A 144,179-nucleotide genomic window follows, 5' to 3' on the forward strand; every position below is an offset into this window, starting at 1 on the left:
AAATAATACAGAATACTTCTGCCTGGTCTTTGGCAGGTGTGTCTCGATATGAACATGCGTCCCCAATTCTCTGTTCTTTGCATTGGTTACCTATCCATTCCAAAGTGCAATACAAGGTTATATGTTTAATTCATCAGGCACTGTACTCAAGTTCTTCAATATTGAAAAGATGTGATTCGGGAGTATCAGCCAGCCAGATCTTTGTGGTCTGAGAACGCAAAGTTTTTGGCATGGGTTACAGAACATTCTTGGCTATATGGCAATGCGTGGAAATCATCCTTTTTTCAATAGCAGGACCTCAAATTTGGAGTAGATTGGCAGGTTACTTGAGACTATGTAGCAGAAGGGTTCAAATTGTTATTACTGAAGACTTATTTGAATATGCAAGGAATTGATATTATTTTCTGTACAGCTGGAATACTGTATTATTTTGTCTAAATATGTATTGGTTTTATTTTGATTGATTGTGTATGCTGATTTTAGAAATGTATGAATGAATAAATAAATATGTCCATATCCTCAATAATACAAAAACAAGAAAAAAGTAAACAAAATTCACCAAAGCAATAATATAGGGGAAGATCGTAATCTACAATTCAGAGGAAGCTGAAATTAAAAGTAGAAATTTAAATTAAGAAAAGAGTAGAATTATACATCCTCCAAATATACCCTTTTCAACTCAAACCGGAGCACTATGCAAAGAACCCGGAGAATTAAGAAAACTATGTATTTGTATTGGATCAAATGTTTTGTCTCTTAAATAGATGACATATTTACAAAGAAATAATTCTAAAAGTAATCTCTTCCTCAGTTCACTCCAGAAGAGCTGAGACATCCAGGCTAAGCTTAGGGCCTGGTTTACTAAGCAGCACTAAGGGCGTGTTAGCGTTTTTAGCGCACCCTAATGATTAGCATATGCTAAATGCTGTCGTCTATAGGAACATATAGGCGACTGTAGCTTTTAGCGCACGCTAATTTTACCTGTGAAATGAAACCAGCTTTATTTGGATGAACAACAGAGCCTATTATTTTTCATAATTGATTAGAGAAGACTTTAGCAAAAATTTTGTAATCTACATTTAGAAGTGAAATTAGTCTATAATTGAAAACTAAGAAAGGGTCCTTATTAGGTTTTGTAAGAACAGTGATTACTGCTTCAGCACATTTATTGGGATAGGCAGGGTCTTTTTTTGTTCTTGGAACAAGTACTTTACATGGGGAAGTAAATCCTTGTTAAAGAGTTTGTAAAACTAATTTATTAGACCATCTGGTCCTGGAGCTTTTCTAATTTTGAGGGATTTAATAGCTTCCATAATTTCTTTGTCTTCTAATGAAGCTTGAAGAATCAACTTCATGTTCAATCCAGGATGGGAATGTCTTTTAAGAAATTCTCCAAATCAGTTGATTGGCAGGATACCTCTGACATACATACATTGGGGTAAAACTCAAAGATCACCTCTAAAATGTCAAAGGTTTTAGTGAAAATTTTATTGTTATGTCTAATGGAAGTGATTTGAGTCTTGTAAAATTTGTTTTTCAAATAGTTTGCCAGGGCACGACTACATTTATTATGTTCTGCATAAACAGATCTTTTAGTGATAAAAACTTCATGACCAGCTCTCTGGTTTCAATTCTTGTTATACTTATATTTCTGTTTATAAAGCAAGTTCAATTTAATTGTGTCATATGTTTCTATAAATTCTTTTTCCAAGGATTTAATGAAGAATTCTTCGTTAAATCCTTGGAAAAAGAATTCTTTTATCTCTTTCTTTACTATAATGAGCCAATTTAGAGATTAATTCCCCACCTAAGGGATACCTTGAATTCTTCCCATATAATAATGTGGTTTGTGTTGCCTTTAGCATTCCATTCAAACATTTTTTTTTTAATAAAGGTCCTAATTCTATCATTTAATTCTTCCAGGGAGAGGATTTGGGAATTAAGACTCCACGGTTATTTCTTTACATTGAACTGAGACTATAATTCAACGTCTAGGGTTATTGTTGCATGATAGGACATCGAAATTGGTTCAATCTTGGCAATAGAAATATTGAGTAACAAGCTACTTGAGATTAAAAAATAATCTATTCTTGAATAACTTAAATGTAGAGATGACAAATATATATAGTCCCTTGCACCCAGATGCAAATGCCTCCAGGGGTCAATAAGATGCCAGTTATCTATAAGGGAGTGGAGAGAAGTATGAGCTTTAGGAACATGAAAAGCAGATTTAGACTGCCTATCAAGCCTGATGTCTAATGGTAGGTTAAAATCACCTGCAGCAATTATGGGTGCATGATCGCAAGACGTGATGAGTTCCAAAAGAGAGGAAAGAAAGAAAGGATTATTTTGGTTTGGAGCATAAATGTTTAAGAATAGAAATTCACAAGTTTATAACCACTTTCATCAAGAGCCATCTACCCTCGGGTCTATAGACTCTTGTTTAATTTGAGCATTAAGATCCTTATGAAACAAAATCACAATTCTGCCCTTCCTTACAATTGTAAGAGCAGAATTTGATGTTGCCAACCTAGTTAAGGAGAATTGAAAGACCTAGTGAAGTTATCAATCATGACTATTATTTAACGGGATATTGGAGGCTGTATTGAGCACCTAGATCTTTAAGCCATGGGCATAGTTGAAGAAACTGCTTTCATTTAAGTGCAGTCGATTTGGCCAGATCAGGCACAATTAGTATTTTCCTGCCATTGTGGATTATGGATGGAATTGAGTGTGCTGTGGTGGAGCATGAGGAAATCTTAGTAACTTTGCAATTATTAGTCTGGGAATTTCATATGTGGTTTCAACTTCCCTGGAGAATGATGGGCTCTTTCAAATTCAAGTGGATTTTCTAGCAATAAATCAAGAATCAAAGGAATCCAGGTAGTTATAAAGTTCACCAAAGTTCCTGTGCCTACATCAAAACAAAAAGGTGGCATGTGGGAACTTGCTGCTTCTGTTTTGTGGATTGCAGTGGTCTATTATAAAAAAGCATTTTCCTTTTTTTAATTACTACTATTTTAAAGAGAGGTATTGAATAATGAGGGAAGGGCTTCCTTCATGCAAAAGTTCTGTCCAGAGTCAGTCAAATGTGTCAACATTGTCCAGTTCAGCACTAATAAGCCGCCAAGCTCATACAAAGTTAATTATGTTCAGTGGGAAATAAATCTGTTGGCTTAGGCTGCCTGCTACGTGAATATTCCATCATTGTTTCATTATTGCTACACCACGTTTTACATATTGTGGGCATTTGCTTTAAACTTTGATTGTTTTAGTTTGTTTTTCCAGACCTTACATGCACATGGTTTTGCTTTTTAAACCCAAAGGTGAATCCTAAGGATGGTTGAACAATTAGTTATAAACTATGTTGCTTCTGATTTTACTTGTTTTGGAGTGCTTTGAGTCCTGCTGATCTGTACATCTGCTGTCTGAAATTTTGGAAGATGGAAATTAGAAAATAAAAATAAAATTTTGGATGTACTCTGTAGAAGTTGTTGTTTACTTTTGAAATGTGTGTATAATTGAAGTCATGAGATGTACTGCATGATTTGTGCTTAAAAGGTGCAGGAAGTTTAGGGGATTAGAAGGCTTGTTGAAGTACAGTATTTATGATACTTAATTGTGCTTTTGAAGGGCAATTTGCCAGCTGTCTGCACTGGTGCAAAACCAATGGGTACTCGTTAGCTGTAGTCCATAAAACAGAAGATACTTTGAAGATTACCCAAAGAAGCAGTACCTGGCTGGTGGGGCTCGGAATCACTGCTAGCAAAGGTATACCTAGCGTGTCCACATTGGGGGGAGGGGAGGGAGAGAGGAATGTGCTTCCCCCCAACCCAAATTGCAGGGCTGCAGAGAGAGAGCCTGCTGTTAAAAATTTCCTAGCACACCACTGCCTGGGAGCATTTATTTGAAGTCCCCTGCAGTGCCCCCTAGTACTCCATTGCTTTCCTGGGATGTCTGTGTGGCCAGTCTACTAAAAATGCTGACTCTTCCAACATCCCAATGACTTGATTTTGTGCGTTTTTCACTTGGATGTCTTTATTTTTTGAAAATGGACCAAAAAGATAAGTGCACAGAGCTCAAAAACATCTAGCAAATATCCATTTAAAAAAAAAAAAAAGATAGTCATTTTTCTGTTTTGAAAATGGCAATATTTCCCACTTGAATTTTGGGCATTTTTAGCAAAACGTCCAAAATTGGACTTAGGCGTCATATTGAAAATGCCCCTCCACATATCTTCTATGGGTCATATCCACAGTCTAACATTTCATTTCTGATTAAATTTAAGTCCTTCCATGAACTCCATGTGTGCAAAGAGATGGCTTCAAATTTTCTTATTTGCATGAAACTCATGGGTAAACTAAATGAGAGCTTCAATAAACTGAAGGTATTAGCTGCTTTCATTCAAGAATGTACTTTAGACTCCAATTAAATTCACAGTAATTATTCTGCTTTTTTTTTTTTTTTCGGACAGCACGCTTTCTGCTTTGACATCTTATAGTTAATTGGCAAGATGTAAAGCTGAGTACTAATGGGACAAAAATCATTACAACTTCTGCTTTGTCAGGTGCAATCGAATCTTTGAAATGTGAATGCTTTCCCTGCTGCTTGATGACATCAAGGTAGTTTCCCTTTTCCAATCTTGAGCATTTTGCCATGGAGCGCTCTCATACCTTTGTAGTAGAAAATGTACTGTTGTAAATCAATGTTACTTGAGAGCTGTCTATAATTCTATCACACTAAATCGGATTTAGACGTCATATCTAAAATGCCTCTTTTAGGGCGCATCATCCCGGTGCCTAACTTTAAGTGATCTATAGAGAATTACCCCATGGAGTGTAATTTTATAACAGATTGCCTAGATTGCAAGTAAATGCATAATTTAGGTCTACTTTACAAAGACACAATGAGCTGGGTTCACAAAATTATCTACGATGAAGCTCCGGGATACATGACAGACTTGATCGACCTACCAACTAGAAACACATCTGAATCAACATGAACGTACCTAAATCTGCACTACCCAAGCTGCAAAGGACTCAAATACAAATCAACTTACGCGTCCAGTTTCTCCTACATAAGCACACAACTATGGAACGCATTACCAAAAGCCTTGAAAACTACGAACGACCACCTAAACTTCTGGAAAACACTAAAAACTAACTTGTTTAAAAAGGTATACCCTACCGATCCAACATAAATGCCTGATCTCTGCAACACAACAAAACTAAAGAATGTAATGGACATAACACAACTCTTCCGTTGTACGATTCCCTAGTGTGGCTGTGCCACATGAACTTTATCTTACCACAACATCACTTTGTATTTGTTTACACCGGAGTCTGTAACGCCTCTCCGGTACTATGTAAGCCACATTGAGCCTACAAATAGGTGGGAAAATGTGGGATATAAATGTAACAAATAAATAAATAAATAAATATCTGTCGGGTAGCAAGTCATTCATTCACTTTCAGTCGGTAAGTGAGTACCTGGCCTTAACTGTGGCGTAAAGATGATTTAGGAATCATTCACAACATGGCACTTATGTACAGGGCACCTTTTACCAAGATGCATAGGTGCTTATGTACCTAGCACAAAAGCTGCAGAAATCACAGCTAAATTGAGGTAATTTACATTTACACCAGCTCAGGATCAGGCATAAATATCCATGCATAACGTATGTATTTTACAAAATCTGTGCCTAAATCACAAATCCACCTGTGCTCTCCCTAAAACTCACTCCTAAATAAACAAAAGAACATGCATGCATCTTATCGTGTAATGTTTACACAGGGGTCATTTTCTAGATGGCATTTTACATGCATAAAACAACGTTTCCTTCCAAACATACCTTTATAAAATTACTTCCATAGTAGCTCCATTCATCTAAACATAAAGCTATGCAGTTTACTTTAGGAGAGCAGGCTGAAAAGTAATCTACTACTACTACTACTTACCATTTCTATAGCGCTACAAGGCATATGCAGCGCTGTACACCATACATGAAGAGACAGTCCCTGCTCAAAGAGCTCACAATCTAAATATGGAATGTTGCTAGTGGAATAGCAACATTCCATGTAGAATCTCCAATAGTAGCAACATTCCATGTAGAATCTCAAGTAATAGCAACATTCCAGAATCTCAAATAGTAACAACATCCCATGTTCCACTGCACTAACCACTAGACTTCTCCTCCACGACCAACATTCCATGTAGAAGTCTGCCCTTGCAGATCAGCAACGCGGCCACGCAGGCTTCTGTTTCTGTGAGTCTGACGTTCTGCACGTACGTGCAGGACGTCAGACTCACAGAAACAGAAGCCTGCGCGGCCGCGTTGCTGATCTGCAAGGGCAGACTTCTACATTACCACTACTACTTATCATTTCTATAGCGCTACAAGGCATACGCCGCGCTGTACACCATACACAAAAAAGACAGTCCCTGCTCAAAGAGCTTACAATCTAGATAAGACAGGCAGACAGACAGAACAATTAAGGGTAAGGGAATAAAGAGGTGAGGATAAAAAGGACAGGGCAAGTGAGCAGTGGTTAGGAGTCAAAAGTAGTGGTAAAGAGGTGGGCTTTAAGTTTGGACTTGAAAACAGCCAAAGAGGGGGCTAGACGTACAGGCTTGGGAAGTTTATTCCAGTCGTGAGGTGCAGCAAGATAAAAGGAACGGAGTCTGGAATTGGCAGTAGAGGAGAAGGGGACAGATAAGAGAGATTTATCAACCCTGCGCATATATATATATCAACCATTTCAAGGTAGCAATTGGAGCCAATGTTGATTTAGGTAAGGGAAATGGGACTTGATATACCGCCTTTCTGAGGTTTTTGCAACTACATTCAAAGTGGTTTACATATATTCAGGTACTTATTTTGTACCAGGGGCAATGGAGGGTTAAGTGACTTGCCCAGGGTCACAAGGAGCTGCAGTGAGAACTGAACCCAGTTCCCCAGGATCTCAGGCCCCTGCACCAACCACTAGGCTACTCCTCCACTACCAACATTCCAAGTAGAAGTCTGCCCTTGCAGATCAGCAACGCAGCCGCGCAGGCTTCTGTTTCTGTGAGTCTAACGTCCTGCACGTACGTCTGATCTGCAAGGGCAGGCTTCTACATTACTACTACTACTACTACTACTACTATTTATCATTTCTATAGCGCTACAAGGCATACGCAGCGCTGTACACCATACACAAAAAGACAGTCCCTGCTCAAAGAGCTTACAATCTAGATAAGACAAGTAAACAGACAGAACAATTAAGGGTAAGGGAATAAATAGGTGGGGATAAAGGACAGGGCAAGTGAGTAATGGTTAGGAGTCAAAAGCAGTGGTAAAGAGGTGGGCTTTAAGTTTGGACTTGAAAACGGCCAAAGACGGGGCTAGACATACAGGCTCGGGTAGTCTATTCCAGGCAAGATAAAAGGAACGGAGCCTGGAATTAGCAGTAGAGGAGAAGGGGACAGATAAGTAAACTGCATACAGTATAGTGGGCACTTCTAAAAACATAGTAACATAGTAGATGACGGCAGAAAAAGACCTGCACGGTCCATCCAGTCTGCCCAAAGGGTCATGTACAACGTGGCTACATGTAGCCTATTCTGTAAAGAGAACCATGCGAAATACGGTGTGGAGGAGTAGCCTAATGCTTAGTGCAGTGGCCTGAGAACCTGCGAAACTGGGTTCATTTCCCACTGCAGCGCCTCATGACTGGGGGCAAGTCACTTAACCCTCCATTGCCTCAGGGTGCAAAATAAGTGCCTGTATGTAAGGTAAAAACTGCTTTGATTGTAACCACAGAAGGGCAGTATATCAAATCCCTTCCTGTTTCCCCTATGAATATATTTAGGCAAAAAAGTGTGCCCCACCCACTCCACCCACATGTATGGTCCATCTACAAACTACAGGCCATTGCATTTAGGCACCATTTTATAGGGTACACACATATGTGCTGGTATTCAGGTCATTTATATGTATTTCTGGTGCAGTGTTAGGGCCTTTGAATGGACGTTAGGGCCTTAGCAGGCATTAAGGGAATTTGAAGTGTGATAAATGCTAAGAAGTCCATTTTATACCCATGGGCTTCTTAGCATTTAGTGTGTGTTAATTCCCTAAATGCACATTAAGGCCCTAACGCCTACATGAAGGTCCTAACACTGCTTGAATTCCTGCCTAAATCTTGGTGCTTTGGACTTGATCAACCACTCCCTTCTCCTTTCTCACCTTCAGGACATAGGTCTTTCTGGCTCTATTCTAGCTTTATTTACATCTTATCTCTCCGGTTGTTCATTCACTGTCAAGACTCTTACCTCAGTTTCTATTGAGCACCCCCTGGTCTGTGGTGCTCCCCAAGGATCAATCTTATCGCCTCTGCTAGTCAGTATTTATCTGTTAGCCACTTTAATTCAATACTGCAATATTAGATTTTTATTTTATGCTAATGATATCCTGCTGATCTATCCTACGTCCCATCTATTCCCTGTTCCTACTCAACTCCAGTTTTGCCTGGCTGCTCTGGCTAACTGGCTATCAAACCACAACCTTGTTATAAGACCGTTACCTGATGGATTACTGGATTCTACCCCTCCCCAACTCTTACCCCCGTTCTCAGGCCTATCCCATCAGTGGATACGTTTTGTTATCTTGGTATCCTCATTGACTCCACACTGTCTTTCAAACATCAGATCTCACATGTCATCAAACTAGGATTTTTCACTCTGTGGAGACTTCGGGCTATTCACACTTCTTTTGACACTTCTTCCATATATATCTTGATTCATGCTTTCTGGTGTCACGCCTTGACTATTGCAACACTATCTACTGTGGTATCTCTACATCATCTCTCATCCGACTTCAGACTCTACACAACTCAGCTGCCCGTCTCTTGTTCAAAACACTCAAATTGACCATGCTTCTCCTCTCTTAATAAAGTTACATTGGCTCCCTATTCATTACCGTCCTGTTTTCAAAGTCCTTTGTCTTACTCACAAGGCCCTTCATCAGGGTTCTCCTTCTTAAGTCTCCTCTCTGACTATTCCTTAAACTCCCACCTACACTTTCAGGTCATTAGACACTAACCGCCTCACTTTGCTTTCCCCTCCATATAGTTCACTACAAGTCCACATGGTCTTCAGCCTTCTTTTTCATAGCTCCTAAATTTTAGAACAACCTCCCCCCTTCGATTAGATCCAAGTCTATTTTTTCTAAATTCAAATTACTCCTGAAGACTCACTTTTTTCAATTGGCCTTCAGAGCTGATTTTACTGATCTGTGAAGTGGTTCTCTCTGATCCTACGATTTACGGCCTAAGGCTCCTCAGACCCCCTCCTTCTCCTCTCAGTATGATTGCTCTTATCCTGTTCCTAATTAGTGTTCTTTTCTGTTTTTAGTTAGCAACTTGTATTATTGTTAACTGCTGTGATCAGTTGTTCTGTAATGGTGGTATATCAAGATTTGAATAAAGTTTAAACTATATCAACTATATTGTTACAATACACATTACTAGGAAGTATGCCAAGCTCTGCCCTAATCCTCTCAGGCACTATTTGGATAGTACTAAAGCAGTTAAAACACTTTTCACTAGCATTATGCATAGTGCCATTGGAAATTGGCAGTTTAAGGAGTTGCACCTTTACTGGTCACTGGTACACATAATCCTTTGGAATATTGACTCCAAAGCAGGGGCGTAGCCAGATGGCCAGATGGCCAATTGTGGGTGGGCCTGAGCCTAAGATGGGTGGGCATGGAATTCATCCTCCCCCCCCCCCCCGACCCCGTTTGCACCTCTCTCCACCCCTCCCTGCCCACAAACCCCAAATATTAAATACTTGAGCTGGCGGGGATCCCCAAACCCTGCCAACTGAAGATTTCCTCCTCCTCCTCCTCCTCAAGCAGCCAGCACTCTTCCAAATGGCAGCCAGCAGCACTTGCTTCAAAATGATGCTGCTGCTGGCAGGCTGTGCATGCTCAGTGCTTTTGCTTGTGCGAAAACTGAGCATGTGCAGAAGGGCCAGTCTCAGCCTCAGTTCAAGGCAAGTGCTGCTGGCCAACATTTGGAAGAGTGGGGACTGCCCAAGGACAAAAAATCTTCAGCTGGCAAGGTTTGGGGATCCCTACCAGCCACAGCAAGAGTGTCACAATTTTGGGTGGGCCTGAGTCCAAATATGTGCAAATATAGTTCAGGAAAATTCATTGGGAATATCCTAGTTGAATTTTCAAGTATCAGACAAACTTGTGGATATAAAATAGTTGATTTCATACACAAACAGATTAGCAAAAGGATTTTATTGATCAGATTTCTGAGAATTCATGAAAGTTTGTCATAGAAAAGCTATGGAAAAACTATCTCAAAATATCAAGGTGTCTGTTAATTGCCTCTATTTCTTATTTTCAGTCGTGGACTACATCTGGTCTGGGCTTCCAAGATGGTATTTTTAAACAACATCCATGCCCGATTTAAAGTCTTAACCTTTGTGGCCAATCCTTTTAGCTTCTTTTTAACCATTTTCTTCATTTTATCGCAGTTGCCCTTTTGAAAATTAAATGCTGCTACAGTAGATCTCCTTAGTGACTTCACTCCAGATATCAGCTCAAATATGATCATGCTATGGTCCCTGTTTCCCAGCGGACTGACATCATTACCTCTTATACTATGCCCTGCATTCCACTAAGGACTAGATCTAAAATAGCTCCACTGGTGATATCCTGCTCCGCTCTGATGGGGAAGCGAAAGGGTGGATTTAAGAAGGTGGTGGCCCTGGTTGTGGTGAAGGGATCTATGGATTTACAGTGGTGGAAATAAGTATTTGATCCCTTGCTGATTTTGTAAGTTTGCCCACTGACAAAGACATGAGCAGCCCATAATTGAAGGGTAGGTTATTGGTAACAGTGAGAGATAGCACATCACAAATTAAATCCGGAAAATCACATTGTGGAAAGTATATGAATTTATTTGCATTCTGCAGAGGGAAATAAGTATTTAATCCCTCTGGCAAACAAGACCTAATACTTGGTGGCAAAACCCTTGTTGGCAAGCACAGCGGTCAGACGTCTTCTGTAGTTGATGATGAGGTTTGCACACATGTCAGGAGGAATTTTGGTCCACTCCTCTTTGCAGATCATCTCTAAATCATTAAGAGTTCTGGGCTGTCGCTTGGCAACTCGCAGCTTCAGCTCCCTCCATAAGTTTTCAATGGGATTAAGGTCTGGTGACTGGCTAGGCCACTCCATGACCCTAATGTGCTTCTTCCTGAGCCACTCCTTTGTTGCCTTGGCTGTATGTTTTGGGTCATTGTCGTGCTGGAAGACCCAGCCACGACCCATTTTTAAGGCCCTGGCGGAGGGAAGGAGGTTGTCACTCAGAATTGTATGGTACATGGCCCCATCCATTCTCCCATTGATGCGGTGAAGTAGTCCTGTGCCCTTAGCAGAGAAACACCCCCAAAACATAACATTTCCACCTCCATGCTTGACAGTGGGGACGGTGTTCTTTGGGTCATAGGCAGCATTTCTCTTCCTCCAAACACGGCGAGTTGATTTCATGCCAAAGAGCTCAATTTTTGTCTCATCTGACCACAGCACCTTCTCCCAATCACTCTCGGCATCATCCAGGTGTTCACTGGCAAACTTCAGACGGGCCGTCACATGTGCCTTCCGGAGCAGGGGGACCTTGCGGGCACTGCAGGATTGCAATCCGTTATGTCGTAATGTGTTACCAATGGTTTTCGTGGTGACAGTGGTCCCAGCTGCCTTGAGATCATTGACAAGTTCCCCCCTTGTAGTTGTAGGCTGATTTCTAACCTTCCTCATGATCAAGGATACCCCACGAGGTGAGATTTTGCGTGGAGCCCCAGATCTTTGTCGATTGACAGTCATTTTGTACTTCTTCCATTTTCTTACTATGGCACCAACAGTTGTCTCCTTCTCGCCCAGCGTCTTACTGATGGTTTTGTAGCCCATTCCAGCCTTGTGCAGGTGTATGGTCTTGTCCCTGACATCCTTAGACAGCTCCTTGCTCTTGGCCATTTTGTAGAGGTTAGAGTCTGACTGATTCACTGAGTCTGTGGACAGGTGTCTTTCATACAGGTGACCATTGCCGACAGCTGTCTGTCATGCAGATAACGAGTTGATTTGGAGCATCTACCTGGTCTGTAGGGGCCAGATCTCTTACTGGTTGGTGGGGGATCAAATACTTATTTCCCTCTGCAGAATGCAAATAAATTCATATACTTTCCACAATGTGATTTTCCGGATTTAATTTGTGATGTGCTATCTCTCACTGTTACCAATAACCTACCCTTCAATTATGGGCTGCTCATGTCTTTGTCAGTGGGCAAACTTACAAAATCAGCAAGGGATCAAATACTTATTTCCACCACTGTACATCTATAGCCCATGCTGGGGCAGCCTTCTGAAGCTTTTCTGAGCCCTTCCTCCCCGGATGTTTCCCTTTCTATGGGGCGGAGGGGGGGGGGGAGGTTGAACCCTACACTCCCACACCCTGTTGCTTTAATTGAGAATCCAAACACCACCAAGGAAAGGAATGTAGTAGCTTCTCCACAGTCCTTGACTGCACTGAAACTATCTAAAGACAAGACAAGAACCATTGGAGTTTGTGTTTATCGTAAATGTTTGATTGTACCTTGACCTATGATGGTTTGGTGGGTTATACGATTTGTGAGTAAATACTATTATAATGACAACGTTACTGCCTTTCTGCTACTGAGCATACCTCTCAACAATTTTAGCATCTTCAATGCTTTTATCCTCTTCCTGGGAGGCAAGTGGAGAAGAGCAAGAACAGTTATTTCCCTTCCATGGTTCAGATACATTTTAATATCCTTTTTCTATTGTGTTTGTTTGTAGCTCCCAAGGCGTCCCAAGATGCAACAGTTGCTATGGCGTACTTGTTCCCCAATGGTTCTAGCAATGATCTGAAACCTACAGGGAGAGGCCATGTGTTTGTACCGTAATTCAGTTCTGAGTGATTTCTGTGTACAACCCGCTTTATCCTTTCACATATTGACTGCACAGAATTTTAAGAGCTGTTCACAGTAAGGGAAGTAGAGTTTAAACAATAATGTAGTACACCCACACTGTTGGGCTTTTTTGCTAGATTGCTGCCTTTAATAGAAGACTCTGTGTCACCAATAATTACCATAACAACTATAATTATTTGTATTTATTTTATTCATTAATAGTGATAAGGTTAATTGCATGTTTGTGTTGACTATAAAGTCTTAAGTAGCAATAAAAATAGATAATTGAAATGTAACAGAATTGTTGAAAAATATAGAAAAAAAGGAAGCTTGCGCTCAGTTGTCTGAGAACCTGTGTTGCCACTGTTAAAATTTTCTTTGAAATAGTTGTACAGTTTGTAACAATGGGGTCCTTTTACTAAGCTGCAGTAAAAAGTGGCCTTAGCGGGCCCTTAAGTGGAGTTTTCCCATACACTAAGGCAATTTTTACCACAGCAGGAAAATGACTGATTCTCCATTTTCCTATTAATGGCAGTGTGCTAATGGGGCACCAGGTCCTTCCTCTTAAATCACTTTGAATATTGGCCAGAATATATTCCAACCAACCCCGTATTGTGCAAAATTTAAAAATAACAGACGTACATTGCAAAAACTAATATTCCAATCAGAAAACTAAAATGAAATTCTTTTTTCTACTTCTGTTGTCTGGTCATTTTATTTTTCTAATATGTTAGCCCTAGCTCTGGTTTCTGCTTTCCTCTGTCCATATTTCCTTAACTATTTTCAGAGTCTCCTCAACTGTTCATTTGCCATTTCTTCTCTCTTTTCCTGACTTCAATTTCTCCCCTACATCCTTCTCGAATATCTAGCTTTCTTCCGTTTATTTTTCTCCTTCACTCCTTAATTTTCCTTTTTTTACAGCACCTACCTACAGCTCTTTCCCTCACTCTAGCTGTTCTCATTCTCTCCTTCTCTAGTCTTTATTGCCCAGTCTTTCACCAACTCTAACCTCTCTCTCCCTCCTTTTCTATCTAGCATCCCCCCTTTGTCTCTTTCTCTCTTTCCCCCTATCTGGCATCTCCTTCTCTCCCTATGCTGCTGCTATAATCATGTCAAACATCTTCATTGTCTCCCTATCCTCCAGCATCCAGCATGTATTCTTTCCCTTATATCTAGCATCTCCCTCTCCCCCCACCTTGTGCCCAGCATCTCCTCTATCTCCCTGTTCCTCCTTTCCTGTGCCTAGCATCTCCTCCATCTCCTTATTCCCCCTTTCCTGTGCCTAGCATCTCCTCCATCTCCTTATTCCCCCTTTCCTGTGCCCAGCATCTCCTCTATCTCCCTGTTCCTCCTTTCCTGTGCCTAGCATCTCCTCCATCTCCTTATTCCCCCTTTCCTGTGCCTAGCATCTCCTCCATCTCCTTATTCCCCCTTTCCTGTGCCCAGCATCTCCTCTATCTCCCTGTTCCTCCTTTCCTGTGCCTAGCATCTCCTCCATCTCCTTATTCCCCCTTTCCTGTGCCTAGCATCTCCTCCATCTCCTTATTCCCCCTTTCCTGTGCCCAGCATCTCCTCTATCTCCCTGTTCCTCCTTTCCTGTGCCTAGCATCTCCTCCATCTCCTTATTCCCCCTTTCCTGTGCCTAGCATCTCCTCCATCTCCTTATTCCCCCTTTCCTGTGCCCAGCATCTCCTCTATCTCCCTGTTCCTCCTTTCCTGTGCCTAGCATCTCCTCCATCTCCTTATTCCCCCTTTCCTGTGCCTAGCATCTTCTCTATCTCCTTATTTCCCCTGCCCCCGTGCCCAGCATCTCTCCATTTAATTTAATAGCACATTTATAACCTGCTTAAACATTAACACAACTTAAGGCGGGAAGAACCAGAAAAGCATATATAAAATAGCCTTGGTCAAAGAATGCTTTGCCTTATAAAGCAAATAAAAATACAACCACAAGATCAATAAACTAAAGCCCCCTTTTACAAAGCCATGTAAGCAGCTGTCGGTGTGGTAATACTGAAACAGCCCATTCACTTTAAATGGGCCATGTTGGCATTGCAGTGCGGCTTTTTAATGGGGTAACTAAGAGAGAAACACACATATAGTACATTTAGGGGCTCATTTTTGAAACAGAAAAATGTCCAAAAAGCATCACAAAGTGGCGGATGGACATTGTTTTTGCCAAACTGTCCAAATCGTTATTTTTGAAACCCATTTAAAAGATGTTTTTCTATGCAGTTCATATGAAGTGCATTCAATTCACAAGGGGGCATGTTAGGGGCAGGGTTTAGGTGTTCCCAAAACTTGGACATTTTTCTGCCATAATTAAACAATGCAAAAATGTCCAGGGCTAAAAGTTAGAGGATTTGGTCCCCTAAACGGAGTGGAGGAGTAGCCTAGTGGTTAGTGCAGTGGACTTTGATCCTGGGGAACTGAGTTCGATTCCCACTGCAGTTCCTTGTGACTCTGGGCAAGTCACTTAACCAGTGGTGTGCTGGAGCCGGCTCACAAGAGCCATTTTGACAGCTCTTGCGAGCCTGTTGTTCTTCGGGGCGGGTCGGCTCCATTGCAAGAGGTAAGCATGGCAGGAGGGCGCCATCACAGGCCATGCTTACCTCCCCTCCCGCTCCCAAACATGTCGAGCGATGTCCTTCGCCCCCACCCTCCCCTCCCATCCGTCAGTTTCTATTACCTCCCTCGAAGCGCCGCGTTATTTAAAGCCCTGCAGCCCGTCTCCAGCCTTCCCTGCTTGCTTCTAATGAGTTCGTGCCCTTAGTCCCGCCTTCTGACATCATTCTGACGTCATTTCCTTTTTCCGCGAAGGCGGGACTGAGGGAACGAACAAACTCATCAGAAGCAAGCAGGGAAGGCTAGAGACGGGCAGCAGGGCTTTTAATAACGCAGCGCTTCGACGGCGGTAATAGAAAAAGATGGATGGGAGCAGGAGGGGAGGGTGGGGGCGATGTAGAATCGCTGGACATGGATGGGAGCGGGAGGGCAGGGGAGGGAGGAGAATTGCTGGGCATGGATGGGTAGAGGGGGGCAGGGGAGAGAATTGCTGGGCATGGATTGGTAGAGGGGGGCAGGGGAGAGAAGAGACTTTCAGGACATGGATGGAGGGGAGGGCAAGAGAAATTCTAGACATGGATGGAGGGGAGGGAAGGGAGAGAGAAGAAATGCTGGACATGGAGGGAAGATAGAGGAAGGAGATTAGATGAGGGAAAAGGAAGTGAGGAGAGAAACTGCACATGGATGGAGAAAATAGGCAGAAGCTGGATCCACTGTACAGTCAAGTCTGCGGAGGACCAGAAATGAAGAAGAAAGGAGGAAAGAAAAGAAATAAATGGAAAGGAAGCCCTGGAAACGGAGTCAAGGGAACAGATAGAGAGCAGCAGAATCAGATACTGGGCCAGCATGATAAGAGAAACAAAGTCACCAGCAACAAAGGTAGAAAAAAATAATTTTATTTTCATTATAGTGTTTGGAATATGTCCACTTTGAGAATCAGGTGCTGAACGTTAAAAGTTTATATTTATTTACTTATTTATGGCATTTTATCCCATATTAAACATGAATTAGATTGGAATCTGGGATCATTTAATTTATTTTTCCTGGAGAGAGTAAATGCATTGCCCCCCCCCCCCCCCCGGCTATAGCCAGCTCTGCAATTTTGGGGGGGTGCAGAGGTGGGTGGGGGGGCGCACAGGTGGATGGGGGCGCAGTGGTGGACGGGGGGCGCTGAGGTGGACCGGGGAGAGAGCCTGTTGTTAAAATTTACCAGCACACCACTAGGTAAATTCTATATGTCGCTAAACGTTAGGTGCCAAAAACCTAGGTGCTAAGCTAGTAGTCTATGAAGGCAGAGTTGTGTGCCAAATCTCTTACAGAATCCCAGCATAAGTCAGCAGTTAAGCACCAAAATTTAAGCATGACCACTTATGTCAGCTCTATGGCTGGTATAAATGGTGATGCTTAAATGCGGCAGTTGGGCATAAATACAACTATTCTATAAAATGTGTGCAAGAATAGTTGGACTGTCCCTGGCACATCCATGCCCCTCTCATGTTACATAAGAATAGCCATACTGGGTCAGACCAATGGTCCATCTAGCCCAGTATCCTGCTTCCAGCAGTGGCCAATCTAGGTCACAAATACTTGACAGAAACCCAAATAGTAGCAACATCCCATACTACCAATTCCAGGGCAAGTAGTGGCTTCCCCCATGTCCATCTCAATAACAGACTATGGACTTTTCCTCCAGGAACTTGTCCAAACCTTTTTTAAACCCAGATACGCTAACCGCTGTTACCACATCTTCCGGCAAAGAGTTCCAGAGCTTTACTGTTCTTTGAGTGAAAAAATAGTTTCTACTATTTGTTATAAAAGTATTTCTATGTAATTTCATTGCATGTCCCCTGGTCTTTGTACTTTTTGAAAGAGTAAAAAACCGATTTACTTCTACTCGTTCTACACCATTCAGGATTTTGTAGACCTCAATCATATTTCCCCTCAGCCTTCTCTTTTCCAAGCTGAAGAGCCCTAATTTCTTTAGCCTTTCTTCATACGAAAGGAGTTCCATCTCCTTTATCATTTTAGTCGAACCTTTTCTATTATTTTTATTATTATTTATTGCATTTGTATCCCACATTCCCCCACCTATTTGCAGGCTCAATGTGGCTTACATAGATTTGATAACATTGTCATAACAGGATATCGGATACAATTAGTAATGTGTAGCGCTTAGGAAGGGGTGAGGGAAGAGAGTTGCTAGGGTAATTATAGGAGGTGTGCGCTCATAGTTTAGTGGACTTACTGAGGTTATAATTCTAATTCTGCTATATCTCTTTTAAGATACAGTGACCAGAACTGAACGCAATACTCAAGGTGCAGACACACCATGGAGCGATACAGAGGCATTATAATATTTTCGGTCTTATTTACCATCCCTTTCCTAATAATTCCTAGCATCCTGTTTGCTTTTTTGGCCACCGCTGTACACTGAGCAGAAGATTTCAGCGTATTATCTACAGTGACACCCAGATATTTTTCTTGAGCGCTGACCCCCAAGGTGGACCCTAGCATCAGGTAACTGTGATTCAGATTATTCTTTTCAATGTGCATCACCTTGCATTTGTCCACATTAAATTTCATCTGCCATTTGGACACCCAGTCTTACAATTTCCTAAGGTCTTCCTGCAACATTTCAAGGTCCGCACGTGTTTTAACAACCTTGAATAGTTTTGTATGATCTGCAAATTTGATCACCTCACTTGTCATTCTGATTTCCATATCCTATATAATAAAACGCACCTCCAACATTCTGAAGCTGACTGCATGGCTGAGGCATTCCTGCTCTCTGTATCCATCTCCTGAATTGACATCACATACTTCCGGGTTCGTCACAAGCAGAAGTGACCAACCATACGAGGTTTCTCGGCTTCAGAATGTTGGAGGTGCATTCTATTAAATAGGATTGGTCAGTTGCTTGAAGCACAGCCAGAGCTCAGCGCCCTGCACAGTAATGCTCAGACACGAGAGAGAGAGGGGGGGGGGGGCCTGACACTAGAGAGAGAGAGGGAGGGAGGGAGGGAGGGGGGCCTGACACCAGAGAGGGGGGTATCTCTGTCACACACACACTCTCTCTCTCTCACACACTCTCTCTCACAGTCAATGTCTTTCTCTCTCTCACTCTCACACACTGTCTCTCACACACTCTATGTCTCACACTGTATCACATTCACTCTCTATGTGTCACACAGTCACTCACACACTCTCTTGGTCTCATACACTCAGTCTCACAGAGAGTCTGTGTCTCACACACACTCTCTCTCTCTCGCACACACTGTATCTGTGTGAAACACACTCTCTCTCTCTCACACTGTGTCTCACATACGCACTTGCACACACTCTCATTCTCACACACACACTCGCACCCAGACTCACTCTCTCTCTCACACACACACACACTCGCACATTCACTCTCTCTCTCTCTCACACACAGTCACTCTCACATACACTCTCTCAAACATACACACTCCGAGGAAAACCTTGCTAGCGCCCATTTCATTTGTGTCAGAAACAGGCCTTTTTTTACTAGTCATTTATAAATATGTTAAATAGTACTAGAACTCCACTGTTGACTCTCCTCCATTGAGAGAAATGACCATTTAACCCTACTCTCTCTTTTCTGTCCAATAACCAATTCCTAATCCACACCAGAACCTTGCCTCCTGTCCCATGACTCTTTATTTTTCTTAGGAGTCTCTCATGAGGAACTTTATCAAAAGCTTTCTGAAAATCTAGATACACTACATCAACCAGCTCACTTTTATCCACATGTTTATTTATGCCTTCAAAGAAATGAAGCAAGTTAGTGAAGCAAGACTTCCCTCGGCTGAACCCATTCCAACTCTGTCCCATTAAACCATGTTTATCTATGCATTCTATAATTTTATTCTTTATAATGGTTTCCACTATTTTGCCTGTCACTGACGTCAGGCTTACTGGTCTATAATTTCCCGGATCACACCTAGAACCCTTTTAAAAAATTGGCGTCACATTGGCCACCCTCCAATCTTCAGGTGCTACAGACGATTTTAACGACAGGTTACATATTACTAACAGCAGATCAGCAATTTCATGCTTGAGTTCTTTGAGTAACCTTGGATGTATGCCATCTGGTCCAGGTGATTTACTACTCTTTAATTTGTCAATTTGGCTCAGTACATCTTCCAGGTTCACCAAGATTTCTTTCAATTCCTCCGCTTCATCACCTTTGAAAACCATTTCCGGTACAAGCAGATCTCTTATATCTTCTTCCGTAAAGACAGAAGCACAGAATTCATTCAGTTTCTCTGCTATGGCATTGTCCTTCCTGAGCACCCCTTTTGCTCCTTCGTGATCTAATGTACCTGAAAAAGTTGTTACTGTGAGTTTTAGCCTCTGCGTCAAGTTTCTTTTCATATTTTCTTTTAGCCTTTTTTATTAATGCTTTGCATCTGACTTGCCAGTGCTTATGTTGCTTATTTTCTTCATTTGGGTCCTTTTGGCTGTAATGGCCTCTTTTACTTCACCTTTTAACCATGCTGGCTGATGTTTTCTCTTCCTTCCACCTTTGCAAATACATGGATTGCATCTGGACTGGGCTTCCAAGATGGTATCTTTGAATAAAGTCCACGCTTGATTGAGTGTCCTAACCTTTGCAGTCGATCCTTTTAGTTTCTTTTTAACCATTTTCCTCATTTCATTGTAGTTGCCCTTTCAAAAATTAAATGCAGCTACAGTAGATTTCCTTTGCGGGTTCATCCCAGATAGTAGCTCAAACTTAATCATGTTATGATCACTATTTCCCAGGGGACTCAACACCACCACCTCTCGCACTATGCCCTGCACGTCATCAAGGACTAGATCCAAAATGGCTCCATCTCTTGTTGGCTCCTGGACCAGCTGCTCAAAGAAGCAGTCGTTTATTACATCTAGAAATTTTATCTCCCTTGCACTCCCTGATGCAACATTTATCAAGGCAATATCAGGGTAGTTGAGATCACCCATTATTATTGCATTGCCCAATTTGCCAGCTTTCCTAATCTCTGTAAACATTTCTTCATCCGTCTGTTCGTTCTGTCCCGGTGGACGGTAGTACAGCCCTACAAGAATACTCCTTCCCTTCACACATGGAATTTCTATCCATAATAATTCCATGCTGCTATCTGTGTCATGTGGAATGTTTATTTTATTTTATTCAACAATTCTTTAAGCTATTCCTGTGTGAACACTAACAGGCTCATTTTTGAAAGAGAAGGACGACATAAATCGGAAGATGGACGCCCTTCTCCCAGAGACGTCCAAATCGGTATAATCGAAACCTGATTTTGGACGTCTCCATCTGCAGTCCATGGCAAGGACATCCAAATTTCAAGGGGGTGTGTCAGAGGTGTAGCGAAGGCAGGACTTGGGTGTACCTAATGGACGTCTTTGACCCATAATCGAAAAAGCAAGGATGTCTCTGACAAACACTTATACGTTTTCACCCGGACGTGTTTTTTTTACGAATAAGCCACAAAAAGGTGCCCAAAATGACCAGATGACCACCGGAGGGAATTGGGGATGACCTCCAGTTACTCCCCCAGTGGTCACTAACCCCCTCCCACCCTCAAAAAACATCTTAAAAAATATATTTCATGCCAGCCTCTATGCCAGCCTCACATGTCATATTCAGGTCCATGACAGCGCATACAAGTCCCTGGAGCAGTTTTAGTGGGTACTGCAGTGCACTTCATACAGGTGGACCGAGGCCCATACCTCCCCCACCTGTTATGTTTGTGGAGGAAACAGCGAGCTCTCCAAAACCCTCTGTACCCATATATAGGTGCCCCCTTTCAACCGTAAGGGCTATGGTAGTGGTGTACATTTGAGGGTAGTGGGTTTTGGGGTGGTTTTGGGGGGGCTCAGCACACAAGGTAAGGGAGCTATGTTCCCGGGAGCATTTTATGAAGTCCACTGCAGTGCCCCCTAGGGTGCCCGGTTGGTGCCTGGCATGTCAGGGGGACCAGTGCACTACAAATGCTGGCTCCTCCTATGTCCAAATGGCTTGCATTTGGATGTTTTTGACATGGACGCCTTTGGTTTCAAAAATCGCCGAAAGTCAACGATGTCCATGTCTAGGGACATCCAAATCTATGGACGTCAAAATTTAAGGACATTCTTGGATTTGGACATAACTGACGGTATTTTCGAAATGAAAGATGGACATCCATCTTTTTTCGAAAATACAGTTTTCCCCACCCCCCGATTTCAACGTTTTGCAAAGATATCCAAATCGCAACTTGGACGTTTCTTTCGAAAATGCCCCTCCACGTCTACTTTTTGTTGAGCTTCCCACAGTATCCCCATGTGCAAGTTTTGCTAGCTTTGGCCAGTACATTTGCTTATTTTTCCAAAATGACAGAATGTCATCAGTATTACTTGAACATAGCTGTCCAATTCCAGGCATGCCAAGTCACATGCATTCAGTGAGTGATGCACACATTTATGCTCTCCTCACATGCATTCTGGCTCCAGACCAGTGTTCCCTCTAGGTTGCACAGCCATGTACAATTTTTTAAAGGTGCTGCACAGGTCACTGTTGCACAGCATGGGTACCAGAACTTTCCTCACCTCCCTCCCACTGTCACTGCTGGTCATCTACATAATCACTGTGGTGTTGGACTCTCCATACACAGCTGCCATTCCTGCCTCCTTGGACATCACTTCCTGTTCTGGGGGTAGTTGGGCCAATGGAGAGAGTCTGGCCCTAAGTGAGCGTAACTTCCTTTGCTACTGCTGCTGCTCATCTAGAGAAGCAACAGCAATAACGGCAGGGATGTCAGGGCAGAAGGGGGGACAGAGGCTGGATGGAAAAATGAGGAGAGGTAGCCAGATGCTAGATTGAAGGCAGAGACCAAGATGACACAGAAGGCCAAGAGGGAAGGAGGAATAAGGGGAGAAGCTAAACAGGAGGATGGATAGGGACCTAGAGATGCAATACTGGATATGGGGGAGGGGGATAGGGAGAGAGAGATACTGCTGGACAGGGCAAGAATAAAGATGATACAAAGAGGGGAGATGCTCAACTTGACAGGAAGATAGGGGCAGGGACAGGAACACAGAGGGGAGTTGAATGATGGACATGAACAGAGAAGAAATGTCAGATGAACTAGGAGACCCTGGCAAAAAAGAGTTAAGACAGAGGGAGGTAGAAACTAGAGACTGGGAACAACATGATTAGAAAAATAAAATGACCAGAAAGAAGGTAGAATGATTTTTTTTTTAAACTGTATTGAATAGACTTGGTTTTTCTGATGTAAATATGCCAGAACTGGTGTTAGACCTGCCTGGGACCTGCAAGAAAAACATTACTCTTTGGCCTTCAGCCTCCAGCATAGCAGTGGTAATCACCAGCTTTGGGATGGGCCACCCTTGGCATCTCTGCAATTCATTAATAATAGCCTTCAGCCACATTGTTCCATAAAAGTTGCTCAGAAAGCTGCTAACATACATCTTCATTCTTTTGGAGAGGGGCTGCTAGACTACCCGACAACCAACCCTTCTATGCTACCTCAGATCTGATGGTAAATTTCTCATGTTGCGCTCCCATCTTGTTGACTTTTCTGCCTTGCTTGTTAAAATAACGTGTGCCCATCTACTGCATGAGTTAATTCAGGCGCTGAGCACTTTTCTGCATCATTTAGCCCATGCTTCTGCCCACAGTAGCTTTCTGCATTAGCATAACCGTCTGGCACAAAAATTAGAGAAAGTAAAGCCTTTCTGAATAAGTTCCTGTGACCGGTACTTAGTAGATTGCACTCGACTGGCTGGGGTTCCTTTAGGACAGGTTTGGGAATCGCTGAGTTGTGTGTTAGGAAAACCCTATGTGAAGCATATTCTAGTTACATACTTATGGAATATCATGTAGCCAGAAACTCCTCATTATAAAATGACACAAGGACAAAGCTTGCCTCCAACCCCACAAACTCAACTCCATCCCTACCCTGTTCCCATAAGGTTTGACCCCCATTCCCATAAATTGTTATCAATAGAAATCAAACAAAATAAAACATGGAAAAGAAAATAAGATACCTTTTTTATTGGACATAACTTAATACATTTCTTGATTAGCTTTCGAAGGTTGCCCTTCTTCGTCAGATCGGAAATAAGCAAATGTGCTAGCTGAGAGTGTATATAAGTGAAAACATTCAAGCATTACTATGACAGTCTGACAGGGTGGGAGGTGGGGGCTGGGTAGGAAGTATGCATGGGGACATCAAAGCATATCATTGATATTCTAACAGGATGGGTGTGGATAGGTGAGGGGAGGGTGATTAACAGAGACATACAGCTTTATGGTTTATAATGGGCTAGGAACCCCAGATCCTTGTTAAGTCCTTTCTGTTGGGTGTTAAAATATTCAATCATTCTGACTTCAAAGGTCTTACGTTCTTGTATGGTTTTAAAGTTACCTTTGAGGATTCTCACTGTGAAGTCACTGGTACAGTGTCCTGGTCCTGTAAAATGTTGACCAACAGGCGTGGGAACCCTGCTGGCACCAGTATTGTTCATATGATGTCTATGTAAATTGAATCTTGTCTTAAGCATCTGGCCTGTTTCTCCAATATAGCATCCTTCGTTACATTTTTTACACTGAATGATATATACCACATTGGAAGATGAGCAAGTGAAAGATCCCTTTATGTTGAATATCTTTCCTTTGTGGATGACTTTGGGGTCCTGTGAAATATTTTGGCATAGTTTGCAACTGGATAAATTACAGGGAAGTGGGCCCTTCTGTTTCTTTTCAGTCTGTGATGGAAGTTTACTTCTGATTAGCTTGTGTTTTAAGTTGGGTGGCTGTCGGAAGGCCAGTACTGGTGGGGATGGGAATATCTCTTTCAGTAATTCATCCTCCTGGAGTATAGGTTGTAGATCTCTTATGATTTTTCTCAGTTTTTCCAGCTCTGGATTGTATGTCACTACAAGCGGGATTCTGTTAATTGTTAAAATTACTGTTACTGCAGGTCCCTGTGCCATTCTCTACTGCAAACCACTGGCCGCAGGGCCAGTCTGGAGTAACAAGCTTCACAAAGAATTGTCAGTCTGCCCTACAGAGGATTCTGTTGGCCAGGGACCAAGGAAGAAATACATGAAGAGCCTCCTGCCACGGTCAGAGTTGCACCAGGGCATCAATCCCCGCCAGGCCAAATTCCCTTTTGTAGCTGAAGATTTGAACGCACTTGGTGACAGAATTCTGATGTGTCACCATCAGGTTGAAACAGGGCGGGGGCCCCCCAACACTTCACCAGGAGCTGGAAGGTGGAGGAACACAACTCTCACTTCCCTGAATCCAGAGTATTCCAGTTGAGAAAGTCTACCTGCACAATTTTGTCATTAAAACATAACATCCCAAACTAATGTAGAAACCTTTAGTTTTGATTCTATTATATACAACTAGTAAAAAAGGCCCGTTTCCAAAACAAATGAAACGGGCGCTAGCATGTGGGTTTTTTTTTGTTTGTTTTCTTTTTCTGTTTGATATTAAGGGATTTTTTTTTTTTAAAAAGGAAAAGAGTTTTTTTTTTAAAGTTGTAAAGTCTGTATGAGTGTTTGTGGTTTTAAGGAGGGGTTGTGGGGGTCTATGGGTGTATGCTATTTTTTTTGGGGGGGAGGGGTGTTTGTGGGGTAGGGTAGCGTTGTTCTGTATGAGTGTTTGTGGTTTTGAGGGGGGTTGTGGGTGTCTGTGGGGGGGGGGGTGTTTGTAGGGGGGTGTTTGTGGGGTAGGGTTGTTCTGTATGAGTGTTTGTGTTTTTTTGGGGGGGGGGGATTATGGGATTCTGTGGGTGTTTGTAAGAGAGAGATGTAGGTTTTTACTGTTTCAGTTTTTGTATTAAGGGGGTTGGGGGAGGGAGTGTGTGTGTATGAGTGTGAAAGCAAGATGTTGTCTGTCCATGGCAGTGTGTGGCATTTTGGGTGGTGGGCAGTTTGGTTGTATGTATGTGTGTTAGTGAGTGATGCTGATTGTCCATATTAGATGTGGGGTTTTTTTGTGGCTGGTAGGGGGTGATTCTCTGCGTGTGAGTGTGATATAGTAATCTTAATTCAGCAGGGCACTCTGATGTGATATTTGTAGGCACTTGTATTTTTGTTGAAACCAGAGGGATCCGTTGCAGGCAGGCAGTAGGAGTAGATATGGGTTTTTTTCGAGTGTGGAATGTGGGTGGTGTTCTGTAGGGGGGGACGGGGCTGAGGGCGCATGTGTCTGGAGGTCTCCTTGTAGGCACTGATTTCAGCTGGGCACTCAGGTGGGCTGTGATCCATTTTTTTTAGGGGGGGGTTGGGCGCCGGAGGTTTCTGTTTGGGTGGTTTTGTTTTGGGGGGGGGGTTGGTTTGGTTTTAGTGTGGAATGTGGGTGGCGTTCTGTAGGGGGGGCGGGGCTGAGGGCGCATGTGTTTGGAAGTCTCTGTTGTAGGCACTGAACGCCGGCTTGGAGACTCACCGCATGAACAGCTTGCAGAGTAAGGTCCGCGATGTAGTGGTTGTTTAGTGACGTTCTTCGTCTGCGCTTTCCTCGCGGTTGGTCCCCGTGCTGGTAGCTACCCCCTCCTCAGGAAGGGGCGGGACTCGTGTGTGTTTGTTTTTTTTTTTCCTGAACGCCGCTGCATTTTCTTCGCTGTCCCACTCCTGCTCCTCTGCAGCACCGGTCCCATTCAAAGGCTTGGTGGTTTCTAAGTCCATGTGAGTGTTTGGGAGGTGGAACCGTACTTTGTGTGCATCACCTGAGGCACAGCCAATCAGCAGCGCGTGGGCGGGGCAAACACTGATGTTCAAAAAGTGGTCTCTGCCGCCTCACTTTAGAACGTTGGGAAAGTGAGGCTTCATTAGAATGTTGGAGGTGCGTTTTATGTAGAGAGATTCTTAAGAACTTGTGTTAAATATAGTGAATAGTGCTCAGAACTGAGTGCATATCATAAGATAGGAGCCATCTCCTCTGATAGCACTGATTACCACCATCATCGCACTAAAGTTCACCTCCCTACCTATAATTGACTTCAACAGTCCCAAGTGTGGAAAATCACAGATATACAAAAAGATTTTCAAAATCTCAATGGGGTAAATCAGAGGGAAAAAAAAAGTCCAACTTGTCTGATGGCCCTTGGTGTTCCCTCGTTCAGTCACTCTCAAATTCATTCTCTCCATTGATGTTCTCTACTGTCCAAGGTACACTCAATTCAAACCCTCTGTGAAAGTGTGGCATGCTCAATCCATGCTACCTTCTTTGTTCTGTACATGTTGGCATGTTTCGCCAAATATGGCATCTTCAGGAGAACGTTAACTACACAAATAAATCATACCTGAGTAGCAGTCCATCATTATCACTATACACACAAAATTAATCATTGTTAAATTCTTTTGAAACTTGTCTTAATAATATTGGCCAATCTGCAATGGAGTCCGTATGTCTCTTTGTCCCAAACACAAGCAGAACGCCAGCGCAAGCGCTCCTACAATTACGAAGATACCTCCTTTATTTATACATATAAAAAAAAATAACAGCCATACTGGGCCAGATCAATGGTCCATCTAGCCCAGTATCCCGCTTCCACAGTGGCCAATTCAGGTCACAAGTACATGAAAATTCCCAATAGTAGCAAAATTCACACTACTGTTCCCAGAACAAGCAGTGGCTTTCCCCAATGTCTACCTCAATAGACAACTATGGGCTTTTCCTCCAGGAAGTTGTCCAAACCTTTTTAAAACTCAGATTCACTAACTGCCACCTGCTCTGGCAATGAGTTCCTGAGCCTAATTATTCATTGAATGGAAAACTTTCCTCCTGTTGTGTTTTAAATAGTACTCGAGTGTCCTTGTCTTTATACTTTTTGAAAGAGTAACAAAACAAAATTACATTTACCCATTCTACACCATTAAGTATTTTGTAGACCTCTATATATTCCCCTCAGCTGTCTTTCCAAGCTGAAGAGTCCTAACCGCTTAAGTCTTTCCTCATATGAGAGGCATTCCATCCCCTTAAATCATATTGAACCTTTTCTAATTCTTTGAACCTTTTCTAATTCTATTAGATCTAAGATACAGAGACCAGAATTGCACACAATACTCAAGGTGTGGCCATACCATGGAGCAATAGAAGCTTTACAATATTTTGTCTATCCCTTTCCTTAATAATTCCTAGCATCCTGTTTGTTTTTCTTTTGGCTGCCACCACACATTGGGCAGATGTCAGTGTGTTGTCTACGATGACACCCAAATCTTTTTCTTGAGTGCTGACTGTTGGATCTTAGCATCAAGTAGCTGATTATTCTTCCCAACACACATCACATTGCATTTCTCCACATTAAAATTTCATCTGCCATTTGAATGCCCAGTCTTCCAACTTCCTACGGGCTTCCTGCAATTTTTTTACAATCCGCATCACCTCACTCAGCATCCCATTTCCAGATCATCACCAGTCCCAGTACAAATCATTGGGGCACTCTGAGGAGAAATTAGGACTTACCTGATAATTTCCTTTCCATTAGTTCTTCACACTATTCCAGGACAAGTAGGTAGTTATGTCCATCGACCAGCAGGTGGAGATAGAGACTACAGAACTGAGCACCACTACATAGGTCCCTGCTAGCAGCCCAGTTCCTCAGTATCAGCCCTCAAGTAAGGAAAAAGGAACACCCAATCAGGAGCATGGTCAGCAACCAACAGAGCCAGCCCCAAGAACAATCCGAAGATAAGGCCCCTGGAAAACAGGATACAAAGACAGTGTGTAGAGCCGCCAAAGAGGGTGTCGAACTATGGGAGGGCTCCTGGAATAGTGTGAAGAACTAATAGAAAGAAAATTATCAGGTTATGTCCTAATTTCTCCTTTCTTTACGCTCATTCCCACTATTCCAGGACGAGTAGGATGTTCAAAAGCTATCCCTACGAGGGTGGGAAGCCGAACCTGCCACATGCAGAACCAACGCCCCAAAAGCAGCCTCTACCCGCGTGGCACCATGCAATCTATAATACTTACTGAAGGTATGCAGTGAAGCCCACGCCACTGCCCTACAGATATCCACTGGAGAAGACACCGAATCATCCACCCAAGATGTAGCCACACACCCGGAAGAGAGTGCCTTCAAACCTGCGGTGGAAAAGTTCCTTCGAAGATATAGACCCAGGCCACAGCCACCTTTACCCAGCGGCCAAAGGAAGCCTTGGACACCCCGAGACCCAACTTCTGTTTACCAAACAGCACAAAAGGTCTATATGACTGGCGAAAAACATTGTGAACCCTCGAAATAAATCGCATGAGCACACTTCAAATGTCCAGAAGCCTCCAAGAGGCATACTGCTCCCCCACATCCTCTTGATGACTAAATAATATGAAAGACTGAAACCACTTGGGCACGAAGGAAGGTACTGCCCAAAGTCAGACTCCCACCTCCAAAAAACGGACAAAGACTCCTTCCAAGAGAGTGCCTGAAGTTGCTAGAAATGATGGGTTGATGGAATTACCCCCCCCCCCCCCCCCAAAGCACCACTTTCCACCTGAGATCAGGGTCACTTTGCGACGGGGCTCAAACAGAGAGTGCTGCAGCACCCAAAGGACCAGAATAAGATCCCATTCTGGAAAAGGCACCTGAAAAGGTAGGATAAAGTGACCCACACCTGTCAGAAAACGAATCACAACGGAAGAGCCGCTAAAGAAGAGTTCTGCAAGCGGCCCTGAAAGCAAGCCAGGGCTGCCACCGGAACCTTCAAGGAACTCTGTGCTAGCCCCTTGGTTCTCCCTCCTGCAAAAAAAGCCAGGAAGTGGCCCAGGGAAGCAGCAAAGGAGTCCCGAACCCCTCACAGCATGCCAGCCTTAAAAACACACTCAGGCAGATGCCGAGGAAGAAGAGCGCTTCCAGGCCTGAAGCAGGGAAGCCACGACTGAATCTGAATAACCATTCTTCCTCCGCTGGGCCCTCTCAAGGGCCAGACCATAAGACCAAAAGAGGGAGGGATCCTCCATGGCCTCCAGGCCCTTACAGAAAAGGCCTTGAACCCAAGGGAATTGCAGCAGTTCCCCAACAAGGAGCTTCACGAGATCTGCATTACCACCAGCGTTGTGGCCAGTTCAGAGACCAGGAACATCCTGCCCTGATGGTCTGCCACTCTCCTGTACACCCAGCCTAACATCGGCCACAGGGGAATGCGTACGGAAGTCCCTCGTTCAGTCACAATCACAACAGGGTGTCCAGACCCAGAAAGACCCGTTCCCTGCGACGGCCGAATAACCGAAGAAGCTTGACATAGGACTAGGCCAGAGATCCAAGCAAGCCCCATCGACACACCACCAGCAGAAATGTCTTGACCGACAGCTACTACTTTATGGAAACTGAGAGTGCCAGTAGGAGGGGGAAAAAAAAAAAGAGAAAAAAATTTGGTCTCCACTTTGAGGGACCCCGCAAAGTGAGGGCCAAAAAGCACAACAGATGTCTCTCTGCCCCAGCCATCAACAAGCTGGACTCCACCACCAGCAGACTGCTAAGAGTCCCCCCTAGCATGTAGAAAACGGCCACTGCCATAGCAATGTCCGAAAAGGCCCAAACCAAGGCTTTTTCTAACAGTGGGGCAAAGGTCTCCAGAGCTAGGTGTACCACTCGCAGCTCCAGACGATATAGGGCCAATGCGCCTCTTTATGAGACCAAGAGCCCTGTGCCATAAAACCCTTGCAATGGGCCCCCCAGCCCAACAAACTGGCATCCATAGACACCATCTCCCAATGCAGGATCAGAGAGTGCCTTCCCAGGATCAATGACTGAGGAAACAGTTACCATGTCATGCTGTGTTTGATCACCAGGTACAAAGAAGCCGGACACTGTAGCCCTCCAAAACTGGAGACCAGCGGCTGAGCATGATTGTCCAAGGTACCACCTCCATAGCCATTGTCATATATCTGAGGATCTGCACAAAATCCCAGGCCCATGGCTAGAGAACGAAGCAGGAGCAATGAACCTGGTGCACTACTTCAAGCACTGTCCTTCTGTCAAAAACACTTGAGCTTACTGGGAATCGAAAAGGACGTCTAGATCCTCCAGTTGGTGCCAGCCTGCTCCTGTTGAAATTGGTAATCAAACCAGAAAAAAACAGGAGGCAAACCAATGTGGCCTCCACTCAGTCTTGGCAAGAAGAGGCCCGGATCAGCCAGTTGTCCAGGTACAGGTGAACATGAATCCTCTGCCTCCGCAGAAAGACCGCTACTATGACGATGACCTTGGAAAAAATCCTTGGGTCCATGTCAAGACCAAATGGCAGGGTCTAGAACTGGAAATGAACTGCTAATGCAGCCTGCAGAAAGGAATGTAGTAAGAATGCTTCCCTGAGATCCAGTGCAGAGAGAAAACTTTCCCTCTCGAACGGACGCGATCACGGATCTTAGAGCCACCATCCGAAAAATGGGCCACTTGCAGAAACCTATTGACCCCATAAGATCCAGAATGGGTCGCACTGTTCCCTTCTTCCTGGGAACCCCAAAATAGATGGCGTACTGACCCAAACCGCACTCGGCGGGAGGGATGGGAACTATGGCTCAAAGGGCCAGTAGCATCTCTACCGTGCTTCTGGTCTGAGCCGCCAGAGGCCCCCGACAAGGAGACTGGAAGCAGAGAGGCACTACCAGGAGACCTCCAGCTTGTAGCCATCGCCCAGAATATACAGCACCCCCTGAGCTGAGGTGATAGTGGTCCACACGTCTCGAAATGCCTGAATGCATCCCATGTCGGCCCGGGTGGGCCAGCCAGCCTGGAACATTAAGATTGCCAGGAGACAGCAGCCACTCGCCCCGATTGCCCTGCCGGGACCCCATCCCCCCCGAAGGGAGACTGCCTGACCCAAAACTGAGCCTTCTGGCCAAAGGTCTGATGACCAGGCCTATACTTCGGGCTGTCACAAAACTGGGCAATTGCCGAGCCCGCAGGGCGAGCCAAGGAACGAGTAATGTTCTCTGGAAGACACTAGGGCCTGGACCAAATTGCTGAAGTCATTCCCAAAGAGAAATTTGTTACAAAAGGATAACCTGACCACGCGGGCCTTGGAGGTGGCATCTGCCGCCATGCCCTCAACCAGAACTGACGCCTTACAGTGACTGCCAATGACATACCCTGGGCCGAAGCATTTCATATACAGCGTCCACCAGACAGGCCAAGCCTGCCTCCATTCAGGCAGCCTGGGGACCGCCCCAGGAAACGGACTGCTGATGCCACAACTTAACAGGCTCGTGCAACCAACGGGCTACAAACAGAAGCCTGCAACCCCAGATCCTTCAAGGCAATGCCACCATCAACCGGAAAAGTAAATTGCTCGGTGACTGCAGTCACCAAGCCCAACTTAGGTAATGGAACTTCTCCTGCTCTTCTGGCACTAGAGAAAAGAGATAGGCCATGGTCCTTCCAACCTTCAGGCCCATGTCAGGCGCACTCCACACTGCGGTAAACAAGACCTAAATGTCCAGGTGCATGGGGAACGCCTTGGACAGGCCATTGAGGCCCTTCATAAGGCTAGCTGCCTGACAACCTGCCGAAACCCCCCAAGGGTTCCTCTATAGAGAGCGCTGCCAATGCCTCAGAAATCATGGAGCCTAATTCTCCCTGCTAACACAGTCTGAGCACCTGACGGGCATCCCCTCCCCCACAGGGAGCTCACCTTTCACCAAGGACACTGACAGAGAGCCCCTCCGACAGGCTCAACTGCTGCAAAATCTGAGACCATCTCCACAGGTCCTCTGCCGTGATCTCCTGTGAGCTGGCGGGGAGACACCCATTCCCTCTCTCACTGGAGCTGCTGGACCTGCTGGAGAAGAGACTCCTTGCACCAGCACAAAGGCCTGGTGGAGCATAAGTCCCAAAGGCCCTGACCCAGATCCCCCCCCCCCCAAAGGGACCCCCACCTCTACAGCTGCCTGTGCAGGGGCCCCACAGCTGTAGAAAACACAATGGCTGCCATTCCCACCTCCCTCTGAGGCGAAGCACCAAGATGCTGCACAGGGGAACAGAGCTGGAAGAAATGAGGTGCTGTGACTGAGTGCACCCCTGTGGGCGCACCCCCCAAACCAGCCCCTCCACTCAGGAAGGGCTGGCCCAAGGAGAACACCGCCCCCCCCCCCCCCACACACACACACAAACAAGATGGGCATTTTGCACTCTCAGTGGGGGCTGTCATGTCCGGGGACTGCTGCTGCACTGGAAAACATATGGCGGACCGCATTACACACCCGTTTTGTTTTGGTTTTTTTTTTTGTAAACTGGAGCACAGAACCAAGAAATTTTTTCTTTTGCAGCGCTCCCAAGGATGTCCTGAGGCCCAATGCACAGCAGAAAAGACTCACTCCCCCGGGTCCACAGCCACTCCCCTGTCATGGCAGGGCTCAGCAGCAGCACCACTGGCCTACCAAACTCACTGCATTGCCTGCAACTCCTTATCCTCTTAAGTAGACTGGTTGCTAAAGGAGACACAGGGAAAAGGCGAAGAACACCCCAGGGGGAAGGAACAACAGGGATCCACCACCACTACGTATGTCTGCTCAACTGGGAACCAGTTGACCAATTGGACCAGGAGCAAGGCCTCAGAACCAGAGACAGAGGAAGTCTGTCCACCCACCTGCTGGAGAGAGAAGATACTGCTAGCAAGGAGCTATGTAGTGGTGCTCATTTCTGTATTCTCTATCCCCACCTGTTGGTTGATGGACATAACTATCCACTCGTCCTGGAATAGTTGCAATGAACATAATGGAATTGGCCATTTAACCCTACCTTCTGTTTTCTATCAAGCAATTCCTAATCCACAACAGAACTTGCAATGTACACCATAGGAGCCAACTTTTCAAAATGATTGGGGGTGCTGAAATGTTTTTCTTGTTACAGGTGGTGCGCATTCCCCCCCTCCCCGCTCCAAGTTCCAAGGCCCCCTCCCTCCGAGTTCCAGGGTCGTCCCCCCCTCCCTCCGAGTTCCAGGGTCGTCATCCCTCCCTTCCAGGCCCCCTCCCTCCAAATTTTAAAAGTAATCTTGACTTACCTCGTCGGGGTTACGGCAGCAGCAGCGGCGGTAAAAAGCATGCAGGCTCAGTGCTTAGTTGTTTTCCCCTTCTCTGTCTCTCAGCTCTAGTCCTGCCCTTGCAGAAACAGGAAATGAGGGCGGGACCAGAGCTGAGGGAAGGGAAAACAACTAAACACAGAACCTGCATGCTTTTTACCGCTGCTGCCGCCATAACCCCAACGAGGTAAGATGACTTTTAAAATTCAGAGGGAGGGGGCCTGGAACTCGAAGGGAGGGAACGAACTTCTGGTGGGTGAAATGTTGGGGGTGCTCGAGCACCCACAGAGTCGGCGCCTATGATGTACACCACCAAGATTAATGACAGGAGTCCTGGCTGATTACAAATCTAGTTCACGTTCAGGGCCACTGGTACACTTCAAGTGCCCCATTATGTAAGCTACTGCCATGGCATTTTGACATATCACCCAGACCGCTTTCGCTTTCACAAGGTAAATCCCTGCAGCACCAAGTGAATCCAGGGATTGATGAACCATACCAACTCCACCTGGGACCATTGACCTTGTGCCACCCAACCCAGGCAGTGGGCCCCCTCCCCCATCACTTGTGACTTACATCTGTTAAAACTGTCCACTCAAGAAGGGTCTAGAGGAACCCCCCTTCAACAGATGCCAAGGATTATTTTAACAAACCAGACTAACACTTCCTGAGAGGCAAGTAGTACCTCAAACTCCACTGTCCAGCAGTGCCATCTTGAGCAGGCACACTCCACTGCAAGTTGTGACAATATCTGCAGGAAGTTTTGAATATGCCATCTGAAGCTATACCACCAATGGTAAGGGCCCACTCAGCAGGCCAAAACTCCCTGTGCAAGGAGAACATATCAGTTGTGAATTTGATAATTTTTGAAATCCTTCTTGGAGGCTGTAAGATCTAAATCTATGTTTGTGTCTACACTTGTTTTGAGCAAAGTTCAAGGTTTTTGCTCAATGGATGAGTATATATATATATATATATTTTTTTTATAATTAAAAAAAAAAAAAAAAACATTTCCAAGACAGGAACAAGGTGGCCGAGTAGGTTATACTGTTTCTCTTTAACGTCGTCCTTTAATCTCCAACTATGCTCCACCTCCCCCACTCATCAAAATGGTCACTGTCTTGATCTCATCTTCTCCTCCAACTGTTCACCCTCTAGTTTCCTTGCCTCCGATCTTCCCCTCTCTGATCACCATCTTATAACTTTCACACTTAAATCTCCTCCCTCCCAGTCCCGTCCTATCCTATCTAATTTATCTAGGAATCTTCACGACATTGACCCTTCATCTCTATCCTCCCATGTTTCAAACCTCCTCTCTACTGTGGCACCATCCACGTCTGTCAACGAGGCTGTTTCTTCTTACAACAATACTCTATCCTCTGCCTTAGACACTCTTGCACCTTTGATGACCCGCCCTGTAAGGCGTACAAAACCCCAACCTTGGCTGACTTCTAATATCCGCTACCTACGTTCTTGTACCCGCTCCGCCGAACGCCTCTGGCGGAAATCTCGGGCCCTTGCTGATTTCTTACACTTTAAGTTCATGCTGACCTCCTTCCAATCTGCTCTTTTACGTGCCAAACAGGATTATTATATCCAACTGACCAACTCTCTTGGCTCTAATCCTCGACTTCTCTTCACCACATTGAACTCTCTCCTCAAGGTGCCCCCTCCCCCAACTCCCCCTTCATTATCTCCTCAGACCCTTGCTGAATTCTTTCACAACAAGGTTCAAAAGATAAACCTTGCTTTCTCTACCTCACCAGCTCTCCCTCCACTAGTCCGTTCCCCTCTCTCTCCTTCCCCTCATTCCCTTTCCTCCTTTCCTGAAGTTACTATTGAGGAAACTACACTTCTCCTTTCTTCCTCAAAATGTACCACCTGTTCCTCTGATCCCATTCCCACCCACCTTCTTAATGCCATCTCTCCTACTCTTATTCCTTTTATCTGTCACATTCTCAACCTCTCACTTTCCACTGCGACTGTCCCTGCTTCCTTTAAACATGCTGTGGTCACACCTCTCCTAAGAAGCCTTCACTTGACCCTACTTGTCCCTCTAATTACCGACCCATCTCCCTCCTTCCTTTTCTCTCCAAATTACTTGAGCGTGCTGTTCACCGCCGCTGCCTTGATTTTCTCTCCTCACATGCTATTCTTGACCCATTACAATCTGGTTTTCGCCCTCTCCACTCAACTGAAACTGCGCTTACTAAAGTCTCCAATGACCTATTACTGGCTAAATCCAGAGGTCAATATTCCATCCTCATTCTTCTTGATCTTTCCGCTGCTTTTGACACTGTCGATCACAGCATACTTCTCGATACCCTGTCCTCACTTGGATTCCAGGGCTCTGTCCTTTCCTGGTTCTCTTCCTACCTCTCCCTCCGCACCTTTAGTGTTCACTCTGGTGGATCCTCTTCTACTTCTATCCCTCTGCCTGTCGGTGTACCTCAGGGTTCTGTTCTTGGTCCCCTCCTCTTTTCTATCTACACTTCTTCCCTTGGTTCATTAATCTCATCCCATGGCTTTTCCTACCACCTCTATGCTGATGACTCCCAAATCTACCTTTCTACCCCTGATATCTCACCTTGCATCCAAACCAAAGTTTCAGCGTGCTTGTCTGACATTGCTGCCTGGATGTCTCAACGCCACCTGAAATTAAATATGACCAAAACCGAGCTTCTCATTTTCCCTCCCAAACCCACCTCCCCGCTCCCCCCCGTTTTCTATTTCTGTTGATGGCTCTCTCATTCTCCCTGTCTCCTCAGCTCGAAACCTTGGGGTCATCTTTGACTCTTCTCTCTCCTTCTCTGCTCATATCCAGCAGACCGCCAAGACCTGTCGTTTCTTTCTTTACAACATCCGTAAAATCCGCCCCTTTCTTTCCGAGCACTCTACCAAAACCCTCATCCACACCCTTGTCACCTCTCGTTTAGACTACTGCAATCTGCTTCTTGCTGGCCTCCCACTTAGTCACCTCTCCCCTCTCCAGTCGGTTCAAAACTCTGCTGCCCGTCTCATCTTCCGCCAGGGTCGCTTTACTCATACTACCCCTCTCCTCAAGACCCTTCACTGGCTCCCTATCCGTTTTCGCATCCTGTTCAAACTTCTTCTACTAACCTATAAATGTATTCACTCTGCTGCTCCCCAGTATCTCTCCACACTCGTTCCCTACACCCCTTCCCGTGCACTCCGCTCCATGGATAAATCCTTCTTATCTGTTCCCTTCTCCACTACTGCCAACTCCAGACTTCGCGCCTTCTATCTCGCTGCACCCTACGCCTGGAATAAACTTCCTGAGCCCCTACGTCTTGCCCCATCCTTGGCCACCTTTAAATCTAGACTGAAAACCCACCTCTTTAACATTGCTTTTGACTCGTAACCACTTGTAACCACTCGCCTCCACCTACCCTCCTCTCTTCCTTCCCGTTCACATTAATTGATTTGATTTGCTTACTTTATTTATTTTTTGTCTATTAGATTGTAAGCTCTTTGAGCAGGGACTGTCTTTCTTCTATGTTTGTACAGCGCTGCGTATGCCTTGTAGCGCTATAGAAATGCTAAATAATAGTAGTAGTAGTAGTTCTCCCAACTCTGGCTATTCCTACTTACCTTTTGCCTGGATTCTTCCCTGATGCTTGAGAAGAGAGTCAAGCTACAGTGGACTGCTGCCTATCTGCAATTTCCTGTTCCCTTGTCTGGTGGAAGTCACCAGCTTTCTTTCAGCTGCAATGGGTGAATTTGCTAGTGAGGGTATAAGAAGAGCCCCTATCCTCAGAAGCAAAGTCTCACTTAGCCCTGGTGGTCCAGTTCCACTGCCTGCATCAAGTAGCAGGGTATGAGGTGCAGTGGAGTGAGACTACTAAGTATTGCCTTCTAGCCCTTTGATTAGGGCCCAGCCTATGGCATCTTCAGTAGGAAGAGAAATAGTGAGTACTCAGTATGTTTTATTTCCAGTGAATGAGTGGGAATGAGAACTCTCTCCATTGGTGAGACCTGCTCAGATAACTTTAAATGTAATATGGACAGCCTTACATTCCATCTATAAAAGGTATGTGCTTTTGACTCCCAATGTACCAAGCTGAGGGTGAGAGGGTATTATATATAAATGTACAACAAAACAAAACTCATGCAATGGCAAAAAATAGTAATTTCAACAATAGTCTAAAGATTCAGTGGAGTGCATCTGTTTTAAATTAAGGAATGGAATTAAGGGAAAAATCCTCTGAATTTAACCCAACCTCCAACCTAAGTAGTCATTTAGTAATAAGGGTTGAGAAAGCTTCTGCTGGGAATTATATCATCAGAGACAAAAACTTAGTTCCAAAATGGATGAAAAGATGCTAAAAGCTCAACAGAATCAGCTCGCGATCCATATAGCATGTGAAAGTCAAGAGTAACTTAGCTTTCAAGTGCAGATACAAAGCAACAAGTGGGTCATCGGTCAAACACACAGACTTCGGCCAAGGTTTCGCGTAACCATAAAGGTTCACAACATAAGCACACTTCTTGGTTGCTTCCTGATGCATGCTCATATTGTGAACCTTTATGGTTACTCACGCTTTGACACAGCATTACTAGCGAAACCTTGGCTGAAGTCGGTGTTACCCACTTGTTGCTTTGTATCTGCACTTGAAAGCTAAGTTACTCTCTTGACTTTCACATGCTATATGGATCCCAAGCTGATTGTTGAGCTTTTAGCATCTTTTCATTTTGGAACTAAAAGGGTTTTTGCCTATCCTATATAATAATTTGCACCTCCAACATTCTATGTCTGGATGCCTGGGTTCATACCACACTTCCCACTGGTCCGCCCTGCTGATGACATCAGAGGGCAGCTCAGTGAAAGGGAAGCCAGCACCAGCCAGCCACAGAACTTTGGGAGTAGAGAAGCCGCCCCCCCCCCCCCTCAGAGTTCCACACCCCCCCCCCCCTCCTCCAAAGTACAAGCACGACCTGTCCTCTGCCTGCTGCAGCTGTAATTTAAAAATTCTTACCTCAGGGTCCGGCATCAGCAGTGAAGGCAAGTGGCGCTTCAGACTACCTTCCCTTCTTTCTCAGCTCTGCCTCTGATCCCGCCCTCATGTCCTGTTTCTGGAAGGGCAGGACCAGAGACAGAAGGGAAGGCAGTCTGAAGCGCTGTGCCTGCTCGACTTCACTGCTGCTGCCGCCGGACCACAAGGTAACCCGTTTTAAATTACAGCTGGCACTTAGGAAGGCGAGGGCCAGGCGGAGGACAGATCGTGCTTGCACTCTGAGGGGGAGGCAGGCATGGGGGTCTGGAACTCGGAGAGAGGGAGGGGGTGTGGAACCTTGCTAGCACCAGTTTCATTTGTCAGAAACAGGTTTTTTTTTTTTTTTTTTACTACTGATAATATAATTCCCAGGAGACGCTCTCTCAACCCTTGTTATTACTAAATGACTACTTGGGTTGGAGGTTGGGTTAAATTCAGAGGCTTTTCCCTTAATTCCCCTTTAAAACAGATGCACTCCACAGAATCTTTAGTCTATTGTTGAAATTACTATTTTTTGCCACTACATGAGTGACTCCCAATGTACAACATAATGCAGAGGGTATTTTGAAGTTCAAATGCTCCTTTGGTCAAAATAGTGCAAGATTGGAGGATTTGAGTTCAAGTAACTGAATCAGATGCAGCCATCAACACTGCAGGATAGAATGATATTTCAAAGAGAACCCCCCCCCCCCCCCCCCCCCAAAAAAAAAAAAACTTGGATAGCTGATAATTACATAAGAGAATGAGAATTTTGTACTTTCCTAAAAGTTAAGTTCACCTAAAGGCTTGTTTTATTAGTTTATTAGATTGCTTAAAACATTTACTTATCCTCCTCTCCATAAGATTATGTTCCTGTGAAGCAGCAGGGACTGCTCATGAATTAGAAGAGGTTTTGTCTGATATCTATTTCTGCAGTACTGGAGAGTTCAGTTCTGTGGAGATCTGCTCCCCTCCCCCCCCCTTCGTTGTCACACAACACAAAGCCTTACTTCTATTATTACTTCTATTATTCTTCCATGTTGGTGGATATAACTTTAAAGGGGTGGGCATATATCTCAATCTTCCCAGATGTGTGCAAATAGACTCAGTCCAGAAGTAAACACAACCCTTCAAAAGTGAATTGTGACAGCTTTTTGCTGGTTGTGCGCACAATATGCTGCTACTTCTAACACCCTTGACTGGAACATTTTGTTCCTTAAAACTAGATTGAAGCACAGTAAACAAGAATTCTGTATGTGACAAATGTTACCTACTACTAAACATTTCTAGAGCGCTACTAGGGTTACGCAGCGCTGTACAATTTAACAAAGAGAGACAGTCCCTGCTCAAAGAGCTTACAATCTAATAGACAAGTGAACGGTCGGTCCGATAGGGGCAGTCAAATTGGGGCAGTCTGGATTCACTGAACGGTAAGGGTTACCCTGTAGGTACTGTAAGTTTCTGAACTGTGGCAGCCATACATGAAATCTGAACTTGCAAAACTTGCCTGGCATGAGCAAAGCTAGGTTTGGTGCCTAAAAGTGGGTACCTGGTACAAATATCAGATGGAGACAGCATAGGCTGGATTATAAGGGAAGGGTGCCAGAAGTTTACAGCTATTTGTCACATTTGTATCCCACATTCCCACCTATTTGCAGGCTCAATGTGGCTTACATAGTACCGTAAAGGCATTCGCCAAGTCCGGTAGGGAACAAATACAATTAGATGTTAGGGTGGAATAGGGAAGATAAGATTCAGGCAAGTAGTGTTAAACACAGGGAGGGTTTGATAATGTCCAGTACGATCTTTGGTATTGTGTTGCAGAGTTGAGGCATTTATGTTGGGTCAGAAACATGGCATTTTTTTTCCATGATTGGTGTCTGGCTGTGGGGTCCCACTGGGCTCGCCTTGTCTCCATCATTGTTTAAACATTCTGCTCCAGCTACTGGGAGCTACCCGCTCTGACAGTTAGAATTAGAACTTAGCACAAACCAATAAGATTTTCAGTGCTGAAAGAGCAGAAATGGAATTTTAAGACTAGAAAAGAGATCCTTAAAAGCAGATTTTTGTGTGTTTAAAGAGGACCCAAAAAATTACCACTATTTAGTTATAAGAAGACAAATAAAACACTACTTGCATAAGTTTTGCCATCTTAAACAGGCTCTTGCCTCAATTTACAGGTCATTAGTAAGTAGTTATAAGGATTATGCCCTTATATTTTTGATGCATTTAGAACTTGACATAAAGGCCTTAGGGCCCCGTTTCCTAAGGTGCACATGTAGATGCCCATATTCTTATAGGCATCTACACTTAGTGTGTGCTATCTAGCACAGCTTAGTAAACAGGGCCCTTATGTTGTAGTAGATGTGTGGTTTCATAAAGTTATGTTCATATGAAACAGCCTTTAACAAGCAGAAAATAAAACTAACTAGCTTCTTGAAATAAGCATTTAGTTTGACAACACAAATGCCAAAATATGTAGTTTTTAGAACTACATAATGGTCTGAGGGCACAAAATTCAGCACATGCCACTATCATCCTATCACTACAAATCAAATTTCTTCATTTGAACAGCATAGTAGAGGTGATGAGGAATCAGAACGTGTCACAACTGCCTGCTAGTCCCTCCCCCACCACAATAAAAACCCAGAATACATAGTGGCTTTCCCTAGGTTTTCTTTAAGGGTTTATAGTCTTCTCCAGAAACTTGTCCAAGCCTTTTTAAATGTAGCTACATTGCTACCTGCTCTGGCAATTAGTTCCAGAGCTTAATTTTCCCCCACTTGGTGTATAGTTTCCTCCTATTTGATTTTAAAAATGCATTACTATGCAACTTTATGAAGTGTCCCCTATTTAAAAAAATGAAGTTTACCTATTCCATTCAGATTTTATAGACCTATCATCTCTCCTCTCAGCTGTTTTCCAAGTTGAAAAGCCCCAACCTCTTCAGCCTATCAATTAGAGCTGTTTCAACTCCTTAACTATTTTGATCATCCTCTTATCTTTTCCAGTTCCATTATGTTTGAGATGTGGCTACCAGAGAACTGCATTCAATATTCAACATGTGGCATCACTATGGAGCGATGCAAAAGACATTTTCTTCATTCATAGTAACATAGTAAATGACGGCAGATAAAGACCTGTACCGTCCACCCAGTCTGCCCAACAAGATAAACCCTCATTTTACATGGTATGTGATACTTTTAAAATCACCTGCATTGGTCCCCACTGTAGCATTTTTGCACCTGTCAAATTTTATTTGCTATACCACTAGACTTTTTACAAAAATCAGTGGTGTACAATATTAAAAACAAAATCAGAAAATACAAAAATCAGATAGGAAATCATGAAAACCATCCACACAAGAACACTTATCAACCTTCATTCTACATTGTATTATCATGCAAGATAATATTTACCTTAGAAATGATTTACCAGAGCACTGAGAAATATTAAGGATGCACTGAAACAAATGGATAAATTGTAACTTTTATTGGAAAACAAATATACAACTTGGAATGGATTTGAGGCAAACTGTTCCATTAGACAAAATAAATGACTAAAACAAAGTAAAAGCCTAACAAAAGGAAAGTGGAGTACAGGACAGTGGTACAAAAAGTGTACAAGTACCTGAATAATGCCACCATTTTGCAATAGTGCAACAAAGTTCCATATTGATGGCTGTTCATAGTCCAGAGTTACAACTCCACACTAACCACCTGACAAGTTTCTAGAAATGCAACTCCTTTGAACAGGTATATCCAGATGTTCCATCATTGGCCAACCTCCTAAACTTTGATGTGCAGGCGGGCTTAAATAAGAATAAGCCACATGCAACATGTTTTCAAAAAGGAGGGTGAATACAAAAAGTTGAGACAAAAAAAAAAAAGAAAAAACATGAATGGAATTCTAATTGCTATACATGCATATTGACAGGGAAAAACATTTTACAGATAAGTTACAAAGAAAGGCAAATAAACAATTTTGTACAAGAAATTTAAACACATTTTACATCTTCACTTTGCTGTCATCATCTGTACAAACTCTGCAAGACAAAAGTGTTGAGAATTAAATAGAACTTACTGTATGTTTATCATAACTCATTTATACTGCATATTTAAGCAATGTCCTAGTGAAAAAAAGTGAACCAAATTCCAATCAAGACTGGTTTATAGACCAGTTAGTTACAATTAAAAAGCCCATATGCTACCTGAAAGTCTAAGACACTAATGCCATATGATCCCAAGGTAACCCAGCATTTAAAGAACTCTAGTTTTGTGTACTTATTACCCCCCTCCAAGATCTTTCCAACTGAAATTTGGGAGAGGCTTACACTTGGTTAATTTTTTTTTAATCATGGGAAGGAGGCATTACCATCATCCATAACACTACTGGGGCACTGCTTAACTTGCACTTTCCCTTCCCCAATGAGCTTTAGTCGACAGTCACAGTATGATCTATGAGATCTTGTAGCTTATACTTTTAAGACTGTCCCTATGAGGTGGCAGCAGAGATTGACACGTTATTGAGAACCCTTCTTCCTGCCAGGAGCAGGGCAGAGAGGTGTTAGTCTACTAATATGGCCACAGCCACTAGGGGAATGGAGAGAGAAGTAAAACTTGGACCTGATGTGGGGCCGATAGGATACAGCATGTGGGCAACTGACAATGGCAATACAGACCAGGGCCAGAGGGAGAACTTAAGATGACAGGCAGAAAAGCAGATTACAGCCAAGAAAATGGAGGACCAAGGAGTATTGAAAACTAGAAAATAATGGTATGAAGGACAGAGGAGATAAGATGTCTGCTCAGTCTTAAGGGGACTGGTCATCCGGGAGGTACTTGGGGTGTGGGAATTCCCCCCTCCACATAGTGTTGGGCCCCTCAACAGGGCCTTTGCCAGAACCATCTGGGCCCCCCTGCTAACCGAGGGCTAGCCTCTGCCTGTAGGGCTTGCTTAACCAATTGGGGTCAAATCACTAGGGAACCATTGTGTCCTACATCCAACACAAGGTGGATAAAGATCCTTCCCCCACCCCATTCCCTGTGAAAAAGCAGCACGAAGATAAAATCCAGCATTTCCACTGAAAATGTTGGAATCACTGGTGTTGACTTCAGTGCAGGGAGCATGGTTCTTAACTGGTGCCCCCCCCCCCCCCTCCGGTCTCTTGTAAAACATCCCACTCTAGGAGTGTCAAATGGAGCTGGCAGCTGTATGAATGCTGGCTCGTGGACTGCATGTAGTCTGCCTGCAGGCATGCTCAGCCTTGTGGTCAAGGTACACAGACATGCCTCACCGCCCCAGCCAACTTTGGGCCAAGGCTAACATCTCAGCCATTCCCCTGCTCAGTGGATGTACTCACAAGGCAGAGCCTTAAGTCCCAAATAGCTTTAATTCCCTTGAAAGGAAAAAAGCTAACCTGGTAGGACAAAAACCTATTTTTTAAAAAAAGTTTCTAGGAGCTGTAGGGGAGCCCAGGGAAGAACATCCTTCAGAAAAATGGAAGGAACCAACTAAAAATGATAACAGCATAAGGAATGTCAAGTCAAATGCAAAGTGCTGATAAGGCAAAGAAGGACTTTGAAAAAAAAATATTGCACTGGAGGCAAAAAGAATTGGTTGGACCACTAGATGGCTGAGGGGTAAAAGGGGCAATCAGGGAAGACAGCCATAGCAGAGAGATTAAATTCTTTGCTTCAGTCTTCACTGAGGAAGATTTGGGAAAGATACTGGTGCCAGAAATGGTATTCAAAGCTGATTAGTCAGAAACTGAAATCTCTATAAACCTGGAGGATGTAATGGGGCAATTTAACTGAAGAGCAGCAAATCTCCTGGACCGGATGGTAATCCCAGAGTACTGATAGAATTTAAAAATGAACTTGCAGAACTATTGTTAGTAATATGTAATTTATCTTTAAAATAGAGCATGGTACTGGAAGATTGAAGGGTGGCCAATGTAATGCCAATTTTAAAAAAGTTCCAGAGGAGATTTGGGAAATTAGGCGAGCCTGATGTAGGTGCCAGGCAAAATGGTAGAGTGTTATAAAGAATAAAATTACAGAGCATATTCAAAAGCATGGATTAATGAGAAAGCCAACATGGATTTAGTGAAGGGAAATCTTGCCTCACCAATCTACTACATTTCTTTGAAGTGGTGAACAAACATGTGGATAAAGACAAGCCAGTTTATATTGAGGGGCATAATCGAAGGGGACGCCCAAGTTTTGCTGAGGAAGTCCTTGCAAAACATCCGGTTGGAGGGTCAGGGAAACCCGTATTATCGAAACAAGATAGGCGTCCATCTTTCGTTTTGATAATACGGTCGGGGACGCCCAAATCTTGACATTTAGGTCGTCCCTAGACTTTGGGCCAGATGACTAAACTTAACGAGCAAGTAGTAAACCCTGGCATGCACTAAACACTTTTTTCCGACGATGGTAGCAGCTAACGAAAACGGAATGCAGATGAGCAAATCGTGTAGAAATCCTATTGTAATGAGATGCACTAACCTTTTCCGATTGCCTTAACGCTGGAAAATCTAATGAGAGGTCTGTACCTCTCGTTGGGGCTGTGCAGGATTGGAAAAAATTAAAATGTGAAAAAAAAAAAAACGGCTAAGTATTCAAACATGTGTGGGATAAACAAAGGAATCCTGGTTCAGAAGAAATGGATCCTCAGGAGCTTAGCTGAGATTGGGTGGCAGAGCTGGTGGTGGGAGGCGGGGATAGTGCTGGCCAGACTTGTACGGTCTGTGCCCTGAAAATGAGAGAGTTACAAAGCACGGCCAAAAAGACTTATTGCGTGGGGGGGGGGGCCACAAAATGGGTTTTTCTTTTTGAAGCGAAGATTTAAAAAAAAAAAAAAAAAAAAAGGCTCCGATGCTGCAGGCTCTTTTTTGGACATTCAACCTTGCAATAATAAAAACATCCTTTTTGGCCGTGCTTCACTCAGCTGTGAGACATGGACGTCTCTGAGCCAATCACATCGCGAGTCTGACTCCACACCCCCCAGGACCCCTAGAGTAGGCAGAGCAGCACCCCCCCTGCTTCAATAAAAATGCCTGGTGCATTAAGACAAATTCAGAGAAAAACATGATCCCTGTTTTATTTCCCAAGCATATTTATAAACGGGTGGACAAATTGCTTTAAGCGATATTTTTGGAGTCTTATTTGCCCATAAAAATTGGCTAATACACTTAAACATCTGAAGGGTGATGCAGCAGGGGGTCTCCTTACTGGATTTTATTACCTATCATAAATCTTATTTTACAAGCAACACGATAGTTGCTGAGTGATACTGAATATACTCCCAACTTGGTTACAAATTGAACGGGAACTTTGGAAGCCATTTTGTCTCGATCAACACGTACCTTCCAGTATACTAGATTCCTTACAAAGCAACATTATTTCTTCCTCCTTTAATTGTCTTTTACAGTTAGACAAGTTTATGGTACTCCGTATGATCACAATATCCATTCACTGGTCTGGAATAATCAGACAATTTTAATAAACAAAAAACCAATACTTTGGAAGGAATGGATGAATAGAGGAATTTGGTCCCCTGGATCAAATCTTGATGGATAATAAATTGAAATCATTTCCCATTCTACGAACAATTTGGATTGTATCCGAATCAACACTATCGGTGGATCCAGTTACAGCATTTTATGGTGTCCAACCGTTATCCCAGCTCATTAGGCACTCTCCAACCTTCCATATATCAATTTATCATCCCAGTTCACCAAAAAGGGCAAGTGGCATCCCAACTTCATTTCTCATTCAAACCACTTTAAAGGAAAAGATAGGTCTACGTTCCGTATGGGAATCTGACTTGCAATGTTCATTTACTGATCACCAATGGAATACGTTTTGGGCTAAAACATTGCTTCCTCCACCTTCCTTCAATCACTTTTTTTTTTCTTCATCATAGGGTCTTATGGACTCAAAAAAATGAAGGTGGCTGGTTTGTCGAAGGATAATTCCTGCTGGTCATGTAATGAGCATAAGGGTACTCTTCTTCACTTACTCTTTGAATGTTATGATACTAATCGTTTATGGACCAAAGTATGGCAAATTCTCTCATCAGTGTTCAATTTTACTGAAATTCTAACCCCTGCAAAGATCATATTTGGTTCAATAATGTTGGATCATTTTTTGGATGGGTATGATTCTAAACGTTTTGACACATTGGTAGCAATAACAAATATATTTTATCCAATTGGAAGAATTCAAAACTTCATTCATTTTTGGTGGAATAATGTTATACTAATTCATAAATATTGTACAGCCTACACTGGTCACTTCCAGATGTCTAATCACAAAGTTTGGTTAACACTACAGCAGTATTTGGATTAAAAAACTAATAGTCATCTGAGCACAACCATCTGATCCCCTTTCTTCATTTTCCCCTCTGTCCTTTATTGTTTCCCTCCAAATTATTGTTTGTTTTTATGCCTCTTCCATTGTTGTATACATAATTCAATTTTATGATCTTTACCAGTATTGTAGTTATGTTTGATATCTTATGGTTCTTATGGAATGGCAATTACTTTGTACTGCATTTGGATGGATGTCACACTTTAAAGTAGAACTGACACCGCCGGACTGGAGCTGTTCTGATACTGCCAGAAGAAACGTGGCTCTTTTTTGTTGGTTGCAGCACAGACACTGCCACGAGAGGCTCAGGAGGGCAATAAAGGGAAGAAAGCCTCCAGGCAGGAGCAAGACAGGGACCCAGCACCACCAGGTATGTCTAAATTTCCTCAGGTGTGACTCAACTGGGAACCAGTCAACAACTGGAACACAGAGAGAAACAAAGTATGTCCAGCCACCTGCTGGAGATAGAAAATCCAGAACTGAGCACTACTACCTAGCCACATGCTAGCCGCCCAGTTCCTCAGTATATTCTATCTCCACCTGCTGGTCGAGGGACAACTAACCACTTGTCCTGGAATAGTGGGATAGAACATAAATGGAAAGGGTAAATTAGGCCTTACCTGCTAATTTGCTTTCCTTTAGTCCCTCTGGACTGGCCCAGAATGTGACTGATGGGTCGTGCACGCCTTCCAGCAGGTGGAGACTGAGAAAAAAAACTGACTAGCGAGCCAATAAGAGCCCTTGCCAGCCAGAGAAAGATCCAGTAAGAGTACCAAAGCAGAAGAAAAGAAGAACCTAAACTGTGCATCCAAAAAACCTGAGCAGCCACCGGCACATTGCCAACAAAGGGTGAGTGCCTGAAAGCATATCACTACTATTTCCTTTTTTTTTTTTTTCTTTGAGTAGAATTAAACTAGCAACACAGCTCCAAAAGAACTCAACTTCGAAAAACACAGATATCTGAAGGAAGGGATCTGGGCCGGTCCGGAGGGACTAAAGGAAAGCAAATTAGCAGGTAAGGCCTAATTTACCCTTCCTTAGCGTCCCACCGGACCGGCCCAGAAAGTGACTGATGGGAAGTAACAAAGCAGTGAAATTATGGGAGGGACCCCAACAGCCCCGCCGACAACACTCACGCCCCGAAATCCACCGAGCGACGACTGAGAATGTCCAAACGGTAGTGCTTAGAAAAAGAATGCAAGGACGACCAGGTCACCGCCCTGCAAATGTCCTCCGGAGGAACCAGACAACGTTCTGCCCACGAAGCTGCCTGACCTCTTGTAGAATGAGCCTTGACATGGTCAGGAACAGTTTTCCCAGAAATAAGATAGGCAGAAGCAATCATTTCCTTAAGCCAACGAGAAATCGTGGGTTTAGAGGCCATGAGCCCCTTAAGCGCCCTGCCAATCAAAAGAAACAAGCGATCAGATCGCCGGAAGGCCTCAGTAGGATTTAATATAGTGCTTCAACACTCGCTTGACATCCAAACTCCTCTGTTCCTGCGAGCCAGAAAAAGAACCTAAAAACAGGCAAAACAACTGGCTGAGAAACATGAAACCGAGAAACCACCTTGGGAAAAAAGGATGGAACCGGCCGCAAAACTACGCAATCGGGACAGAACTCCAGAAAAGGAGATCTACATGACAAAGCCTGCAACTCCGAAACTCGCCTGGCCGACGCAATGGCCACCAAAAACACTGTCTTCAGAGTTAAATCCTTTAAACAACACGACAAAGGTTCAAAAGGAGGCTTAGTAAGAACCGAGAGCACCAAATTCAAATCCCACGAAGGAAACGCACATTGCGATGGGGGACGAAGAAGATTAACTCCTTTGTGAAAAAGCACCACATCCAGATGAGTAGCTAATGACTTCCCCTGGATAGAACCACGGAAACATGACAAAGCCGCAATCTGCACTTTAAGGGAAGACAACGCCAGACCTTTGTCGAACCTTCGCTGCAAAAAATCCAAAATCTGCGACACCGAAGCCGCAAAAGGCGAGAGAGAATACTCCGAACACCAATCCTCAAAGATCCTCCAAGTACGCACATAATTCAAAGAAGTGGAACGCCGACGGGAACGCAGCATAGTAGCAATAACCTGAGCCGAATAACCTTTCTTCGCTAACCTAGCCCTCTCAACAGCCAAGCCGTAAGACAGAATCGACCCGGATCCGGATGAGCGACTGGACCCTGCAACAAAAGATCTGGAGTGACCGGAATCTTGAAGGGAAGATCCAACAGAAGACGTTGAAGGTCGGCATACCACGGCCTCCGAGGCCAATCCGTCGCCACCAGAATGAGACGACCCTTGTAAGCCTCTACCTTCTGCAACAGACGCCCGACACTACTACTACTACTACTACTTAACATTTCTAGAGCGCTACTAGGGTTACGCAGCGCTGTACAATTTAACAAAGAGAGACAGTCCCTGCTCAAAGAGCTTACAATCTAATAGACAAGTGAACGGTCGGTCCGATAGGGGCAGTCAAATTGGGGCAGTCTGGATTCACTGAACGGTAAGGGTTAGGTGCCGAACGCAGCATTGAAGAGGTGGGCTTTAAGCAAAGACTTGAAGATGGGCAGGGAGGGGGCTTGGCGTAAGGGTTCAGGAAGGTTGTTCCAAGCATAGGGTGAGGCGAGGCAGAATGAGCGGAGCCTGGAGTTGGCGGTGGTGGAGAAGGGTACTGAGAGGAGGGATTTATCCTGTGAACGGAGGTTACGGGCGGGAACGTAAGGGAGATGAGGGTAGAGAGGTAGTGAGGGGCAGCAGACTGAGTGCATTTGTAGGTAAGAAGGAGAAGCTTGAATTGAATGCGGTATCTGATCGGAAGCCAGTGAAGTGACCTGAGGAGAGGGGTGATATGAGTATATCGGTTCTGGCGGAATATGAGACGTGCAGCAGAGTTCTGAACAGACTGAAGGGGGGATAGATGGCTAAGTGGGAGGCCGGTGAGGAGTAAGTTGCAGTAGTCCAGGCGAGAGGTAATGAGAGCGTGGACGAGAGTTCGGGTGGTGTGTTCAGAGAGGAAAGGGCGAATTTTGCTGATGTTAAAGAGGAAGAAGCGACAGGTCTTGGCTATCTGCTGGATATGCGCAGAGAAGGAAAGAGAGGAGTCAAAGATGACTCCGAGGTTGCGGGCAGATGAGACGGGGAGGATGAGGGTGTTATCAACTGAGATAGAAAGTGGAGGAAGAGGAGAAGTGGGTTTTGGTGGAAAGACGATAAGCTCGGTCTTGGACATGTTCAGTTTCAGGTGGCGGTTGGACATCCAGGCAGCAATGTCGGATAAGCAGGCCGATACCTTTGCCTGGGTCTCCGCGGTGATGTCTGGTGTGGAGAGATACAGTTGGGTGTCATCAGCATAGAGATGACACCCTATTAGAGGCCAAGGAGGAAACGCATACACTAGCCATCCGGCCAGGATTGAAGAAGATCGTCTACCCCGTGCGCTTTGGGATCCCTGCGACGACTGTAGAACAGAGGAAGCTTTGCATTGGCTGCGGACGCAAACAGATCCATCTTGGGAGCTCCCCAATGATCTACCAACAGACGAAACGCATCTTCGCTTAACGACCACTCTCCAGGATCGAGCAGGTGACGACTGAGAAAATCTGCCTGAACATTGAGAGTTCCTGCTACATGTGCTGCTGACAGAGCCACCAGATTTACTTCCGCCCACTGCAGAAGCCGCGACGCTTGCTCGCTCCAACGGGAGACTCCTCGTCCCTCCTTGCCGATTGATGTATGACACCGCCGTGGCATTGTCCGACATTACACGCACTGCCTGCCCCCTCAGCAGGTGACAAAACTTCTGGAGCACTAGACGGATGGCCCTGGTTTCCAACAGATTGATTGAACACCTGGTCTCTGGAAGAGACCAGAGACCTTGAGCAACCTGCCCCTGACAGTGAGCACCCCAGCCTTGAAGACTGGCATCCGTCGTTACTACAATCCAGCTGGGCTGCTCCAGAGGCGAACCCTTTGTTAAATTGGCTCTCCGAAGCCACCGTCGCAGACTGGCCCTGACTCGCAACGAAAGTGGTAGCTGGTGATAAAGCGACCCGGTCTGGGACGACCACCTGGAGAGAAGGGACCGCTGCAAAGGCCGCATGTGAGCCCTGGCTCAAGGCACCGTCTCTATTGTTGCCACCATCAAACCCAGAGTCTGAAGATAATCTCTTGCCGTTGGACTGGACGTCTGTAAAAAGATTTGAATCTGAGCTTGCAACTTGAGCACGCGAGCCAGCGGAAGAAACACCCAACCGATCTTCGTATCGAAGAGGACTCCCAGATACTCTAAAGACTGAGACGGCTGAAGATGACTTTTGCATATTGACTACCCAACCGAGGGATTGCAAGAACTCAACTACCCGAGCCGTCACCTGAACACTCTTGTGGAATGACTTTGCCCGAATCAACCAATCGTCTAGATAAGGGTGGACTAAAACACCTTCTGTTCTGAGAGCTGCCGCCACCACTACCATGATCTTGGTAAACGTGCGAGGAGCCGTAGCAAGGCCGAACGGAAGGGCCCAAAACTGAAAATGACGGCCTAGAATCGCGAAATGAAGAAACCTCTGATGTGCCGGACGAATTGGAATGTGAAAGTAGGCTTCGGTAAGATCTAAAGAAGTCAGAAACTCTCCAGCCCGCACTGCAACAATGACAGATCGAACAGTTTCCATCCGGAAAGAGGGTACCTTGAGAGCCCGATTGACTGCCTTGAGATCTAAAATCGGCCGGAAAGACTCGTCCTTCTTGGGCACCAGAAAATAGATGGAGTAACGGCCCTGACCCCTCTCCGCCGAAGGCACCGGACAAATCGCTTGAAGATCTAGAAGCTTGCGCAGAGTTAGGCGAACAGTGCCACCTTGACGCGAGCGACAAGGCGACTGAAGGAAAGCATCTGACAAGGGACGAGCAAACTGTAATGCGTACCCGTCTCGAATAACCTCTAGAACCCACTGATCTGAGGTAATTTGGGCCAACCTCTCGAAATTGCGCCAACCGAGCGCCTACTTGGACCAAAGGCTGGGCCCGCACACCTTAATTGCTGAGAATTGGAAGAGGAGGAAAAGGAACCCCGTCCCCCAACCTCCTCGAAAGGACTGAGTTCTTTGGGCAAACCTAGACCGAGGGCCTTGGAAACCTCTGGTTGGTCGAAAACGACGATCACCACGCCCTCTGCCACGAGTGGAGAAATAACCGCGACCAGAACCTCTAGGCCAATCCTCCGGTAACCTCGGAACTTTAGCCTCACCCAGGCTATTCACCAGTTTATCCAACTCCTCCCCAAACAAAAAGGAGCCCTTAAAGGGAAATTTACTCAGTTTGGACAGACGCCGCATCCGCCGACCAACCACGAAGCCCAAGAGTACAGGGAGCCACCACTGAGAAAGCCATAGACTTGAAGAGGCCCGAAGCAAATCATACCTAGCATCCGCCAAAAAAAGCAGAAGCCATCTCCAGCTTAGCCACATCATGATCAATGGCCGAATCATCTGAAGAACGGTCTAAAACCCGCTCAGACCACCGGAAACTTGCTCACACCACCAAGGAACCACAGATGGCGGCCTGCACTGCCAGAGCCGAAACATCAAAAACATTCTTTAACAGGGTTTCAATCCTGCAATCCTGGGGGTCCCGCAGAGCCGTGCCACCATCAACTGGCACTGTGTTTCGCTTAGTCACCGCCGAGACCACAGCATCCACCACCGGAGACCCTAAAAGCTGTTTATCCGGCTCGGGCACAGGGTAAAGTCTGCCCATGGCTCTAGCCAGCCGAAAACCAGAATCCGGACGCTCCCACTGAGCCTGGATAATATCCCGTATGTCCTGATGCATGGGAAAGGACTTGCCGGCTCTGAATTCCCTTTATCAGCAAATCCACCTTTCTAGGCTCCACCACAGAACTATCCTGCTCGTCAAAACGGAGCGTAGAGGACACCTGAGAAATAAGCTCCTGAAGGGCATCCTTATGAAATATCCTGACCACTGAAGGATCCTCTCCTAAGGGAAGGGAAGCACCCTCATCTACTGCCTGGCTAAAATCCTCAGAAAAAATTCTCAGGGAAGCCTGACTCCTCTGTTAAAACCGGGAGCTCTTGATCAGGATCAAAGGAGTCATCCTGCTCTGCCTGCAAGGACTGCCTGACTCTCTTTAAAAGGTACAGCAGAGCCTTCCAGTGAACTCCTTGCTGGAGGTTCAGCAGGAGCTGACTGATGTAATAAAAATGCCTGATACATTTGAAGAACAAACTGCGGAGGAAATCCAGCAGCCCCCCGAGGCAACAATGAGGTTGAGGCCTGCTGCAGAGAAGGCAGAGAGGCCCTAGGGGCATCAGGCCCAGCAACATCCAAAATGGCGGACGTTCCCACCAAAATCGGTAACGGAGCGGGAGACGCGACCGCCACACGGGAACCCAAATCGCCCCCCCCCCCCCCCCGATGCCGGTAGTACCGATGTCGGCGATTTCACCGGTCCTGCACCCTGCTCAAAAATCTCGTCCACCGTACAAAATTTACAGACGCTAGAACTGAGGCCCCGACGCTGACAAACGGAGCAGCGCCGCAAGCGCTCCGACATCGCGAACAGCTGATCACAAAAATAAACAGCCGCCCCCGAAAACGAAAGTAAAAGCGCTACTCAGGCAAAATTACCAATGGAGCTGCCCTGCTTGCTCAAATAAAAACACACACAGCACTGCAGAGAATCATGGAGCCCAAAGCCCGGATCCTTTTTTTTTTTTTTTTAACTCACACTTTTAAAGAGTAGCTGCCTCTCCCTGCCTCTACAGATCTCCCCACGAGGAGCTGGAGGAAAATCACAGGAGTCAGCCTGTTCCAGACAACAGACTGCTACTTAAAGCATCCCAACATCAATCTCATGCTTTCTTATCAGGGAGGAATAGGGGGGGAGGGACTTGACCCACCGAGTGTGGCACCCCCAGGGCAAAAAGAGACCACCACGGACCTCAGCCCCAAATATGCAGGTTTTTTTTTTTTAATAAACCAAATGCACAGGTGAAACAACCTTTTAAGAAAAAGACAATAGAGAAAATTAATGAGACTGAAGGACTCACCACCTTCCACCTGCTGGAGACAGATTATTGGATCTTTCTCTGGCTGGCAAGGGCTCTTATTGGCTCGCTAGAGTCAGTTTTTTCTCAGTCTCCACCTGCTGGAAGGCGTGCACAACCCATCAGTCACATTCTGGGCTGGTCCGGAGGGACGCTAAGGAATGTGAGATTTTACCTGAATTTTCTGTTAGTCCTTCCTACTATTCCAGTTGTAGGAAAGCAGCAGATGGGAGTGCCAAGAGTCTCTTGGCATTCAGTCCAGCTCCTCCATATTTACATACACAACCAGTAAGGAGAAACTCAGAATAAGACAACCTTAAAACTCGCTAACCTAGCACTAACCAAACGAGCAAATGTGTAGGCATCTATTGGCAACGTAGAAATATACAGGAAGCACCAATGCAAGGTGAGTCGTTATCTGACCTAATTACTGAACACTGACTAAACATGAGAAGCCTCTGGAATAGTGGGAAGGATTAATGGAAAGAAAATTCAGGTAAGACCTAATTTCTCCTTTCATTAGGAAGCTTCCCACTATTTCAGAACCTATGGGATGTTCAAAAGCAATCCCTAGAGTGGGTGGGATCCTAGTACTGCTGCCCTGAGAGCCAAAGCCCAAAAACTGGCTTCCAAACACGCTGCAAAGTCCACCCTGTAGTGCTTGGCAAAGGTATACAGCAACCACCACATATCTGGAGACAGTAAGGTAGTACCGACACTGGGTGTCACTGTATGCCAGAGTCCCTGAAGACCCCAGGATATTTGGATGCTGCATCAAATCCGAAGACATGCTGCTGCTGTTTCCTCCACCTCCTGTTGCAGTGCTCCAACACCAGCCAGCAAGTCCCACAGAGGGAACACATCACAATTCATCCTGTTACCAGTGCAGCAAAACTGTCCCAAGCAGCGAGTCAAAATCCTTGTAGAACTTGCAGCCCTCCAAGCAGTTCAAAGTCAAACTTTACCACTCCCTGCTGCTCCCCCCCCCCCCCAAGCTCAATCTCCACAAGTCTTACCACTCCCCACTGCTCCCCCCAAGCTCAGTCTACAGAAGTCTTACCATAGATGAGAGGCTCAGGCCTGATACTCTCTCCCATGCTCTCCACAGGAAAAAGGGGATAGTGGAAGGGAAGGAAGTAAATTCACAAGGCACTACAGACAGGGATCGGAAGACCTCCAAATATGACTGAACGAGCCACCCACAAAGCTCAACTGGGGACCAGCTGACCAACAGCAAATTATTCAGAACCAGAGGCTGAAGTGTCCATCCACCTGCTAGAGATAAAGAACTGAAAAACTAGCTGAAACATCTCTTGGCATCCAGTCAGCTCCTCATCTCTCGCTCCGCCTGGCAGTTGGACACAACTCACAGGTTCTAGAATACTGGGAAGCTATATAATGGAAGTTTTCTATGGGTGGGAACATCTAAAGAAATGTAGCTGTGATACAAAGGGCCTAGTTTTATAACTTATTAGTATGGCTAAAGTACAGCCTTCCCCTAAATAGAAATCCAACCCAACTGTGTAGCTAGGGTCAAAAGATTTAGTTATATCTAGAGTAAAAAAAAAAAAAATTACCTTCATAATTTACTTGACCATCACCATCAATATCTGCTTCCCTGATCATCTCATCAACTTCTTCATCTGTTAATTTTTCCCCGAGGTTTGTCATCACATGACGAAGTTCTGCTGCACTAATATAGCCATTACCATCCTAAAATGGAAAATTTACAGAAAGCTTTCAGGTACTAGACAAGATATACATAGCTTTGGGGGATCACTTAAGTTTTGAAATGTGTTTTATAGAATATCATAGCTTTCTGAACTGTGTTTTACTGGCAATTACAGCAGACCAGTCTTACACTATCAATATAAACCACAATTATCCTAAACATCTACAGTTATACTTCTAACAATGAAACCTGCAAACTGAAAAACAGCAGCAGAGGGAAAAAAAAAAAAAAAAAAGTCTTACCTGAACTTTTCACCAGATGGAAAGCCGTTCTTTATAACTTGCCCCTTAAGGGTATCTTTTAGCTAGTAGCGCTTTAGAAATGTCAAATAGTAGTAGTAGCCATAGAATGTTCAGTATTTTGAATAGTCAAGCAATGGTGCTCACAATTATTTCACCAAAACACAAAGGGCAATACAAAGTGTCAAACTAAAAATATCTATATATGGCAGGCACAATTTAAATTGTCCAAATAGAGTGGATAAGATGAACAACTGAAGATATCTGCAACTAGAAGTGTGAAGTCAAAAAGACTACACCCAAATATTTAGAAGTCAACAAAAAAGTGAAGGGGGACCACACAAGGAAGAAGCAATAGAAGGGCTGGTCACCCACAGGGCGACAGTCTTGCCCAGACCACCTTGTCCAGACTTCTGCAGATTGAGACAGGAGATGTTGAGAAAGCCAATCAATCTTCTCAAGGTAAGCCTGAAGAGAAGGTTCGATTATATGGGTTACGGGAGGAAACTAGGACAGTGTAAATACAGCACCGAATACAAGATTCCAGGATCAGAGCTCCCAGGGAGCCAAGAAAGATATTAAAAGCAAAGGTGAAAGCATAGCCCAGGCCAAATATATTCCATGTATTAAAAAAACAAACAAAAAAAAAACCCCACCAAAAGACAGCTGGCATGGCTAAAGTGAAAATGAAGAAAGCTATTAGAACTAAAAGAAAATCAGAAAATGGAAGGAACCAACCAAAAGTAACAGCATAAGGAATGGCAAGTCAAAAGCAAAGTGCTGATGAGGAAGGCAAAGAGGAACTTACCATAGTGGACATTAAATGAATTCTCTCCCCCAAATCTTCCTCGGTGAAGACTAAAGCACAGACACAGGTGCCACAAACGGTATTCAAAGTTGAATAGAAAAGAAACAATGAAATCTCTAAGAGCCTGTAGAATGTAATGGGGCAATTTGACAAACTGAAGAGTAGCAAATCTCCTGGACTGGATGGCATTCATCCCAGAGTACCGATAAACTAAAAAATGAACTTGTGGAACTACTGTTAGTAATATGTAAAATCAAGCATGGTTCTGGAAGATTGGAGGGTGGCCAATGCTGATTTTTAAAAAAGTTTTTAGAGGAGATTCGGGAAATTATAGACAGGTGAACCCACTGTTGGTGCCGGGCAAAATGGTAGAGATTATTATAAAGAACAAAAGTTAGAGCATATTCAAAAACATGGATTTAGTGAAGGGGAATCATGCCTCACCAATTTTGAAGGGGTGACCAAACATGCAAATAAAGGTGAGTCAGTTGATAATGTATCTGGATTTTCAAAAGTACTTCATGAAAGACCCCAGAGGAAATGGGAGAGTCATGGGATAGGCGGTAGTGTCCTATTGTGGATTAAAAACTGGTTAAAAAAAAAAAAAAAAAAAAAAAGAGAAAACAGTAGGGTTAAATGGTCAGTATTCTCAATGGAGAAGGGTGTATAGTGGGATTCCACAGGGGTCTGTTGAGTTTAGTGAGCCGCTGTTTGGACACCATATCAGCTGTCCAATGACAAAGCCACAACAGATGGCAGGAAGCGATCACCAGAGCCCTTGTCTGGTTAAGGCACTAACCAATCATACAGGGAGTCCGCTAAGTATGCCAGACCCAACTCCATGTGGGGCATAGTGGCAGCCAAGGCGGAGAGAGAGAGTACCGATCCAGTGCCTGCTATAACCAGCTAAGGCATGCTCTGGCTGTGCAAAAACTACAGGTAGAGGCTTGCCCTGGATGGTTTCTGCGTGCTTGTCATCTTAATATTCACTGTGGAAGTGGCCTGTGCCTCTGGATCTGTTATATTCAGCACTTCCAAAGCCCTAGTGATCAGAGAAGGCAACTCATCTATGGAAAAGTGGATGGCTGTGGGGTCGCCAGGTTCCTCATGAAGAATCTCCCTCTCCAATTCATCCAGCCGAGAAGGGTAAGGGGAAATGGAGCCCAGAGGCCAGAAAGCCAGATGGTGCATATACCTGGCACCTCAGTGCAGGAGATAGCAATGCTGCCCCCACCAGGCCCTCAGAACACCCCTCTGAACAAAAGGCCTGCTGCCAACTGCCAATTACCAGTGGGAGAATCTCTTTTACGTCTCCACTGCCATGCTTTGCACACAAGTGCTATCCACCTGACTGCCAGCAAAAATGTAAAGGATCCACTCAACTGCAGAAAGGTTTGTCCCCCCCCCCCCAGGTCAGAGCCTACCACCCAAACTGGCTCATGAGACTGAACAGCAGGAAAGACCTGTTCCCCTGCTGTGTCTTAATAAAAAGTTCAGCTGCTTTTTTTTTTTTGAGGAAGGCTACAGCCAAGAGAAGAAAACCAGGTCTGTAAACCTAGGTATCAGGTATGCCCCATCCCCAAGGAAGGCACCGCTTGGCCAAACATCCCTTGGCTCAGATCCATCCCAGGAGTTTGAGATGTCCATCTACTGGAGATAGAGATACTGAGGGACTGGCTGTCTGGTATCACTGTCTTCAGTACAGTATTCCTTATCCCCACAGCACACCAGTTTCTGGATCATCTGTAGCAGAGGCTAAGGAAGTCTATAAGGTGGCAGTAGGGTTCACAGAATGTGTCCAACTGCCACAGCCTGATGCAGATTTTTAAAGGCCAGGGGAGAAAAAGATGTACTCCATGGGTGTGCCCTATCATCCTCAAATTCTCACAATTTTAACCAATTTTATTTAGAGGAAATTAACATTTTGAACCCACTGCTTAAAGGTGATAATCTAGAAGTGATGGATTATAACATCTCCCAGCGGAAGCACTTGTAAAACAGATCTAACAGATAATATTGATTAATTACACCATCACCACATTGTGTAGTACCAAAACAGTTTTGATTGTGCAAGTTGCAAGAGTACTTGGATAAGGGGAACAGAGGTACTAGTTACAACTGCATTTGAATTAATGGCTCAAGAACTGCTTTGAACAAGCTTAGTGAAATAGTATTTGGGGGCCATTTTACAATGGTTTGTAGGATTTTTACATAGAAGAAATATCAATGGCCTCAAGATAGTATAAAAGGTGGCCACTGGTAGACTGCTACCTAGTAGTTTATCCTCAGTAGAAGTTGCCACTTCCCTGCCAGAAATATTTTCCCAGGCAGGATATCTGAGAAATACTCTCATATCAAGGGGCACAATTTATGTCCGAGCTGATCCAAAGTCTTCTGGCACACTGAAATAAAGTCTGTCCACACTCCCCTGAAACTAATGGGTTGGTGGAGATTTAATGGGACGACTTGTGGAGTCAGGAATACTGGGAAAGTTACTTGCCCTACCTACTGCTTGTGTATAGAGAAGTATCCCAGTAGTCTTCAGGATTCTCTCCAATTGAGCTGCTTTATGGCCAAAGGGTGAGAGGGCCCCTTAACCTAAGAACACTGGGAAGGGAAGGTCAACACCCCTGTAGCGTGAAGCCCAAAACAATTTTATGAAGGTCCCAGTACGTCAAAATAAGCTTCAGGCTAACTGGGTGGGACCTTACAATGTCATATGGCACCTGATACACTGTTCTCTATGGACTCAGGACAGAAAGCAGTGTACCTTTCATGTAAACATGTTAAAGGTCTACATAGATCACACAGCCATTGTGCTAGCTATATGCTGCCCACCAGAGGACTGTCAGATAGGGAACCCATATCTGATCTTCTAGTGGAGGCAATACCAGGGTGATCTATACAACAAGTTGCAGTGGGAGAGCAATAACCCACACCCAGAAACAGCAGCTGAAAAATCAGTACGGCACACATATGCAAATATGTTCTACTAAGCCAGGAATTACTCATTTGGCTATTCACAATGTGGACACTAGTGACCATAAGTGTCAGATGGGAATGGCAGAAGGCCAGTATTTAGGGCAAGAGTGGGAGGTAAACAGTTAAAAGCCTGAGCCAGCTAAGGTAGAAGCTATACAAAATTGCCCCCCCCCCCCCCAACCAAAGTACTAGCCTTCCACAGGACAACAGGGTATTACAGAAAGTTTGTGCCTTACTACAGCACCATAATCAAGGACCTGACAAAACACCCTGCCCCAAATCATTTCATGGTCAGAGTGTGAAGTAGCCTTCCAAATGTTAAAGACTGCATTAGCTACCACGCAGGTACACAGGCTTTGGGGCTGTGTTCAGTCAAGTGAATAGCAAAAGGGAAGAACACCCTATTGTGTATCTGAGCTGCAAACTCCTGGACAGAGGTAGTGTATGCCACCAATAAGAATGCCTGACCTTAGTGTGGCCCCTTAAACTGCATCTGTATGGGTGAGACTATAAATCAGAGATCAGAATCCATCGGTCTGGCTTGAGTATCGGGAGATAACAGGAAGCTACTTTAGTGGAGTCATAGTAACATAGTAGATGACGGCACAAAAAGACCTGCACGGTCCATCCAGTCTGCCCAAGAAATGTGCCACTTTCTTGTGTATACCTTACCTTGATTTGTACTTGTCTTTTTCAGGGCACAGACCGTACAAGTCTGCCCAGCACTATCCCCGCCTCCCACCATTGGCTCTGGCACAGACCGTATAAGTCTGCCCGGCACTATCCCCGCCTCCCAACCACCAGCCCCGCCTCTGCCATCCAATCTCCGCTAAGCTCCTCAGGATCCCTTCCTTCCAAACAGGATTCCCTTATGTTTATCCCACGCATGTTTGAATTCCGTTACCGTTTTCATCTCCACCACCTCCCGCGGGAGGGCATTCCAAGCATCCACCACTCTCTCCGTGAAAAAAATACTTTGACATTTTTCTTGAGTCTGCCCCCCTTCAATCTCATTTCATGTCCTCTCGTTCTACCGCCTTCGTATCTCCGGAAAAGGTTCATTTGCGGATTAATACCTTTCAACTATTTGAACGTCTATCATATCACCCCTGTTTCTCCTTTCCTCCAGGGTATACATGTTCAGGTCAGCAAGTCTCTCCTCATACGTCTTGTAATGCAAATCCCATACCATTCTCGTAGCTTTTCTTTGCACCGCTTAGATTCTTTTTACATCCTTAGCAAGATACGGCCTCCAAAATTGAACACAATACTCCAGATGGGGCCTCACCCCTACAGATGTACAACTTCACCATACAGCACCAGAAGGGTAGTTAACATGGCAATGCTGATGGACTCTCCAGGAAGGAACAGTCAACCACACACAGTAGACTGTTGAAACCTGACCAGCAGTCCAAATGGGCTGAAGTCTGGGGTCTCTTGAAGTGTGTGTGTGTGTGTGGGGGGGGGGGGGGGGGGGGGGGAGGTGTGGCAAACTGGAGATTTCATGCTTTGATTTGTAATGCTGCCCTGTGACACTTCTTTCCTTCAGTATATTTCCCTTGATTTGTCAGCAGGTGTGTGACCTTTGCATTATAGCTGTAGTAGAGGTCTTTTCTTTGTAGCTTAGCTTCCCCAAAAGAGAAAATCCCCCCCCCCCCCCCCCCCCCCCCCGGAGAAAAGTAACCTGCAGTGTCATTGGCCAAAAATCCTCAGTGCTAAGGCTCTGTGCCCTAAAGCCAAAGACCTAGCCTAGAATGTGTAGAACTCCCAAGTCTCAGTTGGGAGTGTGGAGGGAATAGACCTCTGCAACAAGACCCTGTTTAATTCCTGTAAGCAGTTTTCCTGATCTCCCCAGGTACTGCTTAGGTAGTAGAACGTGTTCAGTTAGATTTAACATTAAATCCTTGTTATTTTACCTGTTCCTAAGCTTACCATTCACTGGTGGTAGTGTTGGGCCCTCTGGGAAACTCATAACATGATATCTGGGATGAACCAGCAAAAGAAAAGAAATTACTGTAACTGCATTTAATTTTCAAAAAGGGAGACAAAAATGAGCAAAAAGGTTAAAGAGAAGTTAAAAGGGTCGGCTGCTAAAGTTAGGACACAATCAGGTGTGGACGTTATTCAAAAATACCATCTTGGAAGCCCAGACTAGATTAAAAAAAACAGCCAGCATGGTTAAAAAGTGGAGAGGCTATTGCAGCCAAAAGATTGTCCTTCAAAGAATGGAAAAAAGGACCCAAAATGAATATAAGCACTGGCAAGTCAGATGCAAAGCATTAATAAAGGTGACTACAAGAATATAGTCACAGTAACAACTTCAGGTACAACAGAAGCAGAAAGCCTGTGAGGGAATCTGTGGGACTTAGATCACGAAAAGAGCAAAAAAAGGGGCACTCAGCAAGGACAAGGCCGTAGCAGAGAAACTGATATGGAAGAACTGAAAAATCTCTGAACCTAGATGTACTGAGCCAAACTAAGTAGTAAATCACCTGGACAGGATGGCATACATCCAAGGGTACTTGAACTCAAGCATGAAATTGCTAATCTGCTGTTAGCAATATGTAACCCGTCATTAAAATCGTCTGTAGTACCTGAAGATTGGAGGATGGCCAAGACGCCAATTTAAAAATGGTTCCGGGCTGATCTGGAAACCAGTGAACCCAACATCAGTACCAGGCAATGTAGTGGAAATTATTATAAAGAATAAAATTATGGAACAGTCAGCATGGGATCAACCAAGGAAAGTCTTGCATTTGCTTCATTTCTTTGAAGGATGAATAAACAAGTGGATAAAAGGTGAGCCGGTTGATGTGTATCTAGATTCAGGTTTTTGATAAAGGTCTCATGAGGAATCCTGACAAAATTAAAGAATCATGGGATATGAGGCAAGGTTCTGGTGTGGATTAGGAATTGGTTATTGGACAGAAAACTGGAGGGTAGGGTTAAATTGTAATTTCTCTCAATTGAGGAGGATGAATGCTGGACTGCCACAGGGATTAATACTGGGACTGGTGCAATTTAACATTTATAAATTGGGACAAGCGAGATTAAATTTAGATGAACTATTTAAGATACGTGCAGACCGAAATATTGCAGGAAGACCTTAGGAAAAGTCTTCCAATATGAACAAATGCAAGGTGATGAATATTGGAAAGAATATGAATTAGTTACCTGATGCTAGGATCTACCTTGGGGGCCAGCATTTGAGGAAAAGACATAGGTGTCATGCTCAATGTGCAGCAGCCAAAAAAGCAAACAGGATGCTAGAAATTAGGAAACGGATGGTGAATAAGACCAAAAATACTGTAAATGCCTCCTATTGCTCCACAGTGCAACCGCACCTCAAGTATTGCATTCAGTTCTGGTTGCCGTTATCTCAAAGACAGCAGAATTAGAAAAGGTTTAAATAGAGACACAGGAAAGCAACTGTATGTCCTGGGATTTGTAACATGGAATGCTGCCACAAATTGGGTTTCTCTGACCTGGCCACTGTTCGAAATAGGATACTGGGCTAGATGGACCATTGGTCTGACCCCTTATGACTACTTTGTTGATCCTGGCAGTTTGTGTTCTCGGTCTGAGTTTTTCTAGGAACAGAGGGGCCTCAGGATTGCGGCTCCCAGTGCCCCTAGAAACCACCAGGGAAAATACTAATACTAATAACTTGTCCAGAGGCAAGCGGGACCCAGCTGGCAGGTGGAGGGTAAGTCTAGGTAGGACCCTCTAGGTGACCACAGGGTAAACCCCAGGTGGGTAATAGGGGTGGCACACAGGCATTGTATGACCGTTGTAGATGTTATATTAGTAATGCCCTGTTTAGCATCTATAATTACCAGCCATCTTGCTGTTTAAGGTCATTGCAAGACCTTATATTGGCTTTGCCCTCTCACCATTTGTGCAGTTTAGTGAGCACAACAGGGCTTTATATGGGAAAGCCCCTGAGCTTTGAAAGTTTACATTTTCATGTACATAAGTAATGCCACACTGGGAAAAGACCAAGGGTCCATCGAGCCCAGCATCCTGTCCACGACAGCGGCCAATCCAGGCCAAGGGCACCTGGCAAGCTTCCCAAACGTACAAACATTCTATACATGTTATTCCTAGAATTGTGGATTTTTCCCCAAGTCCATTTAGTAGCAGTTTATGGACTTGTCCTTTAGGAATCCGTCTAACCCCTTTTTAAACTCTGCCAAGCTAACCGCCTTCACCACGTTCTCCAGAGTTTAATTACGTGTTGGGTGAAGAAACATTTTCTCCGATTGGTTTTAAATTTACTACACTGTAGTTTCATCGCATGCCCCCTAGTCCTAGTATTTTTGGAAAGCATGGACATATACGAATATAATTCATGTAATTTCAGAACACTAAAAATGTGTATTTTACATAAGTATAATTTGGCGTTGCTTGTGAAGCCTTGTAGAAAAATTGTCTTTTACCTAATAGTCTTCTTTTAGTTGCAGCAGATGAATCCATAGACTTGAGTTATGACCATCTACAAGCAGATAGAGATGGGAGGTATGCAGAGCTGAACTCTTCCTTTATATATGAGAGTGCTCCTTGGTCAGCCAGTATGTCTCAAAGCAGATGAGTGAAACAGGAAAAATTTAGATTTTGCTCACACCTTTTTCAGTAGTAGCTCAAGGTGAGTTACATTCAGGTACACTGGATATTTCTCTGTCCCAGGAGGGCTCACAATCTAAATTTGTACCTGAGGCAATGGCGGGTTAAGTGACTTGTCCAAGGTCACAAGGAGCAGCAGTGGGATTTGAACTGGCCACCTCTGGATTGCAGGACCGGTGCTCTAACCAGTAGGCCACTCCTCTACTCACTCGCTTATCCCAATTTATATTTAGAAACAAATCAGATGCATCATAACACTCCTGACCCTATAAACAGATGCATGTTAACAGCAGAATACAAGCAGGGTTCTAGATCCAACTGCTGCAATTGAAGGAAAGAAAATTAGGTAATTTTTACTCATCAGCAGCAGATGAATCTAGAGACTTACGGGATGTAGCAAAGCAATACTCAAGATGGTGGGAATTAAAATCCCCACAGAAAGCAACTGAAGCCACTTCTGACAGCAAATAAGCCCAATCCAACACGCAACTTGATGCTCTGGATGCCGCCCCTCCCCGATTCAGGCCAGTCAGCAGGATGAAGACATAATTGGAGCATTGAAACTAACCTCCAAGTAACAGAGAAGCACAAGCCAAACATCCTACAGATGTAGGAGCTAAAGTCCTTGGCCAATTCAGATGGAGACAACCTTAGGCAGAAATGAAGACAGTAGACACCTGCCTTAGTGAAGTGAAGCAGTTTGGCCCAGACAGGAAAGTGCCTGAACCTTTAATTTGCTGAGCAGAAGATTGGAACCAGGAAGAACACCTTCAAGGACAGATCCTTTAGTCACCTTCTGAAGATGTTCAAAGAGTGCTATTGCAAAGACTAAAAGGACCAAATTAAGAATCCCTCTGTACAAGGCAGCTAAGGGGAAGGTTAAGGTGACAACTCCCTTCAGAAAGTGACCTATATCCAGATGTGTGGCAAAAGTCTGCCGCCAGCTATAGTGGCAAGTTAGGCTTGTCACTTGACTCTGAAGAGCTAAAAGCCAGCCCCTTCAATCCCTCCTATAAAAAAAAGGCCAAACTCTGAGGCAAGCAATAACAAAGAGGGAAAATGGCTCTGAACAAGCCTCAAAAACCTCAGAGAATACAGAAGATGTAGACCGCTTTCTCGCTTGAAAATTTGTCTCCCCCCCCCCCCCCCCCAGTAACTTCTTTAGTCTTGACCTCTCAAGAGTCAAGTCATAAGACCAAAGGGGGATAGATTCTTCATCAAAATGGGACCCCGACGAAGCAGCCCTGTACACCAAAGATGCATGGATCAGGCACCACCAGAATGACCAACCCCCGATGGGACAGGACTGTGAAGCACACACCCACTCATGGGCCGGGGGGGGGGGGGGGGAGAGACAGAAGGCTGGTTGTTTGCCAAAGCTGGAGCAGCTCAAGATCCAAAATGGGAATGCCCCAGACCTCAGTTGAGTGCTGACTCACTGTGTGCTACTAAGGAGCAAACTGCACTGTAAATTAAAAATCAACTTCAGTACACAAAAAAAAAAAAAAAAAGAGAGAAAGAGAGAGACAGAGAGACAGAGACATGTTTCAGATTGCACCACTTCCAATGTTATGCCATTATGTGCCCCTGTCCTCGGTCTATATTGGTAAGACCAAGAGACCAGTCAAAACCAGAATTATTGAACACCGCAGTTGCTTGATGAGAGAATTGTATCAGCACCTTTGGTAGCACACTGGAAGCAGAAGGATCATTCAATATCGGACTTGAAGTTTTTTGTAATTAAAACATTTAAGAAGAACTGGCGTAGAACATTACAGATAAGATGCTACTTCAGGAAGAACAGAAGTTGATTTTTAATTTACAGACTTTAGAACCCTTTGGATTAAATATAGAGATAGAATACAAGCATTTTTTGTGATTTTTTAATGGGATATGCAGTTTTATATTACTCATTAAGTTTATTCATTTTTTGTACAAATCTTGTTTTGGTTTTATTATTTTTGTTTTTTGGTGTATTTAATTTTTGATTTATCTAACGTTTTCCAATATTGTATTTTCACCTTTGATATTTTTGATATTATAAAAATTCCTTTGCTATTTAAATATGAAAGTGATGAGTGCATAATGAATTAATCCAAATTTATATATTTTTTATATCATATATTTCCACATTTTTAGCATTGATCTTTATACTAATACATATATATTTCATCTTTTAAAGACTTTTTATTATTCTCATTCATGTCACTGGAGGAACAGCCTAGTGGTTAAAGCATCCAGCTTGTAATTATGAGGTGGCTGGTTCAAAACCCACTGCTGCCCTATATTTTATTTTAATTTTTATTTCATCTTTTGGCATTTTGAAATGCTATATCCATTTTGCTTGTCACTCTTTATCCTTAGTACTGGTTCATCAGTTCTACATTTTAAAATTATACTGTCTGATGATTTTTTTCAAACTAGATATGTCATACTGAGTGCTACTCATACTTTAAGCCTGCACAGCTGATTGCTCCTTTTGGCACGCTTTCTCTTATAAAACGGACGTACTGTGAACACGTCCCTTTTAACTTCACGGAAGTGTAACTGAATACGCTGAGCTGTTTTTCCTGCATCGGCAGTGGTAAGTCCTTCATCACAGTTTACTTCTCCTGCGACTATATATCTAAAGAGTGGATTCTTCGTCCTTGTATTTTTTAAAATCAGGTGCCGCATCTATTATTTTTAGTTTTAAACAGCACAGGATAAAACCTGCACCATCTATTTTGGGTATTTGCATCACAGACTCATTTATTTATATCTTTTCTAAGCACAGAAAAACGGAGGTCCTGTGTTCACTAAATTATGCATTAATTTTTACAAATTAGCTTTTTTCAACATTTGTGCCATACTACATTTTCTTGAGATTTTTTTGAAATATTGGTGTATTTGTGGATAGGATGTACGCAGATTTTGATACTAAACTTGTGCATTGATTTTCCGATATATGCATATACACCCACACATATATATATATATATATATATACATATACATACACACACACATATTCTTTATGCCTGCTATGTTGCCATAAATAACTGAGCGTTTTCTGTTTTATCTATAGGATTACAATTGTAGCAGAAGCCTTGCTTTCATTCTCTTTGAGCTTAATATTTGTATAGCTATATATCACAAGGTCAGTTTATCTATGACACGACTTATATGGTTACATCATATATCATTTACTAATTGATTTTAAGTGTGTTATTTAATTTCACTTAGAGTTTTTTTTCGTTATACTTCATTTTGATTTTTCTGCTAATTTTTAGATGTCATCCTTCTTTGGTAATATACAACAAATTTATTGTATGTTATATATAATCTAATTTTTTAATGATTATATATTTGAAAACTATATATGTACGAGTATATGTATTTTATAATTATATATATATATATATATATATACACACATACACAAGCTAGCATTTCTGCAATACTTTTTTATATAAAAAATTTTTTAAATTTTATATGTAATTTTTATGTTCATCACACATTTAACGTTTTATACTTATTTTACTTTTGTTTTGCATGATTACCATTGTTTGGTTTTATTTCATAGACTCCCGAAGAAGGCGTCTGTAGCGCCGAAACACGGCTGTGTTGTGTATATTTAAAGAGATTGTTCCTAACCTATGTCGCCTACTAGTGTTGTTCAAGAGCCTACACCTCCTACTCCCCCTTTCCTCAGATTCTACTTTTCGTAATTTGTCTACCTCCACCCTCGTGGTGGTTTAGCTGACACATGAATGTTCACAAAGTTTCATCGAAATCCGTTGGTCACGCAGGGACCACCAGACCACTTGACATGGAATGACCCAGAAACCAGATACAAATATGAAAAAAGTTTGAGGTCCAAGGACATGAAACTCCCCTGGCTGAACTGCTGCTATGACGGTCTGCAAAGTTTCCATCTAGAAGTGCCCGACTCCTTTCTTTAGCACTGCAAAATAAATGGACTGACTGTCCTGGCCACTGGAATGACGGCACCCAAATTCCTGTAGAGACTGGTGAATGACAGCCCCTGAATTCCTGTACAGACTGGTGAGTGCCTAGCCTGCTGATTGTGCTCTAACCTTGAATAGGGACTCCAAGAAAATCAATTTGAGAATCTACAATTTGGGAAGAGTTCAAGCTTATAGCATTCTGATTAGTATCCAGGATCCACTAATCTGACCTTGGACTACTCTTCATAGAGCCGAGACAAAACCCATCATTGGGAAGGATGGGGCCAACTGAAGGGTTTTGCTCATCAGCACAAAAAGGACTGTTTCAGCTGAAAGGTAGAAGAGGAAGAATGCATCGGCCTGTATCGTCTTACTTTCTTAAGACTAGAGCGCAGCTGTGTACATCTAAAGGAAACTGGCAAGAGTTGAGACTTGTCTCCAAGATCCTTGACTAGCTTTGAGGTTCTCCAGGAGAAGCTTACCTCGAAAGGCAATTTGGTCAGACACTGTCTGGCTGTAACCACTAAGCTCACCTGCTTTGCTGCAAAGACCCTGATGTTATTCAGGAATCAGCCATAAGTGAAATCCATTGCTTTCTCTACCCAAGACAAGCCCAGGCTGCATACACAGCACAAAGTGACAGATCCAAGACCTCAATGTCTTCAGTGCAGATATTTCAGCTTTTGGTCCTGAACATCCTTAAGAGCAATTCCACCTTTCCATTAGAAGGGTGGTCTTAGTAACTGCTGCTATTAAGGCATCTGCCTTAAGTAACCGGAACTTTTCCATCTCCTCTGGACAGACGGGGTAAAGCTAACCCATAGCTCTGGCCACTGCTCTGAAGTGAGCTCCTGCATTGCCTCATGAATCTGGAAGAACCTGAGACTTCTTCATGCTTACCATCATAAGACTGGAAGCCATAGCGAATGGTGGAAGTGAAGAGATGTTGAAAACCTCCAAGGCATGACTGACATTCTTCCTTATGAAGCATATGGACTGCTGTGAGGTCATCAGCTTCATCAGCAACCCCTCATCCAATAAATCAGGCAGAGGGGCTGCAGAGGCAGAGAACCAGACTGGGAGCACTTAAGATATATCTGGTGCCAACAAAAGGACAGGACAAACTCCTCAAAAGGCCCAGCAGCAAGGTTAGCACACCCACTACTGCCAGCGCAGGAGAAAGACAGCAGGAAAACTGACCTGGTCATCATTACTGAGGTAGCAGAAGCTTTCAGGTCGACTGCTTGGCTGACCCCACCGTGAACTCTGATGCACCTGAGTTTGGGAACTAACATCGGGAACATTGCCCCAATGAATCCTGCATAACAAGCAATGTTTTGGCACAAAGCTGTGTATGTAGAATCTCCCCTCCTCTAAAGAAAGAAGCAACAGCCTTAAACTGTTCACCCTCAAAGTCCTGCTGTCTTTTGTTTGAAATCCTGTGAGGAAGAGGGGGAAGGAGGAGGGTCCTGGCACCAGGTGTAACCCAACAGTAGGCACCAAGAGACGCCTAACAACCCTCTGCTCCTCAGGACTAGGAAGCCTAGAACAGGAGCCACAAGCAGATGAAACCAGGAACTGGAGACTGTCCACTTGTTGGAGATAGCATAATACTGGCTGACCAAGGAGATTACAGTCCTATAAAGGTAGAGTTCAGCTCTGCTTCTATCTTGACCTGCTGGTAGATGGTCTAACATGTCTCTAGATTCATCTGCTGCTAAGGAAATATGTTTCTTATTGCTTATGATTACGAGTTGTATATTTTGGGTTTCTTTTATGTTGTAATCTACTTTGAACCTGGAGGTTAAGTGGAATAGAAATATTGGAATTTAAGTTAAAATGACCAGATGAAAACAGAACTTTCAGGTAACTTCATTTACATTCTGTAGCATAAAGGATGGCCACATGTAATTTACTACTACTACAAATCATTTCTAAGTCAGTTTTCCATGCTTTAAACTACTCAGTGTAGTTTAAAGATCCCTGCTTAAAAACCCCAAACACTTGCAAACTATGATTCAGTTAAGCCAAATGTGACATGTGCCACTTGACCTTTTAAGTAGTTTTGATACTCATTTTCTACAGAAGTTATACTTCTAAAGCAATGATATCAAAATTGAAGCCATCTAAATATTTTATGTGATATTTTTCTCTGCTGTTTTATGTTCAAGACAACCCCTCCAACCAGTAAATCCATACCTTATCAAATACACGAAAAGCTTCTCTAATCTCTTCTTCACTGTCTGTGTCTTTCATTTTTCTTGCCATCATTGTTAGAAATTCAGGAAAATCAATTGTGCCATTGCCTAGAAGAGATTTGCAGTGAAATGTTTAGAATGAAAGTGGTCTCCCCCTCCCCCCCCCCCCTACACACTCCTTACCATCAGCATCTACTTCGTTTATCATATCCTGCAGCTCAGCTTCTGTTGGGTTCTGCCCCAGTGACCTCATTACAGTTCCCAGCTCTTTTGTTGTGATTGTGCCATCTCCATCCTTGTCAAATAGTGAAAATGCTTCTTTGAATTCTGAAAAGAAGAGGGTTAATTATATAAATTTCTTAATGGGACAGTATCCCACACTTAAAGGGAGTTCTGGCAAAATTGGTTGCAAGTTTAAATTATAATTGAAGAGCATGATGCCCACAGCCTCAATATCCAGCAATGTATTACATACACTTATTGTAAAGTATGCCTTCTGAAGGTGTAATTTAAGTCACACCTGTTTTTTTTTTTTTTTAGTCAGGCTGTACCATCTTAACACAAGTGTTTTGTTATCCCCTCCAACCAGCAGAATGGAGAGAAGCCTCTTCTAGTGACACTGATAAGTGTTGCTGTGCTTTTTGGCAAAGCCATACTGGATCTTTCCAAAACAGTGGAAGGCCCCCAGAATGTACATCTAAGCACCAATCACTTCAGGTATAAAATGCTTTCCATTTGTTATGGCAAAAGGAGACATTAGACCTTACCTGCTAATTTGCTTTCCTTTAGTCCCTCCGGCCCGGCCCAGAATGTGACTGATGGGTTGTGCACGCCTTCCAGCAGGTGGAGACTGAGAAAATAACTGACTCTAGAGAGCCAATAAGAGCCCTTGCCAGCCCGAGAAAGATCCAGTAACTTAAGTACCAAAGCAGAAAGAAGCCAAAGAACCATCTGTGCACCCGAAAGCCTGAGCAGCCACCGGCACCTTGCCAACACAGGGTACGTGCCAAAGAAAATAGTGTCCCCATAACCACATAACCCCAGAAATATATTTTTTTATTTGTTGCATTTGTATCCCACATTTTCCCACCTATTTGCAGGTTCAATGTGGCTTACAATACATCATGAATGGTGAAGGTATATAATGTACATTTAGTATTACAGAAGGATTTTGGTAACATGATAATGATAAGGCATGATAGTTTAACAAGCAAGTGTGATAGACAGTTCTGGATATCTGTAAAGGAGTTCACATTTTTTAATCTTTGTGGTATGCTTTGTTAAAGAGATGGGTCTTCAGTAGTTTACGGAAGTTAGTTTGCTCATAGATTGTGGTTAGGAAGGAAAATGTTGACGCATGTGTTAGTTTGTATTTTAGACCTTTGCAATTGGGGAAGTGAAGATTAAGGAATGTTCGGGATGATTTTTTAGCATTTCTGGGTGGTAAATCTATCATGTCTGACATGTAGGCTTGGGCGTCTCCGTAAATGATTTTGTGAACTAGGGTGCACACGTTGAACATGACGTGTTCTTTAAGTGGGAGCCAGTGTAGCTTCTTGCAGGGGGTTAGCACTTTCGTATTTTGTTTTACCGAATACGAGTCTAGCTGCAGTGTTCTGAGCTGTCTGAAGTTTGATTATTTGCTCTTTGCAGCCAGCGTAGAGTGCGTTGCAGTGGTCTAGATGACTTACCATTGATTGTACCAGATTGTGGAAGACGTTCCTTGGGAAGAAAGGTTGACTCTTCAGTTTCCACATTGAGTAGATCATCATCTTGGTTGTGTTTTTTTGCGAAGACCAAGTTGCCGCCCTACAAATGTCCTCAGGAGGCACGAGACAGCATTTCACCCACAAGTCACTTGTCCTCTGGTAGAATGCGCCTCAACGCCTTCCGGAACGGATTTTCCAGAAAGGTAAGCTGAAGCAACCATTTCCTTAAGCCATCGGGAAATAGTGGACACAGAAGCGCTGCATACGACTGGTAGTGTTATAGAAGTGATTTATAGTAAGGAGAGTGGTGAGAAACTCTCTCGAATGGATGTGATCAAAGATCTCAGGGTTTCTGTCTGAAAATAGGCCATTTGCAGATGCCTGTTGACCCTTTGAGATCCAGGAGTCAGTTTCCTTCCTTCTTTAGCACCACAAAACAGATTGAATACCAACCCAGGCTGGAATCAACAGAGAGAAGTGGCCTGAAGGGCTAGCAATGCCTCTACCATGCTGGCCGAGCAGTCTCCCAACAAGGAGACCGTAAGGAAAGGAATGACTGGGTGGGAGAACTCTAGCCATCACCAGAATACCTGTTGGTCTGATTGTGGCCCACTTGTCCCAAAAATGCCTGAAAGTGTCCCTTAATCGGCCCAGATGGGTGGGGGTTGGTCTGGCAGCAGTTGCTCACCCCCAACTGCCCTGCCAGTTTCCTGTCCCCCTGAAAGGAAGGCTACCAGGACTGAAAATGCAACCTCTGCCTATAAAGGTCAGACAACCAGGCCTATATTGCTTGCTGTCATAAAACCAGGCATGTGCCAAGTCCGCAGGGCAAGCCAGGTCCCTAAACCAAATTGCTGAGGTCATCCCCAGAAAATTTACCTTGAAAGGGTAACTTGACCAAGCAGGCCTTGGAGGTGGCATCTGCTGCCCAAGCCCTCAGCCAGAGCTGATGCCTTGTGGTGATCGCTATGAGGGAAAATTAGGTTCTTACCTTGGTAATTTTCTTTTTAGTCACAGCAGATGAATTCATTACGAATGGGTTGTGTCCACCTACCAGCAGGGGGAGATAGAGAACACCGAAAACCATAGTGCCACTAGGACGGCTAGCTCTACCTGCTTCTCAGTATTTGAAGCTTCCAAAGCAGTGTTAGACCGCAAAGTAGCATAACATGAACTTTCCTCATAGCGACGAATGCCCCAGAACAGGAGCACCACCACAAAGGAGGGACGAACTCAACCTCCTGTAGTACAACAGAAATCCTGAAGACTGTTTTCCAACTTCTCCCAATGAGGGAACATGTCTGCAGGAAAAACTGAACACAAAACAGTCAATCATGGAGGGATCATGGATTCATCTGCTGTGACTAAAGGAAAGAAAATTACCAAGGTAAGAACCTAGTTTCCCCTTCCTTGTCATCAGCAGCAGATGAATCCATTACGAATGGGATGCATCAAAGCAATCCCTAGATAGGGCGGGAACAAGCCACACCACGCGCAAGCACTTGTGCTCCAAAAAGCACGTCCCTCCTGGCAGCCACATCCAGCCTGTAATGACGGGCAAAAGAGAGCTTAGAAGCCCAAGTAGCTGCACTACATATCTCTTGAAGAGAGAGTGCTCCCGTCTCAGCACAAGAGGAGGAAATCGCTCCTGTGGAATGTGCCTTAAAGGCATCAGGCAGAGGCCGGCCAGATAACAGAAAAAATGGCTTCCTTAATCCAATGGGCTATAGTGGCTTTAGACGTTGGAGACCCTCTGCGAGGACCTGACAACAATACAAAAAGGTGATCAGAGGTCCTGAAAACAGTCATTCGCAGGTACTGCAACAGAGTCCTGCGCACATCCAAAAGGTGCAACTGGCCAAAGGATTCTGGAAACTCCTCCCTAGAAAAGAAGGACAGAAAAATAGGCTGGTTTAGGTGAAACGCTGAAACCACCTTAGGCAGGTAGGAAGGCACAGTACGTACCGTTTACGCCGGACTCCGAAAATTGCAGAAATGGGTCTCGACAGGACAGTGCCTGGAGCTCAGGCACTCGTCTCGCCGATGTGATGGCCACCAAGAAGATTGCCTTTAAAGTCATATCCTTCTCCGAAGCCTGCCACAGTGGCTCGAAGGACGAACCCTGCAGAGCCTTCAATACCGGCCCCAGGTTCCAAGCCGGACAAGGTGACCGCACGGGACGACGGAGCCGAAGCACCCCTCTAAGAAACCGGGCAATGTCTGGATGCGCAGACAAGGAGAGGCCAGCAACCTTCCCTCGAAAGCATGCCAATGCTGCCACTTGCACCCGCAGGGAATTATAGGCCTTTTTGTACACCATCCTGCAAAAAGTCAAGAATCGGCGAGACAGAAGCCCGCATGGGTGTGATCACCTTTGGAACACACCAGGCCTCAAACTGGCGCCAAATCCAGGCATATGCAAGAGTGGAGATGACCTTGTTAGAATAGCTCACGTCTCTCAATTGCTATGCCGTAAGACCAAAGCGGCAGGGATCCTCCATGGTTACCAGGCCCTGCGTCAACAGGTTCGGTACCAGAGGCAAAGGAAGAGGAGCCTCCACCAGCATCCACCGGAGGTCCGCATACCACAGCCAACTGGCCTAATCCAGGGCAATGAGAATCACAACTCCCTGGTGCAGCCGAATTCGCAGGAGTACTCACCCTATCAAGGGCCAAGGCGGGAACACATATAGGAGGCCCAGATGCCAGGGTTGAGCCAAGGCATCCAACCCCGCCAAGCGAGGATCTCTCAGTCTGCTGTAAAAGCACGGGACTTTGGCATTTGTGCTTGACGCCATCAGATCTGCTACGGGTGTTCCCCATTTAGCACAGAGTTGAAGGAACACTTCGTCTGCCAACTCCCACTCTGCTGGGTCAATGTGGTGTCTGCTTAGATAATCAGCTTGCACGTTGCTCTGACCTGCAATATGAGCTGATGACAGGAACTGTAGATGCAGATCGGCCCAGTCGCAAATCTGAGTGGCCTGCACGGCCAGTGCTCTGCACTGTGTTCCGCCTTGATTTATGTAGGCCACTGCCGTCATATTGTCCGACAGCACTGACAGCCAATCCCTCCAAGGTCAATTGAAAGGCCAGCAACGCCTGGAAAATTGCTTTTAACTCCAAGCAATTGATGGACCACTTCGATTCTTCTTCGAGTGTCCACAGACCCTGGGCATGCCTCTCCTGGCAATGAGCTCCCCAGCCCTTCAGGATGGCATCGGTTACCACCAGGCACCAGTTGGGGAGTGCTAACAGCATTCCTCACTGCAGCTTGCTGTCTGAGAGCCACCACTCCATGCTGAGTCAGGCCGCAGGGAGCCAACTGAGTCTGAACTGATGATCCTGGGAAATGGGAGACCAACGTTGTAGCAGGGAACACCGCAGCGGTCTCGTGAGCGCTCTCGCCCAAGGCACCACTTCTCGGGTGGCCGTCATCGACCCCAACAGCTGGACAATGTCCCAAGCTCACAGGAGAGGCATCCTTGGGAGCAGACGGACCTGGGTCTGAAGCTTGCACCTCCTTTGCTCTGGTAAAAAAACCAACCCCGAGGCAGTGTCTAACCAAACCCCCAAATACTCTAGAGATTGAGAGGGGGTCAGGTGACTTTTGGGTATATTGACGACCCAGCCCAGAGATTGCAGTACTGAGATCACTCTGGCTGTGACATGATGATTCTTCTGCAGAGTACGCTCTGATGAGCAGGAGGTATGGGTGAACCCAGATACCCTCTCGCCTGAGAAAGGCAGCTACTACCACCCTTACCTTGGAAAAGGTTCCGAGAGCTGTGGCGAGGCCAAAAGGCAAGGCCCGAAACTGAAAGTGTTTTCCCAACACCACAAACTGGAGAAACCATTGGTGCGGGGGCCAAATAGGGATGTGCAAGTAAGCTTCTTTCAGGTCCAGAGACATGAGAAACTCTCCTGGCTGAACCGCCGCAATGACGGAGTGCAGGGTTTCCATGTGGAAATGCCGCACTTAATGACTCGTTGACTTTCTTCAAGTCGAGAATGGGCCAAAAGACCCGCCTTTTCACAGCCCCACAAAATAAATGGAGTAACGACCGCGTCCGGCAGGAAGCACGGGGATCACCGCTCCCAGGTGCAACAAAAGCCTTGAAAGGTCTCTACCACCGCCCGTTTGACAGCAGTGCCGCATCGGGACTCCCAATACACATCTCTCACCAGGGCGGTAAATTCCAATCTGTAGCCGTCTCTGATCAGGTCCAAAACCCACTGATCTGAGGTAATCTTTACCCACTCTGAGAAAGAGGGAAAGACGTCCAACTGCAGGAATCGAGGAGTGGGCCGGCGCACCATCACAGAGGGTCGCCCATGAACTCCCACACCTTGAACCGACCGCTGCGGAGCGTTTGTGCGAGCGAAAGGAGTTCCTCTGCTGAAAACAGGCACGCAAAGTAAACCCCAGAACGCCCCAGGCGGTACCTTCTAGCTTCACGAAAGCGATGTCTGGAAGAGGAGGGAACAGCCTGACCCTTGGAAGAAGGCTGCGGCCTATCCTCAGGTAACTGCTGGGGTTTAGTTTCCCCCAGGCCCTTGACAATTTTCTCCAACTCCTCACCAAATAGAAGGCCCTGGAAGGGCAACTTCGCCAACCTTTGCTTAGAGGCCATGTCAGCCACCCAATGCCGTAGCCATAGAAGGCTGCGAGCGGCCACCACCACAGCCATCTGTTTAGCCGAAGCTCTGACCAGATCATAGAGGGCATCAGCCAAAAATGACAAGGCCGACTCCATCCACGGTGCCACCTCCTCAAGGGGCTCTGCTCCATCCCTGGGCTGTTCCACTGCCTGTTACCCTAACACCACCGGAGATGGGAAGATGGTAGAACGAGAGGACATGAAATGAGATTGAAGGGGGACAGACAAGAAAAATGTCAGGAAGTATTTTTTCACGGAGAGTGGATGCTTGGAATGCTCTCCAGCGGGAGGTGGTGGACATGAAAAACGGTAACAGAATTCAAACATGCGTGGGATAAGCATAAAGGAATCCTGTGCTGAAGGAATGGATCCTCAGGAGCTTAGTCAAGATCGGGAGGCGAGGCTGGTGGTTGGGAGGCAGGGATAGTGCTGGGCAGACATACGGTCTGTGCCCTGAAGAGCACAGGTACAAATCAAAGTAGGGTAGGGTATACACAAAACGTAGCAGATGAGTTATCTTGTTGGGCAGACATGGACCGTGCAGGTCTTTTTCTGCTGTCATCTACTATGTTACTATGTTGCAACCAAGCGAGGCAGGCTCGAGCAGCATAACAAATGCACACAGATCCGTAAGGCTAGGCCTGAAATTTCAAAGTAACGTTTCATTGCTGATTCCAGCCGTCGGTCCTGCATGCCCTTCAGGGCGACCCCTCCCTCTACTGGGAGAGTAGTCTTTTTCATCACAGCCATGACTAGGGCATCTACTTTAGGCACGGCCAAGCGCTCCTCACTAAGAGGATATAAGTGCCCCATTGCCCTGGCAAATTTCAAAGGCCCCTCGGGGTCCACCCGTTGAGCCGAAATAAGCTCTTGGATGGAGTCATGCAAAGGAAAGGCTCGAGCAGGCTTCTTAGTACTTGCCATCCTCGGATTACCAGAGGAGGCCTTGCCAAGAGCAGGATCTTCAATAGAGAGGGCCTGCAAGGCGTCAGAAATAAGTGCTGGCAGCCCCCCTTGGTGGAAAATCCTAACCGCGGTGGTATCATCTGGATCCAGTGGCAATCCGGCACCTTCCTCTGGCTCCTCAGACCACGAAGGCCTGCCAGACCCCTCAGAATCCCCACAGCCCGACCACGGGGGGGGGGGGGGGGGGCACTCTGAAGGGGAATTTACCCTTCTGCGCTTGTCTTGCGGCCAACTGTCTGGGGGAAAAAACCCTGATGGCAATCCCGGCCCGGTCTCCACCGGAAAGGAACCAGGTAGCAATGCAGAGTCAGACACCTGCGGCAGAGCCCTCTAACATGAACGCTTTATGTAAAAGCAACACCAACTCAGGGGAGAAAGGCTCACCCTGGTCTCCCGGTTCCAATCCGGGGCAAGCAGCTCCTCTGGTAGCCTCCATCCGAGACTCCCTTCCGGCCTCAGACCCCTCTGCTCCTGCGGAGGTCGGACCATGCGGCGCATCCAAGATGGCGCCTGCTGCCAGCTCCACCCAGCGGGAAGACATTGCTCGCCATGCTCGTGCCGGCCTTGACGTGTGAAGAGCACGATTTACAGAGCCCCGCCGCTGATCTGCGCTTAACCTCCGCAGCCATTGCCGAAAACGGTGGAAAATTTCAAAATGGCAGATCTGAGCCAAGAACGCCCTGATCACGGGCCCTCCCTGGAGCAACTACAAGACGCTCTTACCTCAACAGACCGAGTCCCAGAGCTCTGGTCACGCTGCACAGACAGAAGGAAGCCTCAGAACCGCAGCGCTAAAAAGCGCGTCGTGGGGTTTTTTTTTTTTTTTTTTTTTTAAACGCTGCAAGGAAAGTTAGAGGTAACAGCTACAGAGGCACTCGGATGTCCAGAAGGGTGGGAAAGGCAGGGAAAGGACGAACCAATGTGCCTGCATCCACATAGAAGAGTGGGAAAGGCAGAGACAGGGTAAACCTATATGCCTGCATCCACATAGGGGGAAGGGTAAGGCAGGGAAAGGGAATAAGCTGTGTCCAACCCTGCTGGGAGATAGAGAACACTGAAAACCATAGTGCCTCCTGGACGGCTAGCTCCATCTGCCTCAGTATTCTCTATCGCCCCCCTGCTGGTAGGTGGACACAACCCATTCGTAATGGATTCATCTGCTGCTGATAAGGAACATTCCTTCTCGAAGGATGTCATCACATAGCACCTGCCAGATAAGCCCACCGCCATCCGGGCACTGCCCCAGGAACAGACTGTTGGTGCCACTGCAAACAGACCCGAGCGACAAAAGAGCTACAACTAGATGCCTGCAGCCCCAGAGCAGCCACCTCAAAGGCTTGCTTTAAAGCGTGCTCCAGCTTCCTATCTTGCAGGTCCTTCAAGGGAATGCTGCCCTCAACCAGCAAGATAGTCTTCTTGGTGACTACTGTCAAGTCCTTGTAGGCAATGCAAACTTCTCTTCTAGCACTAAAGGATAGACAGGCCATGGCCCGCCCTACTTTCAGGCTCATGTCGGGCATGCTCCAATCGAATGGGGTAATGCACTGGACAGCCGCACCTCCTCCCCCACCCCAGAGGTCTTTAAGTCTAGCTGCCCGACTATCTGCTGCACACACAAGTGTTTCTCTATGGACAATGCCACCAGAGCCTCAAATCAAGGAGCCTAATGCCTCCTGCACCCAGTCATCCCCTGGAGAAGTTCACCTTCCTCCAAAGGCTCCGACAGTAAGGGTCCCTCCGAACAGACAGCTGCAATCTCCAACTGAAGCAAGCTGAACCGAAACCAGAGAGAGTCTCTACAGGGTCATCTGCCAGATCAGTCTGCAATCTTTTGGGAGCTGGTGGGGATAGCCCCACCCCTGCTCCGACCAGAGATGCCGGGCCTGCTGCAGGAGAGATCCCTTGCTTCAGCAAATGGGCCTGGTGGAGCAGAAGAGGGAAAGGCAGGCCCTGATCCAGGGCCCCTCCATGAAGAGGCCATCACCCCTTCAGATCTGTCCTATGTTAAATTGTACAGCACTGCATAACCCTAATAGCGCTTTAGAAATGTCAAGTAGTAGTAGTAGATTTGGTTAAGACATTGGTCTGCTGATCTGCCTTCTAAGTCAAGGTTGGCTCAGTTGCCCTTTAGGGGGAAACTCTTGTTTGGTCAGGAACTGGCTCAGACTTAAGGATCTTGGAGACTCCAAAGGTAGTTGGCCGGAGGACAGATCTAAGTCCCAGTTGAAATCGTTTCGCCCTCGCTTTAGAGGCAAAGTGGTATAGACCCGGGAGAGTCTGAGGTTTTCAAAAGTCCCAGTTTAGTCAGAAACAGCAGTCCTTTTGTCAGGAGCGCAGACTTCCTCCCTCGGCTTCCCTAGGTCAGCCAGGCGGCAGAGGTACACAATGATGGAGCCCTGGTCCAGTCCTCTCTCCCGATAGGGGGACAGTTCAGGGAGGAATGGGCCAGGGTGACTACAGACAAATGGGTGTTGAGAGGGCTACAAGCTGGAATTTGCTCGTCCTTTGGGAGACAGTTTGAGTCTCCTTGCAAGTCTGCCCTAAAAAGAGTGCAGCACTGCGGGACACTTGACAGTTACTCCGTCTGGAGGCAGTTGTCCCGGTGCCTGCGGTTGACGTCGGTCGGGGTCGCTACTCTATTTACTATGTAGTTACAAAGAAAGGAGGGGCCTTTCATCCAGTGTTAGATCTCAAGGCGGTCAACAGGGCTCTTGCTGTGCGTCATTTCTGGATGGAAATGCTTCAGTGTTGGCGGTGGTTCAGCCGGGAGAATTCTTGGCAGCCTTCGATCTAAAAGGAAGCCTACTTGCACATTCCCATCTGGCCCCCTCAAAGATTCCTGCGTTTTGTGGTGTTGGGGCAGCATTTCCAATTCAGAGCTATGCCCTTTGGTCTGGCCACGGCGCCATGCACATTCTCCAAGGTAATGGTGGTAGTGGCGGCCTTTCTGCGGACCAGAGGAATACAGGTTCATCCGCGTTCCATCTCACGCAGAATGTGTACAGGCGACTCAGGCGTGATGGATCTCCTTTAGTGACTGGGTTGGGTGATAAAAAAAAAAAAAAAAAAAAAAAAAAAAAGTCCTCTCGTCCCCAACTCAAACTCTGGAGTACCTGGGGGTTCGACTGGATACCCGTCAGGGCAGAGTTTCTTTCGGAGCAGCGACGATCGAAGCTGATGGAGCAAATTTCTTCCATTCTTCAGACGCCGGCACCAAAGGTGTGGGACTGTCCAGATGCTGGGGTCCATGGCGGCGACGATAGAGGTAGTCCCAAGGGCCAGAAGTCGCATGCGTCCCATCTACTCAGCCGCTGGTCTCCGCTTTCCACAGACTCTGCGATTCGCTTTCCCTGGACACCGCGAGCACGTTTTGCTCTCCGTTGGTGGCTCCAATCGGAGAATTTGCTTCAAGTCATGCCTCTGGCCATGCCGGAATGGCATGTGGTGACGACAGATGCCAGTCTGCTGGGTTGGGGGGGGGGGGGGGGCTCATTGTCTTGGGCACTCAGCTCAGGGGATTTGGACTCGAGTCCAGGTTGCATATCAAATTTCTGGAGCTTCAAGCAATCCGGTTGGCTCTCCTAGCCTTCGAGATGTTGCTGCGGGATCAGCCGGTTCGAGTTGTGACAAATGCAACAGCAGTAGCAGGAGGGAACTCAAGAGTGCTCCTCTGGCAGACGAGGCGTCTGCCCTTTGCCTTTGGGCAGAGAAGCGTCTAGTTCTGTTGTCGGCTGCTCACGTAGCGGGAGTCCTAAATGTCCAGGCCGACGTCCTCAGGTCGGAATCGCTTGGATGCCGGGGAGTGGGAGCTCTCTGTGGTGGCCTTCCAGCAGATTTTGGACCGTTGGGTGTTGGGGGGGGGGTGGGACCGGTGGTAGATCTGATGGCTCGCTTCTCCAATTCCAAAGTGCCTCGGTTCTTCAGCAGGGGCAGGGAGTTCAGGTCCAAAGGAGAGACGCGCTTCTTCAGCCGTGGCCGATGGATCTGATGTACGTCTTCCCTCCGTGGCCAATGGTTGGTCGGATGATGGGCAAAGTCTCTCGTCATCTGGGTCTGGTGATTCTCACTGCGCCAAACTGGCCCAGGCGGCCTTGGTAAGTGGACTTGATTTGTCTTCTCATCGACGAGCCATTCCATCTGTCTCACTTGCCAGACCTTCTGAGTCAAGGTCCAGTAGTCATGAAAGATCACGGTCCGTTTGGGCTTACGGCTTGGCTATTGAAAGGTCACATCCGAGGAGTTATTGGGACAATGTTGCAGGCGCGCAAACGTTCTACTTTGACTGCGTATGCTAGAGTTTGGGGGATGTTTGCTGCTTATTGCTCCTTGTCTGGCATTTCTCCACAATCAGCCCCTCTCAGGTCCATTTCGGCCTTTTTGCAAGAGCGGATGGATAAGGCGCTATCGCTAAGTACTTTAAAGGTTCAGGTAGCGGCATTGGCCTGCTTTAGGGGTTGTTTGGGGAGGCACTCCTTAGCTTCTCATCCGGACGTAGTTAGATTTCTTCGGGGAGGGGGGGGGGGGGGTAGGGCATATGAGACCTCCGAGTTCCAGTGGTGCCAGTTTGGTATTTGAACCTTGTCCTTGGGACCTTGCAGCGGCCTCCTTTTGAGCCACTGAGTAAAGCATCTTTGAAGGATACCATGTTGAAGACTTTTCTGGTGGCAATGGCTTCCGCTAGACAGGTGTCTGAGCTTCAGGCCCTTTCGTGCAGAGATCCCTTTCTACGCTTTTCGGAGGTGGGCGTGTCAATTAGGACGGTTCCATCCTTTGTTCCTAAGGTAGTCACGTGTTTTCACATTAACCAAGAAGTGGTTTTACCGTCCTTCAAGCAAGAGGATTAACTTGACAACTTCTTTCGAGCTCTGCGTTGTTTAGCCATTAGAAGGTCTCTACTTGTTATTTGGAGGCGACATTCTTTTTGGAAGTCCGATCATCTCTTTGTGCTGTTTGCAGGACATAAGAAAGGAAACATGGTCTCTAAGGCAACGGCCGCTCAATGGCTTACGGAGGCAATTACATCGGCTTACCTTTTGATGGGAAAGTCTTCTCTTCACGTTCGTGCGCACTCCACTAGAGCTCAGGCTACTTCCTTTGCGGAGTTCCGTCTGGTTCCGTGGGAGGACATTTGTAAGGCGGCAACTTGGTCGTCTCTGCATATATTCGCTAAGCATTACTGTCTTGATGTCGCTGCACGTCAGGATGTGATTTTCAGGGCTTCAGTTTTGACGGCCGGGGTAGTCCGGTCCCACCCTTGAGGATTGCTTTAGTACATCCCACAAGTCCCTGGATTGATCTGGGGACGCTATGGAAGGTAAAATTATGTCTTACCTGATAATTTTCTTTCCATTAGTCTCAGATCAATCCAGAGGCCCTCCCTGGGATTCGCTCTCGTATTTTCTGATAGGCTTCAGTCTGGTTCAATCGGTTCTGTTCACGTTTTTTATTTGGACGGTTACAGGATATTAATGTGTACATATGTTTACGTCTTGTGATTTATGGCAGCTCAGAGAATTTCTTCCAAGTTTATGCTGCTTTTGGAGAGGCAGGAGAGTTTACTATGGTTCAATTTAAGCTTCTTACTGCTTTGGTATTGTTTATACTGAAGTTAGGCTGGTTGCACATGCCCTCTGGTGGCAAACTTCTGAGTTCTCTCTAACCTGCTAGTGGAGGGACATAACCCACAAGTCTCTGGATTGATCTGAGGGACTAATGGAAAGAAAATTATCAGGTAAGACAATTTTACCGTTTGCAGCACCAACACACTGGGCAAGACTCACCACACCGGGTCCATGCGCCAAGAGCCACAGCCACCCTCCTGCAATGGCAGGGTACAGCACCACAACCAGTCTGTCTATCCATCTGCTGGTTATAGCAGATACTGAGGAACTGGGCTGCTAGCAGGGAGCTATAAAGTGGTGCTCAGTTCTGTACTCTATCTCCACCTGCTGATTGATGGACATGACCACCCAGACATATTGAATAGTGAGAAAGTAATGGAAAAGGCTTTACCTTCTTTATACATATAACATTGCCAGCAGAGGTTATAAGCTTCAACCCTACAGCACATTTCAGGTATCCAGTTATATTGTTGAAAAAATATCAAATTTGGTTCCCCTTGCTGCTGGAAAGCTAGGAGGGGCAAAGTTTTAGCTGTTTGAAAGTAATGAAATAAGGTTTACCTGCAATCTGTTCCTCTGTTAATTGATCAGCCTAAAAAAAAAAAAAAAAAAAAGAGCAAGAATTAATCACCTGCCCAAAAGTTTTTTTTGACTACTAAAACATGGGTTATAGGTCCAATTCACACATGCTAGAAATTAATTGCTGAGAGAAGGGGAAACAAAAGACAGTCCTTAATGTTGCCCTTCACTGATCTTTTTCTTTTCTAGGGGGACCAATTACCCTTGATAAGTGGTAATATTGAATTCAATTTGACTAATAAGTATATACAGCCTAGTGATTTCCAGCAACAAAATCAAAAGCTATTGCTCAGTTTATTGCTACATACCCCAAAGTTCTTTGATTTAGAGCAGGCACGTGTCATTACCTACCTAAGGTATATGACCAATAATCATGCACACAAGCAACCTCAAAATATGGTAGGCTTTAGCTCAAGGTTTGACAAACCCAGGACCTGATGTCACCATGACACCTGGAAAGTTTCTTCATTGCACCTGTGAATTATGCCCACGTGGCACAAAGTAACTCCGTTGAGTTAGTTTGAGTAGCATCAGTGAGATTTGAGCCATGCAGTGTATTCCCACTCCCATGACTACTGGTCATTCAAAGATCTGGTCTCGTCTCAGATCTCCAAAAGACCAGTAGTTTTGACAGAGTATAATTCAAAAAGAAGCACAGAAAGAGAAAGAAAAGCAGCCAAATGCAAACCAAAGCAAGGATGGATTTGCTTGTTAGCTGCAATGGTTCAGGTAGTGAGCTTTAAACCAGTAGAGCCCAATTCAAACCCCACTGTGGCCCTTGTGATCTGGGGCATGTCTTAATCAGTGTTCAAAGTGCTAGGGCAAGTACTTCACTAATTTCTCATTTTTACTTACCTGATCATTTTGTTTCTTTCCATTAGTCCCAACAGATCAATCCAGAGACTTGTTGGTTATGTCCCTCTACCAGCAGGTGAAGATACAGAATGTCCAGATGCTCTATACATGGTCCTGTGCAGCAGCCTTTACCTCAGTATTGTTGATACCAAAGCAATTTTGCCGAGTCTAGAAAGAAACCTTCAGCACCCTCAAACTCCCACACCTGCTATGGGGTTTTTTTTTTTTTAAACTAACCGAAAAAGCACAGCCACTGAACAGAACAGCCTGAGAAGGCGAATAGAGGACTAAGAGAGAAGGGTGGGACTCTGGATTGATCTGTTGGTACTAATGGAAAGAAGGTTAAGACAAGAACTATTTTTTCCTTCCATACTGTCCCACAGATCAATCCAGAGATTTGTGGGACATAGCCGTCAAGACCAAGGACCTGAAGGCAGCATCCTCACATGCCAGGACATCTAGACCAATGCTTTGAAAAGGTATGGACAGAAGACCAAATGGCTGACTGGCAAATAGACACAGATTGAAACTCTGAAGGAAGTTGCCTGCGCTCTAGTAGAATGTGCCCACACATGCAGTGGAGGCAATTTTGTCAACACGTGGGCCAAATGGCCTTAAGAGGTCAGTTCCTCCTTCCTGCTTCTGACAGAGCAGGAAAAGATAGTGCTAATGATAGTAGTCGTTGATAACTTCCAAATACGAAAAGAAGGCTATACCACATGTTCAGGCAGCACAGGGCAGGAAATCAGCTGGATAATCTTCCCTGCAGAAAGAGGGCAATTCAAGTGAAAACGGGACACAATCTTCGGAAAGAAGGAACCAAACTGTCCAAATACACACACCTGCCTCTAAAGCAGTGAAAGGGATCCCTGCATAACAATGCAAGATCTTTTAAACTTTGCTCTAAAGCTCACAGGATATGACTCCAAGGAGAAAGCCACCTCGTGAGGACACAAGCAATTCCCTCCTACTAAAGGAAGCAAGTTACATCTGGATGGGCTGGCAAAGAGATGTGTTCTGTATGCGAACCTGAAGCAAGCTAATGCTGCCACCTGGGACCTTTAAAAAAATAAAATAAAACCCCCCACTACAACTACATATACTCAGGGACAGGTGCTTACCTAGGATGTCCTACAACACAAACAAAAAAAAAAAAAAAAGCACAAAAAGGCCAGGATAGTTGTTACTGAGGCGGAGGCAGCAAAGGCCCACCTCTGAGTGCCAGGACTTGCAGAACCAGCCCAGACCCACAGAGATGGAGTAGAGTGGTGGAGGGAAAACGAGGAATAGAGAAGGACCAGTCCCACAAGAACTGAGGCTCCCCTGAAGCAGGCTAATGCTTGAGGGGCAGAAGCAGCACAACGGCCCACCAATGAGTGCCAGGACTTAAGGTCCACCAGACCCCCAGTGGCCAAAGATTGAGTAGTGGCAGAGAGGGAAAAACCAGGAATAGAGAAGAACCAGTCCCACAAGCACTGTCTACAGGGGTTAACCAGATCAAGCGTCGAGCTGAAACCGCTAACAAAACTCCTTTAGCGGAAGCTCTAAGGATATCAGACCCGAGGACTGGTACAGACCGAACCCAGAATGCTCAAAGATCTAGAGTCTGCATAGGTGAGGACCAAGAGTTGCAAAGTAAATTAAGCCCCGCCCTTGAAGGGAAGAGTCCACCTACTGTCCAGGGTTCCTTGGAAGGTGGTCCTGGTCCCAAGCTACAACCCAGTGGTAACACCAACCAAAAAGGGAGAAAGAGGGGCCTGGGCAGACATATGACACCAACAAAGCAAAACCTGGTCACCAGTCTGTGAGGGTGAACCAATGTTCTGAAAGCAGAAACTGATTATGACAGACAAGTAGTGGCTTCCCCCACGTCCACCTCAATAGCAGACAAAAAAAAAAAAAAAAAAAAAAAAAAAAGAGTTTGGAAAAGTCCATAAACAGGTACGTTAACTGCTACCCTCTAGCATCAAGTTCCAGAGCTACTCAATGAACAGTCTTTTCCTCCTGTTTTAAAAGGATTTCCATGCAACAGTATTTGTACAAGAGAAAATTAGGTTCTTACCTTTAGTCACAGCAGATGGTAAAATGTCTTACCTGAATTTTCTTTCCATTAGTCCCTCAGATCAATCCAGAGACTTGTGGGCTATGTCCCTCCTCTAGCAGGTTAGAGAGAACACCAAGTTTGCCACAAGAGGGTATGTGCAGCCAATCTAACTTCAGTATAACGATACCAAAGCAGTAAGAAACTTCAATTAAACTATATAAACACTCTCCTGCCTCTGCAAAAGCAGCGGAAACTTGGAAGAAAACTTTGAGCTGCTGTAAAGATATAATGAAAATATAACCCATATGAACTCTATAACCATTCTAACAAAAACGTGAACAGAGCCGAGTGAATCAAAATGAATTATAATGAATCCGAGCAGAACTGCCGAAACCCAGGGAGGGCCTCTGGATTGATCTGAGGGACTAATGGAAAGAAAATTATCAGGTAAGACAATTTTACCTTCCATACCGTCCCCAGATCAATCCAGAGACTTGTGGGATGTACCAAAGCAATCCTCATCAAGGGTGGGACCTGAGAATCCCAGCAGATAAAACCGAAGCCCGGAAAGTCGCGTCATGATGCACCGCTACATCACTACGGTAAAGCTTCGCAAAAGTGTGCAACGAAGACTAAGTCGCCGCCTTACAAAATGACCTCCACTGGAACCCAACTACTCTGCAAAGGAAGGAGCCTGAGCCCTAGTTGAATGCGCTCGAACATGAAGAGGGGAAGACTTTCCCATCAACAGGTAAGCAGACGCAATCGCCTCCTTAAGCCTTCGAGCAACTGTAGCCTTAGATGTCATGTTCCCTTTCTTCTATCCTGCAAAAAGGACAAATGATCTAACTTCCGAAAGGAATTAGTCGCTTCCAAACAGAGCACCGCTCTCTTATCAAGACAGCGTAAAGCCTGAACGTTGACAATCTTTTGTAAAAGATGGCAAAACCACTTCTTGGTTAATATGAAAACGCGAGACTACCTTAGGAAGAAATGACGGTACAGACCTCACTGACACCTGCCTCCAAAAAACAGAGAAATGGATCTCTGCACGAGAGTGCCTGAAGCTCCGACACCCGTCTGGCTGAAGCCACTGCCACCAAGAACACAGTCTTCAACATAATGTCCTTTAATGAAGCTTTTTTTTAAAGGTTCAAAAGGAGGCCGTTGGAAGGCCTTCAGCACAAGGTTCAGATTCCACTCCAGCATCACCTGAAGTTGAGGAGGCTGAAGATGTCCCACACCTTGAAGAAATCTCACTACATCCGGATGTGAAGCTAAAGAATGTCTACCCAAATGACCCCTAAAGCACGCTAAGGCTGCCACCTGGACCTTTAACATATTTAAATGATAGTGCCTTATCCATTCCTTCCTTAAGAATGCCAAAATGGATCCCAGAGAAGCTGATTGAGGAGAAATGCCTGCCAAACACCACCAAGCAACAAAAGTCCTCCAAACTCTAGCATACGCCGAAGTAGAATGTTTGCGAGCCTGCAACATTGTTGCAATCACAGCCTCCGGATAACCTTTACGCCTCAGGCGCGACCTTTCAATAGCCAGCCGTAAGCCCAAAGGGGGCGTGATCAGTCATGATTACCGGACCCTGATGGTCTTTCAAAGGAGACAGGTGAAATGGATCGTCGATGAGCAGGCGAACCAAGTCCGCATCCCAAGGACGCCTGGGCCAATCTGGCGCAATGAGAATCATCGGGCCCGGATGCCGAGAGATTTTGCTTACTATTCGACCATCGGCCAAGGAGGAAAGACATACAGAAGATCTAAGAGCCACAGCTGAAGAAGAGCGTCTATGCCTTCGGACCCGACCTGCCTCTGCTGAAGAAGCAAGGCACCTTAGCACTGGAGAAGCGAGCCATCAGGTCCAACACTGGAATTCCCCAACGATCTGAGATCAGATGAAACACCTGAGAGAGCTCCCACTCCCCGGCATCCAAGAGATTCCGACTGAGGAAGTCAGCCTGAACATTTAGCACTCCTATGTGAGCGGCTGACAAGAGGACTAGATGCATCTCTGCCCAATGACAAAGAACGGACGCTTCTGCCAGTGGAGCACTGCGAGTTCCCCCTTGTCGATTGACGTACGCCGCTGTGGCATTGTCGGACAGAACTCGAACTGGCTGATCTGTCAAGAGATCCTCGAAGGCTAAAAGCCAAGCGGATCGCTCGAAGTTCCAGAAGATTGATCAAAAACTTGGACTCTGAAGGAGACCAAGTGCCCTGAGCTGAATGACCGAGAAAGAGCTCCCCAACCTGACAGACTTGCATCCGTCGTTACTACACGCCTATCTGGAGTTGCCAGAGGCATGCCTCGCATTAAGTGCTCCAGTCTGAACCACCAACGAAGAGCAAACCAAGCTCGAGGTGTCCAAGGGAGCCGAATCATGTAATCCTCGGAAAGTGGAGACCACTGGCTGAGCAGATGCCATTGCAGAGGAGGCATGTGACTCCAGACCCAAGGTACGTCGTCTATTGTCACCGCCATTGACCCCAGGACGAACATAATCCCATGCTGCTGGAGCCGGCCTCTGCAGAATTGAAGAAATTTGTTTCAGCAACTTCAACCGTCGCTGATCTGGAAGGAAATTCGACCCTGACTGGTATCCAATCGCACTCCCAGGTATTCCAGAGTTTTGAGTTGGGACGAGATGACTTTTGAACATTTATCACCCAACCCAAAGACTAAGAGATCTATTACAGCCTGAGTCGCCTGCACGCATTGCATGCAAGACTAAGCGCGAATCAGCCAATCGTCGAGTTAAGGATGAACTTGCCATCCTCTGGCCCACAGAAAGGCTGCCACCACCACCTTGGAAAACGTGCGTGGCGCCGTGGCCAGACCAAAGGGCATGGCCCTGAACTGGAAATGCTGGCCTAACACTGCAAAACAAAAGAACCTTTGGTGAGGGAGCCAGATAGGAATGTGCAAGTAGGGCCTCAAAAAAAAAAATCGAGGCCAAAAATTCTCCTGGCTGAACCGCCGCCAGCACCGACCGAAGTGTTTCCATCCGGAAGTGCCGCACTTTCAAGGCTTTGCTGACCGCCTTGAGACCTAACACTGGCTGAAAGGTGCCTCCTTTCTTTTCCACTACAAAGTAAATGGAGTAGCGACCTTGAACTACATCCACAGGCACGGGAACCACTGCCTGTAGACGCAGCAATTCTGCCAAAGTGTCTCGTACTGCCGCTCTCTTTACCAGAGATTCAAGAAAACTGTCAGCTAAAGGATGAGCAAGTTCCAGTTTGTAATCATCTCGAATAATGTCTAGGACCCATTCGTCCGTAGTCACCCTGGCCCATTCCTCCCCTAATTGGGACAGCCACCTCCCTATCGGCAGACAGGACTGAACCAGGGCCCCGTCACTGTGTACCTCTGGCTCCTTGTTGATTTCAGGGAACAGAGGGCGGAAGTCTGCGCTCGGAACGAAAAGGACTGCTGCTGCTTGAGTAAATCGTGGCTTTTGAAAACCTCCGACCCTACCGGGTCTATATCGCTTTGCGTCCTTGAAGCACGGCTGAAATGGTTTTGCCTGGGATTTAGATTTATCCTCCGGCAAGCGACCTTTAGAGTCTCCAAGGTCCTTAATAATCTGAGCCAACTCCTGACCAAACAGGAGTTTCCCTTTGAAAGGTAATCGGGCCAGTCTGGACTTGGGCAGATTAGCAGCCCAACGTTTTAACCAGATCCAGCGTCGAGCTGAAACTGCTAACAAAACTCTTTTAGCGGAAGCTCGAAGGATATACAGGAGATGCGCCAAATAAGCCAACCCGGACTCCAAAGCTGGAAGATCAACCAACTCATCCGGCGAAGCTGCCTTCTGTACCCATGACAGACATGCTCTGGCAACATAAAAGCCGCAGACTGAGGCCTGTTAACATCTAGGCCGCAACTTCAAACGAAGCTTTAACTGCAGTTTCAAGCTTCTCCTGCGGATCTCTAAGAGCTGCGCCTCCTTCAACAGGTAAAGCAGTCTTTGCCACTGCAGAAATTAACGAATCCACCACGGAGACGCAAAGAATCTAAATCCTCCTGTCTCAAAGGGCAAAGCTTAGCCATTGCCCGTGTCACTCGTAGACTAGCCTCTAGGTAATCCCACTGAGCCTGAATGAGCACCTGCATAGCCTCATGAATATAAAAGGCTTTAGAGGGTGCTCTAGTGCCAGACATGATGGAAGAGCTCACCACGGGAGAGAAATTCAGAACTTGTAATGCCTGAACAATTAAAGGAATGAGCTCTTCCCTTCTGAATAGACGTGCCGCGGTGGGATCATCCCCTTCACCTGCGGGCAACTCCCCCTCTTCTAATAAATCTGGCAAAGATTCCCCGGAGTCAGGGGCCCCATCCGAATCTGAATGTTCGGAATCCTCTGAAAGCGGGACCTCTTAGCCGGCTTCTGATAGAAGTCAGAGCACAAGGGAACAGAGCCCCCCAAAATGGCCGCCGACTGACCTCCCTCCCTCAGATCGCAGCAAAGCAGCTTTGGAGCATTAGAAGCGCAAATTCTGAAGAAAATCCCCCCATACTTAATTTCTCCGAAAGAGAAGACGCTGAAACATCCCGTAGAGCCGCAACGCCAGCTGATTCTACCGCTACACACTCCTGTGTAAGCGGCGGTAAGTCAAAAATGGCGCTGGCGGACGCACACACTGCCCCAAAGAGATTTTCCCGCCGACCAAGAATCGCTTCCCTCACGCAGTTCGCCGCTCAACCCACGGTCTGCTTGCTCCGAACTCGTTTTCCCCGTCGCTGAACAAGCCTCGCAGGCTCCTGACGCAGACCTTCTTGCCTCGCAGCGCGAACAGCGCTTAAGAGCTTCTGACGGAACCGACGCTCACACTCCTTAAGTCAAACGGAGAAACTCTTTCAAGAGAAATTCAATCCCACTATGGCTGGAGAGAAACTGTTCATCAAAATTTGTCAGAGGTTTTTTTTTTTTTTTTTTTTTTTTTAAGAGGCAGGAGAGGAAAATAGCTATAATCCTGAGAATTATCTGCCAGCTGACAGGGGGAGAAGGGTAGGGACCTGGCACCACCAGGTGTATCCCAAAATGTGCTCCTGCACCTCAACCCCAACGAAGGCTCAACACACCTGAGGGAAAGGGATAGGAGCCTCAAACAGAGCTTCACTTTATGCACTCCCAAATTGGTATGTGCAAATAAGCTTTTCAGGTCCAGAGACGTGAGAAACTCTCCTGGCTGTACCGCCGCAATGACAGAGCGCAGGGTTTCCATGTGAAAAATGCTGCACTTAAGGACTTATTTAGCTCTTTTAAGTCCAGGATCGGGCGAAAAGACCCGCCTTTTCATGGCACCACAAAGTAAATGGAGTAGCTGCCTAGACCTTGATCGGCAGGAGGCACCGGGGTCACAGCCCCTATCTGGCACAGACTGTGCAGAGTCTCCTCTACCGCGGCCCGTTTGGCGGGAGAACCGCATCAGGACTCCACAAACACGTCTCTCACCAGGGCATCGAATTCTATTCGGTATCCATCTCTGATCAGGTCCAAGACCCACTGATCTGTGGAGATTTTGGCCCACTCCTCGAAAAAGAGGGAAAGTCTTCCTCCGATGACAGGAAACGAGGGGGCCGGCGCACCATCATTGAGAGGGTCACCCCTGAACCGGCAGCTGCGGAACATTTGTCCGAGTGAAAGGAGTTTCTCTGCTGAAAGCGGGCACGCGAAGTGAACCCAGCAGCACGCCCCCGGCGGTACCTTCTAGCTTCACGGAAGCGAGGTCTGTAAGAGGAGCGGACCGCCTGACCCTTAGAGGAAGGCTTCGGCCTATCTTTGGGCAAGCGCTGAGGTTTGGAATCCTCCAGGCCTTTCAATGTTTTCCAGCTCCTCACCAAACAGAAGGCCTTGAAAGGGCAACTTCACCAACCTTTGCTTAGAAGCCATGTCCACCGCCCAATGTCGTAGCCAAAGACGGCGAGCCGCCACTGCTACAGCCATTTGCTTAGCCGAAGCTTTGACCATATCATAAAGGGTGTCAGCCAAAAAGGACAAGGCCGACTCCATCCGCGGAGCCACTTCAGATAAGGTCTCTGCTCCATCACTGGGCTGTTCCACTGCCTGCTGTAACCAAGCCAGGCAAGCTCTAGCAGCATAACAACTGCATGCAGACGCCCGAACAGTGAGACCTGCCAAATCAAAGGACCGCTTCAGAGCTGAATCAAGCCTGCGGTCTTGAATATCCTTCAGGGCAACACCTCCTTCAACAGGGAGGGTAGTTCTCTTTGTCACAGCCGTGACCAACGCATCCACTTTAGGCATTGCAGAGCGAGCCATATGCTCCTCACTCAGAGGGTATAATTGCCCCATAGCCCTGGCAACTTTCAAAGGTCCCGCGGGGTCAGCCCATTGAGCCGAAATAAGCTCTTGGACGGAGTCATACAAAGGAAAGGCTCGAGCACCTGACTGGCTCCTCAGCCCAAGAAGTTCTGCCAGACCCCTCAGAATCCTCATAGCAAGACACTGGGGGGGGGGGGGGGGGGGGAGCGCCACACTCAGAAGGGGAATTAGCCCTTCTGCGTTTATCAGGAGGATAAGAAACAGGCAAAGCCAACTCCAAAAGGCCAGGATCCACCCCGGGGGGGGGGGGGGGGGGGGGGGGGGGGGGGCAGGCAGAGGGTCCGAAGATCCCTGTGGAAGAGCTCTTTTAAGCATGTATGCCCTATGCAGCATTAAAACGAAATCAGGAGAGAAAACCGCTCCCTGACCGCCCGGATCCTGCCCAGGGCTATCAGCTCTATTATTAGCCTCAGAGGCCCCCCCCCGCCCCGGATTCAGGGCTCTCCGTCGCAACGGAGGCTGCGCCATGTGGAAAATCCAAAATGGCATCCGCTACCAGCTCAGAGCGCGAAAGATCGACGCTCGCCATGCTCGGGTCGGCTCTACCGTCTGTAAAGCCGAAATTACAGAGCCCTGCTGCTGATTTGCGCTTGCCACATTTAGAACAGCATTTTACAGTCTCCGCAGCCATCGCAGAAAATGGCGGTAAAATTCAAAAATGGCGGTTCGCGCCAAAAACATCCCGATCGTGGGCCCACCTCGGAGGAGTCAGAAAACACTCTTACCTCACTAGACCGAGTATCACAGCTCTGGTCCTGCAGAAGAATCAAGAAAATAAACCTCTTTTCCAAGATCACTCCGCTAAAGCGCAACGCGACTATATATATATTTTTTTTTTTTAACGCTGTGAGGAAAGCAGAGGCAAAAGAGAAATAACACTCTGGAGGCTCAGATAAGTGGGAAAGGACTGACCTATGTGCCTTCAAAGTGAAGCTGCTATAGCCTCTAACACCCCGGCTAACAACTGGCAAGCCAGGAGCCACCCCCAGGCAGATTTTTTATGGAGCTCGAAGAAGCTGCAGCCACCCTGCTTGGGGAGATAGAGAATACTGAAGAGGCAGTGGAGCTAGCTGGCCATGAGGCACTGAGAAACGTTGAGTGCTCTCTATCTCCCCCTGCTGGTTGGACACAACCCATTCGTAATGGCTTCATCTGCTTGATGACAAGGAATAGGTTCTTACCTTGGTAATTTTCTTTCCTTTAGTCATAGATGAATCCATTACGAGTGGGTTGTGTCCATCAACCAGCAGGGGGAGATAGAGAGCACTGAAAACCATAGTGCCTCATGGCGTGCTAGCTCCATCTGCCTCTTCAGTATTTGAAGCTTCCAAAGCACGATTTACAGAGCCCTGCTGCTGATCTGCGCTCGCCACAACGGGAACAGCGCTTAACCTCTGCAGCCATCGCCGAAAACGGCGGGAAATTCAAAGTGGCAGATTAGTGCCAAAATCGTCCCGAACGCGGGCCCTCCCCAGAGGAGCTACAAAATGCTTACCTCTCTGGACCGAGTCCACAAAGCTCCGATCCGCTGCACAAACAGAAGAAAACCTCTTTTCTGGGATCGCAGCGCTACAGCGCGAAGCGACAAAAAAAATTTTTTTAACGCTGTGAATAAAGTTAGAGGCAACAGCGACAGGGCAAGAGGCAAATCTTTTTCACTCTGGAGGATCAGTAGCGTGGGAAAGGCAGTGAAAGGGCGAACCTATGTGCGTGCATCCACAGCGTGAGCAAAGACAGGGCAAGGGCGTACCTATGTGCCTTTAAAGTGGGCACCACCAGCCACAATACCCACCCCTGGCTACAACTGGCAACAGCACAGGAGCTACCCCAGGCAGATTTTCTGAAGGAGCTGAATAAGCTGCGTCCACCCTGCAGGGGAGAAGAGAGTGCTGAAGAGGCAGATGGAGCTAGCTGGCCATGAGGCCCTATGGTTTTCAGTGCTCTATCTCCCCCTGCTGGTTGGTGGACAACCCACTCGTAATGGATTCATCTGCTTGACAAGGAAACTGTCAATATAAAGAGTTCTAGTAAAAAAAAATAAATAAAAACCAACTTCCACAGAGGAAAGCTTTTCAGTGTGTTTAAGTAACTGCCCTCTGGGGGGGGAAAAAAAAAAAAAAAAAAAAAAAAAAAAAAGAGGGGACTAAGTTCTCTAGATGAAAGAATAGGAACACCCTTTCAGAAGGCCTAACACATGGTGCTGTGCCCCGATGCCGTTCAATGGCTCCCACACTAGGAACAGCATTTAACCAACTCACCACAGACAGCGTGGCCTTTTGACTGCTGCAACAAATCCATTTTAGCCAAACAGCATTTCCCGCTCAGGTGTGGAAATGGGGTAAACACAACATAGCTGTCGCCAATTGAAGGGCAATGTCTGGGGTGACCCACTTCCTGCATAGCATCATGCGATGGAAAAGACTGGAGCAGTCTTCTAGTGCTTGCCATTTTAAGATTAGCAGATTAAGAACCTTTTGTGCCTTAGATATAGGAAGACAATGCCTCCTTCTGAAACACCTGCACTGTGGGATCAGAATCCTCTGTAAATAGCTCCTGCTCCTCCAATTCCTCCTGTGAAGAATGAAATTTGAAATTACTTCCTCAGAATGATAGGGGGACAGGGGAACAATAGACCCTAGTTCTGAGCTGGAGAGTAAATGTCTCCTCTTCAGGACAGGGTTCATCAGTGGAGACCGAGGCAGGGAATATGCCAGAAAACTCCAAAGGCTGAGCTAAAAAGGAACTGTCAATTCCCCCTAACAGACTTCTAAAACATAGGTATTATGGAGCAGCAGAATGAATTGGGAGCAACCGACAGAACTGTTCCCGAATCATGCTGTTAAGGCTGCCGGAACACTTCAGAGGGGGGATGAGGAGGAATGAGCCTGCATCTCTCCTGCTAGGGAAGCCAACAAAGGTCCTCCACAAAAAGACACCTGAGGTGGTCTGCAGGGTCAATTAGAAGTCAGGAAGAAGCAGGTCCTCCACAAAGACACCCGAGGTCTGTGGGGGTCATGAGCAAGACCAGATAAGGAAAATGTGCAAGCCAGTGCAAAAGTCATCCTATGAGGGGGCCACAGAGGGAAGACATGAAGCGGCTCTGCCTCTTGCCACAGTCAGCTAGGGCAGGGGTAGGCAACTCCGGTCCTCGAGAGCCGCAAGCAGGTCAGGTTTTCAGGATATCCACAATGAATATGCAGGAGATAGATTTGCATACCATGAAGGCAGTGCTTGCAAATCTCTCCCCTGCATATTCATAGTGGATATCCTGAAAACCTGACCTGCGGCTCTCTAGGACCAGAGTTGCCTACCCCTGAGCTAGGGCAAATCAACCCCCTGGGAGGCTAGATCTCTAACCGACTGACATGATTCACCTACGTGCTGTCTGTTGCCATCAAGCGTGGGGGACCCAGCAGTCCAAAATGAGCTGAAAGGCCTATTGCCCCAGCTCCCACTCCCCTGAAACCAGCAGTGTGGCTGTAAGTCTGCTTGCATATTGTCCTTGCCTGCAATGTGAACTGCTGAAAGGGCCCCAACAGACGAGTCTCCACCTAATGACCTCTAGAGCCACTGCCTGACTGGGTACCTCCCTGCTTGTTGATGTATGCCACAGACAGTGTTGGCCAACATCTCTTGTACCATTTTGCCTTCCAGTGGATGAAATTCCAGCAAGGCCAATCACACCTTGCCCCCCCCCCCCCCAAAGGGGGATCCAGAAGAGACCCCTTTCAACTGATGAGCTGTACTGTGATTAGTCCAAACTGAGCCTCACCCTAGGTGAGAGGAAGGACGTGAAAGTTCTGACCAATTGGCCGCCATTGTGCCTGATGCAGAGGATGTATGTAGGCCCTCATACAAGGAACCTCCAGAGTCACCACCATGGAACCCAGAAGCTACAAGTAGTCCCCAACCATGGGACTCTGAAGCTTGTACATGCACCCACTCTACCAGAAGTTATACCTCAGACTGTGCTGAACTAGACCCCCAGGTACTCCAACACACTGGAGGGCACCAAGGAGAAATTAAACATTACCTGCTAATCTGCTTTCCTTTAGTCCCTCCAGACCAGCCCAGAGCATGATTGAGGGGTTGTGCACACCTTCAAGCAGGTGGAAACTGAGAAACTGATTAGAGAGAGACAATAAGAGCCCTTGCCAAAGATCCAGTATTATTGTACCAAATCAGAAAGAGCAGGGGGAAAAAAAATAGATCTGTGCACTCATAAGCCCAAGCAGCCACTGGCACTTTGTTAACAGAGCCTGTGACATGTAATAAGCGTCTAAAAGACATGCCTTTGCATAGCAGACACTGGATGTTCTCATTAGTATCACATTTTTTTTAAAGCAATGTTAACAGCAAGCGTACAACACAGCTCTCAGGGAACCTGAACCAAGCACACTTGAGGGAAAGATCTGAGCCAGTCCAGAGGACTAAAGGAAAGTAATTTCTCCTTCCTTAGTGTCCATCCTGCCCGGCCCAGAATGTGACTGATGGGGAATGGCTGTTTTTTAGCGCACAGAACCACTACCAAAAATAGCCCGGGGGGAGGGGGGGGAAGAGGGGCTAGCTGCTGAGGAGGGAGAACAGGAGCCTGCTCATTCACACAGCTGATCACGGAATAAGAATTACTGGGAAATTTTTAAGCAGATGCCTCAACTCTTCAAAGAGCCCGCGGTATTTTTTTTTTTTTTTTTAAACAAACGGGGCATCACTAGATACCAGGGAGGACATTGGGGGGGGGGGGGGGGGGGGGAGGGATCCGGCCACCCGAATGAGACACCTCTCGAGGCTAGACAAGACCCCCCACAGACCTCAGCCTCCACCAACAGGCAGGTTTTTAGGATTTCTCACTTCCCCAGATGCAGACAAACCCAAAATGTTAAACCAAAGAATCAAATATAGTCACAGAAAATGGAGAAAAAACTAAGAATGAGACTGAAGGGCTCACCAACCTTCCAACTGCTGGAGACCGAGAGTACAGGACTTCTCTCTGGCTGTCAAGGGTTATTGGCTCTCTCTAGTCAGTGTTTCTCAAGTCTCCACAACCCATTAGTCACATTCTGGGCCAGCTCAGCGGGATGAAAAGGAAGTGACTTGGGGCAATTTGCAACCCGGTTCAAGTGCTCCACAAGAGAAGTCAACTGAGTTGTGCAGCATGCCTCTGAATTGCCTGATCAGTAGGTCACCCAGAGACAGGTGAACCCACCAACATCTCAGATGCACAGCCACAAGCATAACTTTGGAAACAAAAATCTGGTGCTGTAGCCAGGCCAAAAAAGTAAAGCACAGAACTGAAAGTGCTGCCTCTGAACACAGAAGTAAAAATATTCCCTGTAGAAATCCACAATGGATACGCAGGTAGGCTTTCATGGATTGTGAAAAGTCACAAGAGAACCTTACAAGACTGGGGGGACTGGGTGTCTAAATGGCAGATGACATTTAATATGAGCAAGTGAAAAGTGATGCATATGGGAAAGAGGAACCTGAATTATAGCTAAGTAATGCAAGGTTCCATGTTCGGAGTCACCGACCAAGATAGGGATCTCAGCAGCATCGCTATATTGAAATCCTTTGCTCAGTGTGTTGCAGCGGCTAAGAAAGCAAATGTTAGGTATTAGGAAAGGAATGGAAAAAAAGGGTAAATTAGGCCTTACCTGCTAATTTGCTTTCCTTTAGTCCCTCCGGACCAACCCAGAATGTGACTGATTGGTTGTGTACGCCTTCCAGCAGGTGTAGACTGAGAAAAAAAATCTGACTCTAGAGAGCCAATAAGAGCCCTTGCCAGCTAGAGAAAGATCCAGTAATGAAGCACCAAAGCAGAAATAAAGTCACAGAACAAACACAAACTGTGCATCCAAAAACCTGAGCAGCTACCAGCACATTGCCAACAAAGGGTGAGTGCCTTCCAACATGACAAGATCCTTCGAACAGGACATGTCAATAAAACAGAGAATCTCTCTCTTATTATGCATATGTATTCATTAAAATCTTAGTTCTAGCAACATAGCTGCAAGAAATAACTCGTAACTTGAGAAAAAAAATTCAGATACTTGAAGGGAGGGATCTGGGCTGGTCCGGAGGGACTAAAGGAAAACAAAATTAGCAGGCAAGGCCTAATTTAACCTTCCTTAGCGTCCCTCTGGACCGGCCCAGAATGTGACTGATGGGAAGTAAAGCAGTGAAATTATGGGAGGGACCCTAACAGCCCCACCGACAAAAACTCGCACTCCAAAAGCAACCTGTCGACGACTGAGTACATCTAAACGTTAGCGCTTAGAAAAAGAATGCAAGGACAACCAAGTCGCCACCCTGCAAATGTCTTCCGGAGGAAACATACAACACTCTGCCCAAGAAGCTGGCTGACCTCTCGTAGAGAGCCTTAACATGTTCTGGTACAGATTTCCCCGAAAGGAGATAAGTTGAAGCAATCCTCTCTAAGCCAACAAGAAATAGTGGGTTTAGAAGCCATGAACCCCTTGCGCACACCTCCAATCAGAACAAACGATCAGACCATCGAATGTCCTCAGCAGACTTAAGTGTTTTGTTTAACATCCAAACACTTCAAAAGTCTCTGCTCCTCTGAGCCTGAGAAAGAACCTAATACAGGCAATATCACCGGCTAAGAAACATGAAACCTAGTTACCACCTTGGGAAGAAAGGAAGGAACTGGCCGCAGCACCACTTGATCAGAACAGAACTCCAAAAATGGAGATCTACACGACAAGGCCTGCAACTCCGAAACTCGCAGAGCCGAAGCAACGGCTACCAAAAACACTATCTTTAGAGTCGAGTCCTTCAGAGTACAAGACAATGGCTCAAAGGGAGGCTTAGTAAGAACCGTAAGCACCAAATTCAGATCCCAACTAGGAAAAGAACATTGCGAGGGGGGGGGACGAAGATTCATGCCCCAACTAGGAAAAGAACATTGCGAGGGGGGACGAAGATTCATGCCCCTGAAAAAAAAAAAAAGTACTACATCCGGATGACTAGCTAACGATCTCCCCTGGACACGACCACGGAAACACGATAAAGCCGTAATTTGCACCTTGAGAAGCCAAAGCAAGACCCTTAAAATCTTGCTGCAAAAAATCCAAAAATTTGCAGAACCAAAGCACTAAAAGTAGATAAGCTAAACACCTTACACCAGTCCTCAAAAATCCGCCAAGTGCGCACATAGTTCAAAGAGGTAGACCGACAAGAGCGAAGCATCATAGCAATGACCTCAGAAGAATAAACCCTCTTAATCAACTTAGCCCTCTCAAGAGCCACGCCGTAAGACAGAATCGATCCGGATGACTAACCGGCCCCTGCGTGACCGGCAGCCTGAAGGGAAGATCGGCATACCATGGTTTTCAAGGCCAATCCAGTGCCACCAGAATCAGACATCCCCTGTGCGTCTCGACCTTCTGAAGAAGGCACCCTAATCAAGAGGCAGAGGAAAATCATACAGTAGATCGGTTGGCCAAGATTGAAGAAGAGCATCCTTGCCCTGCGCTTTGGTATCCTTGTGACTGAAGAACAGACGACGTTTTGTATTGCGCGCGGAGGCAAATAGGTCCACCCTGAGCGACCAGGAGCTGAAACGCCCCTTCACTGAGCGACCACTCGCCTGGATTGAGCATGTGCGGACTTTAAAAAAAATCTGCTTGAACATTTAGGATCCCTGCCACGTGAGCCGCTGAGAGCGCCACCAGATGAACTTCCGCCCACTGAATCAAAAGCGATGCCTCTCGCTCCAACAGCAGACTCCTCGTCCCTCCTTGCCGATTGATATATGCTACCGCTGTGGCATGTCTGACATTACTCACACTGCTTGGCCTCTCAGGAGATGAAGGAACCACTGGAGTGCCAGACGAATCGCTCTGGTCTCCAAAAGGTTGATTGACTGTCTCCTGATGAGACCAGAGACCCTGAGCAAACTGCCCTTGACAGTGAGCTCCCCAGCCGCTTAGACTGGCATCTGTCGTCACCACTGTCCAGTTGGGCTAGTCTAGAGGCATTGTGGAGGAGTGGCCTAGTGGTTAGGGTGGTGGACTTTGGTACTGGGGAACTGAGGAACTGAGTTCGATTCCCAGCACAGGCAGCTCCTTGTGACTCTGGGCAAGTCACTTAACCCTCCATTGCCTGCCGCATAGAGCGGGAAAGCACGGGGTACAAATGTAACAAAAATAAAAACTTTGGTCAAGTTGGCGTCCCGCAGCCACCAACGCAGACTGGTCTTCACTGGGAACAAGAGGCAAAGCTTGATGAATGGAATCCCTCTGGGACGACCATCTCGACAGAAGAGACCTCTGAAGAGGCTGCATGTGTGCTCCGGCCCAGGGCACCGCCACGATCGCCTCCACCATAGAGCCTAAGATCTGTAGATAAGTCTCTTGCAGATGGACTCGAATTCTGCAAGATGAGACTAATCTGAGCCTGCAACTTGAGAACCCTGGCCTGCGGAACAAACACTCGGCCCTGCCCCATGTCAAACCGGGATCCCAGATACTATCGACTGAGAAGGCTGAAAACAGCTCTTCTGTACATTGACTACCCAACCTAGGGACTGCAAGAAATCTACTACCCGAGCAGTTACCTGAACACTCTCGTGGTAAGACTTTGCCCGGATCAACCAATCGTTTAAGGATGCACCAAAATGCCTTCCATTCTGAGAGCCGCCGCTACAACCACCATGACCTTGGTAAATGTATGAGGAGCAGTCGCAAGACCGAAAGGAAGGGCCCAAAACTGAAAATGCTGACCTAGCACAGCAAAATGCAGGAAACTATGTGCAGGACGAATTGGAATGTGAAAAAATAGTCTGCCATAAGATTGAGAGAAGTCAGAAACTCTCCGGGCCTTACTGCAACGACGACAGACCGCAGGGTCTCCATCCAAAAAGAGAGAGTGTACTTTTAGGGCACAATTGACCGTCTTGAGATCTAAAACTCAGACAGAAAGAACCCTCTTTCTTGGGCATCAGAAAATAAATGGAGTAACAGCCCTGACACCGTTCCGCCCAAGGAACTGGACAAATTGCTCGAAGGTCTAGAAGCCTGCTGAGAGTCTGATGTCTATAGCCTTGATGTGAGAAGAGGATTCTAGGAATGCATCTGACAAAAGGATGAGCGAACTCTAAAGCGTACCCGTCTCAAATAACCTCTAAGACCCACTGATCTGAGGTAATCTGGGCCCACCTCTCTTGAAATTGAGCTAAGCGAGGGCCCACTTGAAACTAGAGGCTGGGCCTGCACACCTTCATTGATGAGGGTGGGAGGAGGAGGAGGAGGAGGGAAAAACTCTGGCTGGCCAAAAACAAAAATCAAGGCCCCTACCACGAGCTGAGAAATTGCCACGACCAGATCCTCCGGCAACCTAGGAACCTTAGTCTCACTCAGGATATTCACCAGCTTGTCCAACTCTTCAACAAGAAAAGAGCCCTTAAAGGGAAATTTACTCAGCTTAGACTTAGAGGCTGCATCTGCCGACCAGCCAAGGAGCCATAGTGTACAACAAGCCGCAACCGAAAGGGCCATAGAAGCAGCCCGTAGCAAATCATAAAGGGCATCTGCCAAAAAAGCTGAACCCATTTCCAGCTTAGCTACTTCCTGATCAATAGCCAAAAGATCTGAACGACGATCCAAAACCTTCTCAGACCAGCAGAAACAAGCTCTCGCTACCAAGGAGGCACAAACTGCAGCCTGCACTGCCAAAGCCGAAACATCAAATGAATTCTTCAACAAGGATTCAATCCAATAAGGATCCAAGATGGCGGTTTGAAACGGACATGCGCTAACGCAGCTCCTGAACTCGTTAGTTTCTCTGAACCTGGGACCTCTTGAACCAGCAATGGGGAAAAGGAAAGGGAAAACTAACGTGCTCACCTCCACGAGGTGGTTAGAATCTTCAACCATGTGTCAAGACTACCCTGGATGAGATGGTGATGCGAGCACCAGGCACCTCAACATAACCAATAGAAGATCCGGAATATAGTATAGAGGGAGTTACATTGAGTCCTCCCTCGTTTACAGCCCCACCGAGACCCGGTGTAATAGTGGCATCGGTGGAGCAGCAACCTGAAACGCCCAAAAGTGGACAAGCCCCTGTTGCTGCTTTATCTCCTGTGGGGATAACAGACTTGCAAAGACAGGAGGTATATTCCCAGTCTTCACAATCACAGGACACTCCCTCCGGTGGTTTCGTGATACCTGCTGTAGTTACATTGGAGAGTCTTTGGGACGCAATACAGGGCTTGAACTCTACTGCAAATTTCAAATTCCAGTCGAGGAGAAAATGGCGGAAATCAGACTCAGGAAGGCTCGAGACTCACGCAACTAAAATAGAGGTACTGGACAATGAAGTTCAATCTCAAGAACTTTACATTGATAATTTTCCTAAATCACCTAATTTCAGCAGTAGAAATGTTTTAAAAAAATACCTTACAGAAGTTTTACTTATTTCTCCAGATAATATTCCACCTATTACAAGGTCTCAATATATTGCTGGTATAAGAAATCTGATTTGAATTTATCTGAATTTCTTGAAAATTCTCTGGAAATAGTGACTGAAAGGACCACTATGCTGGTAACGTTTGCTCTTGAACCTGACCGTAATATATTCAAATTGTATTTCCGCCATATAAAACTTTCTAGGTTCTAAAATTCAAATTGTTTCCAGATCTATCAAGGGATACCCAAAAAAGGAAATAATTTTTATAATGAAAAAACAAGAATGTTAAACTTGTGGAACCTTCTTGCTTATGTACCCTTGTAGATGTATTATTTCCTTCAATTCTCTTAATTACATTTTTTTTGAGCCTGGAAAAAATTGTTAGAATTTATTTCTAGTGAAGAGTAAAATGAGAACCCCTGTATTTTTACACTATGCATTGGCTGTGCTCATTGAGGGAACCTTCCGTTTCTAACGTTTAAATATAATGTATAAATGTCCTTGTTTTTGGATCATAATGTATACTCAAAATTGTTTCTTTTTTTTTTTTAATAGAAAAATTTCTAAATTACTGTATATGTTAAAGCATGAATGTAAAAAAATTTATAAATAAAAAATGGATTCAATCCGGCCATCCTGGGGATCTTGCAGAGCTGTACCACCATCTACCGGGACAGTATTTCGCTTGGTAACCATGGAAACCACTGCATTCACTACAGGAGAGCGTAAAAGGTCTCTCTCTACCAGGAACCGGATAAAGCCTGCCCATGGACCTAGCTAGCCGAAAAGCTGAATCAGGAAACTTGCCACTGAGCCTGAATATCCTGATGCATAGGAAAAGACTTACCCACTGTGCGAATACCCTTGACCAGCAAATCCACCTTTCTGGGCTCCGACACCATAAGATCTTGATCATCAAAACACAAGGTAGAAGAAACCTGTGAAATGAGTTCCTGAAAGTCAACCCTATTGAAAATCCTTACCATTGAAGTATCTTCACCCACAGGAAGAGACTCTTCCCCCTCAACTGCCTGCTCTAGTTCCTCAGGAAATTCGTCCTCAGGGAACCAAGTCTCCTCCTCTAAACAAGGCATGCAGTGCTGAGGGGAGGGAAGCCTGCATTAGTTTGAGCAGATGAAGCAGGCAGAGAGGCCTGGAGCAGCACTCGGCGAAGCCCAAAACACCGACCGGGAGAGAAGCAGACGCCACTTGCCCCGAGGCCCAGACACTGAAAAAACAGAGCACCGCCGAAGTTTTTCTGACATCACGAGGAACTTAAAACCAGCGCTTTAACTAAACCGCGAGCCACCTGACCAACAGCTGATTACCCAAAACAAAACTGGCACTTTAACTAAACCGCTAATAGCAAATCCAAACAGCTGTGCTGCAAGTAGCGAACCTAACAGTCCGCATCGCAACGCCTCGGGCTTTTCAGCTTGAAGAGACGGCTGAGGGGAGATAAGGTATATAAAATATTCAGTGGAGTGGAACAGGTGGATGTGAAGCGTCTGTTCACGCTTTCCAAAAATACTAGGACTAGGGAGCATGCGATGAAACTGCAGTGTAGTTAATTTTAAAACAAAATCGGAGAAAATTTTTCACCCAACGCATAATTAAACTTGAATTCGTTGCCAGAGAACGTGGTGAAGGCGGTTAGCTTACCAGAGTTTAAAAAGGGGTTAGACGGTTTCCTAAAGAACAAGTCCATAAACCACTACTACTAAACTTGGGAAAAATCCACAATTCTAGGAACATGTATAGAATGTTTGTACGTTTGGGAAGCTTGCCAGGTGCCCTTGGCCTGGATTGGCCGCTGTCATGGACAGGATGCTGGGCTCGATGGACCTTTGGTCTTTTCCCAGTGTGGCATTTATGTATACTAGAAAAAAATACAGAATAGAGAAAGAATGAGACTGACAGGCTCACCACCTTCCACCTGCTGGAGACAGATTTACTGGATCTTTCTGTAGCTGGCAAGGGCTCTTATTGGCTCTCTAGAGAGTTTTTTTCTCAGTCTGCACCTGCTGGAAGGCGTGCACAACCCATCAGTCACATTCTGGGCTGGTCCGGAGGGACGCTAAGGAATAAGGACGTTATAATGCCTTTGTATTGTTCCATGGTGCGACCACACCTCAAATTGTGCTCAGTGCTGGTCACCGCATCTCAAAAGATGAGAAAATTAGGTTCTTACCTTGGGGTAATTTTCTTTCCTTTAGTCATAGCAGATGAATCCATTACGAATGGGTTGTGTCCACCTACCAGCAGGGGGAGATAGAGAGCACTGAAAAACCATAGTGCCTCTTGGCCAGCTAGCTCCATCTGCCTCAGTATTTGAAGCTTCCAAAGCAGTGTTACACCGCAAAGTAGAACAAACTTTCCCCACAGCGAACGAACGCCCCAGAACAGGAGCAGTAATTCAAAGGAGGGACGAACTCAACCTACTACTACTAAACATTTCTAGAGCGCTACTAGGGTTACGCAGCTCTGTACAAATTAATAACTAAGGACGGTCCCTGCTCAGAAGAGCTTACTTCCTGTAACACAACAGAAATCCTGAAGACTGTTTTCCAACTTCTCCCAATGAGGAAACATCTACAGGAAAAACTGAACCCAACAAAGCATTAATCAATCGAATCAATCAATCAATCAATCAGGGAGGGCTCATGGATTCATCTGCTATGACTAAATGAAAGAAAATTACCAAGTTAAGAACCTAATTGCCCCTTCCTTGTCATCAGCAGCAGATGAATCCATTATGAATGTAATGTATCAAAGCAATCCCTAGATAGGGTGGGAACAGGCCACACCATGCGCCAGCACTTGTGCTCCAAAATGCGCATTCCTCCTGGCAGCCACATCCAGCCTGTAATGTCGGGCAAATGAGAGCTTATACGCCCATGTCGCTGCACTGCATATCTCTTGAAGAGTGCTCCAGTTTCAGCCCAAGAGGAATTCGCTCTTGTGGAACGTGCCTTAAAGGCTTCAGGCGGAGGCCAGCCAGACAGCAGATATGCTGAAAAAAAAATAGCTTCTTTGAGCCAACAAGCCAGAGTAGCTTTAGACGCGGGAGACCCTCTGTGAGGACCTAACAAAACAAAAAGGTGACCAGAGGTCCTGAAAGCATTTGACATGCGCAGATATTACATTACAACAAACAGAGCCCTTCGCACATCTAGAAGGTGCAACTGCCCAAAAACTTCTGGAAACTCCTCTTTTAGAAAAGGAAAGCAGGAAAATAGGCTGGTTTAGGTGAAACGCTGAAACCACCTTAGGCAGGAAGGAAGGCACAGTACGTACCATAACGCCGGACTCTTGAGAATTGCAGAAATGGGTCTCGACAGGACAGCGCTTGGAGCTCAGACACCCGTCTCGCTGACGTAATGGCCACCAAAAAGACTGTCTTTAGGGTCACATCCTTCCCCTAAGTGGCTCGAAAGGCGAACACTGAATACTAGCCCCACCAAGCCAAACAAGGGGTCCGCTCGGTAGGCTGGAGCACCCCTCTAAGAAACCGTGCAATGTCTGGATGCGTAGCCAGGGAGAGGCCAGTGACCTTCCACCGAAAACATGCTAAGGCTGCCACTTGAACAAGCAGGGAATTATAGGCCAAGCCTTTGTAAACCATCCTGCAAAAAGTCAAAGTATCAGCGAGACAGAAGCCTGCATGGGTGTAATCGCTTTAGCGGCACACCAAGCCTCAAACTGGCGCCAAATCCGGGCATAGGCAACGGAAGTGGAACGCTTGCGGGCCTGAAGGAGTGGAGATGACCTTGTTGGAATAGCCCTTCTCTCAATTGCCATGCTGTTAAGACCAAAGCGGCAGGCGTCCTCCATGGTTACCGGCCCCTGTGACAACAAGTTCGGTACCAGAGGCAAAGGAAGGGGAGCTTCCACCAGCGGTCCGCATACCACGGCCGCCTGGGCCAATCCGGGGCAATGAGAACCACCTCTCCTTGATGTAGCCGAATCCGCAGGAGTACTCGCCCTATCAAGGGCCAAGGAGGGAACACATAGGAGGCCCTGAGGCCAGGGTTGAGCCAAGGCGTCCAACCCCACCGAGCAAGGATCTCTCTATTTGCTGTAAAAGCACGGCAGACTTGGCATTTGCGCTTGATGCCATAAGATCCGCTACGGGCGTCCCCCATTTCGCACAGATCTGAAGGAACACTTCGTCTGCCAGTTCCCACTCCACTGGGTCGAATTGATGCCTGCTTAGATAAACTGGCTTGCACGTTGCTCTGACCTGCAATGTGAGCTGCTGAGAAACTGCAGATGTAGCTCGGCCCAGCGGCAAATCTGCGCGGCCTATGCTCTGCACCGAGTGCCACCATATCAATGTATGTAGGCCACTGCTGTCGTATTATCTGACAGAACCCTGACAGCCAGAAGCACCTGGAATATCGCTTTCAACTCCAAGCGATTGATGGACCACTGACTCCTCGGATGTCCAGAGACCCTGGGCATGCCTTCCCTGGCAATGTGCTCCCCAGCCCTTCAAGCTGGCATCTGTTACCACCAGACACCAATCGGGGAGCGCTAGTGGCATTCTTCGCCGCAGCATGCTGTCAGAGCCACCACTCCATACTGAGCCGGGCCGCAGGGAGCCACATTGAGTCTGCGCTGGTAATCCTGAGATACTGGAGACCATTGATGAAGCAGGGAACACTGCAGAGGTCTCAGGTGCGCTCTCGCCCATGGCACCACTTCCAAGATGGTCGTAATCAACCCCCAACAGCTGGACTATGTCCCAAGCCCGCGGGCCAGGCATCCTCAGGAGCCAAAATAAGACAAGGCCCGAAACTGGAAATGTTTTCCCAACACCGCAAACTGGAGAAAGCGTTGGTGCGGGGGCCAAATAGGAATGTGCAAGGCTTCTTTCAGGTCCAGACGTGAAAAACTCTCCTGGCTGTACCACCGCAATAACGGAGGGCAGGGTTTCCATGTGAAAATGCCGCACTTAGTGACTTCCTTTAAGTCGAGTATGGGCCGAAAAGACCCTCCTTTTCGCAGCACCACAAAGTAAATGGAGTAACGACCGTAGCCGAGCTTGGTGGGAGGCACAGGGACCACCACCCAGAGGTGCAACAAGCCTTGCAAGGTCTCCTCTACCGCCGCCCGTTTGACAGCAGAGCCGCATTGGGACTCCACAAACGCGTCTCACCGGGGCATTGAATTCTAATCTGTAGCCATCTCTGATCAGGTCCAAAACCCACTGATCTGAGGTAATCTTGACTCATTCCTCGAGAAAGAGGGAAAGACGTCCTCCAACTGCAGGAATCGAGGAGTGGGCTGGCGCACCATCATTGAGAGGGTCGCCCATGAACACCACGCTTTGAGCCGGCCACTGCGGAACGTTTGTCCGAGCGAAAGGAGTTCCTCTGCTGAAAGCAGGCACGTGACCCAGCAGAACGCCCCGGGCGGTACCTTCGAGCTTCACAGAAGCGAGCTCTGGAAGAGGCGGGAACCGCCTGACCGTTGGAAGGCAGTGGCCTATCCTCAGGTAACCGCTGGGGTTTAGCATCCCCCAGGCCCTTGACAATTTTCTACAACTCCTCACCAAATAGAAGACCCTGGAAAGGCAACTTCAACCTTTGCATGTGAGCCGCCCAATGCCGTAGCCATAGAAGGCAGCGAGCGGCTACCACCACAGCCATCTGTTTAGACCAGATCATAAAGGGCGTCAGCCAAAATGACAAGGCCGACCATTTGCGGTGCCACCTCTGCAAAGGGCTCCGCTCCATCTCCGGGCTGTTCCACTGCCTGTTGCAACCAAGCGAGACAGGCTCAAGCAGCATAGCAACTGCACACAGATGCCCGTAAGGCTAGGCCTGAAATCTCAAAGGACCGCTTCATTGCTGATTGCAGACGTCGGTCCTGCATGTCCTTCAGGGTGACCCCTCCCTCTACTGGGAGGGTAGTCCTCTTCGTCACAGCCATGACTAGGGCATCCACTTTAGGCACGGCTAAGCGTGCCAAGCACTCCTCACACAGGGTATAAGTGCCCACTGCCCTGGCAACTTTCAAAGGCCCCTCAGGGTCAGCCCATTGAGCCGAAATAAGCTCTTTGATGGAGTCATGCAAAGGAAAGGCTCGAGCTTCTTAGTACTTGCCATCCTCAGATTACCAGTGGAGGCTTCACCCATCACAGGTCTTCAATAGAGAGGGCCTGCAAGGCATCAGAAATAAGCGCTGGCAGCTCCTCATGGTGGAAAATCCTAACCGCAGTGGGATCATCTGGATCCAGTAGCAACCCTACACCTTCCTCTGGCCTGTCGGACCATGAAGGCCTGCCAGACCCCTCAGAATTCCCACAACCCAACCACGGGGGGGGGGGGGGGGGGGGTGCACGCCACTTTCTGAAGGGGAATTTACCCTTCTGCGCTTGTCTTGTGGCCAACTGTCTGGGGAAAAAATGCCCGACGGTAATCCCGAGCCAGTCTCCACCGGAGGGGAACCAAGTAGCAATGCAGAGTCAGATATCTGCGGCAGAGCTCTTTTTAACATGAACGCTTTAGGTAAACACAGGGGAGAAAGGCTCACCCTGGCCTCCTGGTTCCAATCCGGGGTAAGCAGCTCCTTTGGTAGCCTCCATCCGAGGCTCCCCTCCGGCCTCAGACCCCTCGCACCTGTGAGGGGTTGAGCCATGCGGCGCATCCACGATGGCGCCCGCTGCCAGCTCCACCGAGCGGGAAGAAACCTCGCTCGCCATGCTCAGGCCGGCCCTGACGTCTGAAGAGCACGATTTAGAGCCCCGCTGCGGATTTGCGCTTGCCACAACGTGAACAGCGCTTAACCTCTGGAGCCATCGCCGAAAATGGCAGAAAATTCAAAATGGCGGATTCACGCCAAAAACGTCCCGATCACGGGCCCTCCCCAGAGGAGCTACAACTCTTACCTCACCAGACCGAGTCCTAGAGCTCCGGTCACGCTGCACAGACAGGAAGCCTCAGAATTGCAGCACTAAAAAGCGTGGTTTTTTTTTTTTTTTTTTTTTTTTAACACTGTGAAAAAAAGTTAGAGGCAACAGCTACAGAGGCACTCGATGTTCAGGAGAGTGGGAAAGGCAGGGAAAGGATGAACCAATGTTCCTGCATCCACATAGGGGGTCGGGTAAGGCAGGGAACGGGCAAACCTATGCGCCTTTAAAGTGGGCACCACTAGCCACAACTGGCCAAAGTACAGGAGCCACCCTAGGCAGATTTCTGAAGGAGCTGAATAAGCTGTGACCAACCCTGGAGCTAGCTGGCCAAGAGGCACTATGGTTTTCAGTGCTATCTCCCCCTGCTGGTAGGTGGACACCAACCCATTCGTAATGGATTCATCTGCTTGATGTCAAGTGGAAATAGAAAAGGTACAGAGAAGGGCGAAGAATACGATGAAGGGTTGGGACAACTTCCCTATGAGGAAAGGCTGAAGTAGCTATGGCTCTTCAGCTTGGAGAAGACTGCCGATGGGAGATGAAGGTCTATAAAATAAGTGGAATGGAACAGGTAGATGCGAATCATTTGTTTACTCTTTCCAAAAATACAGGACATGCAATGAAGCTACAAAGTAGTAAGTTTAAAACAAAACTGGAGAACACAACGTATAATTCAACTCTAGAATTCGTTGCCAAAGAATGTGGAAAGGCAGTTAGCAGGGTTTCAAAAAGGGTTGGACAGCATCCTAAAGGAAAAGTCCATAGACCATTATTAAAATGACTTGGGGGGGGGGGGGGGGGGGGGGGGAATCCACTGCTTATTTCTGGGATAAGCTGCCTAAAAAGGATTGAACTTTTTGGGGATCTTGCCAGGTATTTGCAACCTGGATTGGCCACGGTTGGAAACAGGATGCTGGGCTTGATGGACCTTTGGTCTTTCCCAGTATGGCAATACTTATGTATATCCAAGAAGTTAAAAACTCCCCCAGCCAAACCAAAGCTATGATGTAGTACAGTATGTGAAGATGCTGAGCCCGCAGGCAAGAATTCACCTCCAAGATTCAGGATGGGCTTGATAGCCCCTTTTCTTTGGGACCACAAAATAAAGACTGAATACTGGCCTAACTGTGCTCTGCCATTGGCACATGCACCAAGAGCACAAAGTTGCTCAACAGCGAGAGTGACCTCTTGCCACTTCAGAGCGGAGCTAAATGGGGAGGGGGTAGGCAACAAAAAGCATCAGGAACTGAAAACTCCCAAGAAGTATTCCCGTCTGCACCTCAAGGAAACACTGATCCAAGGTGATGCAGGCCTACTTGTCCTGAAGATAGCTGCCCCCCACTGGAACCACCAAGAAGCCTGGGACACCCTCATTGGGCAAATCAGGCGGCAGCAGCTGTTGCTCCCTCAGAGTAGCTGGCAGCACCGACTTGCACAGTGAAAGGAACCCTTCCTGAAGAGTTTGCTCCAACACCCTCCCTCACAGGGGCACATTGTATGTATTAGAACCACCCACCCTTTTGGAGCCCTCAGGAGCCAGTGTGCTGCATCACTTCTGAAAGATGCACCTTCCCCATATACTTTACCAACCTGGAGTCCTCACCAAGAGTAAGCACCCTCTAAAGCGTTAACTGGCTCAACTTCTTGGAGGCTGCATCTGCCTCCCAGTGGCAGAGCCACAGACACTGGAACCCCACCACAGCAGCCACTGAGTAGGAAGCATGGTAGACCAGATCACTGTGGTACCTTGAGGGCAGAACCAGGAATGTCACCTTTGTGACCACCACCAGAGCATCCACCTTCTCCAGAGCAAAGGTATAAAGGTAGTACAGAACCCTGATGCCTCGAGGGCCATCTGGAACTTCCCACTATCATGCAGACAAATACTTTGTGCAAAGCAAATGCTTGGGGGGAGGGCAGCAAGCACTGGCAGCAAGGGGTCCCCTTTCATGGCATCTGCATCATGGAGAAGTACAATCAGATGAGATCACACTTCTGGCTCCAGAGGCAGGAGCCTCTCCACCTCAGAATCCAGAGGGTCTCTGATCGCCCCCCCCCCCCCCCAGATCTGGAAGTGCTGGTGTCTTCAGGACCACAGAAGCACACCTTCCACCCTGCAGCTGCCCCCCCCCCCCCCTTGTGAGGCCCCAGTCTGCCAAAAGGGCCTGCTTGACCATCTGAACCAAAAAGACAAAAACCACCTGTGCACCCCAATTAGGCCCAAAGGTGGGTAGGGGACAAAAGCCCCTCTACCTGGAGGTATAAGGAACAGGTTTCTGCTACATTAAAAGATGCAGGAGAAAGCTGTGAAGACAGAATGGCTACAATTCCTGCCAGAGATATTGGGATCTCATGTCCGAATGCCTTATGAGAGGGAGCAGCAGAGACTGATTTAACCACACTCCCTCCTAAGGCCATTTCCAAAGTCAGAAGAGGCCCATCACAATTTGGGCACACTGAACAGGCAGCTATACTCTGCTACCAGCCCTTGCACGATCTGCATGTTTGCCTGCTGGCATTTTCAACAGTGTGGGAGGGTTACAGAACTTTGGGGGATTCCCTTCAGCCTGAAGTGCTGGGCAGTCCCAATGCTTCTCAGATGCTAATTGGAGAAATTCCTCACTCCCAAGTAAAGGGATTTGCTTAAAGTTCTGCAATTATTTTTTTTTTTGACAGTTAAAGCTGCAGTAGCAGCAAAAAAAAAAAAAAAAAAAAGTTATATTCCCTATAGAAGGATCAACAAGTTAAGAAAAGAAACCTGGGGGAATCCACCCCATAGGGTGCAGGTAAAGTGGGGATAGAGGGATGGGGACAGACTGAAGCCACAATCAGCAGCATCAAGTGCTAACTGGGAGCTGTGGAACCAAACTCTATGCTCAACCCCACTATGCAGCTGTGATCAGCAGAGTGGGGAGCTAGGCCAAAGAAAAATATTGGAGTCTTCCAGGGGGCACAACATCTTGTGTCATTGATTTCTCTACCTTCAACTGCTGGTAGAAAGGGATAACTACCTATTCATTCAGAACAGTGGAGCCAATCCTGAGACAAACATGTCAAAGGTGAGCTGGTTTAATGCATCTAGGTTCAGAAAGCGATGAACACCTCATGAGAAGCTCCCGAGTCAGAGGACAGGATAGGAGGCAATGCTCTGTTGTAGATTAGGAATTAGACAAAGCAGAGGGGAGTGTTAAATGGCCATTTTTCTCGATGGATGAGGGTCAATAGTGGAGTAATGCTGGGATCTGTACTGGAAAGCAAAAGCGAGGTGATTAAAAGTTGTTAAACATGCATACTGAAAAATTCCAGAATTATGACTGGTTAGTCATCAAATGACTAATGTGGACAAATGCAAAATGATGCATATTGGGAACTACAGAATTCTAGTTACCTGATAGGTGCTGACTCAGCACCCAAAAAAGATCTGTCATTGTGGACAATATGCTGAAATTTTCTGCCCAGCGTGGTGACCAAAAAAGCAAACAGGATGCTAGGAATTATTAGGAAAGGAATGGTAAAATTATGCTTTTATTGCCTCAGGTACTTCAGCACTAAGGTCGCAAAGAATCTAGATTAGATTTAAATACCTGCAGAATAGCAAAGTCTTGATTTCTAAGCAGCAGTTGAGAAAATGTGTATATGCCAAGCCTCATTCAAGGGTTCCAATAAATTCTCTGTGCAATGCTTTGCTTTGGCATCATCAGAAACTGGGTGCTCCTGTGGGAACCCTACTACTAATTTCTAAAGCGCTACTAGACGTATGCAGCGCTGTACACTTGAACATGAAGAGACAATCCCTGCTCAACAGAGCTTATAATCTAATTAGGCCAAACAGGACAAACAAGAGAAGGGAATATTAAAGTGAGGATGATAAAATAATCAGCGACTTCCCATTCCTGCAGGATTCCTGTGGACCCAGTCATACTTGCAGGTTTCCTGCAATTGTATATCCAAAGTGCTTCCAGGTGCTGCAGGGCAACTCCTGATCTCAGAAGCAGGGAAGAAGGGGAGGGACAGAGACAGGGACCCACACTTCTGCAGGTTAAGGTCCCTGTGGGGTGATAACCAGGCTCAATCCCAACAGACACCCTTGGATGCTAACTTGGGGGGGGGGGGGGGGGGCACTCCAGAGCTCAAGCCCCAGTTAATGACCAAGGCTGTTATACTTGATCACAGCATGCAGTAGAAGCCTGGGCTCTGGGGAGCTAGGCCTAGGACCAGCACCAGCGAAACATCTGCTGGCAATGCTCAAGAGTTCCATAAATAAATCCAAGTGAAGTCACTAGAAGACTGTTCTCTACTGCCATCTACTGGTAGGAAAGAGGAGACCCGGTAATCTCACTTGTTCAGACTGGTGTGGCTTGTCTAAGGAATGGCTACCATTCTTGTCAAAAAAAGGCCACCCCCTAAAAGCTGGACTTCTGAAATGGCAAGCGCTCCAGGGGGTTTCTAAGACAACACTCCCCTCATATGCAGGGCAACAGATGTTGATAGCTGTAGGATCCCCTGGTAGACTGAAGGCCAGAACTTGCCAGTTGCTATAAATAGAACCAACCCCCCCCCCCCCCCCCCAACTACTTCAAGGAAAGAGGCAAAACAAGAAGTATTCCCTAAGAATTTGAAACCACCATACAAACCTTTTGATAAAAAAATGCAACCCAATATGAGGATTCTGCAGATGGGGTGGAGGACTGGGTTATGCCTGCTGGTGGAAGCTCATGGGAACCTTGCCAGGCAGCCATACTGTGCTGATGCCTATAGGCCAATGCTTTGGGGCTGTGGAGAGGTAAGATGACCACTGATCTCAACCAGGTGAGGACAGCCACTGGGCTACAGGCTATATACTGGGAGTACAGCCCATCATCCCTGCTGCATTAGTCCAACCCATACTAGTTGCTGGAGTTAGAGCAACACTGATAGGTGTTTGCTGTTCTATTTTTGACTATGACGTTCCTTTCTGATCTTGTTTTTAGAATTGTAAGCCACCTAGACCCACCTTTTGCCTTTTGGTATGTTATCAATTACTCAAACATTTTAAGTCGCACCACTTCTCAAACCAGTGCTATTTACAGGTAGGGGGATACAGTCCGGATCAATGGTCTATATCAGTTTGAGAACTGCTGTTATGCTATACAAAATGCCACACTGCCATGATCTCTGAAGAACAAGTTTGTCAGTGCTTTGCTGTTCCTCTGTTCTGAGTTATACTTGTTAGCTACAATAGACTGCTGCATGTATGCAAGTATGACTGGGTCCACAGGAATCCTGCACAAATGGGAGAAGTTGTTCTGGGGTTCCCACAGGAGTACTCCATTTCTGGTGATGCCAAAACAAGTTGATAAAGGAAACTGCCAAGACAAGCTAACACAATGGGAAGGGATTCAGGAACTGGACAATCAGAAGTTTAGAACCCAAGCTTGATAATCCAGAAATGAGATAGTGGAGTAGTCTTAATGGTTAGACCAGTGGGCTGAGAACCAGTGAGTTTCACTATAGCTCCTCCTGATTTGGGCCAGTCACTTAACCCTCCAGTGCTTCAGGTACAAAATTTTAAGATAGTCTCACAAGAACGCAGCTTCCTTAAGAAAAAAAAAAAAAAAAAAAAAAAAAAAAAGGATGCCAAATCTAATGGGTGTCAGAAAAAGGAATCCTTATACTAGATAAATAATCAGCCATCATTGTGTCCTTGTAATATTTATTAATTTAAAATATAATTGGTAAGACACATTAACCCCTTCCATCTTTAAAGCACAAACAAAATAAGGAAGCTGTGTATGTTCATCAGAAGCCTTAAAAATAGAACCAGATGTTTTGGTATAGAGTCTTCTGGAAGTTCAGCCTCTAGTAACATACACTTGACTAACTGAACAATAAAGATTGTATAATTAAAGTAAAAGTGCAATGATCACTATGTTGGCCTCTGTTCTACAACTAAACCCTGTAAATAGGCTGATCACAAAGGCAGAGCTGGTGGGGGGAGGCAGGGCTAGTGCTGGGCAAGACTTCTATGGTCTGCGCCCTGAAAATGGCAAACACAAATCAAGGTAAGGTATACACAAAAAGTAGCACATATGAGTTTCTTGTTGGAAGACTGGATGGACCATGCAGGTCTTTTTCTGCTGTCATCTACTATGTTACAACTGGAGGTAAGCTAAAAAACAACAGTTGTAAGCTTTGAAAGAACTAAATAATGGTACATATTTTAGATGTAACAATTTTGCCCACAATTAATTTTCTAATTCTAATAGAGACTTTGCAGTTGTCTACAGTAGAAGGCAGCACAATATAATGAACATACCATTATAGACATTTGGCCAGCAAGCGCAAGTGGAGTTAAGGTAATATTTATCCATTTTTTTTAGATTACAAAATTAAACATTTGCCCAGCAAGCACAAGTTCAGTTATTTGTCCATTTATTTTTAAAATACAAAACCAGTTCTAACAAACATGGAACTCAAGGCCTAGTAACGAGGCAGTTCAAACAGTATTGTATGTATTTTTCCAGATTAAGATGTTGTAAGAAATCTAAACTACAATATATTGTAGTAGTAAGGCCACTGATTATCTTAACCTGATGTTTCAAGATGCCTTGATTACCAGGTACAATAGCACAGCAATAAGCTAGCTCAGCAAAGTGTGTTCAATCTTGTCTCCCAACTCCTTGTTACCTAGGACTAGTAGTCAACTTCACCCTGCACTGCCTGTGTTAGAACTCTTACTAAGATACTTTTAAGTATACACTTTAATACACCTTGTCTATAGAAAATAAGAGCAGATCTTATTTACCTTTCCAAGACAGGTACTGCTAGCAGTCTAGTGTAGCAGATCATGAGTTAAGCATCTCATCTGCAAACAACCCTTTCCTACAACACCTATTTACAGTACTAACTAGAGTGAGAGAACTCTCTTATGGCCAGCCCCTCTCTCTTCAGTTAAGAATTAACTGGGAATTAAAACAGATGTTTGTATGGCATTCATTACAATGAGTGATATATCCAGATATATCTTGTAGGACTATACAACAATCTTAACTTGCTGCTAGAGATTTTACTCTGGCCCTTTTAATGATGTAGTATCAAGCTGTGAATTAAGATAATCTCTCTTTTACAAAGTAATAGATGTTGAATAAAAGTAAAGCCCCAGACGAGGACAGTGCATCTACACTTCCTTGTGCAGTAGATCAGCACTGTGACCGTGTCCTGTACTGCACTCCCGGGAAGACAACCACACCGGGTCACCTGAGGAACAGGCAGATGGATAGATATAGAGAGCACAAGTCTCATACAGAAGTAGGCCATAGCCAACTTACTCATGGAGCCACATTCAGGAGAAAGCCAGAGAGAAACTCAAATTTTAAGGACTAAAAACCGTTAAGTGGACCGAGTATTATTGTCAAGGAAGCTTCCTCTAGCACAACGCAAGTACTACCGAGTTTGAGAAATATACATCGTTTCAGGTTAATCCATTAGCCATATTGCCCCCCCCCCCCCCCCCACCGGGAGCAAGCTTTCATTAACACAGTTAGAATATCAATGAAATGCTTTGATGTCCCCATGCATACCCCCACCCTATCAGACTGTCAAAGTAATGCTTGGATGTTTCACATATATACACTATCTGCTACCACATTTGCTTATTTCTGATCTGATGAAGGGCAACCTTCGAAAGCTAATCAAATGTATTATGTCCAATAAAAAAAAAAAGGTCTCATCTTATTTTCGTTTGATATTGATTAACATACTACAAAAACGTGTAATAAAGTTCAAACGCATGATAAAACACAAAACTTTTCAGGGAGGAATCAAAATATTTTAGATATCAATACCACAACATATATAAAAACAGAAATACTCCACAATCTAGTCAGACTACAAGATTTAAAAAAAAATAATAATAATCTTCACAATTCCAAGAGGCACCACACATGGAGGCTACAATTTAAGCGAGCCCAGCGCCCTGATCATCATCAGCCCCAGAGAAGAAGTATCTAAAAGCCGACGAGCACGAACAGCAACAGCCTCAGATCAGGCCAGAATCTCCACTCGCTCTCTTTTATTATGAGGGTTTTGTTTTTAATTCCGGGGATTGGGGGGGGGGGGAGGGGGGTTGTCTTCATTCTCCCCCTACTTCTTTACAAAATCCCCAAAGCCAAGAGCCACCAAAAAAAAAAAAAAACGCATCACAAACCATCTACAGGTTGATCAGCAATGAGGTTTATTCGCTCCCTAAATTTTTTTTTTTTTTTTGGGGGGGGGGGGGGGGGGGAAACGTGCAACAACGATTGACAAGAAAACGCCTGTTAGGTTAAGTATTGAAAGGCTACAACGAGACAGATGCTGCAGATAGGATTTCCCTCCCTCTCTAAACACCTTCAGCAAGTTACAGCACCTCCCTCTCTATAAACACTATATATAGCACATAAAACACCTTCACTAAGTTAAAACAGCTCCTTTGATCACCATTTAAAAACAACCCCCCAATCCCACACTGGATCTATACCTACACCATGAAAACAACTTGTTCTGGAAGAAGTCGAATCTTACTATACACAACCGTTACAAAACGCACCCCCCCCCCCCCCCCCCAATTCTTAACTCACAACTAGCCACCAGATTTAGTTACACGTCTTTGGTGAAAGAAAGAAAAAAAAAATAGCTATTTAAGAGAGAAAGGAGGAACGAGTTTATCATAGCCGTACCACCTACTCTTTTGACAGCTTGTACTATTAGATGCAAAAAGCTCCTCTTTCTGTAAACATTTAGAAGTTACGATAACGACAAACCTCTAATAAATACATTATGATTAATTCCTACACAAAACAAACTCACCATTGTGTAAGACGAACAGAGAGAAAAAAAATACGCTTTCCACCAGGGCACAACCTCACAGCTCGCAGACTAGAGTCGAACTAGTTCCTCCAACGTTGCTACCGCTCCTCATAAACACCTCCCCTCTATAACTGAATCCGTCCGCCAACAGCAGGTTCTACTTCTTAGCACTTTCCCCTTTACTTCCCTTAAGCCCGCCTTTTCCACCGCTCAACGGGTCTCGACTGACGAGTGGAGAATCATCATAATACCGAAGCCAGAGCAAAATATCTTTTCAGCTTTTTTATCGGTGCCTCGCGTTGCCTACGTTATTGTGGGTTTTCCTTTTTAAGTTTCGTGAAAAAAATGAATATAGCGCGAGCCGCGACTAGATCGCGTGAACTATTTTATTGCGCGGATTTGGGGGGGGGGGGGGGGGGGGGGAAAACGAACTACATTTGATAAGCGAGGGAGGCTCTGATTGGTTGGTTTCTACCTGCAATGCGTCATTTGGCCTTGCATTGTGGGTTTGGAGTGCCGGTGCAGAGAGTGGCTTGCGGCAGGGTGGACGGGGCTTTGCTTAAGGGCGGGGCAAAGGGAATAATGTAGTGCTAGGAGGCGAAACGAGTACACGATAGTTGACTCGCTGGTATTAATTTTGTTGGCACGCCTAGTTCATGTTACTTTGGTATGGGTTACAGAAAGGAGCAAAAAAAGTAACTTGTGTTTGTTTGGTAAGGCAACAGTATATCAGTGGTTGGTATTTTCTGTTTAGAATGGTGGTCTCAAATTCTATTTATGTATTAGGATTTATTTTACAGCCTTTGGGGTCCTTTTATTAAGTTGTGCTAAAAAGTGGCAGATGCTGCTGTGGCAGTACATGGCTGCCTGCTGTCTTTGCTTTTAGTGTGACACTAAAATTGCTGCTTTTTTTTTTTAATGAGCATGTGCTACTTTCCCCATTAGTGCATGGTTGTTACCACCAGGAGCCCTTACTAGGGCTTCCGAGCTAATCGGATAGCATGCAGTTAGTGCCCATGCTACCTGGTTAGTACAGAGATGCCTCCCGTGGCCAGTGGTGTGCTGGTAAATGTTTAACAACAGACTCCCTGGTCCACCTCTGTGCCCCCTCCCCCCCCAAATTGCAGAGCTGGCTATAGCCGGGGAGAGAGCCTGGGGGGGGGGGGGGGAGGGGCAATACATTACTCCAGGGGAAAAAAAATTAAATGATCCCAGGTTCCAATCTAATTCATGTTTAATGTGGTATAAAATGCCATAAATATAAACTTTTAATGTTGAGCACCTGATTCTCAAAGTGGACATATTCCAAACACTATAATGAAAATACAATGATTTTTTTTCAACTTTTGTTGTTTGGTGACTTTGTTTTTCTGATCATGCTGGCCCAGTATCCGATTCTGCTGCTATCTGTCCTCTTAACTCCATTTTCAGGGCTTCCTTTCCATTTATTTCTTTACTTTCCGCCTTTCTTCTTCATTTCTTGCCCTACATCCGTAAATAAAAGCTGGGTCCTCCGCAGACTTGACTGTCCAGTGGATCCAGCTTCTGCCTATTTTCTTCATCCATGTGTTTTTCTCCTCTCATCTTCTTCCTCACTCCCCTCCATCCATGTCCAGCATTTCTTCTCTCTCCCTGTCCCTTCCCTTTCCTCCACCCATGTCCAGCAACCCTCCTCTCTCCCCTGCCCTCCCTCCATCCACCCACCCACCCATGTCCAGCAACTCTCCTCTCCTCTCCCCTCCATCCATCCACCCATGTCAGCAATTCTCTTCTCTCCCCTGCCCCCCTTCAGCCACCCATACCCAGCGATTCTCATCGCTCCCCTGCCCTCCTCCAGCCACCCATACACCCTACAATTCCCTTCTCTCCCCTGCACCCCCCAGCAGCACCTCTCTGCTCTCTTCCCCCCTCACACCTCCTTGCCTCTTGCCCGTCACCGTCTTCTCCGTTTATTTTTTTTTTTTAAGCAGTGTTAACACGTCAGCAGGAACAGGCTGCTTCAGCCAATCCCAGGGGCCTTCCTTCAGCGTGTTCCGCCCCCGAGGGCTGAAGGAAGGCCCCTGGAATTGGCTGAAGCAGCCTGTTCCTGCTGATGTGTTAATTATTTTTTTTAAGCAGAGTTAAGCGTCGGTTTGCACTTCACGCGAGCGGCACGACGAAGCTGAAGAAGAGAGGTTGGGGGGAGGAGAAGCAAGCGCTGTGTGTGCCAAAGATGCCCGAAGCCACAGGGGACGCCGTCGACACTGCAGGTGGGGACCAGAGCCCCAATTTTGGGAGCCGGTTGTTAAAGTAGCTACTTTAACAACCGGCTCCCAAAATTCTGAAAAAAATAACAACCGGCTCTCACGAGCCGGTGCAAGCCGGCTCCAGCACACCACTGCCCGTGACCAAAAAATATTTACTGTAGGAGTAGTATGTGCTGATGGCCAAACTACTGGGGGACACCTCAGCATGTTCTTCAGTAGTGACCTTTTACTGTGCAGTAGGCCTACCGTGCCTTAGTAAAAGGGCTCCTTGTTGAAGAAATTCACTGCGTGTGATGTGTAGCAAGAATAACCTGGATATAGATGATATGCAATTAAAGCTGTTAAAAATAAACAAACCACACATTTAGGGCTCCTTTTACAGAGCTGCACTACAGCCCGCTGAGGTCTTATTTTACAAAGCCACACTAGCAATTCCCGTGCGGCAAATGAGAGGAAGTCCATAGGAATTGAAAGGGCTTTCTCTCATTTGAAACTCTGGGAATCGGTAGCACAGCTTTGTAAAAGAGGCCCCTAAACACAAAGAAGCCCATTCCATTCCCATGGGCTTCTTCTACTACTACTACTTATCATTTCTATAGCGCATGCCACTAATGGTGGTGTAACTTTGTAAAAGGAGCCCTTAATTAGCAGAAATGCCAAGGGTGGCCTAACCTAAAGAAGGAGATATATCACTAATGAGTGAGGTTAAAGACTAGTGTGTGAGGTTTTTCTCATGCGTGCTAGCCTTGGCTAACACCAGTTCCAACAGATGTAGGACTCCAAAAACTGACATCTTCAGCTCAATCAGTGGCGTACCAAGGGGGGTGGGGGCGGTCCGCCCCGGGTGCACGCCGCTGGGGGGTGCCGCGGCGCGTGCCTGTCGCCTGCGAGTTTGAATTGCTATGCTAAATTCTGTCGTTCGCTGCAGCTCCCTCCCTCTGCCCCGGAACAGGTTACTTCCTGTTCCGGGGCAGAGGGAGGGAGCTGCAGCGAACGAGAGAATTTAGCGTAGCGATTCGAACTCGCAGCCGACGGGCGCGCACTGCGGCACCCCCCCCCCCCCAGCAGCGTGCACCCGGGGGGGGGGGTGCATCGGTGATCCGCCCCGGGTGTCGTCGAGGCTAGGAACGCCACTGAGCTCAATAAATAGAAAATGATATTTTTTTGTGTAATCATTTTTAAAATTGTGGTAGTTCTAGTCTCTGGTTTCTGCTTTCCTCTTTTTTTTAAACTCTTGTTGGGAACTCTGTCCATTTGGCATGTATTTTCTTTCAATTGCTTCAAGGGGCATTTTTAGCACTTCATTTAAATATCTTTTAAATGTATCATGCGGGTTAAGCCCAAGGAGTTTGGGGAAATTTAACAGACGTAAATTTAATCTTCTATTAAAATTTTAAATCTGTTCAACTCTCCTTCGAATGTCAGTATTATCTTTCACCACAGCTTGTTTAAATTCTTGTAGACAATCTACATTCTTTTGGATACTTGAAACTTTTTCAGCTATGTCTTCTTCAATCAAGTCCACTTTTGAATTTAACTCTTGAAATTTGTTATTAAAAGTACTGACTTCACCTGATGTTTGCTGGAGAGTTACATCCATTTTATTCAGCTTTATCCAAATCATTTCGAGGTTTATCTCCTGCATTTTCTCTGAGGCTCCTGCCTCAGCTCTCGGCATCTTCCGCGGTGATACAAGACCCTCACTGGGAGCCTCACCCAAAACACTTCCGGTAGGCTGCTGCTCTCCTACTGGAATCGCTGGCAACGCCGGGCATGGAGGTTTCGCTATCAAAGGTGGAGAGAGAGAGATATTTCTTCTCCCAGCAAGGCCTCCGCTTCCCCAGATAGCCCCGCAATGGGATCCGTATCCCTAGGTATTTGGGAGACTGGCATCAAGAAGCGTTTGAGGCCCAATTGGATCGGAGAGGAAGTCGAGGTAGGTGGGGGCACTAGCCTTGTCGACCCCTTTCGCTTGGTATGGGGCATTTTAAACAAGGAAATTCTTATCTCCAAAGTCGGTTTTCGGAGGTGCTTCTCAGCGCGTCCTGTTACGCTGCCATCTTAGTTCGCCCCGTCCAGACAAGACCCTCCTTTTTTTTTTTTTTTTTTTTTTAATAGTAGCTGAAAACAAAGTCAGTCTTTTTATTTTTTTTAAGTGAGGAAGGCTTAAAGACTCACTCAGCACAAACAGACTGGGAGGCAGGGGACCACGGGGTGAGGCAGGGACCCAGGCTACCAGGTATGCTCCCTAAGGCTGGCACCATCTGACAACTCTGCCCCGGGGGGGGGGGGGAGGAGGAAGAGAGATGAAGAGATGCTGGTCCCAAGTGGGACAAGTGGCAACAGACACACAAGAGGTACAAAGGACAAAGAGGGGCAATGTTAGACGCAGTTGGTGGGGGGGGGGGGAGTAAGGTGGGTGTCTGGGTGATGAGGTCATTTATTATCTAGTGTGGGCCAAGCCAAACAGAGCACGAGCACATGAGTAAGCAGGCAGGGAAGGATGGGCAGGGGGCACTCCCCCTCACCCCACCCCTGTTTCCCCCCACAAAAGCTACACAAGAGGTACAAAGACAAAGAGGGGCAATGTTAGACGCAGTGGGGTGGGGGAAGTAAGGTGGGTGTCTGGGTGATGAGGTCTTCTATGATCTAGTGTTGGCCAAGCCAAACAGAGCACGAGCACATGGGTAAGCAGGCAGGGAGGGATGGACAGGGGGCACTCCCCCCCCCCACCCCACCCCTGTTTCCCCCCACAAAAGCTACACAAGAGGTACAAAGACAAAGAGGGGCAATGTTAGACGCAGTGGGGTGGGGGAAGTAAGGTGGGTGTCTGGGTGATGAGGTCTTCTATGATCTAGTGTTGGCCAAGCCAAACAGAGCACGAGCACATGGGTAAGCAGGCAGGGAGGGATGGTGATTAACATTTGCGGATTTTTTATTCTACATTAACACACTTATAGTTTGTTGCTACCTCCTCTAGTTATTCACGTTCCGCGCTTTCACATATCAAATGAACTAGAACGTTTTCTCTGCACAGCCTGGAAGCCATACTCATTAACTGAAGGTGACTAGGAGAGAAATGGTGTAAAGAGATCCCAAGGGAGAGAGAAAGTGAATGGGTTTGGATGAGGTTTCCTGGGAGTATAAAAAGCACGTGCATGGGGAGATTTTCTGCATTTGATACACCCTTTACGCTTGATTTATTCCCTGAAGAAATCTGACAGTATAACTGCTATGTATTCAAAAACTCATTGGCTTCCTATTCATGCTAGAGTGCTCTTTAAATTCTCCTGTATGACATATAAAGTCATTTATAGCCTTGTTCCCCAACACCTATTGAATCATTTTGTATTTTGAATGTCAATCACAGTTTCAAAGTTTATTAATCTTTTTGCTTTTCCGCTGTTAAAAGGCAAAAAAAAAGAGGCTTAAATTGCTAGATAGCTTGCCTTCTTTTCAGGTCACTAGACTAAATAGAGAAGGTTTTACATTTCTTATTTAATGCAACAGACTACAGGCATTTTAGAGGTCTAGTTAAAACTTGTTTTAAATTTCGAAGAATGTTGACAACTGTGTCTTTCTTGGATATATTTTGTTATTTGGATAATGTATTGTCATCGCTGACTAGGTTTGTATTTTCCTGGTAATGTCCAGTTGATCTTATTGTAATCTGCGTAGAACCACAAGGCCAACGGTGGACTATAAGAAAAAATAAAAAAAAGATGGGGGTATGATATGTTAAGTTCTGTCTAGTCTTGCTTTGATCTATATTGTTCCTTAACTCCGTGTTTATACATTGCAGTGGCGTAGCTACAGGTGGGCCATTCTTGGCTCAGGCCCACCCAGCAGCGGCATCCCACATCAACATCTCTCCTTCTCCACGGCGTACCGGCATCTGCCTTCCCGTCACTGAACCCTGTCCCTCCCTGGTGTATCTTACAGGCGTCCCTTTCGCCTGCAGTGATTCAATTATTGCTGCCTGCACCCGGCCCTGCAGGCTTCCATCAGCCGGGTCCCGCCAGACAGGAAATTATGAAAGCGAGGTTGAGACCCGGCCGATAGAAGTCTACAGGGCCGGCGCAGGCAGCAATAATTGAATCACGGGGGGTCAGGGGGCTGTGAAGTGCTGTGGAAGGGCCCATCTAAGTTAGCTCTGAGACCATCTGAAATGCTGGGTCTGACTACGCCACTGATACATTGTAAGCTAGCAGCCTCTGTTTTGTTATCATCAGCTAAAGTTTAAGTTCATGTTCTGTTGGATGGCATTGAATTTGTTTAGATTGATGTGGCAGATTTGTAGAGAACTGTTCAATGTGTTCTCTGGGTTGTTTTGGGGTTTTTTTTGCACTTTATAATATTGTCCCTGTGACTAGAAGGTTGCTGGGTTGTATAGAGAGAGGTGTGACCAGCAGAAGAAAGGAGGTGTTGATGCCCCTGTGTAAGTCGTTGGTGAGGCCCCACCTGGACTATTGTGTTCAGTTTTGGAGGCCGTATCTTGCTAAGGATGTAAAAAGAATTGAAGCAGTGCAAAGAAAAGCTACGAGAATGATATGGGATTTGCGTTACAAGACGTATGAGGAGAGACTTGCTGACCTGAACATGTATACCCTGGAGGAAAGGAGAAACAGGGGTGATATGATACGTTCAAATATTTGAAAGGTATTAATCCGCAAACGAACCTTTTCCGGAGATTGGAAGGCAGTAGAACGAGAGGACATGAAATGAGATTGAAGGGGGGCAGACTCAAGAAAAATGTCAGGAAGTATTTTTTCACAGAGAAAGTGGTGGATGCTTGGAATGCCCTCCCGCGGGAGGTGGTGGAGATGAAAACGGTAACGGAATTCAAACATGCATGGGATAAACATAAAGGAATCCTGTTCGGAAGGAAGGGATGGCAGAGGCGGGGCTGGTGGTTGGGAGGCGGGGCTAGTGCTGGGCAGACTTATATGGTCTGTGCCCTGAAAATGACAGATACAAATCAAGGGGCTGGTGGTTGGGAGGCGGGGCTAGTGCTGGGCAGACATACGGTCTGTGCCCTGAAAATGACAGATACAAATCAAGGTAAGGTATACACAAAAAGTAGCACATATGAGTTTATCTTGTTGGGCAGACTGGATGGACCGTGCAGGTCTTTTTCTGCCGTCATCTACTATGTTACTATCCACCTTATAATTGAAAGAGAAAAATGCCTAGATTTCGACCCAAATCGGGAGATAGACGTTTATCTCACAAAAACGAATAAATCGGTATAATGGAAAGCCGATTTTGCACGTTTTCAACTGCACTCCATCGCGGAAGCGTACAAAGTTGACGGGGGCGTGTCGGAGGCGTGGCGAAGGTGGAACTGGGGCGTGGTTATCGGCCGAGGAGAGATGGGCGCCTTTCGAGGATAATGGAAAAAAAGTATGCATTTGTAGCTAGAATTTAAGGCACTTTTCCTGGACCCTGTTTTTTCACGAATAAGGCCCCCAAAAGTGCCCTAAATGACCAGATTACCACCAGAGGGAATCAGGGATGACCTCCCCTGACTCCCCCAGTGGTCACTAACCCCCTCCCACCACAAAAAATGATGTTTCACAACTTTTTATTTTCACCCTCAAATGTCATACCCACCTCCCTGGCAGCAGTATGCAGGTCCCTGGAGCAGTTGTTAGGGGGTGCAGTGGACTTCAGGCAGGTGGACCCAGGCCCATCCCCCCCTACCTATTACAATTGTGCTGCTTAATGCTTAGTCGTCCAACCCCCCCAAACCCACTGTACCCACATGTAGGTGCCCCCCTTCACCCCTTAGGGCTATAGTAATGGTGTAGACTTGTGGGCAGTGGGTTTTGAGGGGGATTTGGGGGGCTCAACACACAAGGGAAGGGTGCTATGCACCTGGGAGCTCTTTTACCTTTTTTTTTGTTTTTGTAAAAGTGCCCCCTAGGGTGCCCGGTTGGTGTCCTGGCATGTGAGGGGGACCAGTGCACTACGACTCCTGGCCCCTCCCATGAACAAATGCCTTGGATTTATTCGTTTTTGAGCTGGGCGCTTTCATTTTCCATTATCACTGAAAAACAAAAACGCCCAGCTCACAAATTGTCGAATAAAACATGGACGTCTATTTTTTTCGAAAATACAGTTCGGTCTGCCCCTTCACGGACCGTTCTCGGAGATAAACGCCCATGGAGATAGACGTTTTCGTTCAATTATGCCCCTCCACGTTACTGTGTTTATGTGCAACAAAAATAAAGGTTCCAAAACAACTGGAACAAAAAAAAGAATAAAGCCCACAATCATTCGGCAGAATTTATTTGGGGAGGGGGACAGGAGGATTACGGGGGCAACTTCTCCTAACCCCACCTACAGAACGCTGCCCAAAATGAGCGCTTTCAAAATACCAAGACATCCCCAGGAACAGCTGTAAATCCCAACGTTCAGAGTGATGAGCACAGGCGTGCATTCTCCTTCAGAAATGAGGAGCATATGTGTATATTTTTCCCTTCCCTAATCTCACCCTTACCTCACTGCCTTGCCACATGGGCATACTCGTGATTTGGACATGTATATCCCGGCTTTCTAAAAGTGGGATTTCTACATTTATTTTGATATGCATATGCAACTGCTGCTATTTACATGTGCAAATCTTGAGAAGAGTATCTAAAGTAACCACTTATGCAGACAGATAAACAGACTTCAACTCCTGCAGAACAGTGCAGCTAAATTTATAAGCAGGAAATTTGAACGGGCTTCCCCTTTGTTGAAAGATCTGCACTGGTTGCCTGTCAAGGCCCGTATAGAGTTTAAGGTAGCCTGCTGGGTGCTTAAAATTGTTAGTACATAAGTATTACCATACTGGGACAGACCAAAGATCCATCGAGCCCAGCATCCTGTTTCCAACAGTGGCCAATCCAGGTCACAAATACCTGGCAATATCCCCAAAAAAGTACAAAACATTTTATGCTGCTTATCCCAGAAATATTTTCCCCAAGTCCAATTTAATAATGGTCTATGGACTTTTCCTTTAGGAAGCCACCCTGTAATTTCCTTGCCCGTAATGTCTTGTCTGTTTGTGTTACCTAGATTGTAAGCTCTTTGAGCAGGGACTATCTCTCTATGTCAAATGTACAGTGCTGCATGCATCTGGTAGCGCTATATAAATGCTATTAGTAGTAGTAGGAAGCTGTCAAGACCTTTTTTAAAACTGTGCTAAGCTAACCGCCTTTACCACATTTTCTGGCAACGAAGTTGAATTACATGTTGAGTGAAGAAATATGTTCTTTGATTTGTTTTAAATTTACTACTTCATCGCATGCCTCTTAGTCCTAGTATTTTTGGAAAACGTAAACAAACGCTTCACATCCACTCATTCCACTCCACTCATTATTTTACAGACCTCTATCATATCTCCCCTCAGCCGTCTTTTCTCCAAGCTGAAGAGCCCCAGCCGCTTTAGCCTTTCCTCATAGGGAAGTCATCCCATCCCCTTTATCATTTTCATCGCCCTTCTCTGCACCTTTTCTAATTCCACTATATCCTTTTTGAGATGAGACAACCAGAATTGAACACAATATTCGAGGTGCAGTCTCACCATTGAGCGATACAAAGGGATTATAGCGTCCTCATTTTTGTTTTCCTTTCCTTTATTTGGCCTGGGCTTCCAGGATGGTGTTTTTGAACAGCATCCACGCCTGATGTAGTTTTGACTCTTAAAGCCGCTTCTCTAAGTTTGGGGGGGGTTTCACCATTCTTCTCATTTTATCATAGTCTCTTTTTTTAAAAGTTTAACGCTAACGTATTGGATTTCCTGTGTATACTTACTTCCCTGTGTATATTTACTTCAAAGCTAATATCAAATTTGATCATATTATGATCACTTATTGGTTGTTGCTCCCATTTTCTTATAGAGCTGTCAACCTTCCCTTCTTCCTGGTTGGTATCTTGCTCTGGTTCCCCGTTTAAACTGGGTTTCCACCTGTAAAAAATATTCAGCTAAGGCATTTCCATGATAGATCTTTTAGGGTCTGTTTAACTAAATCATGCTAGCAATTCCCGCATGGCAAATGTGACACAGCTCAGGTTGCTTGCTATGTAAATCTTCTATCACTGTTTCATTATTGCTACCAAGTATTACATATTAAGGGCATTTGCTTTAAACTTTGTTTTAATTTGTTTATCCAGTCCTTACATGCACATGGTTTTGCTTTTTAAACCCAAAGGTGAATCCTAAGGGTGGTTGAACAATTAGGTATAAACTGTGTTGTTTTTGACTACTTGTTTTGGAGTGCTTTGGGTCCTGCTGATTTTTGCATCTGCTGTCTAGAATTTTGGAACATGGAAACGAGAAAATAAAAATTAAGCTTTGGATGTACTCTGTAGAATTTGTTGTTTACTTTTGCAATGTGTGTATGGATGCCTGTTCTGGTGTGTGCACGTTTATACATATGACTCTGGTTCCTGAACATGCGACATCATTAAAGGACAGACTTTTAAATGCCCAGTTGGGTATATATGCTAATCTCAACCTTGTTAAATGTTTCAGACATATCCATCTATTTCCTCCCATGATGTAACTGAATTCTATTATTCTGTCTTGCTGTATTTTCAAATGTAAGCCACTTTGAACCAAGTTTGCTTGGGATATTGTGGGATACAAATGTAAAAAAAAGAAAAGGAGAGCAAGCAGTAGAACCGGAGGAAGGGACAAGAAGACTTATAAAATGCATTATTAAGCTGTATATTTGTTATAAAGTAAAGTTGAGGGATATGTGCCACTGCAGTAATTATTTTCCAGGATACTGTGCTGTGTGTTGAGAAGCTGACGAGGCTCAAATCTACGATAATGGTAAAGTTTAAGTTATGGGATAATGCAACTTCATTTAAAAATGTCAGTGTTTCCAAGGTTTCCATAAGTCTGCATGTTTATGTTGATGCAGGACATACTTTTTCCTTAGTGTGCACTTGATAGAGGATTTCTAATGCATTATTTAGGAGTATACCAAGCACTACTCCTACAAATATGTCTAGTGCTCCCTCTCCCCCCCCCCCCCAAAAAAAAAAGAATGTCAGCTCTGGCTACACCCCTGATCTGTAGTCCCCCTCATGGAAGGAATATTCAGCTTCTATGATACCGTACCTGGCGCATCTAGCTCCAAGTGTCTGGGACCAGGGGCGTAGGTAGGTGGGGCCACCGGGGTATGGGCCCCCCACAAATTAAGCCCTGGCCCCCTCTACTTTTGACCCCCCCCACCTCTGCCCCTCCCCTGCCACTTTCGATCCCCCTCCTGCCGCCCCTCCCCCGCCAGGTACCTTTGCTGGCGGGGGTCCCCAACCCCCGCCAGCAGAAGTCTTCTTCAGCACCGGTCAACTCTGGCGCCTTCGCTGATTATCTGTTTCTGCCTCCTGACGTCCTGCACAGGGCTACATAAAGGATGTGCACGCAGGATGTCAGGAGTTAGAAAGAAATCATCAGCGAAGGCGCAGGAGTCGACCGGCGCTGAAGAAGACTTCGGCTGGCGGGGGTTGGGGACCCCTGCAAGCAAAGGTACCTGGCGGTGGCGGTGACACGGGGGGGGGGGGGGGTCCAAAGTGGCAGGGGGTCGGCGGCTGGGGAAGGTGGGCTAAACTGTGCCCCCCCCCCCCCACCTCGGGCTCTGGGCCCCCCTTCCCGTCGAGGTCTGGCTATGCCCCTGTCTGGGACCAAGAAAACAATACAGCTCAGGTGACCCAGGAAGCTGTGATGTCTCCTACAAAGCTCCCTTTTGGAGGAGGAGCTAGCCAGAAAGATCAAGGAGTAGCTTGCTAGATGTTAGGCTTGATTCAGTGTTCCAACAGCAGGAACATAAATACACTGTTCCCTGGAGGCCATTCGTTGCCTAGATTTTTTTATCAATACTGAGGCATCAAAGAGCATTTATGTCAACTTTTGCCACCCTGAAATTGATGTTGAGTGCATTGGGGAGGCAACTTCCCTAAGGTATTTGTCCAGCATCAAGGCCTGTCCACTTTTATCTCAGGCCCACCCAGCAACAGTGCACCTTTGATATAGCAGATGTGGATCCCAAACCCCACCAGCTGAAGACATCCACAGCCCACCATAGCTCCTGTCAGACAATCGCAGCAGTCAACAGCAACAGCCCAAGCTGCCATTGCTGGCATCCCATGCATGCTCAGTTCTCACATATGTTCAGTTCGTACATGAGAACTGAGCATGCTTGGAGTGCCAGCACTGGTGGCTGACAGTGTTGCTGCTGACTGCTGTGGTTGTCTGACAGGAAAATGGCAGGCTGAAGATATCTCCAGCTTAGTAGTGACAAGATAGAAAATGATGGCTGATAAAGACCATACAGCCTATTTAGTCTGCCCATCCACACCAACTACTAAGCTGTGCAGTCTGTTCCTCTCCCTCAATGATACACTATGCTTGTCCTCGTTCTTGTCTCTACCACTTCCACTTGGAGGCTCCAGAGTCAACTTCATCTAATGACCCCTTATTCTACAGCTTCCTTTCAACTGATAGATGCCCAGCTCCTGTGTGTTTCTACCATAGAGGTATTTAAGAAGCCTTTTCATCAAGCTGGATTAAGCAGCTAATACAGGGTTTACCATGTGGTACACAATAGCAAAGACCCACATTACTGTCTCTTGCATTAAAAAGGCAGCAACTGAAGTAAACTCCCCATCAGGCTTATTTTCGAAAGAGAAGGACACCATCTTTTGACACAAATCGCAAGATGGGCGTCCTTCTCACAGGGTCGCCCAAATCGGTATAATGGAAAGCCGATTTTGGGCATCCCCAACTGCTTTCCATCGCGGGGACGACCAAAGTTCCCGGGGGGGTGTCGGAGGCATAGCGAAGGTGGGACTTGGGCATGCCTAACACATGGGCGTCCTCGACGAACACTTGGATGACTTTACCTGGTCCTTTTTTTCCTACAACCAAGCCACAAAGCGGTGCCTGAACTGACCAGATTACCACCGGAGGGAATCGGGGAGGACCTCCCCTTACTCCCCCAGTGGTCACTAACCCCCTCTCACCCTCAAAAATTTTTTTTTAATATTTTTTGCCAGCCTCAAATATCATACCCAGCTCCATGACAGCAGTATGCAGGTCCCTGGAACAGTTTTAGTGGGTGCAGGGCACTTCAGGCAGGCAGACTCAGGCCCATCCCCCCCTACCTGTTACACTTGTGGTGGTAAATGTGAGCCCTTCAAAACCCCTTCAGAAACCACTGTACCCACATCTAGGTGCCCCCCTTCACCCATAAGGGTTATGGTAGTGGTGTACAGTTGTGGGTAGTGGGTTTTGGGGTGCTCAGCACACAAAGTAAGGGAGCTATGCACCTGGGAGCAATTTATGAAGTCCACTGCAGTGCCCCCTAGAGTGCCCAGTTGGTATCCTGGCATGTCAGGTTGACCAGTGCACTAGGAATGCTGGCTCCTCCCATGACCAAAGGGCTTGCATTTGGTCGTTTCCGATATGGGCATCCTTAGTTTCCATTATCGCCAAAAATCAGAATCAACCAAATCTAGGGATGACCTAAATGTCAAGATTTGGGTGTCCCTGGCCGTATTATCGAAACGAAAGATGGACGCCCATCTTGTTTCGATAATACAGGTTTCCACGCCCCTTCGCTGGGACGTCCTGCGAGGACGTCCTCAGGAAAACTTGGGCACCCCTTTTGATTATGCCCCTCCACGTTAACTGCCTAATGGGGGAGTGGACGGGATCTGCTTGTGACATGGGCCAGTGGAGGTGTGGCTGGCTGTGACAGCTAGCGCCTGGCTCCATACCACATGCAAGCTTTCACATCTGCGGTACTGCAGCTCAACTTACCGGCTTTAAACTTCAAGAGGTGGTGGTAAGAGCAGCTGCATTACCGGCAGTCCCACCCCTGACAAAAACCCAACCCTCTCCAACACAACCCCGAACACTCCTGCAGCCAAAGACCCCCGATCTCTCCTCATGACAGCCCCAACACCCCAAAACGTTATTTAGCCAGAGGCGTGACCAGACCGGCCCCGTCACTAAACCCCACCCGTCTAACCAAGAGAGCCATCCTCTCCACAGTCTACCTCCCCTCCTCTTAACAAGCTGTTAAGTGCTGTTAACAGCTCTTAACAAACAATAATGAGCACTAATTGGCAAAAATTAGAATTTATGCGCGTACATTGCTAAGAATAGTCTGTAATGTACTGTGTGTAAATTCTAATGCATGCAGGCAAAAAGGGGTGTAGTTAGGGGCATGGAAATGGGCATTTTGTGGGCATTCCAAAATCTACACATTATAAAATATGGGTCACTGCACATAAATCTATGCACAGGGATTTACAACAGCTTTTTGGTGGCGTAAATGGACACACATAGATTTAAGGTTCAAAACTAAATTCAAAAAAGAGGTAATCTCCCTGAGTCGATAATGAATATCAAATATCAAAACAAAGTAGGGAGATTTCTATATCTGGCATCACAAAACAGCACTATTCTTCAATCTTATCATTTGTAGAAATAGAGTACTTGTTCAGAGGAGAAAGCCTCTAGAAGCCTCCAGTAAATATTTTTATAATTTTTATAGTTTTTGTAATTTACTTCAGAGAGCTGGGCTTCATCATCATTGGCTTTCAAAACCTTTTTAAATCGCCAATCTTATTGTCATGTAACCGTTTTTTCTTATAGTTACATGAACTAGCTAGCACCAATACTCTTCTATTTAGCTACTTAGCTTAAAGCGGTGTTGGTTATTTATTTGTCTACTGCGGATCTTGTCGAACCCTGACCTACGATGGCCGTCGTTTCGAAGGACCTGCTTCAGGGTACGTTGGTTCATTATATCTCCGCTTCAATAACCAATTAGTATAGACTCGCTTATTCACTTGTGGAGGAGTGGCCTAGTGGAGGAGTGGCCTAGTGGTTAGAGCACCAGTCTTGTAATCCAGAGGTGGCCGGCTCAAATCCCACTGCTGCTCCTTGTGATCTTGGGCAAGTCACCTATCCCTCCATTGCCCCAAGTACAAACTTAGATTGTGAGCCCTCCTGGGACAGAGAAATATCCAGAGTACCTGGAAGGGAGAAAGAGAGAGAGGGCAGACACTGGATGGCAGGGGCAGGGAGAGATGCTGGATGGGAGGGAGAGATTGAAGAAAGCAGAAACCAGAGACAGCAAACTGTAAATAATTTTTTTCTTTTTTTGCTTTAGGATAAAGTAGTATTGTAGCTGTATTAATAAATGTTTATAAACAGAAAATGGAAATAAGGTAATTTTTTATTGGATGAATTTTAATACATTTTGACTAACTTTTGGAGACCAAAACCTCCTTCCTCAGTTCAGGATAGGATACTGTAACAGAAGTATACTGTATTGACCTGAGGAAGGAGGTTTTTGGTCTCTGAAACCTAAAAGTATTAGTCAAATAAAATTATATTATCTTATTCTCTACATTTGTTTTATTTATATATTTGTTTTTCAAAGTATATTTATTATTTTAACATATCAAAATACAGACGATATATGTTTTTCATAACAGCTTTTACATATAACATCAGATGTGAACAAGTTGCAGAATCCAACCCCCACCCTCCCTACCCACCCTCCTCTCCCCCCTCCCAAGGTAACTCAAACCTTACAACACGATCCACTGTTACTTTGGCCCATGTGCCCTATTTATACCTGCAGGCCCCTCCATTCCATATAATTGCTCCATATTTTAAAAAATTGTATCACCTTCCCTCTTTTCATAGCTGTTAATTTATCCATCACACAACAAAAGTCTACTTTCGCAAATACCTGTTCCACTGTGGGGGCTGCTGCTTGCTTCCACTGTCTTGCGATTAGAGTACGGGCCGCTGTGGCTATATAGGTAAGCAAGCAGTTTTGTGGATATCGTAAACCTGCCTCGTGTATGTTAAGCAGGCATAAACCTGGGGATAGCTGGACTGAGATTCCCAGGTTACTTTGAATGTAAGTTGTCAAGTTTACCCAGAAGGACTGAATAATCGGGCATTCCCACCAGATGTGCCAGAATGTGCCCTGTGCCCCGCACCCCCGCCAGCATGTCGACGCCCCTGTTTTATATATCCGTGTCAACCTATGTGGTGTAAGATACCACTGATATAGAATCTTATACCCATTTTCCACCAGGGGCGTCGACACCAAAAAAGACAATAGATTTTTAAATATCTTAGTCCATTTCTCGGTGCATACGTGGCTGATAGCAGGGCCTCCCATTTTGCAATGTATGGGGTCAAAGGGAGAGAATGATGTAGTATTGCTTTATAAATTCTAGATACTCCTCCCTTCCCCGATCCAGATCCCATTGCCAATTCCAGTTCCGTGACAGCTAATAACAGCTCATCTTTAGCTTTCCGCTGTATAAAGTCACGAACCTGTATATAATGAAATCTGTCCCTGTCAGTCAGGCCATATTCATCCTTCAGATCATCAAATGTGTGACAGTGCCCATCGTCCCATAGTTGTCCCAATAATCTCAGTGAAATTGCGGACCACTGCCCATATACTCCTTCTTCCCTCCCTGCCGGGAAATCCAGCGCATATATTATGGGGGTATTCAGATGATACTTTCGTCCTGGAAACCATGCTTGCCTGCATCTGACCCACTCCCCAAGAGCCACTCCCATCTGTCCCTGTAATTCCTCAATGAGGCCTCTCAGCAGTGGTAGTGGGAGCCATGGCGCTGCCCACAGGGGAACTCCCCTCAGGCCCCATTGTGCCGCATGTGACCAGGGTTCGGGTATCCCTTTGTTTTATTTATATTTGTTAATTTGTAAAGTGGTGATTGGTATTTGCTAGTTTTTTTCAAATGTACATCTATCTTTATATATTGCACAGTACTAGGGGACATACATCACTATCACCGTTTGTGTTTCTGTAGTGTTGCATTGAATGCAGAATCTGGCTTTTGGGGGGTTCAGTTTAATTTTTGTCTAAATATTTCTATTTTTAGCTTGTGGTTATTTAGTCTATAGTGGCTTAAGCTATATCTGTGTCTGTGAAAAAGACCTGGCTTTCTATTGGCATTGACTGTGCTGGATCGACGATCTGTACTATTCTGGCTTGTTTAGTTTTACAATAGGTGAATTGATATTGTTCATATTTGTCATTTTATGTGTTTTATTATTTTACAGCCCTGACGGAGCCCTTCTGGGTGAAACACGGCCTGTGTCGGGCAATATTCTTATGTGTATATCACAAAAAAGGATTTGAGAGAGTATCACTACTATATAACCCAGTGCCGTAGCCAGACAGCCAATTTTGGGTGGGCCTGAGCACAAAGTGGGTGGGCACAAAATTTTCTCCCCCCTCTCCCCAAAATTGGCTGTCTGGCTACCCACTGCCCCGAACCCCCCCCCCCCCAAGCCACCGCTGCAGGCTTCTCTGGCACCACCTACCGGCACCCAATGGGCCTTCTTTCCCCTCCCTCCATCAGGCAGCGCCAGCCTAACTGTACAACAAAGCTGCACGGCACCGGTCCGTCAGCATGCTGCCGCTAGTTCCTACCTTGTCATCTTTCGGCAGAGGTGTTAGTTCTGCTGCTAAATCTGCAGCGGATCCACGCGGTGCCAGGGCTGTCTCTCTCTACGCTGCTGCGACTGCTTCCGCTGCGCTAGCCCCGCCTCTTCAGAAAGAGTATCGGAGGTGAGGTGGGGCTAGCGCAGAGGAAGCAGTCGCAGCAGCATACAGAGAGACATCCCTGGCACCGCGTGGATCCGCTGCAGATTTAGCAGCAGAACTAACACCTCTGCCGAAAGATGACAAGGTAGGAGCTAGCAGCAGCATGCTGACGGACCCGGTGCCATGCAGCTTTGTTGTACAGTTAGGCTGGCGCGCGCTGCCCGACGGAGGGAGGGGAAAGAAGGCCCATTGGGTGCTCCGTTGCTGGGTGGGCCTGAGCCCAAATTGGGTGGGCCCAGGCCCGCCTGTGGCTACACCCCTGATATAACCTCAAACGTTTCTCTCATATGTTGGCACCAAAGTATTGTTATATATATGTATGACTATGGTTCTGTGAAGTGCATTGTAGAATATCTTAGCTGTAAAGTTCAATGTTTCCTTTTGAAGAAAAGGGGGAAAAAGCCTCAGCAGAAAGCTCAACCAACCACCCGAAAACAACGTGGGTGGAAAGAATTCAAAGGGCTGTTTAATCTTCATGGGCTCCAAAAAAAAGCCTTCTAACTCCAAAATTATAATGTAAAAATGCTGACTTAACAGAACTGACTTCAAGTGGATCCCCAAACATGAAAACAGTTTTTACTTAACTTAATTATCAAGTAGAACAGGTAATGTGCAAGTAGTCAGTCCATCACACCGACTTTGGCCAGAGTTTCGCAATCAGCTGTCTCAAGGCATAGAGGACCTGAAAAACGTGTAAAAAACCTTCTCAATCAAACAATCAAAAAACAAACTAGATGTGGAAACATTTAAAGTGTAGAGAAAACCTTAAAAGTGAAAAAATCAATCCAGCAAGTCAAAGTTTAAGATAAATAGTTCAAAAGAAAATTCTTGCCATTGATATCAGGCACATTTAGCCTTAGTATAATGGGATCACCAAGCCACAAAATGGCCGCAGCTTCTTTTCTCTCCTTTATATTCTTAAATGAGTGATATCATATCCTGGGAACCAGTAATCTCATTTCCTGTCCCACCCAGGAGGGAATCACCCTACTCCTCAGGTACCGTATTCTATGTAAGATAGTGACCAGATATTGTACCTAAACAAAGAAAGTTGTACACTTTCTAAAATCAGGTGATCAATAGAAATAAAACAAAATAAAACATGGAAAAGAAAATAAGATGATACCTTTTTTATTGGACATAACTTAATACTTTTCTTGATTAGCTTTCAAAGGTTGCCCTTCTTCGTCAGATCGGAAATAAGCAAATGTTGGTAGATGACAGTATATATGAGTGAAACATCAAAGCATTTCAGTGACAGTCTGTATGCATGGAGACAGGGGATGAGTGAAACATCAAAGCATTTCAGTGACAGTCTAACAGGATGGGGGTGGATAGGTGAGAGTCAGGGAGACAGGAGAGCAATATAATTTACAAAGCAATACAATTTTATGCTTTGTAATGGGCTAGAAAACCCAGATCTTTGTTAAGTCCTGTCTGGTGGGTGTCAAAATATTTAATCATTTTGACTTCAAAGGTGTTACGTTCCTGTATTGTTTTAAAGTTCCCTTTCAGGGTCCTTACCATGAAATCACTGGTACAGTGTTCTGGTTTTGTAAAGTGCTGTCCCACAGGCGTGACATCTTTGTACTGGCATTATTCATATGTTGTCTATGTAAATTAAATCTCTTCTTTAGCATTAAGGAATCTTTCACATGCTGATCTTTCAATGTGGTATATATCATTCAGTGAAAAAAGTGCGATGAAGGCTGCTACATTGGAGAAACAAGTCAGATGCTAAAGAAGAGATTTAATTTACATAGACATCATATGAAAAATGCCAGTACAAACGAAGATGTCACGCGTAACCAAGATGGCGGCGTGACCGGATGGATTGTGAGACGCTCCTATACGGCTCGGTGAATAACCCTTCTTTTTTGCAACTATGCCTCATACCAAGCGAAAGGGGATATTGAGGACAGTGCCCCCTCCTACCTCAATTTCATCTCCGACTCAGCTGAGTCTGGAGCGTTTCTTCGCCTGCACCTCCCAGGTATCGAGGGGAGCGAGTCCCATAGTAGGGGCAACCAGAAAAGTGGAGTCCCTACGGGGAGATGAAACATCTCTCTCCCCTCTGTCATCATCGTTGGTTCCTCCGTGTCCAGCGTCGGCAGCCACCCTAGAGGGAACTCGGAACATCACCGGAAGTGTGACGATGGAGATACCTAATGGGGGACTAGTGTCGCTGCAGAAGACTTTGAGAACCGAGGCCCAGGAAACTCCTGTGACCATAGGGGAAAACCCAGAGATTAATCTTGAGAAGATTTGGCTGATGTTAATTAAAGTAGACTCAACCTTGCAGAAATCTTCAGGTGAAGTAAACGTTCTTTATGTTAAATTTGAAGATTTAAAAAATACAGTTGATTTAGTTAAAGAGGAACTGGCCACGCGAGTTACAAAATTACAAAATGATGCTGAACAATTACAAGAGTTTAAAGCTGTTGTAGCTAAAGACAATATGGATATTCGTAGAAAAATTGAGCAAATAGAAAATGTCAATAGAAGACTGAACTTGCGTATTCTGAATTTCCACAAACTCCCAGGGACTAGTCCACTTGAACTATTTAAAAGAAAATTTAAAAATACCACTTGAAGCTATTCCTTCAATAAATAAGATTTTCTATCTACCTATTAGCCCCAAAGGGGAAGAAGGAGAAATAAGAAACGCAGAAAATGTGAAGTTTGATGTTAACAACATATCCGCTATATTGGAGCAGTCTTTAGATAATGTAACAGACCGGGCAACACTTTTAGTTTCCTTTGTTTTCGAACAAGATCTTAATTCTATTTTGAGACTCTTATTTCAAAAATGCCAACTCTCACTTTGGAGGTGAGAAAATATGGATATACCCTGATGTGACAAAGATGACTCGACAGAAAAGAAAAGCCTTTTTGGCTATGAAAACAAGAACGGTAGAAGTGGGAGGAACATTTTTTCCTCGCTTATCCCTGTAAATGTATTGTAAGGTTGGGTCAGACAAAATATGTTTTCTGTGTTCCTGATCAGCTGAAATCTTTTCTCAGTTTGAAACAACTGAAACAATAACATCTGTTGAATTGGAAGGGGGGGACACGCAGCTTTGTTTTGTTATAACTGTTATTCCTTGTAATCTTCTCTAATTCTTAACGCCTCCAAGATATTGTGCTCTAAGAAAGCAGAACAATCAAACATGTAAATGGCGAGTGACTGTTCTCACCCGCAAATGCGCAGTAGAGACTTCCCTCTCTGTCCCGCCCCCGCGTCAATACGTGATGACGGGGGCGGGACAGAGAGGGAAACTGCGCGAAGGGGAGGGAGGGAACCGCTCCCCCCCCCCGAGGTCGCCGCTACCGCTCCCCCCACCCGGAGTCGCCGCCGCCACCCCCCCTCCACCCGGCCCGAGCACTCTCTTCGGTATTGAACTTACATCGCCGACATGCAGCAGGCAGATCAGCTGAGCTCCCATCGGCCTTCCTTTCCTGCCTGTGTCCCGCCCTCGCCGACGTTACGTCACACGAGGGCAGGACACAGGCAGAGAAGGAAGGCCGACGGGAGCTCTGCTGATCTGCTTGCTGCATTTCGGCGACGTAAATTCAATAGCGAAGAGAGGGCCTGGGACGGGTGGAGGGGTGGCGGTGGCGGCGACTCCAGGGGGCAGGACCGGTAGCGGCGACCTCGGGAGGGGGGCCCTGCAGCGGCAAGGGGAGGGGGCCTTGGAAAAACCCCATACTAGCCCGTTTTAACGGGCTCAATGGCTAGTATGTTATAAAATGGAAAGTAATTTTTTTCTATTAGTGCAATTTTTCTGATGAGAATGTTTCTCTTAACTTTTTGTTTTTCCTTTCTTTTGTTATTTACTTGTCTGTATTGCATAAGACAAGTGTACTCTTGTTAAAACTTTAAAAATCAATAAATATTAAAAAAAAAAGAAAAGAAAACTGCTCTTTGGAGCTTCTTATCTGCACAATGTGCCCAATGAACTCGAAGATCAACTGCTAGTCCTCAATAATTGGACCTCCTCAGGATGCATGTTTATATGCTTTCTTCCCTCGATCCACCACTCGTTGCCACGCAGAATCCGCTCTATGCACCATAGAGGCCACCGGTTGCTTTATCTGTTCAGGAATCCCAACACATTCCAACGAGCACAATGCCGACCATGCTTCATCCGGGGTCTTCACTCTGCACGATTTCCCTTCCATAGTTAACCACACCGCAAATGGAAAGAGCCACCTGTAACGGATCCCCTTGGATATCATAAACTCCGTGACTTCTCGAAAAGATCTTTGTTTTTGTAATGTAATCCATCCCAAGTCCTGGTACACTCCAATTTTATAATTTTTCCATAGGATCTCCTTCTGCTGCCTTGCTTTAGTTAGGATCCGCTCCTTGGTGGGGTAATCTGCAAAATACACCACAATGTCTCTCGGGCCAGTATCCCGCTGGGGGCCTGAAGTTCGATGTGCTCTTTGAATGCGAATTTCCAGCTGTTGGATCTCGCCCTCCGGGTTCAATATATGCAAGCACAACTCACGTATTACTGCCTCACAATTACTAAAGATGTCCAATTCCGGAATCCCCTTAAATCTCAGGTTGCATCGCCGAGACCTATTTTCCAGGTCTTCCACCTGCTCTTTAAGCTGCTGTATTTCTGCAACGTCCGTGGTCACAGTTTTGTGAAGTTTTCCTACATCGGCTCTAAGGGTTCCAATTCCATCTTTCACCTCACTGATACGGGCCCTCAATTCTCCAATTTCAGCTTTAATATTTTTCAGTGTATCTTGCACATCCTTACGTACTCCAGCCAGATCAGCTTTCAAGTCCTGGAACCATCCCACCACATCTGACTTAGTTATCTCGCCAGTTCTTTCTGTCCCTTTGTTACCATGCTCTTCTTCGGAGTCAGAGGGGATCGACGCCATCTTTTTTCCCTTCAACCCTGGCCCCACAGGATCTAACTCTGATTTCTCACTCTGTTCCGCCGTGTATTGGAATCTTTCCAAGCTCTTCTTCAATGGCATGACTCTGGGACCTCTCTCCCACCACTCTGACCTCAGCGAGCTTAGCAAAATCTCGAGAATTGCTTTATTTTCTATAAGCCCCAGCGGAGCCACGCTATTAAGCTGCCATCCCGGTCAGTGACGTCACTTCCTCTCCCCACTAAGATTAGAATTTTGAATTAAATCCGGGGCTTTATTTGGAAACCAATGTAAATGAAGGAATAGTGGGGTGACACAGTCATGTCTCCTAGCGTGGTGAAGAAACCTAGCAGCAGTATTTTGAAGGGTTTGTAACCTCTTGGTCGCTGACTGGGTAATTTCTGAATATATAACGTTACAGTAATCGAGCTTCGAAGACACCAGAGCATGGGAAAGGATATGTACTGTGTCTTGGTCAAGATACTTCCTAATTGATTTAAGTTTATGCAGTGTATAGAAGACCAAGTACAGAAGAAATTTGCTGACAGACTGTCAGATGAGAGTTTATGATGACACCAGAGTAGCAGAAGGAATCTATATTGATGTTGGGGTGTCAAAAAAGCGTTGGTGTTAATAGAGCCCTGTTGCTGTGTTATCTTCATTCATATAACAAAAGAAAAGTTCTCTAGGCCCAGTTCCATGTGCATCTAATTTTTAGAGCAATATACGGTTGCAATTGAAAACTGTGGGGTCATTGTGTGTCAGTTGCTTTATTGCAGCTTGGTGAATAGGACATGCACCTGTACTTAGAAAAGTGATAAATGCAAAGTATCATTCAGAACCTACTTCGCTCCAGCTTGCATTCTTTACCTAAAGTATAAAATTGGGTGTTTTGTGCATGTTCTCTTTATTTCTTTACTATTATTTAACAATGAAAGGATTGTATTGAGAAATATTTCAGCTCCACCAGTGTCCTGGAAGAATAAATGAAAACTCTGGAAGTTTCAATTATGGTATCTGGAGGTCACAAACATACAATGTAAATGTACAATAAAAAGTCATTATAAATACAAAGAAAAGTATGCTGGAAATAGTAAAGTAAGAGCTTAGAATGCTTTTAAAAGAAAGGAAAGCAGTGGGACTTTTTCCAATTTACAGTTCCATGCTGAATTATTCAATCTGTCCTAGAATAACACTTATGATATAGACAGCAACTGGAGTATACAAAATAACTAACATTGTCGCACTGTTTTTGTTCACGTAAGCTAAATCTAAGGATAGAATGTGAAATGATCATACATAAGTCACAGACAATTTGATTGTGTTTTGACAACTGATCAAATGCAGTGATCTAGCAAAGCAGAACAGCTAATGCTGCCTGTTTGGCAGTGAAATTCCTTTGTCTAAAAAACTAACGACCTCTATCACTTCCCCCACTCACTCCTTCCAAAAATGCTCCTACTAGAATACATTTTGGTACAATTTTCAAACTCCCATCTAGGTGCAAAGTCTTGCACCTAATTTTTAAAGTGACATCTATTGATGACCACCGATGCAGGCATTACACCAAAACATGACTGTGAGAGAATGACCGGTGTAGAAACAGGTGTCACCAAGACCACTCCCTCACTGGTGGTACAGTTAAGCCTCCTTAAGGCAGGTGGAGCTATACAGCCATCTCAGAAGCTGAGTCAGAGGGGCGGGGATCAGGCCAGGATGGAGTTAAGTGCCCTGAGTTAGTGTAGAGCGAGAGAGACCCAGAGGAAAGAGGTCCAGAGGGCAAGGGTCATCACAAGGTGACCTGGCTTAGGCTATAGTACCTGGCAGAGT

General features: G+C 45.8%; 1 protein-coding gene across 1 annotated transcript; it reads right to left on the reverse strand.

Annotated features, from left to right (window-relative positions):
- Positions 1-42,355: 42,355 nt before the first annotated feature.
- CALM2 (calmodulin 2) lies at positions 42,356-119,779 on the reverse strand. The gene is made up of 6 exons (XM_030195821.1): positions 119,537-119,779; positions 84,075-84,105; positions 70,740-70,883; positions 70,558-70,664; positions 55,602-55,737; positions 42,356-42,612 (listed from the first exon to the last, which is right to left on the reverse strand). Exons 1-6 carry the CDS (start codon positions 119,537-119,539, stop codon positions 42,584-42,586), a joined length of 450 nt encoding a protein of 149 aa, XP_030051681.1. The 5' UTR covers positions 119,540-119,779; the 3' UTR covers positions 42,356-42,583.
- Positions 119,780-144,179: the final 24,400 nt, after the last annotated feature.

This window comes from Microcaecilia unicolor, chromosome 3 (genome assembly GCF_901765095.1).
Source record: "Microcaecilia unicolor chromosome 3, aMicUni1.1, whole genome shotgun sequence".
NCBI classification, from domain to species: Eukaryota; Metazoa; Chordata; class Amphibia; order Gymnophiona; family Siphonopidae; genus Microcaecilia; species Microcaecilia unicolor.

Coding starts and splice junctions, on each gene's coding strand:
- CALM2 (XM_030195821.1), bottom strand. Junction 70,665..70,739: donor AAACGAAGTAGATGCTGATG/GTAAGGAGTGTG, acceptor AATCTCTTCTAG/GCAATGGCACAATTGATTTT. Junction 55,738..70,557: donor CTTTTCGTGTATTTGATAAG/GTATGGATTTAC, acceptor TTTCCATTTTAG/GATGGTAATGGCTATATTAG.